Consider the following 144,179-nt stretch of genomic DNA (forward strand, 5'->3'; position numbering starts at 1 on the left):
TGCTTGTGAAGTAACACGGCGGTCCAGAGCCTCCAGCGACGGTCTGCGGTCCAGAGCCTCCAGCGACGGTCTGCGGTCCAGATCCTCCAGCGATGGTCTGCGGTCCGGCCCCTCCGGCGACGATCTACGGTCTGGTCCCTACGGTGACGACCCATGGTCCGGGCCCTAGGGCGACGACCCACGGTCCGGAGCTTCTGGCGACGATCCCCGCACCAGAGCCGCCACTGAAGCTGACGCATCCGCGTGTGAAGTGGGTACTTAGCCCCGCACCGGAGCCGCCCTCGACCTTAGATGCCCACCAGGACCCTCCCCTATTGAGTCAGGTTTTGCTGCCGGAGTCCGCACCTTGGGGGTGGGGTTACTGTCACGCTCTGACCATAGAGAGCTTTTTATTCTCTATGTTGGTTAGGTCGGGGTGTTACTAGGGTGGGTTATCTAGGTTATTATATATCTATGTTGGCCTGGTATGGTTCCCAATCAGAGGCAGCTGTTTATCGTTGTCTCTGATTGGGAATCATATTTAGGCAGCCTTTTCCCACCTGTTTGTTGTGGGATATTGTCTATGTATAGTTGCCTGCGAGCACTACATTAGCGTCACATTTCGTGCTTTATTGTTTTCTGTGAGTTTCATTCAATGAAACATGTGGAACTCTACGCACGCTGTGCCTTGGTCCATTTACTCCAACGATCGTGACATCCCCACATGGAGGAAATACTGAAGATTCTGAAATTTTGTGAAGAAGTTGTGTTTTTCACCCTCACAGTACTGACCAATTGCATAGCAAGTGTTTCCACTTCTGAAATCTACGACAAGGTAAGTCTTGAAAGAGAAAGCGCTGTAATCATTTTTATTTTATTTCACCTTCATTTAACCAGGTAGGCAAGTTGAGAACAAGTTCTCATTTACAACTGCGACCTGGCCAAGATAAAGCAAAGCAGTTTGACACATATAACAATACAGAAATAAAACAAACATACAGTCAATAATACAGTAGAAAAATAAGTCAAATCAAATCAAATCAAATTTTATTTGTCACATACACATGGTTAGCAGATGTTAATGCGAGTGTAGCGAAATGCTTGTGCTTCTAGTTCCGACAATGCAGTAATAACCAACAAGTAATCTAACTAACAATTCCAAAACTACTGTCTTATACACAGTGTAAGGGGATAAAGAATATGTACATAAGGATATATGAATGAGTGATGGTACAGAGCAGCATAGGCAAGATACAGTAGCTGATATCGAGTACAGTATATACATGTGAGATGAGTATGTAAACAAAGTGGCATAGTTAAAGTGGCTAGTGATACATGTATTACATAAGGATGCAGTCGATGATATAGAGTACAGTATATACGTATGCATATGAGATGAATAATGTAGGGTATGTAAACATTATATAAGGTAGCATTGTTTAAAGTGGCTAGTGATATATTTACATCATTTCCCATCAATTCCCATTATTAAAGTGGCTGGAGTTGAGTCAGTGTCAGTGTCAGTGTGTTGGCAGCAGCCACTCAATGTTAGTGGTGGCTGTTTAATAGTCTGATGGCCTTGAGATAGAAGCTGTTTTTCAGTCTCTCGGTCCCAGCTTTGATGCACCTGTACTGACCTCGCCTTCTGGTGATAGCGGGGTGAACAGGCAGTGGCTCGGGTGGTTGATGTCCATGATGATCTTTATGGCCTTCCTGTAACATCGGGTGGTGTAGGTGTCCTGGAGGGCAGGTAGTTTGCCCCCGGTGATGCGTTGTGCAGACCTCACTACCCTCTGGAGAGCCTTACGGTTGAGGGCGGAGCAGTTGCCGTACCAGGCAGTGATACAGCCCGCCAGGATGCTCTCGATTGTGCATCTGTAGAAGTTTGTGAGTGCTTTTGGTGACAAGCCGAATTTCTTCAGCCTCCTGAGGTTGAAGAGGCGCTGCTGCGCCTTCTTCACGATGCTGTCTGTGTGAGTGGACCAATTCAGTTTGTCTGTGATGTGTATGCCGAGGAACTTAAAACTTGCTACCCTCTCCACTACTGTTCCATCGATGTGGATAGGGGGGTGTTCCCTCTGCTGTTTCCTGAAGTCCACAATCATCTCCTTAGTTTTGTTGACATTGAGTGTGAGGTTATTTTCCTGACACCACACTCCGAGGGCCCTCACCTCCTCCCTGTAGGCCGTCTCGTCGTTGTTGGTAATCAAGCCTACCACTGTTGTGTCGTCCGCAAACTTGATGATTGAGTTGGAGGCGTGCGTGGCCACGCAGTCGTGGGTGAACAGGGAGTACAGGAGAGGGCTCAGAATGCACCCTTGTGGGGCCCCAGTGTTGAGGATCAGCGGGGAGGAGATGTTGTTGCCTACCCTCACCACCTGGGGGCGGCCCGTCAGGAAGTCCAGTACCCAGTTGCACAGGGCGGGGTCGAGACCCAGGGTCTCGAGCTTGATGACGAGCTTGGAGGGTACTATGGTGTTGAATGCCGAGCTGTAGTCGATGAACAGCATTCTCACATAGGTATTCCTCTTGTCCAGATGGGTTAGGGCAGTGTGCAGTGTGGTTGAGATTGCATCGTCTGTGGACCTATTTGGGCGGTAAGCAAATTGGAGTGGGTCTAGGGTGTCAGGTAGGGTGGAGGTGATATGGTCCTTGACTAGTCTCTCAAAGCACTTCATGATGACGGATGTGAGTGCTACGGGGCGGTAGTCGTTTAGCTCAGTTACCTTAGCTTTCTTGGGAACAGGGACAATGGTGGCCCTCTTGAAGCATGTGGGAACAGCAGACTGGTATAGGGATTGATTGAATATGACCGTAAACACACCGGCCAGCTGGTCTGCGCATGCTCTGAGGGCGCGGCTGGGGATGCCGTCTGGGCGAGGGTTAACACGTTTAAATGTCTTACTCACCTCGGCTGCAGTGAAGGAGAGACTGCATGTTTTCATTGCAGGCCGTGTCAGTGGCACTGTATTGTCCTCAAAGCGGGCAAAAAAGTTATTTAGTCTGCCTGGGAGCAAGACATCCTGGTCCGTGACTGGGCTGGATTTCTTCCTGTAGTCCGTGATTGACTGTAGACCCTGCCACATGCCTCTTGTGTCTGAGCCGTTGAATTTAGATTCTACTTTGTCTCTGTACTGACGCTTAGCTTGTTTAATAGCCTTGCGGAGGGAATAGCTGCACTGTTTGTATTCAGTCATGTCACCAGACACCTTGCCCTGATTAAAAGCAGTGGTTCGCGCTTTCAGTTTCACACGAATGCTGCCATCAATCCACGGTTTCTGGTTAGGGAATGTTTTAATCATTGCTATGGGAAGTCTATATACAATGTGAGCAAATGAGGTGAGATAAGGGAGGTAAAGGCAATAAATAGGCAATGGTGGCGAAGTAAATACAATATAGAAATTAAAACACTGGCATGGTAGATTTGACAGTAGATGAGTGTGCAAAGTAGAAATACTGGGGTGCAAAGGAGAAAAATAAATAAATAAATACAGTAGAGGAAGAGGTAGATGTTTGGGCTATTTACAGATGGGCTATGTACAGGTGCAGCGATCTGTGAGCTCCTCTGACAGCTGGTGCTTAAAGCTTGTGAGGGAGATAAGTGGTTCCAGTTTCAGAGATATTTCTATTTCGTTCCAGTCATTGGCAGCAGAGAACTGGAAAGAGAGGCGACCAAAGGAGGAATTGGCTTTGGGGGTGACAAGTAAGATATACCTGCTAGAACGCGTGCTACGGGTGGGTGCAGCTATGGTGACCAGTGAGCAGAGATAAGGCCTTTACCTAGCAGGGTCTTGTAGATGACCTGGAGCCAGCCAGTGGGTTTGGCGACGAGTATGAAGTGAGGGCTAGCCAACGAGAGCGTACAGGTCGCAGTGATGGGTAGTATATGGGGCTTTGAAGCTCATCTGGAGGGTTGTTAACACAGTGTCCAAAGAAGGGCTAGAAGTAGACAGAATGGTGTCGTCTGCGTAGAGATGGATCAGAGAATCACCAGCAGCAAGAGCGACATCATTGATGTATACAGAGAAAGAGTCGGCCCGAGAATTGAACCCTGTGTCACTCCCATAGAAACTGCCAGAGGTCCGGACAACAGGCCCTCCGATCTGACACACTGAACTCTGTCTGAGAAGTAGTTGGTGAACCAGGCGAGGCAGTGATTTGAGAAACCAAGGCTGTTGAGTCTGCCAATAAGAATGTGGTGATTGACAGAGTCGAAAGCCTTGGCCAGGTCGATGAATACAGCTGCAAAGTATTGTCTCTTATCGATGGCGGTTATGATATTGTTTAGGACCTTGAGCGTGGCTGAGGTGCACCCATGACCAGCTTGGAAACCAGATTGCATAGCGGAGAAGGTACGTTGGGATTCGAAATGGTCGGTGATCTGTTTGTTAACTTGGCTTTTGAATACCTTGGAAAGGCAGGGTAGGATAGATATAGGTCTGTAGCAGTTTGGGTCTAGAGTGTCTCCCCCTTTGAAGAGGGGGATGACTGCGACAGCTTTCCAATCTTTGGGAATCTCAGACGATACGAAAGAGAGGTTGAACAGGTTAGTAATAGGTGTTGCAACTATTTCAGCAGATCATTTGTAGAAAGAGAGGGTCCAGATTGTCTAGCCCGGCTGAGTTGTAGGGGTCCAGATTTGGCAGCTCTTTCAGAACATCAGCTATCTGGATTTGGGTAGAGGAGAAAGTTGCGTTGGGGGGTGCAGGGCTGTTGACCGAGGTAGGGGTATTCAGGTGGAAAGCATGGCCAGCTGTAGAAAATATGGCTGCTTATTGAAATTCTCCATTATCGAGGATTTATCAGTGGTGACCGTGTTTCCTTAGTGCAGTGGGCTGCTGGGAGGAGGAGAACTTATTCTCCATGGACTTTACAGTGTCCCAGAGTTTTGTGCTACAGGATGCAGATTTCTGTTTGAAAAAGCTAGCCTTAGCTTTCCTAACTGCCTGTGTATATTGGTTCCTAACTTCCCTGAAAAGTTGCATATCGCGGGGGCTATTCGATGCTAATGCAATACGCCACAGGATGTTTTTGTGCTGGTCAAGGGCAGTCAGGTCTGGAGTGAACCAAGGGCTATATCTGTTCCTGGTTCAAATTATTTTGAATGGAGCATGCTTATTTAAGATGGTGAGGAAAGCACTTTTAAAGAATAACCAGGCATTCTCTACTGACGGAATAAGGTCAATATCCTTTCAGAATACCCGAGCCAAGTCTATTAGAAAGGCCTGCTCACTGAAGTGTTTTAGGGAGTGTTTGACCGTGATCAGGGGTGGTCGTTTGACAAGTTGGTTAGGATGATATCTATGAGGGTGCCTATGTTTACGGATTTGGGGTTGTACCTGGTAGGTTCATTGACAATTTGTGTGAGATTGAGGGCATCGATCTTAGACTGTAGGGGTGTTAAGCATGTCCCCGTTTAGGTCACCTAACAGCATGAGCTCTGAAGATAGATGAGGGGCAATCAATTCACATATGGTGGCCAGAGCACAGCTGGAGGCTGAAGGTGATCTATTGCAAGCGGCAACGGTGAGAGACTTGTTTCTGGAAAGGTGGATTTTAAAAGTAGAAGCTCAAATTGTTTGGGCACATACCTGGATAGTAAGACAGAACTCTGCAGGCTATCTCTGCAGTAGATTGCAACTCCGTCCCCTTTGCCAGTTCTATCTTGTCTGAAAATGTTATAGTTAGGGATGAACATTTCAGGGTTTTGGTGGCCTTCCTAAGCCAGGATTCGGACATGGCTAGGACATCCAGGTTGGCAGAGTGTGCTAAAGCAATGAATAAAACAAACTTAGGGTGGAGGCTTCTAATGCAGGCCCTGGATTAACCTCTACATCACCAGAGGAACAGAGGAGGAGTAGGATACGGGTACGGCTAAAGGCTATAAGAACTGGTGGTCTAGTAGTTCGGAACAGAGAGTAAAAGGAGCAAGTTTCTGGGCGTGGTAGAATAGATTCAAGGCATAATGTACAGACAAAGGTATGGTAGGATGTGAATACAGTGGAGGTAAACCTAGGCATTGAGTGACGATGAGAGAGGTATTGTCTCTAGAGACAACATTTAAACCAGGTGAGGTCACCGCATGTGTGGGAGGTGGAACAAAAGAGTTAGCTAAGGCATATTGAGCAGGGCTGGAGGCTCTACAGTGAAATAAGACAGTAATCGCTAACCAAAGCAGCAATGGACAAGGCATATTGACAATAGTGGGAGGCATGTGTAGCCGAGTGATCATATGGTCCAGTGAGTAGCTAGGCAGGCTGGAGACACAGCGATACAGACAGCCACCGGGCCGGGGCTAGCAGGCTAGCAGAAGGGAATTAGAGGGACGTTGCGACAGAAGAAGCCTTTTGTAGCCCTCTCATGCGGTTACGTTGGCAGACCAGTCGTGATGGATCAGCAGGGCTCCATGTAGTAAAAGGGTCCAGGCCAATTGGCAAAATAGGTATAGTAGCCCAAAAAATTGGCTGATGGACCTCTTCAGCTAACAGTCAGATATGATCTAGACAGCTAGTGGGCCGTGGCTAGCAGGCTAGCAGATGGGCATTCATTGGATGTCACGACAGAGGAGCCTGTTGAAAAACCCTCTCGGGCGGGTTACGTCAGTAGTCCAGTCGTGATGAATCGGCGGGGCTCCGTATCGGCAGTAAAAGGGGTCCAGGCCAATTGGCAAAATAGGTATTGTAGCCCAAGGAGTGGCTGATGGACCTCTTTAGCTAGCCGGGAGATGGGTCTAGCATAAGCTAGCTCCAGGCTAATTGGTGTATGTTTCGGGACAGAAACGTTAGCCAGGAGTAGCCAGTCGGATAGCAGCTAGCTAGCTGCGATGATCCAAGTGAAAAGGTTCAGAGCTTGCGGTAGTAATCCGGAGATATTGAGAAGTCCGATATGCTCTGGGTTGAATTGCGCTATGCAGACTGGCAGGAGTTGTCCAGGCTAAAAGTTAGCTGATGACAGCTAGCAGTGGCTGGCTGACTACTAGCTAGTAGTTACTAGCTAGTAGCTAGTTAGCTGGCTAGCTTCTGTTGGGGGTTCTGGTTCTAAAGTAAGGAAAATAGCAGATCCATACCACGTTGGGTGAGTATGTTGAAGTTGAGGTTAAGAAAAATACTAAAAAAATATATGAGAAGAAAAAAATATATAAAAAGATATATACACTGGACACAACAAGGCGAAGACAAAGACGCCTGACTGCTAGCCATCTTGGATTTAGAGAGCTATATGAACTTTAAATCAAGCAGCATCCAATTTGTGTTGGTTCATGGAGATCTTTACTTTGCCCCCGGCCTGCACAACTGTTTTGTTCCCCATTAAATCCATCTTGGAAATCCAGTCCTCCATTCCTCCCTTCATTTGTGTCCATAATTTGTCTTTTACTGCCGGCATCTTGGTATTCTCCTCCAACATCACCTTGTTATTGTTCTTGGGAGCCAGAGTCTGTGTCTTTTCCTGTAGGTCTACAGTGGACCTGAAAATCAATGTAATTGATCTAATCGAACAATGAACAACGTAAATTGGACCTGCTCTGCAAGACAGTGAGAACAACTTCTTAACCATTTAAGATTTATTGGTGATTGAATATACTATATGTTTTATAGTAATCCACAAAATATTGCTGTTTTCAGTTGTCAAAGGAGAGATCACTGCACTGGATAGAATCTTTGGCCACAGTTATATTCTAGCATTGTAAGTAAAGAGAGGAACAGTTATGAATAGAATGTTCACACTTTTTCCCCAGTCTTTGAACAGCTGCTTCTGTTTGAGCTTCCTCTGCTTCTCCAGATACATCTGCTGCTCCTGCTCTGCCTCATCCTCCTCCAACACAATTGGCTCTGGGGGGTAAAGTCCTCCGAAGCTAGAGTAAAGTGTGATGTCATAATATTAAACAAAACCAGGCATGAATGAATCATACATTTTATTTGTATGTCTCCCTCACCATCGTCAATGATGTGCATGTCCACCATCCTGTTGTCATCGGACTGTTGGGGTACATCTAGTCCCGGTAAGCGGACACCCTCATTTACAACCTCTTGGCCCTCTTGATCCAACTGCCTGCGATCCCGGGATCCCAAGCCCTGCACTGCCTCGTCATCGAGTAGCCAATGTTAGCATGCACACTAATAATTGTCATTAAATGGGTTACGGCAGTAGACAGATTATGCAATAGTCATGTGAACACGTTACTCTGTTAATCTTAATTCGACGTAAGGTCAAAATTGAATTAAGCATATGCCGATTAAAACACCTGGTTTTCTGAGAAATATTTAGAATTATTAGGACATGTAGGCCTAAACAGCTTAATCGGTGTTATCTAGGTGTATTTGATGTGCGCACGGGTCAGCATCAGGGTAGCGCAAGCTTCCTTCTTATGTGAGTGATGTGAGAACTCTGTTCGGAAAACTCTGAATCAAATAGTCTTCCCAAAAACAACATGGTCACTGTGATAGAACGTTTATTTAGATTGGCGATTTTCTAAATTTATCAAACTCCCATCAGTAGGTAGTCTAGTGTTAAGAGCGTTGGGCCAGTAACCAAAAGGTCACTAGTTCGACTCCCAGTGTTGTGCCGAAAATCTCCCCCAGAATGCCAGAATTCTCCCCCACCTCAATTCTTCATTGCTGAGCCTTGCTTGTTAGTTGAGATTTCTGCTCTTCACTCCGTTGTCAGTTTACCTACATTTCACTGATCTTAGTAGCAGAGAGCATTTATTTGTGTCCTTCAAGGCAGCTGTCAATGATCACGTTAGTCTGCGTTTCATTTTTTTTTTTTTTTTTCAGTTTGATAGCGGGGAGGCACTAGTAATGTCTGCAGTTTTCGGTTTGGCTACTTGTTTCAAGTGTATTAGTCTATAAATGAATCGTTTTGCAGAAATTCGTAATCTCTCCCATCTCTTATCCGACTAGTAGTTGTTCTGAAATATTTATTGCTTGCCTACATTCTACTCCCTCCTCGATGTTTAATATAACACACACACAGTGGGGAGAACAAGTATTTGATACACTGACAATTTTGCAGGTTTTCCTACTTACAAAGCATGTAGAGGTCTGTAATTTTTATCATAGGTACACTTCAACTAATACTTCCGGCGCCGACAGAGATGGCCGCCTCGCTTCGCGTTCCTAGGAGACTATGCAATTTTTTGTTTTTTTACGTGTTATTTCTTACACTAGTACCCCAGGTCATCTTAGGTTTCATTACATACAGCCGAGAAGAACTACTGAATATAAGATCAGCGTCAACTCACCATCAGTACGACCAAGAATATGTTTTTCGCGATGCGGATCCTGTGTTCTGCCTTACAACCAGTGCCACGGAATGGTTCCCATGCAGCGACCCAAAAAAACGACTCAGAAAAAGAGGGAAACGAAGCGGTCTTCTGGTCAGACTCCGGAGACGGGCACATCGTGCACCACTCCCTAGCATTCTTCTTGCCAATGTCCAGTCTCTTGACAACAAGGTTGATGAAATCCGAGCAAGGGTAGCATTCCAGAGGGACATCAGAGACTGTAACGTTCTCTGCTTCACGGAAACATGGCTAACTGGAGAGACGCAATCCGAAGCGGTGCAGCCAGCGGGTTTCTCCACGCATCGCGCCGACAGAAACGAACATCTTTCTGGTAAGAAGAGGGGCGGGGGCGTATGCCTTATGGCCAACGTGACATGGTGTGATGAAAGAAACATACAGGAACTCAAATCCTTCTGTTCACCTGATTTAGAATTCCTCACAATCAAATGTAGACCGCATTATCTACCAAGAGAATTCTCTTCGATTATAATCACAGCCGTATATATCCCCCAAGCAGACACATCGATGGCTCTGAACGAACTTTATTTAACTCTCTGCAAACTGGAAACGATTTATCCGGAGGCTGCATTCATTGTAGCTGGGGATTTTAACAAGGCTAATCTGAAAACAAGACTCCCTAAATTTTATCAGCATATCGATTGCGCAACCAGGGGTGGAAAGACCCTGGATCATTGTTACTCTAACTTCCGCGACGCATATAAGGCCCTGCCCCGCCCCCTTTCGGAAAAGCTGACCACGACTCCATTTTGTTGATCCCTGCCTACAGACAGAAACTAAAACAAGAAGCTCCCACGCTGAGGTCTGTCCAACGCTGGTCCGACCAAGCTGACTCCACACTCCAAGACTGCTTCCATCACGTGGACTGGGAGATGTTTCGTATTGCGTCAGACAACAACATTGACGAATACGCTGATTCGGTGTGCGAGTTCATTAGAACGTGCGTTGAAGATGTCGTTCCCATAGCAACGATTAAAACATTCCCTAACCAGAAACCGTGGATTGATGGCAGCATTCGTGTGGAACTGAAGGCGCGAACCACTGCTTTTAATCAGGGCAAGGTGTCTGGTAACATGACTGAATACAAACAGTGCAGCTATTCCCTCCGCAAGGCTATCAAACAAGCTAAGCGCCAGTACAGAGACAAAGTAGAATCTCAATTCAACGGCTCAGACACAAGAGGCATGTGGCAGGGTCTACAGTCAATCACGGACTACAGGAAGAAACCCAGCCCAGTCACGGACCAGGATGTCTTGCTCCCAGGCAGACTAAATAACTTTTTTGCCCGCTTTGAGGACAATACAGTGCCACTGACACGGCCTGCAACGAAAACATGCGGTCTCTCCTTCACTGCAGCCGAAGTGAGTAAGACATTTAAACGTGTTAACCCTCGCAAGGCTGCAGGCCCAGACGGCATCCCCAGCCGCGCCCTCAGAGCATGCGCAGACCAGCTGGCCGGTGTGTTTACGGACATATTCAACCAATCCCGTATACCAGTCTGCTGTTCCCACATGCTTCAAGAGGGCCACCATTGTTCCTGTTCCCAAGAAAGCTAAGGTAACTGAGCTAAACGACTACCGCCCCGTAGCACTCACATCCGTCATCATGAAGTGCTTTGAGAGACTAGTCAAGGACCATATCACCTCCACCCTACCTGACACCCTTGACCCACTCCAATTTGCTTACCGCCCAAATAGGTCCACAGATGATGCAATCTCAACCACACTGCACACTGCCCTAACCCATCTGGACAAGAGGAATACCTATGTGAGAATGCTGTTCATCGACTACAGCTCGGCATTCAACACCATAGTACCCTCCAAGCTCGTCATCAAGCTCGAGACCCTGGGTCTCGACCCCGCCCTGTGCAACTGGGTACTGGACTTCCTGACGGGCCGCCCCCAGGTGGTGAGGGTAGGCAACAACATCTCCTCCCCGCTGATCCTCAACACTGGGGCCCCACAAGGGTGCGTTCTGAGCCCTCTCCTGTACTCCCTGTTCACCCACGACTGCGTGGCCACGCACGCCTCCAACTCAATCATCAAGTTTGCGGACGACACAACAGTGGTAGGCTTGATTACCAACAACGACGAGACGGCCTACAGGGAGGAGGTGAGGGCCCTCGGAGTGTGGTGTCAGGAAAATAACCTCACACTCAACGTCAACAAAACTAAGGAGATGATTGTGGACTTCAGGAAACAGCAGAGGGAACACCCCCATCCACATCGATGGAACAGTAGTGGAGAGGGTAGCAAGTTTTAAGTTCCTCGGCATACACATCACAGACAAACTGAATTGGTCCACTCACACAGACAGCATCGTGAGGAAGGCGCAGCAGCGCCTCTTCAACCTCAGGAGGCTGAAGAAATTCAGCTTGTCACCAAAAGCACTCACAAACTTCTACAGATGCACAATCGAGAGCATCCTGGCGGGCTGTATCACCGCCTGGTATGGCAACTGCACCGCCCTCAACCGTAAGGCTCTCCAGAGGGTAGTGAGGTCTGCACAACGCATCACCGGGGGCAAACTACCTGCCCTCCAGGACACCTACACCACCCGATGCTACAGGAAGGCCATAAAGATCATCAAGGACATCAACCACCCGAGCCACTGCCTGTTCACCCCGCTGTCATCCAGAAGGCGAGGTCAGTACAGGTGCATCAAAGCTGGGACCGAGAGACTGAAAAACAGCTTCTATCTCAAGGCCATCAGACTGTTAAACAGCCACCACTAACATTGAGTGGCTACTGCCAACACACTGTCAATGACACTGACTCTACTCCAGCCACTTTAATCATGGGAATTGATGGGAAATGATGTAAATATATCACTAGCCACTTTAAACAATGCTACCTTATATAATGTTACTTACCCTACATTATTCATCTCATATGCATACGTAGATACTGTACTCTATATCATCGACTGCATCCTTATGTAATACATGTATCACTAGCCACTTTAACTATGCCACTTGGTTTACATACTCATCTCATATGTATATACTGTACTCGATATCATCTACTGTATCTTGCCTATGCTGCTCTGTACCATCACTCATTCATATATCCTTATGTACATATTCTTTATCCCCTTACACTGTGTATAAGACAGTAGTTTTTTTTTTTGGAATTGTTAGTTAGATTACTTTTTCGTTATTACTGCATTGTCGGAACTAGAAGCACAAGCATTTCGCTACACTCGCATTAACATCTGCTAACCATGTGTATGTGACAAATAAAATTTTATTTTATTTGATTTGACTGTGCGAGACGGAATCTAAAACAAAAATCCAGAAAATCACATTGTATAATTTTTAAGTAATTCATTTGCATTTTATTGCATGACATAAGTATTTGATCACCTACCAACCAGTAAGAATTCCGGCTCTCACAGACCTGTTAGTTTTTTTTAAGAAGCCCTCCTGTTCTCCACTCATTACCTTTATTAACTGCCCCTGTTTGAACTCGTTACCTGTATAAAAGACACCTGTCCACACACTCAATCAAACAGACTCCAACCTCTCCACAATGGCCAAGACCAGAGAGGGTGTAAGGATATCAGGGATACAATTGTAGACCTACACAAGGCTGGGATGGGCTACAGGACAATAGGCAAGCAGCTTGGTGAGAAGGCAACAACTGTTGGCGCAATTATTAGAAAATGGAAGAAGTTCAAGATGACAGTCAACCACCCTCGGTCTGGGGCTCCATGCAAGATCTCACCTCGTGGGACATCAATGATCATGAGCAAGGTGAGGGATCAGCCCAGAACTATACGGCAGGACCTGGTCAATGACCTGAAGAGAGCTGGGACCACAGTCTCAAAGAAAACCATTAGTAACACACTACGCCGTCATGGATTAAAATCCTGCAGCGCACGCAAGGTCCCCCTGCTCAAGCAAGGGCATGTCCAGGCCTGTCGGAAGTTTACCAATCACCATCTGGATGATCCAGAGGAGGAATGGGAGAAGGTCATGTGGTCTGATGAGACAAAAATAGAGCTTTTTGGTTTAAACTCCACTCGCCGTGTTTGGAGAAAGAAGAAGGGTGAGTACAACCCCAAGAACACCATACCAACTGTGAAGCATGGAGGTGGAAACATCATTCTATTGGGATGCTTTTCTGCAAAGGGGACAGGACGACTGCACCGTATTGAGGGGAGGATGGATGGGGCCATGTATAGCGAGATCTTGGCCAACAGCCTCCTTCCCTCAGTAAGAGCATTGAAAATGGGTCATGGCTGGGTCTTCCAGCATAACAATGACCCGAAACACACAGCCAGGGCAACTAAGGAGTGGCTCCGTAAGAAGCATCTCAAGGTCCTGGAGTGGCCTAGCCAGTCTCCAGACCTGAACCCAATAGAAAATCTTTGGAGGGAGCTGAAAGTCCGTATTGCCCAGCGACAGCCCCAAAACCTGAAGGACCTGGAGAAGGTCTGTATGGAGGAGTGGGCTAAAATCCCTGCTGCAGTGTGTGAAAACCCTGTCAAGAACTACAGGAAATGTATGATCTCTGTAATTGCAAACAAAGGTTTCTGTACCAAATATTAAGTTCTGCTTTTCTGATGTATCAAATACTTATGTCACGCAATAAAATGTAAATTAATTACTTAAAAATCATACAATGTGATTTTCTGGATTTTTGTTTTAGATTCCGTCTCTCACAGTTGAAGTGTACCTATGATAAAAAATTACAGACCTCTACAGGCTTTGTAAGTAGGAAAACCTGCAAAATCGGCAGTGTGTCAAATACTTGTTCTCCCCACTGTATATTAATTATTAATTACGGTTGACTTTCCTGAGTGAAGTTTGTTCAATAGGAAGTATTTGACTCTGATGTGTGCCACAGAAAGTATTTGACTCTAGTGAGAAAATTAAGGAAATTAGAGGGGGGGGGGGGGGTTCGGCAAGGCCATTTTCTTGCCTCCCGAGGGAGTAAAATGTAGGCAAGCAATAAACATTTCAGAACAACTAGTAGTCGAATAAGACATGGGAGAGATTTTTGAAAAGTAATTTATTTATAGACTAATACACAAATAGCCAAACCAAAAACTGCAGACATTACTAGTGCCTCCCCCACGAGCAAACCACCATAGAAAATAAATAAAAATGAAACGCAGCCTAATGTGATCGTTGACAGCGGCCTTGAAGGACACAAATAAATTATTTCTGATACTAAGATCAGTGAAATGTAGGCTAAACTGACAACGGAGTGAAGATTAGAAATCTCAACTAGTAAGCAAGTCGCAGTAATGAAGAATTGGGTATGTGTGTGTTCACACGAAGGGGGGGGGGTGGATTCTGTCAGGGGGAGATTTTCAGGGGGGGGGACTTCTGTCAGGAGGGAGATTTTCGGAGTCACACCAGACAACTATGTGAAAAATCTGTACGATGTGCCCACGAGCAACGTACTTATGCTAACCCTAATTGCAGTCTGTAAAAATGTAAATGATTTCAGATGTGTCCATTATTTGGGAAATAGTTCTTCTTGCAAAGCGTGTAAATGTTTTAAACAAACTATTATATTAACCTGACTATCCACAATAATCGCATTATTGTGTGCATGTAACCATGCTCATTGTTTCCGAGGTCGGACAGGCAGACAGCAAGGTTCATACAAAATATCACTGTCGGAAATAAAATGCTAGGCTAGAATAGAAGCAGGAGGAAATAATGTCTAAAAATAAATGCATTATTACTTATAACATTGGTCACGTGGCAGAGATAGAATGTTGGTCGCGGGTCTGTTTGTCTGTTAGCCCAGGGCTGTGGAATATGTGTGAATCCTTAGCCCAGGGCTAAAGCAGCCCAGGGTTAAAAAATGCTTGTGTAAACACAGGCTAAGCTATCCCAGGGCCAGTCTAGACTGGGGATAAGATAGCCCAGGGCTAATAACAATGCAGTGTGAAATGTCCTTGTAATGCCTAGCTTTGTGGGATATGCAGATGTATGTGAACCAAAGCACTGCGATTTTGTTAGTTAGTATGATAAAAATTGTATTACTTGTTGCAGAGAATGACCTTGGCTTGGCGCATGTAATACAATCATACACGCACGCACACACGCACGCACGCACACACACACACACACACTGAGTGGCACCTGGCTAGACAACAGTGTTGTGGAAATACTTCTCTCTGTCTTGTTGATTTAGTGCCATACAATAGATTCTTCCCCCACATTCTTGAGATTGACTTTTTTTCTATTCAGTACAAGAATGTGAAAATGTGCATTTTCACAGTGACAGAATCAGTCATTACAGAAACTTCATGCCAATAGATTGAACTACTCTCTGAGCGTAAGGACAAGTTCTCCACGTCTGGACTTTATGGCCATATACTCTTACAATCTCCACCCCTCAAAGCCTGATTCCTTTCTAGTTTCCTGCCTTTCTAGTGAGTTTTTCCTAGCCACTGTGCACTGTGCTTCTACGTCTGCTTTGCTTGCTCTTTGGGGTTTTAGGCTAGGTATCTGTAAATCAAATAACATTTTATTGGTCATGTACACATATTTTGCAAGTGTAGTGAAATGCTTGTTCCTAGCTCCAACAGTGCAGCAATACCTAACAATACAAAGCAACACATGCAAATCCCCAAAACAAAAAGAAAGGAATAAAGAAATATAAGAAATATATGTCAGAGTCCGGAATATATACACTACAGGTCAAAAGTTTTAGGACACCTACTCATTCAATGTTTTTTCTTTATTTTTTCTATTTTCTACATTGTAGAATAATAGTGAAGACATCAAAACTATGAAATAACACATATGGAATCATGTAACTATAAGAGTGTGCAACGCTGTCATCAAGGCAAAGGGTGGCTACTTTGAGGAATCTAAAATCTAAAATATTTAGATTTCTATAACACTTTTTTGGTTACTACATGATTCCATATGTGTTATTTCATACTTTTGATGTCTTCACTATTATTCTACAATGTAGAAAAATATGTCATGGCTTTAGATGCTTCTGATAGGCTAATTGACATAATTTGAGTCAATTGGAGGTGTACCTGTGGATGTATTTCAAGGCCTACCTTCAAACTCAGTGCCTCTTTGCTTGACATCATGGGAAAATCAAAAGAAATCAGCCAAGACCTCAGAAAAAAATTGTAGACCTCCAAAAGTCTGGTTCATCCTTAGGAGGAATTTGCAAATGCCTGAAGGTACCACGTTCATCTGTACAAACAATAGTACGCAAGTATAAACACCATGGGACCATGCAGCCATCACACCGCTCAAGAAGGAGACGCTTTCTGTCTCCTAGAGATGAACGTACTTTGTGGCAAAAGTGAAAATCAATCCCAGAACAAAAGCAAAGGACATTGTAATGATGCTGGAGGAAACAGGTACAAAAGTATCGATATCCACAGTAAAACGAGTTCTATATCAACATAACCTGAACCGCTGCTCAGCAAGGAACAAGCCACTGCTCCAAAATTGGCATAAAAAAGCCAGACTACGGTTTGCAACTGCACATGGGGACAAAGATCGTACTTTTTGGAGAAATGTCCTCTGGTCTGATGAAACAAAAATAGAACTGTTTGGCCATAATGACCATTGTTATGTTTGGAGGAAATTGGGGGACGCTTGCAAGCCGAAGAACACCATCCAAAACGCGAAGCACGGGGGTGGCAGCATCATGTTGTGGGGGGGCTTTGCTGCAGGAGGGACTGGTGCACTTCACAAAATAGATGGCATCATGAGGCAGGAAAATGATGTGGATATTTTGAAGCAGCATCTCAAGACATCAGTCAAGAAGTTAAAACTTGGACACAAATGGGTCTTCCAAATGGACAATGACTCCAAGCATACTTCCAAAGTTGTGGCAAAATGGCTTAAGGACAACAAAGTCAAGGTATTGGAGTGGCCATCACAAAGCTCTGACCTCAATCAGGAGGAATGGGCCAAAACTCACCCAACTTATTGTGGGAAGCTTGTGGAAGGCTACCCAAAATGATTGACCCAAGTTAAAAAATGTATAGGCAATGCTACCAAATACTAATCGAGTGTATGTAAACTTCTGACCCACTAGGGATGTAATGAAAGAAATAAAAGCTTAAATAAATTGTTCTCTGTGCTATTATTCTGACATTCTTAAAATGAAGTGGTGATCCTAACTGACCTAAGACAGGGAATTTTTATGAGGATTAAGTGTCAGGAATTGTGAAAAACGGAGTTTAAATGTATTTGGCTAAGGTGTATGTAAACTTCCGACTTCATTGTATATAAATAATGGTGTGTATAGACGTTATGGACAGTATATGAATAGAAAAGTTGTGTACAGCAATAGTTATATAGGATGTACCTTGACTAGAATACCTTATATACATATGAAGTGAGTAAATCAGTATGTAAACATTATTCAAGTTACAAGTACAACACTTTGTGACTACTGATGTAAAATCAGTTTTATAAAATACATTTGATTAAATGATTGTTTGAATCTAGGCTGTATAGCAAGGTTTCCCTAACTCTGTCCTTGGGACCCCAAGGGGTGCACATTTTGGTTTTTGACCTAGCACTACACAGCTGATTCAAATAATCAACTAATCATCAAGCTTTGATCATTTGAATCATTTGTGTAGTGTTAGGGCCAAACCCAAAAGATGCACCCCTTGGTGTCCAAAGGACAGAGTTTGGGAAACACTGTTATAGCTCTATGAGATACACTATTTTATTTAAAAAAGTAATTAAAATTTGCTCTGAGAGATAATCAAATCATTATGTTGTGATCTCACGTTGACATAATACCAGTAACCAAGGTCAGTGTTGTTTTACAGAAATAAGATTATGGAGTTGTATCTCTATCAATAAGGTACACTATATATCAAAGTAATTAAAAGTTGCTTTGAGAGTTAATTCAATCATAATATTTAATGCGATGTTGTATAATTGTGAGAAGATTTGATTATAGGTAGGCTATCAAATCCATTCATAAACTATTCGAGTATATCATCATTTGCTTTTCATTAGACGGCGACACGACATAAGCCACACCTTCCTCGTGCCTGCAATAACGGTAAGAATACTCGTTATTCGCGAATGACTTGCTTGAAGTATGTGACTTCTGTAGTCTACATCTCTATAAAGTCGTAGTAGCTAAAAGTGTTATTACGAAGGCAGATTCTGTTCAATGTTATGACTAGTTGCCGAATGTTTAACGAACAAGCCCGCAATTAGGAAATAATTAAATTAACATAGTTAGCTAGTTAAGTGGTAGAGGAGAAGGACATTCATAACGACGATGATAGCCTCTCATCTTCTGGCATACTACTTCACGGAGCTCCAACATGACAAGGTTCAACAAGTAAGTGGCTACTGGTTAGAAACATGTATTTTTGCTATTTTGAAGAAGCTAAGGTACTAGAAGGTACGCCACGTGACGTCTCTGATCATGTTGGCATTGCAGGGTCAGTGGAACATCAAGCCAGCCTCCTCGAGCCATTCACTATTCAGTTGAATTTACTCTTAGCAGTGGTAGCTAGCTAGTTTTATTTTCCGTCAAAATTGCACCACATCCATGTCTATCAACACTAGCTACGTACATTACTTTTGAAGACTGGCGATTTGCGAGCTATGCCCAAATATTGACTTTTACTGATTTGTTATCAGATATGCAATAAGCGCGCATCTTCTAGCGTCGGCACAATGCCTGTTAAAGCTGTTGGCCTGGTCTATGTATTGCTAGTTAAACATGTAACTCGTGTTTGACTATGTTATGCAGGGGTGAAAGTAGATTTAATTTCTTACAGATATGGGGACCTCTTATGTGGCCGCTTAATCATAGAATTACATACAAAATCCATATGAATTTAATAGGATATCTATGGGCCAAATAGTAAAGATTTGTCCTTTTAACGTTCAAATGTACTAGCCTACCTTTTAATGTGGCGTGAACACAACCAATCATGTTGTTTTCATCTGATTGTCAAACCATTACTTCAAAAGGTTTATGTAGGCTACCTATGCACGTTAATCAGGGATGGCTGAATGACATTGGATGCGGAAAAGTATTGAGAGGTTAACATGCTGACTAGACCGGGACGCGCGTTCGTCTGCGTGCGGCATTGCGCGCATGTTGATATTGTTCATACACACCAGAAGCTATCAGGACAAACATAAAATATATTTGGATTTGTTTATCAGTTTTTTTGGTTAGTACATAGTTTTGATGTGTTCACTATTATTCTACAATGTGTCCAAACTTTTGACTAGTACTGTAGTTTATGTGTAATTTCGAGGGTCCGGGCGTGCCGGCTGAGTTGCATCGTTTGTTTCCCGCTCATCAACTTGGATGCAGTCAAGGATATGTTTTGCGTTATTCTAAAGTCATACTTCAACATGTAGCATGTTTTTGTTTCCCTGACAGTAAATTTGATTAGTAATAGAGTTATAGTAATTAAAACAGTCCCATAGCAGCTTCTTTTTACAAAGTAAAACGTACAAGAGAATTGTATGAACCCGCAAGGCCCGAGGTCAAATTATTTGCTGCTGGTAAATAGGCATAACACAAACTCATCATTACACTTTTGTCTTTCTAAATTAAATCAACTTCTTCACCCTACTTATCATTCAGTTAGGCATAATTCAAATTTTAATTGTGAAGTAAGGTGAACAATTATCACCCATTTGTCATTCATTCAGTGAGGAGAGAGAGACGCATTAGCACCTGGCTGGGTACCAATGTCCTACAGCACATTGTCTTGGAAGGTTAAGTTAGGAATAGGTGTGAAAAAAATAGGTAAAAAGACTCTAAATACTTTTCTGTTTGTGATTTCAAAATTCTGACATTGACAATAAAGTCAGGGAAGGAGCAGGGCATGCACTATATATACGAAAGCTATTTCAGCCACACCACCTTAATGTTGCTGGACCCCAGGAAGAGTAGCTGCTGCTTTGGCAACAGCTAATGGGGATCCTTAATAAATACAAATACCCGTTGCTGACAGGTGTATAAAATCGAGCAAACAGCCATGCAATCTTCATAGAAGACATTGGCAGTAGAATGGCCTTACTGAAGAGCTCAGTGACTTTCAACATGGCACTGTCATAGGATGTCACCTTACCAACAAGTCAGTTTGTCAAATTTCTGCCCTGCTAGAGCTGCCAACTATAAGTGCTGTTATTGTGAAGTGGAAACGTCTAGGAGCAACAACGGCTCAGCCACAAAGTGGTAGGCCGAACAAGCTCACAGAACGGGACCGTCGAGTGCTGAAGCAAGTTGCATGTAAAAATCATCTGTCCTCGCTTGCAACACTCACTACCAAGTTCCAAACTGCCTCTGGAAGCAACATCAGCACAATAACTGTTAGTTGGGAGCTTCATGAAATGGGTTTCCATGGCCGAGCAGCCGGAACACAAGCCTAAGGTCATCATGCGCAATGCCAAGCGTCTGCTGGAATGGTGTATAGCTCGCCTCCATTGGACTCTGGAGCAGTGGAAACATATTATCTGAAGTGATGAATCACGTTTCACCCTCTGGTTGTCCAACGGACAAATCTGGGTTTGGCAGATGCTAGGAGAAAGCTACCTGCCCCAAAGTAGTGGCAACTGTAAAGTTTAGTGGAGGAGGAATAATGGTCTGGGGCTGTTTTTTCATGGTTCGGGCTAGGCCCCTTAGTTCCAGTGAAGGACAATCTTAACGCTACAGCATACAATGACATTCTAGACAATTCTGTGCTTCCAACTTTGTGGCAACAGTTTCGGGAAGGCCCTTTACTGTTTCAGCATGACGAGGCCTCTGTGCACAAAGCGAGGTGCATACAGAAATGGTTTGTTGAGATTGGTGTGGAAGGACTTGACTGGCCTGCACAGAACCCTGACCTCAACCCCATCGAACACCTTTGGGATGAATTGGAACGTCAACTGCGAGCCAGGACGTATCTGCCAACATCAGTGCCTAACCTCACTAATGCTCTTAGTGAGGTTGGAAGCAAGGCCCTGCAGCAATGTTCCAACATTTACTGCAAAGCCTTCCTAGAAGAGTGGAGGCTGTTATAACAGCAAAGGGGGGAACAATTCCATTTTAATGCCCACGATTTTGGAATGAGAAGTTATGGCTTTCAAAAAAAAGAAGAATGAAAGTTGTAGCCTGGGCATAGGCTATTCCCAATCACAACTTTATGATGGATGGAGCAAACAGTGTTATTTATTTTTCTATTATTTCGAGTCAAACCAATTATCCTATTCTGAAGACGGTAGACTGCTTCTATCCAGGCCTGATGTCACTATGATAAGATAGCCCCTTTGTCATCAGTCACTACAAGTTAGTTCTGAATGATTTGTTGGCGTAAAATTTTGCCTAGCTTAAAGGTGAGCCACTTTTGTGGTACCGGTTATCCCGAGTTGAACTCAGTTGACCAAGTTACCTAGCTAACTCCTCAAATTACATTCATAGTATAGGCTCTGTTCGCCAGCTGTGTTTAACTTGCTAAGCCTGTTAGGTTCGGCCAGCCACAAACTGTGCACTACTAGCCTCTAACTTTATTGACATTTCACAGCTCCAACTTAGGTCAATAAAATGTACAATTTTGGACAGCCCACAGGCTACTTCTCCTGCCTGCCTCTCCGTCACTGGCTTTCCTACATTTGTGCTTCTCACCATTCCGAGATTTTCTCTTTAGGCTTTATCCTACTTCTGATTTACGCCATGACAATATGATTCCTACTGCAGTCTAGTGTAAAAAGTCACATACCCCTTTTGGTGTCTCAACTCTCCGTCCCGCTCAACTCTCTCACTCGTGAGATTTTGCAATCTCCAGTTTCAAATTTGAATGCTGTATCGTCAGTTTGTTCCAGATTGCTGCTGGAACATTGTGTCCTGTCAGTGTAATAGATACAGTACATTCGGAAAGTATTCAGACCCCTTGACTTTTTCCACGTTTTGTTACATTACAGCCTTATTCTAATATGGATCTTATAGTAATCAATCTACACACAATACCTCATAATGACAAAGCGAAACATATTTTTATACATAAGTGTTCAGACCCTTTACTCAGTTCCTTGTTGAAGCACCTTTGGCAATGATTATAGCCTCGAGTCTTGGGTATGACGCTACAAGCTTGGCACACCTGTTTTTGGGGAGTTTCTCCCATTCTTCTCTGCAGATCCTCTCGAGCTCTCAGGTTTGATGGGGAGCGTCGCTATACAGCAATAAAATCTTCAGGTCTCTCCAGAGATGTTCGACCGGGTTCAAGTCCGGGCTCTGGCTGGGCTACTCTAGGACATTCACAGACTTGTCCCAAAGCCACTCCTGCATTGTCTTGGCTGTGTGATTATGGTCATTGTCATGTTGGAAGGTGAACCTTCACCCCAGTCTGAGGTCCTTAGCGCTCTGGGCAGATTTTCATGAAGTATCTTTCTGTACTTTGCTCCATTCATCATTCCCTAAATCCTGACTAGTCTCCCAGTCCTTGCTGCTGGAAAAAAATCCCCACAGCATGATGGTGCCACCACCATGCTTCACCTTAGGGATAGAGCCAGGTTTTCTACAGACGGGACGCTTGGCATTCAAATCAAATCAAACTGTATTTGTCACATGCGCCGAATACAACAAGTGTAGACCTTACCATGAAATGATTACTACAAGCCCTTAACAAACAGTGCAGTTCAAGAAGAGTTAAGAAAATATTTACCAAATAAACTAAAGTTTTTAAAAAAGAAAGAAAAAAGTAACACAATAACGAGGCTATATACAGGATGTACCGGTACAGAGTCAGTGTGCGAGTGTACAGGTTAGAGGTGATTTGTACTTGTAAGTAGGGGTGACGTGACTATACATAGATAATAAACAGCGAGTAGCAGCAGTGTACAAAACAAATGGAGGGGGGTCCAGTGGTACCACTTCCTGTGCGGTAGCAGAGAAAACAGTCTATGACTTGGGTGACTGGAGTCTCTGACAATTTTATGGACTTTTCTCTGACACCACCTATTATATAGGTCCAGGATTCCAGGAAGCTTGGTCCCAGTGATGTACTGGGCCGTACGCACTACCCTCTGTAGTGCCTTACGGTCAGATGCTGTGCAGTTGCCATACCAGTTGGTGATGCAACCGGTCAGGATGCTCTCGATTGTGCAGCTGTAGAACTTTTTGAGGATCTGGGGACCCATGCAAAATCTTTTCAATATCATGAGGGGGAAAAGGTGTTGTGCCCTCTTCACAACTGTCTTTGTGTGTTTGGACCATGATAGTTTGTTGGTGATGTGGACACCAAGAAACTTGAAACTCTCGACCCGCTCCACTATAGCGCTGTTGATGTTAATGGGGGCCTGTTCGGTCCGCCTTTTCCTGTAGTCAACGATCAGCTCCTTTGTCTTGCTCACATTGAGGGAGTGGTTGTTGTCCTGGCACCACACTGCCAATTCTCTAACCTCCTCCCTGTAGCCGTCTCATCGTTGTCGGTGATCAGGCCTACCCCTGTTGTGTCGTCAGCAAACTTGATGGTGTTGGAGTCGTGTTTTGCCACGCGGTCGTGGGTGAACAGGTAGTACAGGAGGGGACTAAGTACACACCCTTGAGGGGCCCCAGTGTTGAGGATCAGCGTGGCAGACGTGTTGTTGCCTACCCTTACCACCTGGGGGTGGCCCGTCAGGAAGTCCAGGATCCAGTTGCAGAGAGAGGTATTTAGTTCCAGGGTCCTTAGCTTAGTGATGAGCTTCGTGGGCACTATGGTGATTCGCAATAAACAGTATTCTCACAAAGGTGTTCCTTTTGTCTAGGTGGGAAAGGGCAGTATGGAGTGCGATTGAGATTGCGTCATCTTAGGATCTGTTGGGGCAGTATGCGATTTGGAGTGGGTCTAGGGTATCCGGGAGGATGCTGTTGATGTGAGCCATGACCAGCCTTTCAAAGCACTTCATGGCTACCGACGTGAGTGCTACGGGGCGGTAATTATTTAGGCAGGTTACCCTCACATCCTTGGGCACAGGGACTATGGTGGTCTGCTTGAAACATGTAGGTATTACAGACTCAGTCAGGGAGATATTGAAAATGCCAGTGAAGACTCTTGCCAGTTGGTCCGCGCATGCTTTGAGTACATGTCCTGGTAATCGATCTGACCCTGCGGCTTTGTGAATGTTGACCTGTTTAACCTCTCTGGGATATGTGGGATGGTAGCATCCCACCTCGCCAACAGCCAGTGAAATTGCATGGCGCCAAATTCAAAACAACAGAAATCCCATAATTAAAATTCCTCAAACATACAGGTATTTTACACCATTTAAAAGATGAACTTCTTGTAAATCCAGCCACAGTGTTCAATTTCAAATAGGCTTTGCGGCGAAATACACCAAACAATTATGTTAGGTCAGTACCTAGTCACAGAAAACCATACAGCCATTTTCCAGCCAAGGAGAGGGCTCACAAAATCAGAAATAGCGATTAAATTAATCACTAACCTTTGATCTTCATCAGATGGCACTCACAGGACTTCATGTTACACAATAAATGTGTGTTTTGTTCGATAAAGTTAATCTTTATGTCCAAAAACCTAATTTGAAATTGGTGTGTTATGATCAGAAATGCATTGTCTCAAACAAACATCCGGTGAAAGTGCAGAGAGTCACATCAAATTACAGAAGTACTCATAATAAACATTGATAAAAGATACAAGTGTTATGCATGGAAATATAGACAAACTTCTCCTTAATGCAACCGCTGTGTCAGATTTCAAAAAGACTTTACGGCGAAGGCACACCTTGCGATTATGTTAAGTCAGCGCTAGTCACAGAAAAACATCCAGCCATTTTCCAAAGGAGAGGTGTCAGAAAAGTCAGAAATAGCATTATTAATATTCACTTACCTTTGATGATCTTGATCGAAATGCACTCCCAGGAATCCCAGTTCCACAATAAATGTTTGTTTTGTTCGATGAAGTCCATTATTTATGTCCAAATACCTCCTTTTTGTTTGCGCGTTTAGCCCAGTAATCACTTGTTCAGACAAAATGTCACAAAAGTTATATTACAGTTCGTAGAAACATGTCAAACGATGTATAGAATCAATCTTTAGGATGTTTTTATCATAAATCTTCAATATTGTTCCAACCGGAGAATTCCTTTGTCTTTAGAAATGCAATGGAATGCAACTACCTCTCACGGCCACGCATGTGATCAGCTCATGGCACTCTGCCAGACTTCTGGTTTAAACAGCTCTCATTCTCTCCTCCTTCACAGTAGAAGCCTCAAACAAGGTTCTAAAGCCTGTTGACATCTAGTGGAAGCCTTAGGAAGTGAAAAATGACCCATGGCTTCTGGTTGGGATATATAGAGTTGAAGTCGGAAGATTACATACACTTAGGTTGGAGTCATTAAAACTAGTTTTTCAACCACTCCACTAATTTCTTGTTAACAAACCATAGTTTTGGCAAGTCGGTTAGGACATCTACTTTGTGCATGATACAAGTAATTTTTCCAACAATTGTTTACAGACAGATTATTTCACTTATAATTCACTGTATTCAAATTTCAGTGGGTCAGAAGTTCACATACACTAAGTTGACTGTACCTTTAAACAGCTTAGAAAATTGCAGAAAATGAAAATGATTTAGAAGCTTCTGATAGGCTAATTGACATAATTTGAGTCAATTGGAGGTGTACCCATGGGTGTATTTTAAGGCCTACCTTCAAACTCAGTGCCTCTTTGCTTGACATCATGGGAAATTCAAAAGAAATCAGCCAAGACCTCAGAAAAAAAATTGTAGACCTCCACCTGTCTGGTTCATCCCTGGGAGCAATTTCCAAACGCCTGAAGGTACCATGTTCATCTGGACAAACAAGAGTACGCAAGTATAAACACCATGAGACCACGCAGCCGTCATACCGCTCAGGAAGGAGAGGTTTTCTGTCTCCTAAGAGATGAACGTACTTTGGTGTGAAAAGTGCAAATCAATCCCAGAACAGCAAAAGACCTTGTGAAGATTCTGGAGGGAATAGGCACAAAAGTATCTACTAGAGGTTGACCGATTAATCATTAATTAATTAGGGCCGATTTCAAGTTTTCATAACAATCGGAAATCTGTGTTTTTGGGCGCCGATGTGCCAATTAAAAAAAATATATTTTTGTATCTATATATATATATATATATATATATATATATATATATATATATATATTTTGTTTTTACACCATTATTTAATGAGCCAAGTCAGTTAAGAACACATTGTTATTTTCAATGACGGCCTAGGAACGGTGGGTTAACTGCCTCGTTCAGGGGCAGAACGACAGATTTTCACCTTGTCAGCTCGGGGGATCCAATCTTGCAACCTTACAGCTAACTAGTCCAACGCAATAACGACCTGCCTCTCTCTCGTTGATCTCCACAAGGAGACTGCCTGTTACGCGAATGCAGTAAGCCAAGGTAAGTTGCTAGCTAGCATTAAACTTATCTTATAAAAAACAATCAATCATAATCACTAGTTAACTACACATGGTTGATGATATTACTAGATATTATCTAGCATGTCCTGCGTACAAGTATCTAAGTATCTGACTGAGCGGTGGTAGGCAGAAGCAGGCGCGTAAACATTCATTCAAACAGCACTATCGTGTGTTTTGCCAGCAGCTCTTCGTTGTGCGTCAAGCATGGCGCTGTTTATGACTTCAAGCCTATCAACTCCCGAGATGAGGCTGGTGTAACTGAAGTGAAATGGCTAGCTAGTTAGCGCGCGCTAATAGAGTTTCAAACGTCACTCACTCTGAGGCTTCTAGTGATTGTTCCCCTTGCTCTGCATGGGTAACCCTGCTTCGATGGTGGCTGTTGTCGTTGTGTTGCTGGTTCGAGCCCAGGGAGGAGCGAGGAGAGGGACGGAAGCTATACTGTTACACTGGCAATACTAAAGTGCCTATAAGAACATCCAATAGTTAAGGGTTAATGAAATACAAATGGTATAGAGGGAAATAGTCCTATAATTCCTATTATAACTACAACCTAAAACTTCTTACCTGGGAATATTGAAGACTCATGTTAAAAGAAACCACCAGCTTTCATATGTTCTCATGTTCTGAGCAAGGAACTGAAACGTTAGCTTTCTTACATAGCACATATTGCACTTTTACTTTCTTCTCCAACACTTTGTTTTTGCATTATTTAAACCAAATTGAACATGTTTCATTATTTACTTGAGGCTAAATTGATTTTATTGATGTATTATATTAAGGTAAAATAAGTGTGCATTCAGTTTGTTGTAATTGTCATTATTACAACAACAAAAACAATCACAAAAACAAAACCGCCCGATTTAATCGGGATCAGCTTTTTTGGTCCTCCAATAATCGGTATCGGTATCGGCATTGAAAAATCAGAATCGGTCGACCTCTAGTATCTACAGTTGAAGTCGGAAGTTTACATACACCTTTGCCAAATACATTTAAACTCAGTTTTTCTCAATTCCTGAAACTTAATCCTCGTAAAATGTTCCTGTTTTAGGTCACTTAGGATCACCACTTTATTTTAAGAAAGTTAAATGTCAGAATGATTTATTTCAGATTTGATTTCTTTAATCACATTCAGTGGGTCAGAAGTTTACTTACACTCAATTAGTATTTGGTAGCATTGCCTTTAAATGGTTTAACTTGGGTCAAACGTTTTGGGTAGCTGTAACGGCCGTTGGTAGAAGAAGGTGAGGACCAAGTTGCAGCGTGGTACGTGTTCATAATTAGTTTATTAGCAACTGAACACTAAATACGAAAATTGACAAAAAGAATAACCGAAACATTTCTGTCTGGTACAGATACGAAACAGAAAACAACTACCCACAAAACCCATGTGGGCAAGAGCTACCTAAGTATGGTTCTCAATCATAGACAACGACAGACAGCAGTCCCTGATTGAGAACCATACCCGGCCAAAAACAAAGAAAGACAAAAACATAGAAGAAAGAACATAGAATGCCCAACCTAGTTACACCCTGGCCTAACCAAAATAGAAAATAAAAAGCCTCTCTATGGCCAGGGTGTGACAGTAGCCTTCCACAAGCTTCCCACAATAAGTTGGGTCAAATTTGGTCCATTCCTCCTGACAGAGAGGTGTAACGGAGTCAGGTTTGTAGGCCTCCTTGTTTGCACACGCTTTTTCAGTTTATCTCACACATTTTCTATAGGATGAGGTCATGGCTTTGTGATGGCCACTCCAATACCTTGACTTTGTTGTCCTTAAGCCATTTTGCACTACTTTGGAAGTATACTTGGGGTCATTGTCCATATGGAAGACCCATTTGGGACCAAGCTTTAACGTGTTTTGGAAAGGGGGAACCCCGTTCCATCGCAACCCCTTGCCTAGAGCCAATGAAATTGCAGGGCGCCAAATACGAAACAACATAAATCTCATAAATCAAATTTCTCAAACATACAAGTATTAGGCACCATTTTAATGATAAAATTCTCATTAATCCAGCCACAGTGTCTGATTTAAAAAATGCTTTACAGCGAAAGCACCACAAACGATAATGTTAGATCACCACCAAGCCACAGAATAAACACAGCCATTTTTCCAGCCAAAGAGAGGAGTCACAAAAAGCACAAATAGAGTTAAAATTAATCACTAACCTTTGATGATCTTCATCAGATGACATTCATAGGACTTCATGTTACACAATACATGTATGTTTTGTTCGGTAAAGTGCATATTTATATTAAAAAATCTAATTTTACATTGGCACGTTACGTTCAGTAGTTCTAAAACATGCAATGATTTAGCTTAGAGCCCCATCAAATTACAGAAATATTCATAATAAACATTGATAAAGATATGACTATTATACATGGAATTAGAGATAAACTTCTCCTCAATGCAACCGCTGTGTCAGATTTTTAAAAAACTTTACGGAAAAAGCAAACCATGCTTTTCTGAGAACAGCGTTCAGACAACAAAGAAGCCAAAGTGATATCCGCCATATTGTGTAGTCAACATTAGTCAAAAATAGCATTATTAATATTCACTTACCTTTGATGGTCTTCATCAGAATGCACTCCCAGGAATCCCAGGTCCACAATAAATGCTTGATTTGTTCGATAATGTCCGGCATTTATGTCGAAATAGATCTGGTAAGCAAATCCAAACGCGCGTGCAGGTCCAGCAGAATGTCGGACGAAAAGTTCAAAAAGTTATATAACAGTCCGTAGAAACCTGTCAAACTAATTATAGAATCAATCTTTAGGATTTTCTTAACATAAATGTTCAATAATGTTCCAACCGGAGAATTCCTATGTCTGTAGAAAAGCAATAGAATGAGAGCTAACTCTCTCGTGAGCGCACGTCATGAGACCAAGGCACTCTGCCAGACAACTGACTCATACGGGTTTCATGAGCCCCTCCTTTATAGTATAATCCTCAAACAAGTTTCTAAAGATGGTTGACATCTAGTGGAAGCCTTAGGAAGTGAAAAATGACCCCATAGACACTGTGTATTCGATAGGCCATATTAGCATCTGGGACAGAGTAGCAGGCAGTTTACTTTGGGCACCTTATTCATCCAAGCTACTCAATACTGCCCCCCTGTCACCAAGAAGTTTTAACTTCCTGACTGATGTCTTGAGATGTTGCTTCAATATACCCACATAATTTTCCTACCTCATGAAGCCATCTATTTTGTGAAGTGCACCAGTCCATCTTTCAGCAAAGCACCCCCACAACATGATGCTGCCACCCCTGTGCTTCACGGTTTGGATGGTGTTCTTCGGCTTGCAAGCATCACCCTTTTTCCTCCAAATATAACAATGGTCATTATGGCCAAACAGTTCTATTTTTGTTTCATCAGACCAGAGGACATTTCTCCAAAAAGTACGATCTTTGTCCCCATGTGCAGTTGCAAACCGTAGTCTTTCTTTTTTTATGGTGGTTTTCAAGAAATGGCTTCTTCCTTGCTCAGCAGACCTCCCTGACCAAGGCCCTTCTCCCCCGATTGCTCCGTTTGGCCGGGCGGCCAGCTCTAGGAAGAGTCTTGGTGGTTCCAAACTACTTGTGTTCTTGAGAACCTTCGATGCTGCAGAAATGCCTAGATCTGTGCCTCGAGACAATCCTGTCTTGTAGCTCTACGGACAATTCCTTTGACCTTATGGCTTGGTTTTTGGCTCTGACATGCACTGTCAACTGTGGGACTTTATATAGACAGGTGTTTGCCTTTCCAAATCATGTCCAATCAATTTAATTTACTACCTGTGGACTCCAATCAAGTTGTATAAATATCTCAAGGATGATCAATGGAAACAGGATGCACCTGAGCTCAATTTTGAGTCTCATAGCAAAGGGTCTGAATACTTATGTAAATAAGGTGTTTTAAAAATATATGTATATTTGCTAAAAATTCTAAACCTGTTTTCACCTGTTTTGTCATTGTGGGGTATTTTGTGTAGATTGATGACATTGTTATTTATTTAATTATTTTAGAATCAAGCTGTAACTTAACAAAATGTGAAAAAGGGAAGTGGTCTGAATACTTTCTGTATTTGTTTAAAGTACTGTGGTGGGCCCGTGGAGGACATCAGCTGCCAGTACATATGGCTGGTGCTAAGCAGAGGCATCTAGGCTAGTTCCTGGAGTTGGAGCAAACCAGTAGAGCAGGGGGTGGTTTTAGTTAGCCCTGGGGAAGTGTGACTCGTGTTCCAGTACAATAAAATGTTGCCAGAGGAAGGAGGATTGACACAGAATGTTAATTTAAGGAGTTGAGAGAGAGGGCCTTCAGAAATAGTCAGATTTGGCTTTGTTTGACCGTGGTATGATTGACGAGAAACAAATTGGCCTAGACCTATTGTAGACGATGTACCTAACTGGAAATCTAAATAAGATAGAGAACATATATCATGATATTCCATTGTGTAGTCTCTGTGATGACTGCTTGTCTGTAATGTCACCTTGGCTGTGGAAACAATCTGAACCTATTAGAGGAATCAAGGTAAGACCCAAGTGCAGACTATGTGAAGTAACAATGTTTATTGTAACCACAGAGGCAGACAAACGACAGGTCATGGCAGGCAGGGGTCCATAATCCAGAGCTGAGGCCAAGGTACAGGACAGCAGTCAGGCTCAGGGTCAGGTCAGGCAGAGGTCAGTAATCCAGAGGTGGAACAAAGGTACAGAATGGCAGGCAGGCTCAGGGTCAGAGACAGGCAGTGGTCGGGCGGGTACAGGGTCAGGACAAGTAAAAGTTAAAAACCAGGAGGACGAGAAAAAGAGAGACTAGGGGAAAAACAGGAGCTGAGACAAAACGCTGGTAGGCTTGAACAAACAAGGTGAACTGGCAAAAGACAGACAGAAAACACAGGTACAAATATACAGGGGATAATGGGGAAGATGGGTGACACCTTGAGGGTGTGGAGACATGGACTGGTGAAACAGATCAGGGTGTGACAGTACACCCCCCCAAGGGGCAGTCAGACATGGTTTTAATTCTAATTCACAGAAAAGGTAGGAAAAATACGGAGGGTATGGGGCAACAGAGGACAAACAGCAGAGGGGCTAATGATCTTGGAGCAGGGGGGAAAAGGTCTCTGCTTCTGGGGTAATAGCCGCGGCACTATAGCGGTGAGCCAGCGCCTCAGGCTTGACCTTCCTGGATACCGGTTGGTGCAGCGGAAGCGAAGTGGCCCGGGCCTTACTGAACCCCTCCCAGAGGTCCTGGTACTTGGTGGGGCAGACGGAGAGGTCCGGGGCAATTTCCAAGCCCCCAGGAAGACGTCCCTGGGCCCAGCGTCGTCTGGGTTTGGCCGGGGTAGGCTGTCATTATAAATAAGAATTTGTTCTTAACTGACTTGCCTAGTTAAATAAAATAAAACATTTAAAAAATATCAGATTACTGTTGGCATTTCAGCAGGGTAGATTGTAGTATAATGAGTGCCAGATGTATTCTGTTAGCGGTGACAAGATGGTACTCCCACTGGCCCTAATGGCTCCGGCCCATAGCTACTAGAGTTGCACATTTTGGGGAATATTCAAAGATGGGAATTAACGGGAATATATGGGTATTAATATTAATACCATTTAAATGTAGATGTTTTTTGCGTTGGATATATTTACCACATCATATGGAGACAGAAACATAAGGTAAAAGGTTTATCGTAAGTAGACATAATTGCAAATGATTAAATCCTTCCAATAGAAATAAAAACTTGAGTTACGAATTGAACTTTAATTAAATGAGTTGACTCTTCACATGGGATGATTTCACTGAACAACAAAATCAAAAGGGAATATTGAATGATCCCCAATGATCCATTGCATCTCCCAAAAATGTTTTCAACATACATCTGTAAAATGATAGTCTAGAAACTAAAGCTTTGGTTGTCTTCCACTCAGGCTTCCATGTCTTCTCTCTGGACCTCCTCAATGTCCACCTCTTGAACATCAGACTGAGGCCTCATCTTCACTGTCACTTTCTAACCTTGTTGAGGATGGCTCGTTGTCAGGCTCAAAAAGCCTCAAATTGGCCCGGACGGCCACCAATTTTCAACCCTTGTATTTGTCATCCTGTTGCATGCTTCGGTGTGTGTGTTCCCAAACAAGGACCAGTTGCACTCCGAGGCGGCTGATGTTGGTGGGATTTGGAGGATGATGGAGGCAACAGGGGAAACAGCCTTATATCCACAAAGTTCTTTCCACCAGGTGACTGATGAGACGTGTTGGCACGACTGCCATATTGCATCGCCATCCCAAAGCCCTTGCTTAGAAGTGTACTTTGCCAGACTGCCAAGAACCTTGCCCTCATCCAGGCCAAGGTGGCGAGACATGGTAGTAATGACACCATAGGCCTTGTTGATCTCTGCACCAGACAGGATTCTCTTGCCAGCATACTTGGGGTCCAACATGTAACGCTGTGGCGTGTTTGGGCTTCAGGCAGAAGTCTTCACGCTTTTTGATGTATTTCAGAACTCCAGTTTCCTCGGCTTGGAGCAACAGTGAAGTGGGAAGGGCAGTGCAGATTTCTTCTCTTACATCTGCAAGCTGAGTCTGAACATCAATCAAGATGGCATTGTCTCCTGCAATCCATGCAATGGCTACTGCTATAGGTTTCAGGAGTTTCAGGCTGCTTACCACTCTCTCCCAAAATAAATCATCCAGGATGAACCTCTTGATGGGGCTGTCCATATCGGTAGACTGTGATATGGCTATTTCTTGGAGAGACTCCTTCACCTCCAGGAGACTGTCAAACATGATGACAACACCACCCTAACGGGTGTTGCTGAGCAGCTTCAGTGTGGTGCTATTATTCTTCTCACTTTGCTTGGTGAGGTAGATTGCTGCTATAACTTTATGACCCTTCACATTACAAACCATTTCCTTGGCTCTCTTGTAGAGTGTATCCATTGTTGTCAGTGCCATGATGTCCTTGAGGAGCAGATTCAATGCATGAGCAGCACAGCCAATGGGTGTGATGTGAGGGTAGGACTCCTCCACTTTAGACCAAGTGGCCTTCATGTTCACAGCATTGTCTGTCACCAGTGCAAATACCTTCTGTGGTCCAAGGTCAATGATGACTGCCTTCAGCTCATCTGCAATGTAGAGACCGGTGTGTCTGTTGTCCCTTGTGTCTGCTCTTGTAGAATACTGGTTGAGGGGTGGAGATGATGTAGTTAATTATTCCTTGCCCACAAACATTCTACCACCCATCAGAGATGATTGCAATACAGTCTGCTTTCTCTATGATTTGCTTGACCTTCACTTGAACTCTGTTGAACTCTGCATCCATGAAATGAGTAGATAAAGCATGTCTGGTTGGAGGCGTGTATGCTTGGCGAAGAACATTCAGAAATCTTTTCCAATACACATTGCCTGTGAGAATCAGAGGTGAACGAGTTGCATACACAGCTTGAGTAAGACATTCATCAGCATTTCTCTGACTACGTTCCTCCATTGAGCCAAAACAACTTCTGATTCCAGGAGGACCATGAGCTATTGCTGTCGATAAGGTGTATGATTCATCATTTTCACCTCAAATAGAAGTAGAGGGACTTTTGTCAGAGGTTGCTTGTTGTGAGCGCTGAGGGAACTTTATGCACTTGGCCAGATGATTCTGCATCTTTGTTGCATTCTTCACATGATTTGGCACATTATTTGCAAATGTACATAGCTTTTCCTTCTACATTAGCTGCAGTGAAATGTCTCTAAACATCAGATAGTGCCCGTGGCATTTTCCTGTAAAGATTAGAAAACAATTAGTAAAAAATTATAATAATACAATTCCATGTACAGATAAATAGTTAAGCAGTTAGATTAAACAACTCCTTTGTAAGATAAATGTTTTAAATGAAACCTGTATGGAAACAGGTGAATTAACAGTCCTCAGTTAGCAGGCTCAAGCAAGCTAAAACCCACACGGCAGCAAAAACTAACTAGCGGAAATTGTTAACAAGTTAGAAATGATTTAAACACACTTTGCTGTAGGCTACTATTTACTAGTTAACAAAAAATTGTGTATGTCATATAAAATATATTCACCCCACCCAATATTGTAATCAAAACTTACCAGAAAGCATGTAGTCCTTGGCTCAAACAGTGTGTTGGTGTGGGCTCAATAACATCTCATTAGTGTGCAAGATCTTGAGAATCAGCTGTACATGTGATCGAAGAGTGCACTGTGTATGCAGAGGGTTGCAATTCTATTGCATTGGGGATAGTTTAACCAAAATATGCCACAAGACCTAGAATTGCCTTATGTGTATCCTTCAAAGGTTCACTGTTATAAGCTAACCTTTTTTGATGAATTTAAGCAAAATTCCACAAATTCCCGGGCTTAACTTCCCATACAAAATTTTCTGAAAAAATAAATGTACCCGAAAGTTTCCGACCCTTTTGCAACCCTAATAGCTACACACACTAGAAGTGGGTGATATGAACAAAAATCCATATCGTGATTTGCCAGATTTGGACAACATAGTAGCCATACAGTAACATGCTATACATGAAGTCAGGCTCTATGCTTCACAGCACTGTATGGGTTTGGACTGACAGCCGTTCTGAGCTTGAACACCTCGCTCGACAAGAAGTGTATTTTGAAAGATGAGCCGTTGAGGATTATAATGAATAGGGCTTTGATGTTACACAAGCTAGGCAAACACCTGTGAGTCCAAATGTGCACTTCACATTTCGAAATCATAAAACTTGTGTCATATACAGCTTCAACATTTATGATCACTACGTTTGATGTACAGTTACAAGATTAAATGGAATCATACCCTGAGTTGTTCTGAACAGAAGGAGCCTATGTTTATTTATTGTGAAGAAAATTTGGCCGTGCGCATCCACCTGAATGCTCTCAAGACTCCTTTTTATGATCTGTTTATCTGAATTACCTTGTAAAAGCTGAACACTGTAAGATCATATTGTATAACTTAGCTAGTCATGTTGGCAATAGAACAAGCTTTCCCCCCCCAACATTTTTTGGGGGGATTTTTGAACAACAACAGTAATTTGTGATGCCGGTGATGCAGGGTTGTGCTCCAAATGAAATGACCCACAAGTGTGCTTGCTCTAGTTCCTCAACAGCACAGTTAGAATAGCTAAAAAAAAGTACCTTAAGGTTGATGACTCTTTGAGTCAGAATCACCCTTATATGCCAAGTACATTTACACATACTCAGAATTTGACTAGGTAATATGTTGTTGGTTGTGATCGACAACATTTAGAGACAGAATACAGACAGCAGAGTTTAAAAAACATACATTATATAGAAATAGGTAGAGTGAGCATAGAGCTATGAGAATGAGCAGCTATACACATATACAGTGGATGTACAAATGTACACTATCAGTATGAATATTTCTAAATGTTGAGAGATTAGCAGTATAGTGCAGTTATTTTGTGTACAGTTCAAGTCAGAGATGACTTGATGCGGTGTGCAGCAGAGTTCATAGTCCTTTAGTCATAAAAGTGCATTGAAATTGCTTAGGAACTGTGCATTCTTTAGAGGTGTGTGGCCACTTGGGGACACCAATTAGTCCTCTTACTTAAAACCTTGTAATTTGTTTGTCTTATTTTTCACCTCCCCCACATTTTCCAGGAATATTCGTATCATGTTACTGAATGTATCCAGGGTGTTTTCGGGTTTCGTTATCAACAAATGTGTCAAAGTACAGTAAAAAATAAAATCAACACTGTAATGTTTGGATTCAGTCTTTTCAGGGGAACTGTTGTGTAAACTGTTCCTTTTCAATTGCTACCAATGTTACGTATATGCTTGTCATATTTAATCTGTAAGAAACATTTGAATTAAGCCCTATCAATATAGGCCAATTCCCATGAGTGTAAAGGGTTAACAACCCATATGAGCAAACTTATTTAATTTCAAACTTCAAATTTTTCTTGTATCATAATACACAATATTAGCAAAATGCCTGTGATAAGTAATCGGTATTGTCGTTGTCGATCATTTTCAATTTATCGTCCCAGCTCTAACTCGCACACACACGTTTGTTTTACTATACTTGTGAGGACTGTTTAGGAACCAACAATTGATTACCATTCAAAATCCTATTATCCCTTAACCTAACCTTAACCTTAACCTTAAACCTAACACTAACTCCTAAGCCTAAAATAGCCCTTTTCCCTTTGAGGACTGGCAAAATGTCCTCACTTCTCAGAATTATCTTTGGTTTACTAATCTTGTGAGGACTTCTGGTTCTCACAAGTATATACACAAACACACACACACACACACACACACACACACACACACACACACACACACACACACACACACACACACACACACACACACACACACACACACACACACACACACACACACTAATTGTGCTAATTGAACACAACGCTATGTAACTTCTATGGGAAAGCAACAAAATAGAGACATACACTTATAACCACGTAAGCAACCAGATGGTTCCTTTGTATAGCTATTAGCTAACCATTGTCACTGCACGGTAAACCTCATGAACATTGACTACTCATGTCAGGCTATAAGTCAGACATTCAATAAGGAATCAATAGCGTCCTGTCCAGGGGGTAGACTGGTACGTCAAGCTGCCTCACGCTACAGAAACAGGAAACATGCTCCTGCCCTATTAGCCTTTCTGTCTCGAACAAGGCCTGTTGTAATAATGCATCTTCTTTTCTCTGTTGCCCTTTCCTAAGGTCAGGTGGATAAATACCTTTACCACCTTCCAGTTACAGTGCATTCGGAAAGTATTAAGACCCACATTTTGTTGTTACAGCCTTATTCTAAAATGGATTCATTATTTTTTCCCCCTCATCAATCTACACACAATACCCCATAATGACAAAACAAAAACAGGTTTTTCAAAATTATTGCAAATGTATTAACACTGAAATATCATATTTACATAAGTATTCAGACCCTTTACTCAGTACTTTGTTGAAGCACCTTTGGCAGCGATTACAACCTTGAGTCTTCTTGGGTATGACGCTACAGGCATGGCACACCAGTATTTGTGGAGTTTCTCCCATTCTTCTCTGCAGAGCCTCTCAAGCTCTCAGGTTGGATGGGGAGCATCACTGCACAGCTATTTTCAGGTCTCTCCAGAGATGTTCGATCGGGTTCAAGTCCGGGCTCTGGCTGGGGAAACTCAAGGACATTCACAGACTTGTCCTGAAGCCACCCCAGCTTGGTGTTGGTAGGGTTGTTGTCCTGTTGGAAGGTGAACTTTCACCTCAGTATGAGGTCCTGAGTGCTCTGGAGCACGTTTTCATCAAGGATCTCTCTGTACTTTGCTCCGTTCATATATCCCTGAATCCTGACTAGTCTCCCTGACTAGTCTGCTGAAAAACATCACCAGAGAACTGTGGAGCACTGTCAGTGACCATCAGGTTCTTGGTCACCTCCCCCGAGGTGACCAAGAACCATAAACAATTAATGAACATGCACCTGTGGAATGGTCGTTAAGACACTAATAGCTTACAGATGGTAGGAAATTAAGGTTACAGTTATGATAACTTAGGACACTAAAGAGGCCTTTCTACTGACTCTGACCAAAAGAAAGATGCCCAGAGTCCCTGCACGTGAACGTGCCTTAGACATGCTGCAAGGAGGCATGAGGACTGCAGATGTGGCCAGGGCAATACATTGCAATGCCCGTACTGTAAGACGCCTAAGACAGCGCCACAGGGAGACAGAACGGACATCTGATTGTCCTCGCAGTGGCAGACCACGTGTAACAACACCTGCACAGGATCGATACATCCGAACATCACACCTGCGGAACAGGTACTCGATGGCAGCAACAACTGTCCAAGTTACACCAGGAATGCACAATTCCTCCATCAGTGCTCAGACTGTCCACAAAAGCTGAGAGGGGCTGGACTGAAGGCTTGAAGGCCTGTTGTAAGGCAGGTCCTCACCAGACATCACCGGCAACAATGTCGCCTATGGACACAGACAGGACCACTGTCGCTGGACCAGACAGGACTGGCAAAAAGTGCTCTTCACTGACGAGCCGCGGTTTTGTCTCACCAGGGGTGATTGTCAGATTCGCGTTTATCATCAAAGGAATGAGCGTTACAACGAGGTCTGTACTCTGGAGAGGGATCGATTTGGAGGTGGAGGGTCTGTCATGGTCTGGGGTGGTATCACAGCATCATTGGACTGAGTTTGTTGTCATTGCAGGAATTCTCAACGCTGTGCATTACAGGGAAGACATTCTCCTCCCTCACGTGGTACCCTTCCTGCAAACTCATCCTGACATGTCCCAACAGCATGACAATGCCACCAGCCATACTGCTTGTTCCGTGAGTGATTTCCTGCAAGACAGGGATATCAGTGTTCTGCCATGGCCAGCAAGGAGCCCGGATCTCAATCCCATTGAGCACGTCTGGGACCTAATGGATCGGAGGGTGAGGGCTGGGCCATACCCCCCCAGAAATGTCTGGAACTTGCAGGTGTCATGGTGGAAGAATGAGGTAACATCTCACAGTAAGAACTGGCAAATCTGCTGCTGTCCACGAGGAGGAGATGCACTGCAGTACTTAGTATCTGGTGTGGCCACCAGCTGCATTGACTTACTTTTGATTTTGACCCCACCCCCATCCCCCTTGTTCAGGGACACATTATTAAATTTCTGTTAGTCACATGTCTGTGGAACTTGTTCAGTTTGTCTCATTTGTTGAATTTTATGTTCATACAAATATTTACACATGTTAAGTTTGCTGACAATAAACGCAGTTGACAGTGAGAGGACGTTTCTTTTTTTGCTGAGTTTACTTCCATTTAAGAATAATGGAGGCCACTGTGTTCTTTGGGACATTCAATGCTGCAGAAATGTTTTGGTACCCTTCCCCAGATCTGTGCCTCAACACAATCCTGTCTCGGAGCTCTACTGACAATTCCTTCAACCTCATGGCTTGGTTTTTGCTCTGACATTCACTGTCAACTGTGGGACCTTATAGAGACAGCTGTGTGCCTTTCCAAATCATGTTCAATCGATTGAAGTTACCACAGGTAGACTCCAATAAAGTTGTAGAAACATCTCATGGATGATCAATGGAAACAGGATGCACCTGACCTAAATGTTGAGTCTCTTTTCAAAGGGTCTGAATACTTATGTAAATAAGGTATTTCTGTTTTTTTTATATTCACTAAAGTTCAAAAGTTTGGGGTCACTTAGAAATGTCCTTATTTTTGAAAGAAAAGCAATTTTTTTTGTCCATTTTTAAAATAATATCAAATTGATCAGAAATACAGTGTACTGTAGACATTGAGCAAGAGGACAAGTACATTCGTGTCTAGTTTGAGAAACAGACGCCTCACAAGTCCTCAACTGGCAGCTTCATTAAATGGTACCCGCAAAACACCAGTCAACGTCAACAGTGAAGAGACGACTCCGGGATGCTGGCCTTCTAGGCAGAGTTGCAAAGAAAAAGACATTTCTCAGACTGGCCAATAAAAAGAAAAGATTAAGATGGGAAAAATAACACAGACACTGGACAGAGGAACTCCGGAGTGGTTGAAAAACACTTTGGTTGTTGTCATTAAAACTCGTATGTAAACTTCCTACTTCAACTGTAATTGCAAAAGGGTTTTCTATTGATCAATTTGCCTTTTTTAAATGATAAACTTGGATTAGCTAACACAACATTTCACTGGAACACAGGAGTGATGGTTGCTGATAATGGTCCTCTGTACTCCTATGTAGATATTCCATTAAAAAGCTGCCATTTCCATCTACAATTGTCATTTACAACATGAACAATGTCTACACTGTATTTTTGATCAATTTGATGTTATTTTAATGGTCAAAAAAATGTGCTTTTCTTTCAAAAACAAGGACATTTCTAAATGACCTCAAACTTTTGAACAGTAATGAGTATTTGCAAAAATGTCTAAACCTGTTTTTGCTTCGTCATTATGGGGTATTTTGTGTAGATTGATGGGAAAAAATCATTAATTCAATTTTAGAATAAGGATGTAACGTAACAAAATGTGGAAAAAGTCATTGGGTCTGAAAACTTTCCGAATGCGCTGTATATTTATCTTACTCTGTTTTCTTCCTCTCTCTCTCTCCCTCTTAAGGTGGATAAATTCTTGTACCACCTGCGGTTATCGGACGAGAACCTGATTGACGTGTCTGAGAGGTTCCGTAGGGAGATGGATAAGGGGCTGGGCCGTGACTCCAACCCTACGGCTGCTGTGAAGATGCTGCCCACGTTTGTGCGCTCCACCCCTGACGGGACAGGTAAGGGGGTCGGTGGAGGGGGTCTGACAGACATCTGAGTAATTTCTATTCTATTTACGTTGTGTCCCAAATGGCACCACATTCCCTTTACAGTGGGACTGGCCAAAAGTACTGGTCAAAAGTAGTTCACTATAAAGGTAATAGGGTGCCATTTGGGACGCAGACTTAAATGTTATTTAATCAGGAAGTCCCATCGAGGTCAGAAGACTTCTTTCTTCAGGGAGGCCTGGAGAAATCTCAGTACATCCATGCCGCAGGCCCTTCTTAGAGTCCATAGAGACCCATGCCTTGCCTACCAATGCACTTTACAGGAATAAGAAAAATTGCACAATCCTTCAATAGTTTCATATTTGTAACTTGCTTAGATGAGGGCAGGCTGGTAGAATGAGAGACTGGTGGTGAAAAGCACATAAATCCTGAAGCTGTGTGTCTCAGCTGCAGAATATGACCTGTGTCAGTGAACTGTGTCAGAATAACACAGCTAAGCCCAGTTAAGAGCCATAGATGGATATATATATATTTATAACTATATGACTCTGGCCCCATCTAAAGTGTTTTTTAAATCTTATTTAACCTGTATTGAATGAAAAAGTGCCATTGGTGTCAGAAGACCTCTCTCCCAAGAGAGACAGCACAACCCCATGCTTAGAAATATGTCAACTATGGACTGGTTGTTGAGGTGAGAATAGGAGAGAGTTTTTTTGTTTGACAGCCCTTTAGATCAGGATTTCTCAATCTTCGCCCTAGTTTCTCAATCTTGGCACCATTTGTTTTTGCCCTAGCATTCACCCACTTGATTCAACTAATCCACTCATCATCAAGCCTTTTGTTTTAAATTGGGTGTGTGAGTGCTAGGTCAAGAACAAAATGTGCACCCCTTTGGATCCCCAGAACCATGATGAACCTTTAGCTAATGAGAGTATGCTGGTGAAGAATGGCACATAGAAAATCTGGGCTCTGTTATAATATCCATCCACACTAGCATACCACTTTTAATTAAATTAATTGGACATGCACTCTAGGAGGGTTTTTGTCTAGAAGGGACACATCTTTTCAAAATTGACTTTTTTTTGCAGGTTAGAATAACTTACCAGCAGGTTAGGATAATTAATGTAGCAGCTTAGGAGAATTAGGTTAAGGTTAGGAAAAGGGTTAAGGTTAGCTAAAATGCCCCTTTTTTTTTTTTTTTTTTTTGGGACGTAGCTGTATCCGATCTAGACATTACATTCTAGCGGTAGGCCTATGCTGCATGAACATTGAAATGTCCCAGCTGCATTTTCCTTTGAGTTTGACCTGTGTTAGTGACTGTGACCGGGGCATATCAAAAGTATATCAGGTGGCAAAAACCACTCTTGGAGACTGGGGAAGGTGATTTGTCGTAAGTGACTGGAGAGGAATGGTAAATGTCAATTGCAGAGAAAGTGCAAAAGCAGCCAAACCTTGGTTTGCTCAGCCTGTTGATTCTGGTCATTATTGGCATATTAAACTCCAACCTATCAGATAAGTGTCTATCCAGCTGAACCACTGTTATGTCTCCCTCCCTCTTTCTCATCACTCTCACTTTCCCTGCCTCTCTATCTTGTCTTTCTCTCACTCTTTTGACTAGTGTTGCATGATATACCGAAGCTTCTGTACTTTTTTTTTTATACTAAAACATGAAAAGTGGTTTGGTACTAGAATTGTTGTTACTTTCTGTACTTATGTCAAATTTGTCTCACGTCTCACAAATTTGTCTCATCATATGTGGATTGAGAGGATCGAGTCGAGTCTGAATCTTTGACAGACAAATTATTGTTACTTTCTGTACTTATGTCAAAGGTGTCTCACGTGACATCAAAGATTCAGACAAATTACTGAAGGGGGCAGTAGCTAGCCAGGCTATGTTTGCACATGCAGCTGACACCGAGCAAGCCACTTACTTAAGAAGCAAGCAAGAAAAGCATGGCTTCTTCAAACGTAAATTTCATACCTTCACACACATAACTTTTATTATAGCTCAGTGTCCGCAGCTTGTTGACCAAACTGTCTGCAGAAGCGAACTATGGGAATACTTTGATTACAGAGCAGATGGGAGGCCAGCCCACCAAAACAACTAAGTAAAAGGTGTTACAAAGCAGTACAGTGCACTTTATTAGGCTACAGATTAAATAATGATGAACTTCACAGGGTGATGAATGTGCAAAGTGATGAGCTTGATGTTCCTTTCCAATATATAACGAGGGTTTTATTCCGGTGACATGATCAATGCTTGGTTGCCATTTGACAAATACAAATAGCTCTCTTATCCATAATAATCTCATAATTTAGATAGCCTATCGGCGAGTTACTGTCTATAGCTCACATACCAAGACCAGAGTGGGCACATTTGCTATATAAACGCAACAGTTTTTGACATAACCATCAGTAGAGTTGAAAATGCGAACGAAACGCATTTAACTTGTATTTGCGTTCAGTACATGGCCATTTAACGTCAAAAGTTATTTTTATGTGCACTACATCATCAAATAATCAAAGCTTGATGATGAGTTGGTTATTTGAATCAGTTGTTTAGTGCATGGGGGGGACACTCCTGTAGACCAAATGTCTATGGTAGACTATTGCAGTATAGAAGCTTCAGCAGAAATGAGATATTCTATTTGTTATTTTATTTGTTCTACCAGTTATCAATATATTGTTCAATGTTTAAAAAAAATCTGTATTGAAAAAATCTGGTATTGCGTGTGTGTGTGTGTGTGTGTGTGTGTGTGTGTGTGACAGCACTATTTCTGACTCTCTTTCTCTCTCTCTCTCTCTCTCTCTTTCTCTCTCTCCGCGTTCTCTCCTTCCTTTCGATGTGGTTTTCTTTTCAATCTAAATGATGTGGTTAGCCACTGATGTTGAATGTTCGGTAGGCTATTCACTCAAATGTGACAGGATTCAAAACTTATTTTATACTTGTTTATTGCATTGAATAAAACCTTATAGTTTGGTAATTAACATTTTATGTTGGTTGTTATGCATTATAAAATAAGGTCAGTCCATTGAAAGATTCCCCTTTATATCTCATAAAAATGGTAGAAGGTCATGTGTATGTTATTGGCAATGGGTGAAAGACATCACTTTTCAAAGAGGACTCCGATGTTCAGAAGGAGCCTACTGCTTCATGGTCAATGTCCTCTGTGGTTGTAATGAAATTCATTTTAGTCTGACCTGTGATCACCCCTGCTCCAATCAACATTATTGCTGCTCATGGTTATCTCTATTGCAGCTTTGTAACTTTCATAAAGACTGTTGTAGAAACGTATACACTCTTTATAAAATAGTACTATGACATGAAAAATACCATTAGGCCTATTTTTGGTACATTCTTGGATTTATTGTTGTCCTCCATTTAGGATGTTTGGAAGACTTGTAGTATATAATTTATTTACCCAGACGAGCACCACATTCCCACTTAAATATTTGGTATACCTGTTTTCTTTACCCTCTCTATTGCAGTTTAGTAGACTTAGTACTGTTAGTTTGTGTTTTTTGTATAAAAATGTTTTTCTTGCTTTGCAGCATTTTTGAGTGTGTGTGTTTTTTTCCCTGACTCTTCTAGAAAAGGGAGACTTCCTGGCTCTCGACCTGGGTGGGACCAACTTCCGGGTCCTGCTGGTGAAGGTGTCTGACAACGGGAAGCAGAAGGTGGAGATGGAGAACCAGATCTATGCCATTCCTGAGGAGCTGATGAGGGGCAGTGGCGAAGAGGTGAGAGGAGAAGGGGATGTTCATTTCAATGGACATCAGGAATGACCTAAATTCACACAGTAAATCCATGCAATGGGCCAGATGCTTGACCTTTGACCTTATTACTGTGACCTCTTAAAGGGCCAATCGGGAGTTTAAACAAAAACAAAGCAACCACTCCACCACTGTTTCTGTAAAAAGCTGAGGGATGGGGCTGGAGAAATCTAATTAACACACAGACCTATGGATGCAAGGACTGACCATCCATGATATCAAAATTATAGTTTTAACTATGTTATGAGGCTGTAACTGGTTTGTTTACATTTACTTTGTTTACAAACATTGGTGTAAAACAGTTTTCTATTTTGGGTTCTGATGGGGTACGAAACTAATAAGCTCGTGAGTCATAAGTTATATTCTTCAAGAATCAACAGATACATTGAAAAAAAAAAGCAACTGTAGCAACTGCTGATTGTCCCTTTAAACACTGCCTCATCGTTCAGACCAAGCAGTATCAATGTCGGTAGGTCTGATTTATGACATTTGTATAACATCGCTAACTTTGATGCTGGGAAGAACATCTGGTCTGGAATAGGGGTTTCATAGGTATTTCTAATTCAAACTGTGTTGGGTAAAGACAACATTCGGGGTGTTCAATAAGGGTTGAGGTTGGTAATGGCTTTTATGTCATATATGTCATATTTGACCATAACATCATAATTTCGCTAAAATATGAGAAAAATGGGGTGGGAAAAACCATAGATCATATCAATGAACTGAAGGGGTTACTAGCACATTGACCAGTTTGCTGTTGTATGTTAACACCCCTCTCTTTCGCCCTTAGCTCTTTGACCATATTGCTGAGTGTCTTGCTAACTTCCTGGAGAAGCTGGGGATCAAGAACCAGAAGCTTCCTCTGGGCTTCACCTTCTCCTTCCCCTGCCAGCAGACCAAACTGGATGAGGTGAGGAATAAGGAGGTTCACTATTGAGGACTGCATTTGAAATTTAAAGAGAAAAATGGAACTGTGATTTGGAGGTTTGAGCCTTCAGAATGATCCAGAAGTTGTCATTGTCTGTGTGCGTGCGTGTGTATGTTCATGCAGAGTATTCTGGTGTCATGGACCAAGGGCTTCAAGTCGCATGGGGTGGAAGGGAGAGATGTGGTCAGCCTTCTGAGGAAAGCCATCATAAAGAGAGGGGTGAGTCAGTGGAAAATGAATGGGCCAAGGTTATGCACCAGTGGCAGCACTCTTTGTGCCTACCGCCTTGCCACATCATGCCTTTTTCCTTCCATACAGATAATGTATGGCCTCCTAGCAAACTCCCAGACATTGTGTGCTACAAAAGTAATCTGACCTATATAGGTTATGCTGAAAGTATAACATGAAGGCTTCAGGCCAGCAACATTAAGATGAACTGAAACCTAGTGTTTATTTAAGTTTAGAAAGAGACCATCACACTCAACCCACCAATATCAAGCAAAAAGATACGCCATACAAATATACAGTACCAGTCAAAAATTGTATAATAGTGAAGACATCAAAACTAGGAAATAACACACATGGAATAATGTAGTAACCAAAAAAAGTGTTCAACAAATCAAAATATATTTTAGATTCTTCAAAGTAGCAATCCCTTGCCTTGATGACAGCTTTGCACACTCTTGGCATTCTCTTGACCAGCTTCACCTGGAATGGTTTTCCAACAGTCTTGAAGGAGTTCCCACATATGCTGAGCACTTGTTGGCTGCTTTTCCTTCACTCTGCGGTCCAACTCATCCCAAACCATCTCTATTGGGTTGAGGTCGGGTGATTGTGGAGGCCAGGTCATCTGACACAGCACTCCATCACTCTCCTTCTTAGTCAAATAGCCCTTACACAGCCTGGAGCTGTGTTGGGTCATTGTCCTGTTGATAAACAAATGATAATCCCACGAAGCACAAACCAGATGGGATGCGTATCGCTGCAGAATGCTGTGGTAGCCATGCTAGTTAAGTGTGCCTTGAATTTTAAATAAATCACAGACAGTGTCACCAGCAAAGCACCCCCACAGCATCACACCTCCTCCTCCTTGCTTCACGGTGGGAACCACACATGCAGAGATCATCCGTTCACCTACTCTGCATCTCACAAAGACAGGGCGGTTGGAACCTAAAATCTCAAATTTGGACTCATCAGATTTCCACCGGTCTAATGTCCATTGCTTGTGTTTCTTGGCCAAAGCAAGTCTCTTCTTCTTATTGGTGTCCTTTAGTAGTGGTTTCTTTAACCATGAAGGCCTGATTCACGCAGTCTCCTCTGAACAGTTGATGTTGAGATGTCTGTTACTTGAACTCTGTGATGCATTTATTTGGGCTGGTAACTCTGCTGCAGAGGAGAAGTTCATTAGAGGTAATTCTGGGTCTTTCTTTCCTGTGGTGGTCCTTATGAGAGCCAGTTTCATCATAGTCGCAAGAACCATCAAGCCCTGCAATTTAAGAAAGTTCTCTTTGCTTATTTGAGCTGTTCTTGCCATAATATGGACTTGGTCTTTTACCAAAAAGGGCTATGTTCTGTATACCACCCCTACCTTGTCACAACATAACTGATTGGCTCAAACGCATTAAGAAGGAAAGAAATACCACAAATTAACTTTTACAAGGCACACCTGTTAATTGAGATGCATTCCAGGTGACTACCTCATGAAGCTGGTTGAGAGAATGCCAAGAGTGTGCAAAGCTGTCAGAGGCAAAGGGTTTGACTTTGAAGAATCTCAAATATAAAATCTATTTTGATTTGTTTTAACACTTTTTTTTGGTTAGTACATGATTCCATATGTGTTATTTCATAGTTTTGATGTAGAAAATAGTAAAAATAAAGAAAAACCTTTGAGTAGGTGTGTTAACTCGACTGGTACTGTATAATAAATCCAATAAATTAAGATTTTATAACACAAAAGAGAAATAACAACAAGGTTTTTGTTTTTGCAATTTTTCTATTTTATAACATCACACTCTGAATAATGCTTGTTAGTAGCTGACATGTCTGTGTGACTTTGTTCCCATGCTTAAATAAATGACAGCACTGATGAACCTTGGAGTATTTACCCATTTTGTATGGAACATTAAGTCAAACTCTTCATACTGAGCTTTACAGTAGTTATCCTTTCATGTCTTAAGGTGTATTCAAAACTTGAGGGGGGGGGGTGGGTAAGTCATAGGGCGCAGGCAACCTAGCGGTTAGAGCGTTGGTCCAGGTGTACGTAACCCTAAGGTGCCGTACTACTTTGGCTGACCCTATAAAACACATTTTACTGCACCCATTTGGTGTGACAATAAAACATATTTATTTTATAGCCCACTCTGTGATGGCTATTATGGGAATGTGCTGTGTGTGTGTATGTACACGCAGTGCGTTTGGAAAGTATTCAGGCCCCTTAACTTTTTACCGTTGTGGAAATTCTTAAACAGGGACACTCAAAGTAAATTTTAAATGAATCATTGTTTGTCAGCGAGCTGGAGAGTTTCCAACAAACTTAATGCACCATAGTGAATATCTGTCAGAAGCTCTGCTAGGGCAGTCCCAGCAGTTGTCTGTGTATAGCTGTGTATAAGACAAGTTATATTTGCATGATTTAGCATAATTAATTCATCATTAACGTTTTGTTTCATTCATAATGCCGACCAATACTGACTGGTTCATAACATGTGACATATCAATACCTCACGAGGCTTCTTCTCTTTAAGCTGAGACCTTGACATATTAAGTTGTCAAAACAAGGTCTAGGCGTACTGCCAAATTGCAGATACTGATAAGTGAGGATTTGTTCAGTCAGTCACTTGCTGTTATTAGAACAGCACATGTATAAAATGTCCATCGCATTACAGCCTTGTTCTAAAATTGCAGTGCATCCTGTTTCCATTGATCATCCTTGATGTTTCTACAACTTGATTGTGGTCTACCTGTGGTAAATTCAAATGATATGACATGATTTGGACAGGCACACCTGTCTGTATAAGTTCACACAGTTGACAGTGTATGTCAGAGCAAAAATCAAGCCGGGCAATTGGAAGGAATTGTCAGTAGAACTCCGAGACAGGATTGTGTCGAGGCACAGATCTGGGTTTCTGCAGCATTGAAGTTCGCCAAGAACACAGTGGCCACAATCGTTCTTAAATGGAAGAAGTTTCGAACCATCAAGACTCTTCCTAGGGCTGGCTGCATGGTGATCATCTCAAGGATGATCACTGGAAACAGGATGCACCTGAGCTCAATTTCGAGTCCCATAGCAAATGGTTTGAATACTTCTGGAAAATAAGGTATTTGTTTTTTACTTTTAATAAATGTGCAAACATTTCTAACAATCTTTTTTGTTTTGTCATTATGGGGTATTGTGTGTAGATTGAGGGGGGGAAATCATTTAATCAATTTTAGAACAAAGCTGTATTGTAACAAAATGTGGGAAAAGTCAAGGGGTCTAAATACTTTCTGAAGGCACTGTATATGTACAGTACCAGTCAAACGTTTGGACACCTTCTCATTTCAGTGTTTGTCTTTATTTGTTTATTTTCTACATTGTAGAATAATAGTGAAGATATCAGAACTATGAACTAACATATGGAATCATGTACTTACCAAAAAAGGTGTTAAAGAAATCAGTAAATTGTGTATTTGAGTTTCTTCAAAGTAGCCACCCTTTGCCTTGATGAGTACACTCTTGGCATTCTCTCAACCAGCTTCATGGAGGACAGTCCATCATTACATGAAGGTCAGTCAAAATGGTGCTGATAGAGGGCAGCTGTTCTTCTAGCCCCTAGGCAACTTTGCAGTATTTTTATTTTTGTGTTTTTTCTTACATTATTAGGTCAGAAACTTGTTATTACGTACAGCGCGGGAGAACTTTTGGATATTAGAGCGGTGGTAACTTACCAGCATTACGATAAGGTATACGATTTCCCGAATCGGATCCTTTGTTCGTACCCACGAGGGCAATAGAACTGTTTCCAAAGGCTGATCCAAAACACCGCTGGCGGAGTAGAGGTACTCAGAGTGGACTTCCAAGTATATTACTCGCTAATGTTCAGTCTCTGAACAATAAAGTTGATGAGCTGAGGGCATGGATTTCCTTGCAGAGAGACATCTGGGATTGTAACATGCTCTGTTTCACAGAAACATGGCTCTCCGTAAAGCCAGTTGGGTTCTCAGTTCAACCCGCAGACAGGATTAAATCTCTTCGGGAAGAAGGAGGGCGGGGATGTATGTTTCATGATTAACTACTCATGGTGTGATTATGATAATATACAGGAACTCAAGTTTTTTTTTCCCGACCTAGAATACCTCAATCAAATGCCAATCCTATTACCTCCCCAGAGAATTATCTTCGGTTAGTCACAGCCGTGTATATTCCCCCTCAAGCCGATACCACGGCAGCCCTCGAAGAACTTCACTGGACTTTATGCAAACTGGAAACCACATATCCTGAGGGCACATTTATTGTAGCTGGGGATTTGAACAAAGCAAATTTTAGGAAAATGCTACCGAAGTTCTATCAACACATTGACTGAAGTACAATAGCTTGTGAAAGTATTCACCCCCTTGGCATTTTTCATATTTTGTTGCCTTACACCTGGAATTAAAATGTATTTTGGGGGGTTTGTGTAATTGGATTTACACAACATGCCTACCACTTTGAAGATGCAAAATAGTGTTTGTGAAGCAAACAAGAAATAAGACAAAAAAACAGAACTTGAGTGTGCATAACTATTCACTCCCTCAAAGTAAATAGTTTGTAGAGACACCTTTTGCAGCAATTACAGCTGCAAGTCTCTTGGTATGTCTCTATAAGCTTGGCACATCTAGCCACTGGGATTTTTGCCCATTCTTCAAGGTACAACTGCTCCAGCTCCTTCGAGTTGGATGGGTTCCTGCTGGTGTGCATCAATCTTTAAGTCATACCACAGATTCTCAATTGGATTGAGGTCTGGGCTTTTGACTAGGTCATTCCAAGACTTTTAAATGTTTCCCCTTAAACCACTTGAGTGTTGCTTTAGCAGTATGCTTAGGGTCATTGCCCTGCTGGAAGGTGAACCTATGTCCCAGTCTCAAATATCTGGAAGACTGAAACAGGTTTCCCTCAAGAATGTCCCTGTATTTAGCACTATCCATCATTCCTTCAATTCTGACCAGTTTCCCAGTCCCTGCTGATGAAAAACAGCCCCACCGCTTGATGCTGCCACCATGCTTCACTGTGGGGATAGTGTTCTCGGGTGATGGGATGTTGAGTTTGCACCAGACATAGCATTTTCCTTGATGGACAAAAAGCTCAAAGTCAGTCTCATCTGACCAGAGTACCTTCTTCCACATGCTTGGGGAGTCTCCCACATGCCTTTTGGCAAACACCATTTTTCCCCCGTTAAACAATGGCTTTTTCTGGCCGCTCTGCAGTGTACAGCTTAAGGTGGTCCTGTGGACAGATACTCCAATCTTCGCTGTGGAGCATTGAAACACCTTCAGGTTTATCTTTGGTCTTATCGTTGACTCTGTTTAATGCCACCCTTTACTGGTCCGTGAGTTTTGGTGGGTGGGCCCTCTCTTGGCAGATTTGTGGTGGTGCCATACTCTTTAAATTTTTTAATGGTGCTCCGTGGGATGTTCAAGGTTTCTGGTATTGTTTTATAACCCAACCCTGATCTGTACTTCTCCACAACTTTGTCCCTGACCTGTTTGGAGAGCTCCTTGGTCTTCATAGTGCCGCTTGCTTGCTTGCTGGTGCCCCTTGCTTAGAGGTGTTGCAGACTCTGGGGCCTTTCAGAACAGGTGTAGATATCCTGAGATCATGTGATACTTAGATTGCACACGTGGACTTTAAATAATTATGTGACTTCTGAAAGTAATTGGTTGCACCAGATCTTATTTAGGGGCTTCATAGCAAAGGGGGTGAATACATATGCATGCACCACTTTTCTGTTTTTAATTAGATTTTTTTTTCATCAAATTTTTCACTTCACCAATTTGGACTATTTTGTATGTCCATTACATAAAATCCAAATAAAATCAATTGAAATTACAGGTTGTAATGCATCAAAATAGGAAAAAACGCCAAGGGGGAAGAACTTTTGCAAGGCACTGTACCCATTCAATGCTGGTCTGACCAATCGGAATCCATACTTCAATATTTTTTTTATCACGAGGGCTAGGATATGTTCCGGGTAGCCTCTGAGAATAACATTGAATACGCTGATACGGTGACTGGGTTTATCAGGAAGTGTACAGGAGATGTGACTGACCATTAAAACCTACCCTAACCAGAAACAGTGGATAGATGGCAGCATTTGTGCCAAACAAAGCGAGAAACCACTGCATTTAACCATGGCAAGGTGACTGGGAATATGGTTGAATACAAACAGGGTTGTTATTCCCTCTGTAAGGCAATCACATGCAAAATGTCAGTATAGAGACAATGTGGAGTAGCAATTCAATGTCTCATACACGAGACGTATGTGTCAGGGTCTACAGACAATCACGAACTACAAAAGGAAAACCAGCCACATCGGACACCAACGTCTTGCTTCCAGATAAGCTAAACACCTTCTTCACCTGCTTTGAGGATAACACAGTGCCACTGAGGTGGTCCGCTACCAAGGACTGTAGGTTCTGCTTCTCCGTGGCCAACATGATTAAAACATTTAAGATTGTTAACCCTCGCAAGGCTGCCGTGCCAGATGGCATCCCTAGCCTGTCCACCAAGCATGCACAGACCAGCTGGCTGGAGTGTTTACAGACATATTCAATCTCCCTGTCCCAGTCTGCTGTCCCCACATGCTTCAAGATGGCCACCATTTTTCCTGTACCCAAGAAAGCAAAGGTACCTGAACTAAATGTCTATTGCCTCATTGCATCCACTTCTGTCATTAGGAAGTGCTTTGAGAGACTAGTCATGGATCATATCACCACTACCTTACCTGACACCCTAGACCCACTTCAATTTGCATACCGCCTCAATAGATCCACAGACGATACAATCTCCATCACACTGCACTATCCCATCTGGACAAGAGGAAAACCTAAGTAAGAATGCTGTTCATTGACTATAGATCAGAATTCAGCACCTTAGTACCCTCCAATCTCATCATTAAGCTCGGGGCCCTGGGTCTGAATCCCGCCCTGTGCAACTGGGTCCTGGACTTCCTGACAGGCCACCCCCAGGTGGTGAAGGTAGGAAACACCGCCACTTTGCTGATCCTCAACACTGTGACCCCATAGGGTTCCGTGCTCAGCCCCCTCCTGTACTCCCTGTTCACCCATGACTGCGTGGCCACGTCATTGTGCAGACTCAACAGTAGTATTCTTGATTACCATCAATGACGAGACAGCCTACAGGGATGTGTTAAGGGCTCTGAGTGTGGTGCCATGAAAAAAATAACCTCTCACTTCATCAAAACAAAGGAGCTGATCATGGACTTCAGGAAACAGCAAAGGGAGCACCCCCCTTTCCACATCAACGGGACCGCAGTGGAGAAGGTGGAAAGCTTCAAGTTCCTCGGCGTACACATCACTGACAAACTGAAATGGTCCGCACACACAGACAGTGTGGTGAACAAGGCGCAACAGAGAAATGTTAGATATTACTTGTTCGACATTGCTGCACTGTTGGAGCTACAAACTCAAGCATTTCGCTATACCCGCAATAACATCTGCTAAACATGTATGTGACCAATAAAATTTGATTTCAATGAGAAAAATTAAGAACTTAACGTTTCTTCAAGTGCAGTCGCAAAAACCATCAAGCGCTATTCCCACTAAGCGCGAACTAGATGGGATATCATTTGTTTTTCAACAGTACAATGACCCAAAACACAGCTCCAGGCTGTGTAAGGGCTATTTTGACCAAGAAGGAGAGTGATTGAGTGCTGCATCATATGAACTGGCCTCCACAATCACCTGACCTCAACCCAACTGAGAGGGTTTGTGATGAGTTGGACCGCAGTATAATTGCACAAGGCGAGACCCAAATGCAGACACAGGAGGCAGATGGTTGAGCTCCGATATTTATTGCACCAAAAGGGTTAGGCAAAAAGGCAGGTTGGGGAAAGGCGAGGGTTAATAAACCAGGTCAGAGTCCAAGGGGATAGGCAGGCTAGAGGTTAGGCAGGCGGACCACAGGTTAGAGTGGTCAGGCAGGCGTATTTGGCGTCAGGACCGACAAGGGTCAAAACCATGAGGGCCAGGAAAAAATAGACTGGGAAAAATAGGAGCTAGGAGAAATGCTGGTTGACTTGGCAAAACAAGATGAACTGGCACAGAGAGAAACACAGGGATCAATACACCGGGGACAAATTATTGTCTCCACCCACCTGGTGGTGTGTGGAGACAATCATCAAGACAGGTGAAATAGATCAAGGCATAACAGAACCCCCCCCCCTATGTGGACCTCTTGCTCTTGTTCTGGGAAGAGTGGAGGTTGATACCCCATAGAGCACTCAAAACGGGAGAGTCCCGTGGCTGAACAGGGAAGGGTGTTCCGACCATACTCCACCCAGACCAGTTGTCAACTCCAGGTGGTGGGGTTGGTTGAGACCAGGCATCTTATGGTGGTTTCTAGGTCCTGATTAGCTCGCGCCGACTGGCCGTTGGATTGGGGATGGAATCAGGAGGACAGGCTGGCCAACAACCCAATAAGGGTGCAGAAATGGGTGGCCTTGGAGAACCGGTCCACTACCGTCAGAATGACAATGTTGCCATCAGATGGAGGGAGCCCAGTGACCAAGTATACAAAGTATACAAGCGGTGGACACTTTTTCTGTGCTTTTAGGGCCCATAATGCAATTCTTCAATTCTTCCGAAAATGGGTATGGCTTCACAACGGTTTCAGATTTGAAGAAAATGACGGAAAATATGCAGCCGAAGTCCAACAAGATCAGATACAAATTAATTTCTTTAACTAATTATGCCAAACATTAAAATGTTGAGTAATGTAAAAAAGTCATGATTTAAATGAATTACATCACATGTTATGTTGGCTGACAATTTGTTAGCTACACTATCCTTATGAACCGCATAGCATTACAGCAGTATGTACCGGTATGCTAGTTACCTAATGTGAGTTGGCTACTAATACATCGAACTTGCCATGCAGTATATTAACTATATGCTAACTACGCAGCTTTTATTGACTTGATTATTCACTTCATTCTTAGCTAAGTGATATAGTCGTTGTGCCTTCTCAATGGACATTGTTAATTCTGGCCATCTACTCTGATTTCAGAGCACTCTCACCTGAGTGTTCCAGAGCGCAGAATAACAGAATTTATGAACGCTCAAAACCTGTTGAATGTGGCTGGTGTCGGTAAACGTCGGCAAAAAAAGCATTATTTTGCCAGCAGTACATTTACAGTCACCAACGCTCTGAATAACATGAAAACAGCCTAACCAGCTCTGTTTGGGCAAGTAAAATGGTCAGAGTGAGGTGTTCTCTCATTTGTGTCTGGGTGCAGTTGGGAGGTCAAACGCTCGGATCAACTCTACTCCTCGGCCAGAGCGTCCAGTGTGTGCTCTGAACGCTCTGAGCTAACAAACGGGTAATCTGACACTGCTCTGGATTTTCAAATGCTCAGAGGGCACTCTGGCACTCCAGATTGAATTTACAAATACACCCGAAATCGTAAAATGTCTAGCAAGTTAAGCTAACAAGCTAGCAAGAGGTTGCATAGCAACAGCATCAATTTCTGATACAGAGAAAATGCTAATACGCTCAACTGAAACGATACTGTTTGTAGCATGTTTTTTAAATGCTAAATTATCTGAAATTGATTGTGTAGCTTATCGAAGATGTTTTGGACATGAAGCACGACATGCATGGGATTTGTGCCACAAATGCTAAAATGTGTGGATTTGGAAACAGTCACAGGGTAACTAAACCAAAGCATGGATTGCTGTCATACCTTGTCCATAGACTACTTACAGGGTTAGGAAACCAATATGTAATTTGTGTGTGATTTAAATTGGCTGCTAAAAACGGACCATTAGTGTTGATCTAGGATCAGTTTTGACATTTAGATGACAATAAGATCACATGGACATGTTGGACCTGATCCTAGAACTGCACTACTACCCTGATCACAACCTTTACTTGTCTTTACTTATCTTTACTTGTTGATCTTCATGGGTGTTGCGTCATGCGTAATGATGTCAATCACAGCACACTGGCTACTAGGTAAGTCACTTGATAAGTTAATTATGTCCTGTTTATTTCTTTCTAGGATTTTGACATTGACATTGTGTCGGTGATCAACGACACTGTGGGCACCATGATGACCTGTGGATACGATGATCATCACTGTGAAATAGGCCTAATTGTCGGTGAGTCTCACCAGGATCCTGTTGCACGTACAGTGGGGAGAACAAGTATTTGATACACTGCCGATTTTGAAGGTTTTCCTACTTACAAAGTATGTAGAGGTCTGTAATTTTTATCATAGGTACACTTCAACTGTGAGCGACGGAATCTAAAACAAAAATCCAGAAAATAACATTGTATGATTTTGGAGAGGTCGGAGTCTGTCGGCCGGACCTCACTAGTCGCAGGATTTCATCTGGAGAGAGAGGGGAGAAAGAAGTCAAGGCGTAGGGTAGTTGTGTGAGTGGGACCAGTGGACTCAATAGGCTGAGTGAATGAGGAGCGGATGTCATCATCTTTCTTTTCAAAGTAGTTGACAAAGTCGTAGGGAGGGATTGGAGAATTAAGGAGGGAAAAGGTGGAAAATAGTTTCCTACGGTTAGAGGCAGAAGCTTAACATTTTGATTGATAGAAAGTGGCTCTAGCAGCAGAAGGTAGAGAGAAGGGAATGAAAGGATGATTGGTTGAAAACAAAACTTTTTCGCTCAGCTGCCCGCAGCCCTGTAAGCTCGCAATGAGTCAGAGTAGGAGGGGAGGGCTGAGAAGAAGGGGAGGGCCGAGCCGGCCGGGAGGAAAGGGAGCAGTGGATGTCCTAGGATGCGGAAAGGGAGAAGAGTAAGGTTGAAGAGGGAAATTCAGGAGACGTGGAGAAGGATTTAGCAGAAGGGAGAGATGATAGGATAGAAGAAGAAAGAGTAGTGAGAGCGAAGATTGCGACGGCGCATGACAATCTGTGTAGGGTTGGAGGAGAGGGAGACAGAAAAGGAAACAAAGTAATGATCAGAGACCTGGAGGGGGGTTGCAGTGAGATTAGTAGGTGAACAGCCTCTAGTAAAGATGATGTGAAGCGTATTCCCTGCCTTGTGAGTGGGAGGGGACTGGGAAAGGGTGAGGTCAAAAGAGGCAAAGAGTTGGAAAGAAAAGAATTCAAGACAGACATCGGGAGGTTAAAGTCGCCCAGTACGAAGAGGGGTGACCATCAGGAAATTAGCTTATGAAGGTGTCAAGCTCATTGAGGAACTCTAAATGTACCTGGTGGGCAATAGATGACAACAATGTTAAGCTTAAGTGGACAAGTGACAGTAACAAGGAATTCAAATGAGGAGATTGACAGGTGAGTGAGGGAGAAAATATCATCTCCATTTAGGAGAAATTAGTAGGCCTGTGCCAGCACTTTGACAACCAGATGCTCTTGTACTACGAGAGAATACGTAGTCCGATGAAGAGAGCAGCTGGAGTAGCAGTGTTCTCTGGGCTGGTCCAGGTCTCCGTCAGGGCCAAAAAGTCTAGGGACTGAATGGCAGCATAGGCTGAGATGAATCCAGCGCTCTTGACCGCAGATCGGCAGTTCCAAACACTGCCGGGAACCAGGAATTCATGGGTTGTGTGTGAGTAGGGTACACTAAATTAGAATGGTTGCAGCAAAGGGGTGGGGAGCATCTAATGCCTAGAAGGAGACACAGGTATAGAAACCACACATGGTTGCCAATGCTACAAAAGAGCAAAAGGAGATAATTTGAAAATAACAAGGTTAGAGCCTCAAGTGAGAGAGTGGTGCCTTCCTCAAACAACTCGGCAGAACTGTCTTTGTTTCGGCGACGAGACCAGCGCTGACACGACCGTCGCTTACAGCTGTGGCTGAGAAAACAGGGAAGACCTAAGTACTAACACTAATTGCTAATTATCTAGCAGAGGTGAAGTGCACACCTCCCGGTACTAATGGTTGATTTCCTAGGAGAGGAGAAACCACTCCCCCTACAATGCAGCCACTGATTACCAAAACAACAACAGTCAAATATTGACCTGCTCATTAATCCTGGTTGATAGTGCAACAATCAGCTGCAAGTTATGAGCAGTGAGCAGTTCACACACCAAATAGGCTACTGGGAAGACAGATGGCACTTAAAGTAGCTAGCAAAAAGACAGTACTAGACAAAACATTAAGAAAATACTTATACTGAACGCAAAAGAGAGCAAATAATTCCACCAAAGCAGTGCAAAATGTCCAGTCAGAAAATATTGTTTTTCTCTCTGTCGGATGCAAGGGCCATATAGCCTAAACTTGTAAAAATGTTAAATAATGAACACTTCCTAAGTATCTCCATAAGTATTTAGAAGTTTTTTAAAAAGTAAACAGCTGTAAGTCGCTTGGGGTATGTCTCTATCAGTTTTGCACATCGAGAGACTGAAATTTTTTCCCATTCCTCCTTGCAAAACAGCTCGAGCTCAGTGAGGTTGGATGGAGAGCATTTGTGAACAGCAGTTTTCAGTTCTTTCCACAGATTCTCGATTGGATTCAGGTCTGGACTTTGACTTGGCCATTCTAACACCTGGATATGTTTATTTTTGAACCATTCCATTGTAGATTTTGTTTTATGTTTTGGATCATTGTCTTGTTGGAAGACAAATCTCTGTCCCAGTCTCAGGTCTTTTGCAGACTCCATCAGGTTTTCTTCCAGAATGGTCCTGTATTTGGCTCCATCCATCTTCCCATCAATTTGAACCATATTCCCTGTCCCTGCTGAAGAAAAGCAGGCCCAAACCATGATGCTGCCACCACCATGTTTGACAGTGGGGATGGTGTGTTCAGGGTGATGGGCTGTGTTGCTTTTACGCCAAACATAACGTTTTGCATTGTTGCCAAAAAGTTCAATTTTGGTTTCATCTGACCAGAGCACCTTCTTCCACATGTTTGGTGTGTCTCCCAGGTGGCTTGTGGCAAACTTTAAACGACACTTTTTATGGATATCTTTAAGAAATGGCTTTCTTCTTGCCACTCTTCCATAAAGGCCAGATTTGTGCAATATACGACTGATGGTTGTCCTATGGACAGAGTCTCCCACCTCAGCTGTAGATCTCTGCAGTTCATCCAGAGTGATCATGGGCCTCTTGGCTGCATCTCTGATCAGTCTTCTCCTTGTATGAGCTGAAAGTTTAGAGGGACGGCCAGGTCTTGGTAGATTTGCAGTGGTCTGATACTCCTTCCATTTCAATATTATCGCTTGCACAGTGCTCCTTGGGATGTTTAAAGCTTGGGAAATCTTTTTGTATCCAAATCCGGCTTTAAACTTCTTCACAACAGTATCTCGGACCTGCCTGGTGTGTTCCTTGTTCTTCATGATGCTTTTTAAAAAGTAGGCTATATTTCTTTCTCTTTCCATTCGATAGGCTTTGAATATGACTTTGGGCTACGCTTTCATCATTTTAAGCATGCGTGGCTTCCTCCTGATCAAACCATTAATAATTCTAATGGGAGTTCCATCTCAAAAAGTTGTTTCAATGGTCTAAAAAATGTAAGGTAGCCAGAGTAGGGATGGGCATTTTAAATAATTTCACAATCGAATAATATCTACATTTTTTCTCTCGAATATCTGGATTTTCGAAATACATGTATTAAAAAAAAAAAAAGTTTAAACTTGGTAACTGGCTTGCTGTGCAGCCTATGCGACTCGGGAGATCTGTTTGCTTGCAGCAGTGTGGGGGATGGGCAGGGGCCAATAAATTTGACATGAGGGAGAGAGTAGCCATGCAGACCTGCGCTAGTTTGACAAACTTGTAGATACCGTAGGTTATCTATCATCCCATCTTCTAGTGCTTCTCTTGACTGCATCAAATCGATGTGATGAAGTTAGCTAAAATAGATTAGCCTAAGATATCTAGGCTAATTGAGGCTCTTTTGCTGAGCTTCCCATCCCTCTCTACAACAACTACATTCAGATTAAACAACAGCCTATCTAATGGTTGCTTGCTGTAGCCTACTCATTCTCATTTAGCTAATTTAATTCCAGAATTTGTCTTCAATTTTGCATTGATTAGAAATCTCCCAAATTGCTTGCTACAAATGGAGCCACAGATTGTAGCCTAGTGCCACTTGGATTGTCCGACAATAACAACAAATGTGTGAAAACTGTGTAGATTAAAGTGTGTATTTTTATGGGGCGCATGTCATAAAAACTATACTGAACAACAATATAACAACAACAACAATATATATACATGCAACAATTTCAACAATTTTACTGAGTTACAGTTCATGTAAGGAAATCAGTTAATTTAAATTAATGAATTAGGCCATAGTCTATGGATTTCCCATGACTGGGCAGGGGCCTGGGATGGCATAGGCCCACCCACTTGGGAGCGAGGCCCACCTACTGGTGAGCCAAGCCCAGCCAATCCAAATAAGTTTTTCCTCACAAAAGGGCTTCATTACAGACAGAAACGAGAGCCCCAGCTCCGCTAAAACCATTGACAACTACATAATGTTTTCAAGGGATTGGGAAATAAATGTTATAACTATTTGTTTTAATATCATCACCTATTGAGCATAGTCGGAACTACAAATGTTTAATTATTCCATGCAAAACAATTGTGCACATTTAGCCCTATCATCAGAGTTGTACAGCAAATAACTATGCTTTTCATGATCCGTAAACATCAATGATCATGTAATGTCAGATACAGTGCCTTGCGAAAGTATTCGGCCCCCTTGATGGAGCCAAATACAGGACCATTCTGGAAGAAAACCTGATGGAGTCTGCAAAAGACCTGAGACTGGGACAGAGATTTGTCTTCCAACAAGACAATGATCCAAAACATAAAACAAAATCTACAATGGAATGGTTCAAAAATAAACATATCCAGGTGTTAGAATGGCCAAGTCAAAGTCCAGACCTGAATCCAATCGAGAATCTGTGGAAAGAACTGAAAACTGCTGTTCACAAATGCTCTCCATCCAACCTCACTGAGCTCGAGCTGTTTTGCAAGGAGGAATGGGAAAAAATTTCAGTCTCTCGATGTGCAAAACTGATAGAGACATACCCCAAGCGACTTACAGCTGTAATCGCAGCAAAAGGTGGCGCTACAAAGTATTAACTTAAGGGGGCTGAATAATTTTGCACAACCAATTTTTCAGTTTTTGATTTGTTAAAAAAGTTTGAAATATCCAATAAATGTCGTTCCACTTCATGATTGTGTCCCACTTGTTGATTCTTCACAAAAAAATACAGTTTTATATCTTTATGTTTGAAGCCTGAAATGTGGCAAAAGGTCGCAAAGTTCAAGGGGGCCGAATACTTTCGCAAGGCACTGTATGTGAAGGTACATTTGAAGTCTGAAGTTTGCATACACCTAAGCCAAATGTATTTAAACTCAGTTTTTCACAATTCCTGACATTTAATCCAAGTAAGAATTCCCTGTCTTAGGTCAGTTAGGATCACCACTTAATTTTAAGAATGTGAAATGTCAGAATAATAGTAGAGAGAATGATTTATTTCAGCTTTTATATCTTACATCACATTCCCAGTGGGTCAGAAGTTTACATACACTCAATTAGTATTTGGTAGCATTGCCTTTAAATTGTTTAACTTGGGTCAAACGTTTCGGGTAGCCTTCCGCAAGCTTCCCACAATAAGTTGGCTGAGTTTTGGCCCATTCCTCCTGACAGAGCTGGTGTAACTGAGTCAGGTTTGTAGGCCTCCTTGCTCGCACACGCTTTTTCAGTACTTCCCACACATTTTATATAGGTTTGAGGTCAGGGCTTTGTGATAGCCATTCAAATACCTTGACTTTGTTGTCCTTAAGCCATTTTGCCACAACTTTGGAAGTATGCTTGGGGTCATTGTCCATTTGGAAGACCCATTTGCGACCAAGCTTTAACTTCCTGACTGATGTCTTGAGATGTTGCTTCAATATATCCACATAATTTTCCTACCTCATGATGCCATCTCTTTTGTGAAGTGCACCAGGCCCTCCTGCAGCAAAGCAAACCCACAACATGATGCTGCCACCCCGTGCTTCATGGTGTTCTTTGGCTTGCAAGCCTACCCCTTTTTCCTCCAAACATAAAGATGGTCATTATTGCCAAACAGTTCTATTTTGTTTCATCAGACCAGAAGACATTTCTCCAAAAAGTACAATTTTGTCCCCATGTGCAGTTTCAAACTGTAGTCTGGGTTTGTTATGGTGGTTTTGGAGCAGTGGCTTCTTCCCTGCTGAGCGGCCTGTCAGGTTGTCGTTATAGGACTCATTTTACTGTGGCTATAGATACTTTTGTACCAGTTTCCTCCAGCATCTTCACAAGGTCCTTTGCTGTCGTTCTGGGATTGATTTGCACTTTTCTCACCAAAGTGCATTCATCTCTAGGAGACAGAATGCGTCTCCTTCCTGAGCGGTATGACGGCTGCGTGGTCCCATGGTGTTTATACTTGTGTACTGTTGTTTGTACAGATGAACGTGGTACCTTCAGGCATTTGGAAATTGCTCCCAAGGATGAACCAGACTTGTGGAGGTCTTGGCTGATTTATTTTGATTTTCCCATGATGTCAAGCAAAGGGGCACTGAGTTTGAAGGTAGGCCTTGAAATACATCCACAGGTACACCTCCAATTGACTGAAATGATGTCAGTTAGCCTATCAGAATCTTCTAAAGCCATGACATAATTTTCTGGAATTTTCCAAGCTGTTTAAAGGCACAGTCAACTTAGTGTAGTTAAATTTCTGACCCACTGGAATTGTGATTTAAGTGAAATAATCTGTCAGTAAACAATTGTTGGAAAAATTACTTGTGTCATGCACGAAGTAGATGTTCTAACCGACTTGCCAAAACTACAGTTTGTTAACAAGAAATTTGTGGAGTGGTTGAAAAACTAGTTTTAATGACTCCAACCTAAGCTGTGTATGACTGTGTATACAGTATGTATATGTAATATTTATTTATGTTTTAAGTAATCCCAAGTGGATGGGGTTTGTCGGGGGGAGGGGGGAACATATACCTATACCTTCTCTTTCATATATTGTTTTACTATCCTTCAAATATGCATATTGCATAGTATATCTTAGATAACTAAGGTTGTTCCCTTCAGAATCTCTTCCCTAGATGTAAACTTTATTGTGTTGGCCCTGGATAGAGCTTCAGGTTTTCATGGTAGCATTTTGCTCTAGTCTAGGAGAGGTAGATGCAGCCTTCCAACAGGGGGAAGCCCAGCATAGGATCCAAGGTTTTCTTCTGGGTAGCTCTTTTTTTTATTTTCTTTATGTTCTATTGCTCTGACCTTTCAGGACACTGGCCATGTAATCGTACTAACATTCATTTCTGATGACTATGCCTAATTCACATACTCTAGGCTCCACATGCTTTATCAGCTGGGACCTGAAAGGAATTAACCAGGTGATCAAGCGTAGCCAAGTGTATGCTCATCTTAAATCCTTAGGTCCGGACATTGTTTTTCTCCAAGAGGCCCATCTCCGGTCCAGCAACCATGACAAACTAAAGAGAGGATAGGTACACCAACTATTTCACTCCAACTTTGGTGCTAAGGCCAGCGGGGCAGCCATCCTTATCAGAAAAGGCACCCCCCCCGTTTGTCTCCTCCAAAGTCATTTGAGATTCTTATTGCAGATATATTACAGTGATGGGGAAATTGTTTAGCACACAGGTTATTCTGGCTAACCTCTATGGTACTAATTGGGATGACATTCAATTTTTCTTTGACCTCATCACAACACTTCCCGACCTTAACTCTCATCATTTGATATTGGGCGGAGATTTAAATTGTGTATTGCATCCAAGTCTTGACAGATCCAGACCGAAGCCCAACAATGTAATTTCAAAACCAGGCGCAGTAATCAACTCATTTCTAGAATCCTATCATTTTTCTGATCGATGGAGGAGGAGCAGTCCCACTCCTTTTTTCCTCCAGTCCACCGCTCACACTCTAGGAATGACTTTTTCCTGCTGGACAATAGAATTCTTCCTTTTGTAACTAATAGCAAATATCACAGCATCGTTATCTCAGAAGATAGCCCTGTCCAGCTAGATATCTGCTTTCCGGACAGTACTGTGTCACAACGCGCTTGACGACTTGACCCACTACTACTATCCTGTAGTGCCTTTAAAAAATACATATCAACTCACATTGATGTATATTTACAGATAAACTGTACCTGACGTGTCTCACTCTGTGTGGGAGTTGTTTAAAGCATATCTCAGGGGCCAAATGATTTCATACACAGAGTATGACAACAAACAGAGCACCAAACACTTATCGGAGCTATCTCAACACATGCTAGATGTGGACAATAGATATGCCTCTTCTCCAACTCCTGAAATCTACAAAGAGAGACTGCTACACCAATCCGAATTTGACAATATTTCCACCAAACAAACGGCGCAGCTTCTGTTTAAGTCGAGGCAAAAATTCTATGAACACGGAGAGAAAGCTGGCAAGTTGTTATCGCACCCGCTTCGACAATCTGCTGCTAGCAGCACCATACCTGGAATATGTGTTGCAGCTGATTTAACTTCTACCAATCCCAAAGAAATCAACAATCAATATAAGCAATTCTATTCTGCTCTTTACTCGTTAGAGGCTCTTCCTGACACATCTCGTATGCATGCATTTCCAGACAATCTGGACATCCCCGGTCTCAATTCAGATGAACAAACCAACATGGATGCCTCAATAAGTGATGATGAAGCTACTCTGGCAATCCAGTCCATGCAGAGCCGTGAAGTCCCTGGGCCTGATGGCTTCCCTATTGAATTTTGTAAAGCATTCTCCTCTTAATTATTCCCTATTCTCAGCTCAATGTACAATGAAATCCTTTCTAGTCAGAAACTGCCACAGACACTTACCCAGGCGACTATTTTGGTTTTGCAGAAAAAAGACAAGAATCCCCTAGACTGTGGCTCGTACCTCCCTGTAATCTTTTTGTGCTGCGGTTATAAAATTCTCACTACGGTCCTCTCGTGCCTTTTAGAGACAGTGATGCCTAATATAATTACTCTGACCAAACCGGATTTCTCTCAGGTAGGCAATCATTTTATAGTATGCACCGGCTATTTATTGTTTTTTATTCTGCCCTCTCAAGTCTACAGCCAGAGGTTGTCATCTCTCTTGATGCTGAAAAGGCTTCCGACCGGGTTGAGTGGGAATTTCTATTTACAGTACCAGAGAGATTTGGTTTTGGCCTGTCATTCCTTTCCTGGATTAAGATTTTATACTCTTCCCCAGTGGCTTCTGTTCACACCAACAATGTTACCTCCAGCTACTTCCCTCTCCACAGGGGGGCTAGGCAGGGTTTCTGTTTATCCCTTTTCCTATTTAATATGGCTATTGAGCCTCTTGCTATCGCTCTGCGGGCGGAGGAGAGGATTAAGGGAATATTGAGGGGCAACATGACTCACAAGGTGTCCTTATATGCAGACAATCTTCTTTTACACATCTCTAACCCTGTGGAGTCTATACCCTATCTCTTGGACATGCTACAAGGTTTTGGGGCATTCTCTGGTTATAAGTTAAACCTAACAAAAAGTGTGCTCCTCCCCATTAATCAGTTAACAGAAGGAATTGGGTATGTCAATTTCCCATTTATGGTGGAGCATCAGGTCTTTACTTATTTGGGGATAAAGGTCACACACTCATTTAAGGCTCTGTTTAAACAACTTCAAAACACTCCTGGAGTGCACTAAGCAGGATTTCATAAGGTGGTCGTCTCTTCCCATTTCATTAACAGGTTGCATTAATTCTGTTAAGGTGACTACTACCTAGGTTTTTGTACTTATTCTAAATGATCCCCATTTTTCTGCCAATGTCTATGTTGAAACAACTGGACAGGTACATTTTCAACTTAATGTGGAATAAGTCAAATCCACCAATGAGAAGGGTATATCTAGGGAGACATAAGCCCACAGGGCTGGGCTGGGCCTTCCCAATCTTTTACAGTACTACTGGTCAGCAAATATATCTAAATGTGTTTATTGGGTTTCTACATTTCAAAACAAGCATGACCCAACTTGGGCCATCATGGAGTTACAGTCAAGCCTTCCAACTTCTCCGGTCTCGCTCCTGTACACCCCAATATCCTTGAATCTTGGCGCCCATGTTTTGAATCCCATTGTTAAGAACTCCCTTAAAATCTTGTCCCAATTCCGAAATCACTTTAGCCTTAAACAAGCAAGCGGCTTCTCCCCATTAACATCTAATCATATCTTCCCAGCGTCACAGATTGACACTGCATTCCAGTGCTGGCATAGGAACCGTCTGGTGGTTTTTTTTGTGACCCATTTGTTGATAATACATTTGTCTCATTTGATACTTTCTGACGGTTTACCATAATATTCCCAATACCCACTTTTTTAGATACTTGCAAACTCGCAGCTTTGCCAAAAAACTTTTCCCTTCATTTCCACTCGAGCCTACTAAGTGTCCAGTCGTGAGATGCTTAGATCTCAACCCTTATCTGAAGGGCACAATCTCCAGATTATACAACATAATACAGAACATTAATCTGCCTTCCTTTGCAATACAAAATCTGCATGGGAGCAAGACGTAGGTGGCGAGCTACCCAATGATATATGGCAACAAAGTATTGAGCGTATCCACACTAGAGGTCGACCGATTAATCGGAATGGCCGATTAATTAGGGCCGATTTCAAGTTTTCATAACAATCGGAAATCTGTATTTTTGGGCGCCGATTTGTATTTATATATATATATACTGTGTGTGTATATATATATATATATATATATATATATATATATATATATTTTACACCTTTATTTAACGAGGCAAGTCAGTTAAGAACACATTCTTATTTTCAATGACTGCCTAGGAACGGTGGGTTAACTGCCTCGGTCAGGGGCAGAACGACAGATTTTCACTTTGTCAGCTCGGGGGATCCAATTTTGCAACATTCCAGTTAACTAGTCCAACGCAATAACAACCTGCCTCTCTCTCGTTGCACTCCACAATGAGACTGCCTGTTACGCGAATGCAGTAAGCCAAGGTAAGTTGCTAGCTAGCATTAAACTTATCTTATAAAAAACAATCAATCATAATCACTAGTTAACTACACATGATTGATGATATTACTAGATATTATCTAGCATGTCCTGCGTTGCATATAATCTGACTGAGCATACAAGCATACAAGTATCTGACTGAGCGGTGGTAGGCAGATGCAGGCGCGTAAACATTCACTCAAACAGCACTTTCGTGTGTTTTCGCAGCAGCTCTTCATTGTGCGTCAAGCATTGCGCTGTTTATGACTTCAGGCCTATCAACTCCCGAGATGAGGCTGGTGTAACCGAAGTGAAATGGCTAGCTAGTTACCGCACGCTAATCAAATAAAATACAATTTATTTATAGAGCCCCTTGTACATCAGCTGATATCTCAAAGTGTTGTACAGAAACCCAGCCTAAAACCCCAAACAGCAAGCAATGCAGGTATTGAAGCACGTTGGCTAGGAAAAACTTCCTAGAAAGGCCAAAACCCAGGAAGAAACCTAGAGAGGAACCAGGCTATGAAGGGTGGTCAGTCCTCTTCTGGCAGTGCTGGGTGGAGATTATAACAGAACATGGCCAAGATGTTCAAATGTTCATAAATGACCAGAATAGTCAAATAATAGGTCTGGGACAGGTAGCACGTCCGGTGAACAGGTCAGGATTCCATAGCCGCTGGCAGAACAGTTGAAACTGGAGCAGCAGCACGGCCAGGTGGACTGGGGACAGCAAGGAGTCATCATGCCAGGTAGTCCTGAGGCATGGCTCTAGGGCTCAGGTCCTCTGAGAGAGAGAACGAGAGAATTAGAGAGAGCATACTTAAATTCACACAGGACACCGGATAAGACAGGAGAAGTTCTCCAGATATAACAAACTGACCCTAGCCCCCCGACACATAAACTACTGCAGCATAAATACTGGAGGCTGAGACAGGAGGGGTAAGGAGACACTGTGGCCCCATCTGATGATACCCCCGGACAGGGCCAAACAGGAAGGATATAACCCCACCCACGTTGCCAAAGCACAGCCCCCACACCACTAGAGGGATATCTTCAACCACCAACTTACCATCCTGAGACAAGGCCGAGAATAGCCCACAAAGATCTCCGCCATGGCACCACCCAAGGGGGGTTGTCTCAGAGTTTATAGAGTTTCAAACATCACTCGCTCTGAGCCTTCTAGTGGTTGTTCCCCTTGTTCTGCATGGGTAACGCTGCTTCGATGGTGGCTGTTGTCATTGTGTTGCTGGTTCGAGCCCAGGGAGGAGCGAGGAGAGGGACGGAAGCTATACTGTTACACTGGCAATACTAAAGTGCCTATAAGAACATCCAATAGTCAAAGGTTATTGAAATACAAATGGTATAGAGGGAAATAGTCCTATAATTCCTATTATAACTACAACCTAAAACTTCTTACCTGGGAATATTGAAGACTCATGTTAAAAGGAACCACCAGCTTTCATATGTTCTCATGTTCTGAGTAAGGAACTGAAACGTTAGCTTTTTTACATAACACATATTGCACTTTTACTTTCTTCTCCAACTTTGTTTTTGCATTATTTAAACCAAATTGAACATGTTTCATTATTTACTTGAGGCTACATTGATTTTATTGATGTATTATATTAAGTTAAAATAAGTGTTTATTCAGTATTGTTGTAATTGTCATTACTACAAATTAATTAATTAATTAATCGGCCGATTCATTCTCAGTTCTTTCCACAGGAAAGGAAGACCCAGAGTTACATCTGCTGCAGAGGATAAGTTCATTAGCGTTAACTGTACCTTAGATTGCAGCCCAAATAAATGCTTCACAGAGTTCACTTTTTCATTGGAGACTGTGTGAATCAGGCCTTCTTGGTCGAATTGCTGCAAAGAAACCACAATTAAAGGGCACCAATAATAAGAAGAGACTTGCTTGGGGCAAGAAACAAGAGCAATGGACATTAGACCGGTGGAAATCTTTCCTTTGGTCTGATGAGTCCAAATTTGAGATTTTTTGGTTCAACCACCCTGTCTTTGTGAGACACAGAGTAGGTGAACGGATGATCACCCTATGTGTGGTTCCCACTGTGAAGCATGGAAGAGAAGGTGTGATGCTGTGGGGGTGCTTTGCTGGTGACACTGTCTGTGATTTATTTAGAATACAAGGCACATGTAACCAGCATGGCTACCACAGCATTCTGCAGCGATATGCCATCCTATCTGGTTTGTGCTTCGTGGGACTATCATTTGTTTTTCAACAGGACAATGACCCAAAACACACCTCCAAGCTGTGTAAGGGCTATTTGACCAAAAAGGAGAGTGATGGAGTGCTGCATCAGATCAACCTGGCCTCCACAATCACCTGACCTCAACCAATTGAGATGGTTTGGGATGAGTTGGACCGTAGAGTGACAGAAAGGCAGCCAACAATATGTGGGAACTCCTTCAAGACTGTTGGACAAGCATTCCAGGTGATGCTGGGTGAGAGAATACCAAGCGTGTGCAAAGCTGTCATCAAGGCAAGGGGTGGCTACTTTCAAGAATACAAAATGTATTTTGATTTGTTTAACCCTTTTTTGTTTACTACATGATTCCATGTGTTATTTCATAGTTTTGATGTGTTTACTATTATTCTAAAATGTAGAAAGTAGTAAAAATAAAGAAAATCCTTGAACGAGTAGGTGTGACCAAATTAGGGTGAGAAAAGCTTACCGTTGAAACGTGTCTGTAAGTTTAGTACAATTATAAACCTAGAAGTGTGGTTGTTGAGGGAAGGTGAACCTATATGCAGGCAGGAAATGAAAAACTATTTATATCATCAGATTAGTCATACATTCTCAATATACAAATTATTTAATTTAAAACACTATTTGAAAAAAAAAACACCCAGCATCTCGTGTCTATTGTTCAACAAAACAAACATTTATTTTGCTTATCATCTCAAAAATGTAGCTGGCACAAATGACAGCAGGGATACTCTGTTGTAACCAAGCCTGGAGGGCCAGATGGAGTACTGTTAGTTTCCAGATTTGAGAGAATCCTTGAATTACAGTATGGAGCCGAGCTCAAGACTAGTGTAATGTAGGGCTCACCTGGGCCTGGAAAGAGGTGTCTAAAATAGCCCAGGACAGAAAGAGATAGAAGGGGGGCCCTTTTGAGGCCTTAAATGCCGCATGGCGTGATGAGGCCTTCGTAAGTAAGAAGTACAGTATGACCATGTTGTCTGTTGCTGCCCCCCAGGCACTGGCACCAATGCCTGCTACATGGAGGAGATGCGTCACCTGGAGCTGGTGGAAGGGGACGAGGGGAGGATGTGTGTTAACATGGAGTGGGGGGCATTTGGGGACGATGGCGCTCTGGATGATCTTCGTACAGACTTCGACCAGGAGATCGACGCCGGCTCCCTCAACCCCGGCAAACAGCTGTGAGTGACAGACAGACAACTGGCCCGCCCTCTACTTCTACTATATTGTTTATTACACTAGTCCTCTCTGTCTGTTGCCCAATGCCACCTGGAAAATATATCAACCTCCAGCTGCTATATACAGTGCCTTGCGAAAGTATTCGGCCCCCTTGAACTTTGCGACCTTTTGCCACATTTCAGGCTTCAAACATAAAGATATAAAACTGTATTTTTTTGTGAAGAATCAAAAACAAGTGGGACACAATCATGAAGTCGAACGACATTTATTGGATATTTCAAACTTGTTTAACAAATCAAAAACTGAAAAATTGGGCGTGCAAAATTATTCAGCCCCTTTACTTTCAGTGCAGCAAACTCTCTCCAGAAGTTCAGTGAGGATCTCTGAATGATCCAATGTTGACCTAAATGACTAATGATGATAAATACAATCCACCTGTGTGTAATCAAGTCTCCGTATAAATGCACCTGCACTGTGATAGTCTCAAAGGTCCGTTAAAAGCGCATATAGCATCATGAACAACAAGGAACACACCAGGCAGGTCCGAGATACTGTTGTGAAGAAGTTTAAAGCCGGATTTGGATACAAAAATATTTTCCAAGCTTTAAACATCCCAAGGTGCACTGTGCAAGCGATTGAAATGGAAGGAGTATCAGACCACTGCAAATCTACCAAGACCTGGCCGTCCCTCTAAACTTTCAGCTCATACAAGGAGAAGACTGATCAGAGATGCAGCCAAGAGGCCCATGATCACTCTGGAGGAACTGCAGAGATCTACAGCTGAGGTGGGAGACTCTGTCCATAGGACAACAATCAGTCAGAAACCAAAATTGAACTTTTTGGCAACAATGCAAAACGTTATGTTTGGCGTAAAAGCAACACAGCTCATCACCCTGACCACACCATCCCCACTGTCAAACATGGTGGTGGCAGCATCATGGTTTGGGCCTGCTTTTCTTCAGCAGGGACAGGGAAGATGGTTAAAATTGATGGGAAGATGGATGGAGCCAAATACAGGACCATTCTGGAAGAAAACCTGATGGAGTCTGCAAAAGACCTGAGACTGGGACGGAGATTTGTCTTCCAACAAGACAATGATCCAAAACATAAAGCAAAATCTACAATGGAATGGTTCAAAAATAAACATATCCAGGTGTTAGAATGGCCAAGTCAAAGTCCAGACCTGAATCCAATCGAGAATCTGTGGAAAGAACTGAAAACTGCTGTTCACAAATGCTCTCCATCCAACCTCACTGAGCTTGAGCTGTTTTGCAAGGAGGAATGGGAAAAAATTTCAGTCTCTCGATGTGCAAAACTGATAGAGACATACCCCAAGCGACTTACAGCTGTAATCGCAGCAAAAGGTGGCGCTACAAAGTATTAACTTTAGGGGGCTGAATAATTTTGCACGCCCAATTTTTCAGTTTTTGATTTGTTAAAAAAGTTTGAAATATCCAATAAATGTCGTTCCACTTCATGATTATGTCCCACTTGTTGTTGATTCTTCACAACAAATACAGTTTTATATCTTTATGTTTGAAGCCTGAAATGTGGCAAAAGGTCGCAGAGTTCAAGGGGGCCGAATACTTTCGCAAGGCACTGTAGATCTGGCTTTGTGTTGAAAGTGTAATTTTCAGCTTGTTGTTAAGTATCACCCTCAGAATTTACTCACAGCTAGCCAGGTGTTGTTGTAAATGTGTGACAGCCTGCTGGGTGTGTGTAGATTTGAGAAGATGATCAGTGGGATGTACATGGGCGAGCTGGTGCGTCTGATCCTAGTAAAGATGGCCAAGGAGGACATGGTGTTTCAGGGTCACACCACCCCTGACCTCGTCACCAATGGACAACTCCAGACCAGCTTTGTCTCTGCCATCGAGAATGACAAGTTAGTAGTTTTTGTGTGTGTACGATATGTGGGCCTATCTTGATATAACTTGGTTCATGATGATGATGATGATAATAGGTAGTAAATGTAATTCATACAAATACCAAACTGAATGTTATACTTTATAAGCTGGTATGTAACTGAGGTGGTACTATTTTCCTGACAGAGACAAGGAGGGTCTGGTGAGTGCAGAGAAGATGCTGAGGGGGCTGGGCCTGGACCCCTCTGTGGAGGACTGCGTGGCCACTCGGAGGGTGTGTCAAGTGGTGTCGACCCGGGCCGCCCACCTGTGTGCTGCCACCCTGGCCGCTGTGTTAAGACAGATCAGAGACAACAAGGCTGCAGAGAGGCTGAGGACAACAATAGGAGTGGACGGCTCTGTCTACAAGAACCACCCACAGTGAGTGGGGGGGGGTGCGCAAGGTGTGTGTGTGCAAGTGCATGTATGAGTGAGGGTATGCGCGAGTGTGTGGGGTTGCGTGTGTGTGAGTGAGTGCTTGCGTATGTATTAGTGCGTGTGTGTATCTCCGTGTGTGAGCATGGAGATACTGTACTCTGGGGTTATCTCTAACATAGTTGAGGTCAATGATGCTGCCATTGCAGCTCCCTTAAATTCAGAATAGAACAGATGAAGTGTTGCACTTGACATGGCACTCTGATAATCTACTCTGAGGCACTACTCACTGAAGTATAGAAGACATACTCTCATTTCTATAAGAATTAACTAAACTAGACTGCACAGTGTAATTACAGTGGAACTGACCCTCCGATCTTAAAGCTCCCATGCAGTCTTTAATTTTTTTTTTTAAGTCATCACTGTATGTCTAATACATCACTCTGTGTTTATTTAATAAAAATAACTCCAAATTATATGTTTTATAATGTTTTTCCTGGAGCCCAGGGCCTAAAAAATGTTTGGTCCACCAACCACTGTGGTAGGTAGATTAAAAAAAATCTAACATCCACTCAGATTTTTTACCTTCCAAAAATGTTTTTGTTGTTGCTAAAATTTCACCAACAAACAGAAAAAACGGATGAACATGCTTTGTAAAGTTTCTAAACCAATAATACATTTATTACTAGTAAGGTAGCCTGGCGGGTAGGAGTATTGGGCCACTAACCGAAAGGTTGCTGGATCGTATCGCCGACATGTCTGTAAATGTAATTCTGACCCTGAGCAAGGCACTTAACCCCCAACAACAACTGCTCCCAGGGCGCCAAAGATGTCGATTAAGGCAACCCCCATCACCACTCTTGATTCAGCCACCGGCACCACTCAAGGACATTCAGAGACTTGTCCCGAAGCCACTCCTGCATTGTCTTGGCTGTGTGCTTAGTGTCGTTGTCCTGTTGGAAGGTGAACCTTCGCCCAGGTCTGAGGTCTTGAGCACTCTGGAGCAGGTTTTGATCAAGGATCTCTTTGTACTTTGCGCCGTTCATCTTTCCCTCTATCCTGACTAGTCTCCCTGCCACTGCAAAACATCCCCCTTTTTATACCTGTGCACAGCGCTTCTAAAAATGAAGCTTTCACTCAGCTCTTCACGTGTACACAGCCCCCAGCCAGGCAGTGTTGCAGTGCGATGTAGGATAGGTTAAGTAGGAGTCGTAGTTCTTTGACTTAGTACAATTTAATTTACCAGCTATGGAACAAAACAGCAGAAATTCTTTGAAAACAGCTACTGTAGAATTTGTTTTGCTATAAATGTGATCATACTTGACTATTTTTATTGTTAAATGCTCGCACTGTGGAGCCCTTACCATCCAATGCCAAAATGTACTCGCATTTGGCGGGTGGCAGGTGTTAATTTTAAATCCTGCCTTAGGCTTTTGGCCATTGAAATGCTCAGTCTGATCGTGTGGACATTAGGACACAACTTTGAAGATATTTACATACAAAGCCCTGATTGGCTGATTGGATGGTCTAATCCTGAATGCTGATTGGTTAAAACCACATTCCAGCCGGTGTCTATTCCGGGAAGTTGCCACAGATGCCTATTTACTCTGTTCCATCTGACTGCGCAATCCAATGTCTCATCAGCCCAGCCAGGCAACTTATAAACTTGATTTCCACTATAAAAAGCATCTAGACATGATCTCACATTTCTTTTAGACTAACATTTTGTTTTCAACAGCAGAGATTTTCTGTCTGTCCCTCAGACATTTGCAACATTGTTTCAATATTGAAATTCGAACTCCTGCTGTCCCATAGTAATGAACGTGTAGGGAGTTTGGACGAGACAGACTTAAAAATTCCCTCTCTTAGGTCAGTTAAGATCACCACTTTATTTTAAGAATGTCAAATGTCAAAATAATTGTCTCGAGAATGATTTATTTCATATTTTTTCTTTCATCACATTCCCAGTGGGTCAGAAGTTTTCATACACTCAATTAGTATTTGGTAGCATTGCCTTTAATTGTTTAACTTGGGTCAAACGTTTCGGGTAGCCTTCCACAAGCTTCCCACAATAAGTTGGGTGAGTTTTGGCCCATTCTTCCTGACAGAACTGGTGTAACTGAGTCAGGTTTGTAAGCCTCCTTGCACACACTTTTTCAGTTTTGCCCACACATTTCCTATAGGATTGAGATCAAGGCTTTGTGATGGCCACTCCAATACCTTAACTTCGTTGTCCTTAAGCCATTTTGCCACAACTTTGGAAGTATGCTTGGGGTCATTGTCCATTTGGAAGACCCATTTGCGAACAATCTTTAACTTCCTGACTGATGTCTTGAGATGTTGCTTCAACATCCATCTAATTTGTGAAGTGCACCAGTCCCTTCTGCAGCAAAGCACTCCCACAACATGATGCTGCCACCCCCATGCTTTCACGGTTGGGATGGTGTTCTTCGACTTGTAAAGCCTCCCCCTTTTTCCTCCAAACATAATGATGGTCATTATGGTCAAACGGTTCTATTTTTGTTTCATCAGACCAGAGGACATTTCTCCAAAAAGTACAATCTTTGTCCCCATGTGCAGTTCCAAACCGTAGTCGGGCTTTTTTATGGCGGATTTGGAACAGTGGCTTCTTCCTTGCTGAGTGGCCTTTCAGGTTATGTCGATATAGGACTCGTTTTACTGTGGATATAGATACTTTTGTACCTGTTTCCTTCAACATCTTCACAAGGTCCTTTGCTGTTGTTCTGTGATTCATTTGCGCTTTTCACACCAAAGTACGTTGATCTCTAGGAGACAGAACGCGTCTCCTTCCTGAGCGGTATGACGGCTGTGTGGGCCCATGGTGTATACTTGCATACTATTGTTTGTACAGATGAACGTGGTACCTTCGGGCATTTGGAAATTGCTCCCAAGGATAACCAGACTTGTGGAGGTCAAAATGTATTTTTCTGTGGTCTTGGCTGATTTCTTCTGATTTTCCCATGTCAAGCAAAGAGGCACTGAGTTTGAAGGTAGGCCTTGAAATACATCCACAGGTACACCTTCAATTGACTGAAATTATGACATATTATGACAAGCCATGACATATTTTCTAGAATTTCCCAAGCTGTTGTATCTAGGGATCATTTTTTTTATTTTTGGAAAAATAACGTTCCCAAAGTAAATAGGCTATTTTTCAGGACCAGAAAATAGAATATGCATATAATTGACAGCTTAGGATAGAAAACACTCTAAAGTTTCCAAAACTGTAAAGATATTGTCTGTGAGTATAACAGAACTGATATTGCAGGCAAAAGAATGAGAAAAATCCAATCAGGAACGCAGCGGTTTCTAAATAAGAGTCCCTTCCTATGCTTCCCTATTGAGCAGTGAATGGGATATCAATGAGATTCCTTTTTCTATGGCTTCCTTAATGTGTCTAGTATCACAAGACATAGTTTCAGGCTTTTATTTTGAAAAATGAGCGTGTACAACAACATTGCGTCAGTGTCCACCTGATGGCTCTTTGTGTATTACAGAGGTAGCCATTTTTCCTTACTGAAAAAAGCTCTGTCCCGGTTTATATTATCGAATAGATATTTGAAAAACACCTTGAGGGTTGATTACAAACAACGTTTGCCATGTTTCTGTCGATATTATGGAGCTAATTTGGAATATTTTTTTGCGTTGTCGTGACTGCAATTTCCGGTCGTTTTCTCAGCCAAACGTGAAGAACTAGTTATTTTTGGCTACAAAAATTATTTTTCTGGAAAAATGGAACATTTGCTATCTAACTGGGAGTCTCGTGAGTGAAAACATCCGAAGCTCATCAAAGGTAAACGATTTAATTTGATTGCTTTTCTGATTTTCGTGACCAGATTGCCATGCTGCTAGCTAGGTATAATGCTATGTTAGGCTATCGATAAATTTACACAAATGCTTGTCTTGCTTTGGCTGTAAAGCATATTTTCAAAATCTGAGATGACCGGGTGATTAACAAAAGGCTAAGCTGTGTTTGAATATTTTTCACTTGTGATTTCATGAATATGAATATTTTCTAGTAAGATTTTTTGTCCGTTGCATTATGCTACTTAGTGTCAGTTGATGACAATTCTCCCGGATCTGGGATGGGTAGATCCAAGAGTTAAAGGCACAGTCAACTTAGTGTATGTAAACTTCTGACCCACTGGAATTGTGATACAGTGAGTTATACGTAAAAATAATCTGTAAACAATTGTTGGAAAAATAACTTGTCATGCATAAAGTAGATGTCCTCACCGACTTGCCATAACTAGTTTGTTCACAAGACATTTGTGGAGTGGTTGAAAAACGAGTTTTAATGACTCCAACCTAAGTGTATGTAAACTTCCGATTTCACCTGTATACAAAAAAATGTCAATTGAAAAAAGGTAAAACGGAACACAGCTAATTTGCAGTCTTTCCAGCTTCAGTTTGAAGAGATTGTGTTGCTGTGTTATCTCCTCTGAACAACAGTGTCCTAACGAGTGAGCACATTTTCTATGCCAGGCGAAATTGCACCTCATTAATGAATTGTTATGGATTTATCCAAATAAATGTCACTAGAAAACAGATTATGCAAATGCGGCTACTTTGCTGTTATTCTGTCTGCACTTTTTGACGTGACTGTAAATTAGCCGTAGTTAGCTAGCTAGTGTTGGTATTCCTTTCATTGTTCCTTGTCAATCATTGGCTCATTGGTGAAATTAGAATTATGACAATATCTTTAATTAAATCATTCAAAAACCTTTATTAATGCAATTGCAGGCAGAAGTTGATAACAGGAACATAACACATGTTTCCGAGTAAGTTCTGCATCAAAGAAAAGGTCCCATGTTATTTTATTAAACCCGAAGTCCAGGCCTAGTGATGTCACTGCCTACTGTAGTGGAAATTTCCTGTATTTACCAAATCATGAGACCAAACCACCACACAACACAGAGTTATCATAAAGTCCATCTTTAATTATTGTGAGCTCCATCACAACCCTGTGACTCTCAGATCAATTCAGTGTCTATAAATGAATTCTCTGAGAGTGCTTACAAAACAGTTCGTAGTATCATTTCTATCCAAGACACACCCATCTCAACTCACATGATGAATAACAGATCTTAGGAACATTACAAAGGAAGACTTTACTTGAGAGAGGCGTATCCCATAGCCAGACAGCATTAGCTATAAATTATCGTTCAGTTAGCTCTCCTAAAATGAGGTTCTACTACTCGTTCTTGGTACAACATAGTACCAAGACATTACCTCATCCACTAGCATATATCAAATACACCCCCTCCTGGACAAGATCACAGAGACACAGTGACTGGCACACAGACATTGTGGAGCCAAGAGATAATTGGTTCCCCCTCAATCATCCCTTCACATGGTTTAAAAGATATGTTTACATATGAAGACAAGCTTGACCTCTCCCCTCTCTGCGGCCCAAGTAACTGAACCCAGGAGAGGAAAGGATAACTGCAAATGGCCACCACTATAGTACAACAAGATACATTCTAAATGAGAAGTAACTCACAAGCATATAATGAAAATAAAACATCTTATCTATGTTACCCAACTATTCTGATTCATCCCCAACACTACATCATTATCTTTTACTCATGAGGTGAAATGAGTCCAAAACCATGCCTACTCAACACTAAAACTCTTATTTATATAGCTATCTAAAAGCTTAGCAGTAAATATCCAAATTTATTTATAGTGGAATGTCTAACTAATCTCTTATCTCTTACACTCCCCTGCAGAGTTCTGTCTTCACAGTCAAACATTTCTCAGACAGTTTCTTCATAAGAGGCAGAGAGCCTAGAAAAGTACTGTGGAACAATATTAAACCTCATAATGTATATATATTGTTAATCTGTAGTCTAGGACCCTATAAATGTAAGGAGGGAGGGGTCTTATAACCCCTCCCCTTCTATTAATACAACATAAGCATAATCAATTATTATAATACTATTATATTATATACTATTATTATAATATAATCAAACATTTGGTACAGCCCCTATCATGACCCTTAGGTGAACCTGAAGCAAGGATTTGCATATTCTTGATACCATTTAAAAGGAAAAACCTTGAAGTTTTTGGAAATGTAAAATTAATGTAGGAGAATATAACACATAAGATATGGCAAACGATAATACAAACAAAAAAACATGGATTTCTTTTTTTTTAATAAATCATCTTTGAAATGCAAGAGAAAGGCCGTCATTTCAGATAGGAGACTGTGTAATTTAGATTTTGGCCACCAGATGACAGCAGTGTGTGCGCAAAGTTTCAGACTGATCCAATGAAGAATTACATTACTGCACAATATTTTGTATCAAGTCTGCCAGGAGTTTTCCAAAATGTGTCGAATTGGTAAATTGATACATTTTCAAGTACATAGCTATAGAGAACATACAAAAATACTATGGTAATAAAACATTTCAGTTTACACACTCCCAGGAATGTCATACATAATAGATTATTAGCTTATACAATAGTTTTCAAGCCCTGCCACATAAGACGAGTGTCGGAGCCGGCGTAGTATGATTCAATCTTAGCCCTGTATTGACGCTTTGCCTGTTTGATGGTTCGTCGCAGGGCATAGCAGGATTTCTGGTAAGTTTCCGGGTTAGAGTCCCACACCTTGAAAGCGGCAGCTCTACCCTTTAGCTCAATGCGAATGTTGCCTGTAATTCATGGCTTCTGGTTGGGGTATGTACGTACAGTCACTGTGGGGACGACGTCCTCGATGCACTTATTGATAAAGCCAGTGACTGATGTGGTGTACTCCTCAATGCCATCGGAAGAATCCCGGAACATGTTCCAGTCTGTGATAGCAAAATAGTCCTGTAGTTTAGCATCTGATTCATCTGACCACTTTTTTATAGACCGAGTCACTGGTGCTTTTTGCTTTCATTTTTCCTTGTAAGCAGGAATCAGGAGGATAGAGTTGTGGTCGGATTTACCAAATAGAGGGAAAGGGAGAGCTTTGTACGCATCTCTGTGTGTGGAGTACAAGTAATCCAGAATTTTTGGTTGCACATTTAACATGTTGATGGAAATTTGGTAGAACTGATTTAAGTTTCCCTGCGTTAAAGTCTCCGGCCACTAGGAGCGCCGCCTCTGGGTGAGTGGTTTCCTGTTTGCTTATTTCCTTATACAGCTGACTGAGCTCGGTCTTAGTACCAGCATCTGTCTGTGGCGGGAAATAAACAGCCACGAAAAGTATAGCTGAAATCTCTCTAGGCATGTAGTGTGGCTTGCAATTTATCACAATATACTATACTTCAGGCAGAGCAAAATCTAGAGACTTCCTTAGATTTTGTGCACCAGCTGTTGTTTACAAATATGCACAGACCGCCCCCCACCATCTTACCGGAGTGTGCTGTTCTATCTTGCTGGTGCAGCGTATATCCAACTAGCTGAATATCCATGTCGTCATTCAGCCACGATTCTGTGAAACATAGGATATTACAGTTTTTGATGTCCCGTTGGTAGGATATTCGTGATCGTACCTCGTCTAGTTTATTGTCCAATGATGGCAAATAACGCAAAAACACATAATGGCACAATTGGTTGGGCGCCCATAAAACTGCTGCCATTTCTTCCGGCGCCATTTTGTCATTAATGAGTAGGATTGTGTGTTTTCACAGGCAAAAGTGAATTGCTTTTTTAGACTATTGTATTTTAACCAAGCAACATAAATAAATGTTCAATCAGTACTGAATGAATGAACAAAATAATTTTGAAACAAACGCATTGAGAATTTAAATGGTCTGTGAATGTTTGTAGAACAGGGTTTGTAGATGTTAGGATTTTTATGAATAAATGACTAAACAATATCCCCATTTTAAATAGAACTGTAACTAAGTAAACTTATACTCTGTTTTATTATATCTGATTAACAATATGAGTTCATAAGTGAGGGATTGTGGAGCCTGAAACAGGGGGTAATTACATTTAAATAAATACCATTCCAGCCAGGTTGGAGGAGATTAGGAGTGTTTTTTTTTTAAGTAAGTAGAAAAGGTCTTTAACCTATGGTTGAACCGACGAAACTTAGCTCTGGGGTGTTTTAGATAAGGCAGTGAGTGCATTCCCAGGTTTTCCGTTACTAGAACTGTCAGCTAAGTGGTGATCGATAATGGTGAGGGGTCAAGAGTTAATTCAGTTATACAGTGGGGCAAAAAAAGTATTTAGTCAGCCACCAATTGTGCAAGTTCTCCCACTTAAAAAGATGAGAGAGGCCTGTAATTTTCATCATAGGTACACTTCAACTATGACAGACAAAATGAGAAATAAAATCCAGAAAATCACATAGGATTTTTTAAATGAATTTATTTGCAAATTATTGTGGAAAATAAGTATCTGGTCACCTACAAACAAGCAAGATTTCTGGCTCTCACAGACCTGTAACTTCTTCTTTATGAGGCTCCTCTGTCCTCCACTCGTTACCTGTATTAATGGCACCTGTTTGAACTTGTTATCAGTATAAAAGACACCTGTCCACAACCTCAAACAGTCACACTCCAAACTCCACTATGGCCAAGACCAAAGAGCTGTCAAAGGACACCAGAAACACAATTGCATTACCATAATGCAACTTGGATCTGAAGATTGTGGGTTCACTTTCTGTAGGATACATTTGGACCATTATTTAGTTTATAGTTTTGACAGCCCCTTCCTGACATACACACACTTATTTTAATTTATTAGGTGGCTCTTAAAAGAGCCTTTGGGTTTGTGGAGTGGCAGGCAAATGGCAGTGAGTGTGGTGGTGTGTACTACTGTATGCGTCTTGCTGGAACGGAGGAGAGACCAGCTCTGACTCTCAAAGAGGAGGTTGTTACCCTCCATGCGATGCACGCCATACCTATGTTACTGCCCAGGGAAACTGTGCTTTATTACAGAGGGGCGGATTGTGCGCATGCGCCTGTCATAGAGAAATGCTAACACAAGCTGGTTGACATAGCGCCGGGCCATCTCTATGCGCTTGTTGAAGTCCTCCTCCCACTAGAACATCCAACTCCTCTGCTGTGTGATGTCAGAGTAAAACACCATTGTCCCGGGGAACATTTGGATGACTACCTCCAAATCAGCTCGCATCTGATGCACCAGGGCTGTCACCTTTGTGTGTGCCAAGTAGTTTTCACTGAGGTGGATGACTATGATGTCAGGGGGAGCAGCAGCACCTCTGCAGGTTGCCCCACTTCATTCCTCGCTCTCCGAGCCACCTAATGTGACAGTAGTCAAGGAAGAGGTTGTGATGTTGTATTATAATTTTGTATAATCACCTTCCAGTGTAAAAACCACGGAAACTTTTTAAAGTGAGAAGTAGGCATTGGACAAGGCAAAAAATAAAGGAAATTCAGGAGAAGCACAATGCCTACATCATCAATGAACTACCAAGGTTTTCTAGAACACAGCTTAGACCTACTAAAGTAGCGATGTTTGTCTATTGTACTTCAAACAATGTGTAGGCAGGTTGCTTAGGATTCAAACCTTCTCAAACACCCTAATTAATACTCTTCAGAGTAATAATGGACTTTACAGTGTTCTGCTATTAAAATAATGTATATCTATTAGGGGTGTGCCGAGTGCTCGGACAAAATTAGTATCTAATGGGGATGGAGAATTTTCTGAATACGATTATGACAACTATTAGCTAGTTCTTCTGCCTGTAAAGAAACACGCGGGATATCAGTTGAACAAGCTGCTCTCCCTTTGCTCTCATTTCTCCAGACAGACCCGTGTGGCTCTGTTAAGTCTCCCGTTCTCCAAACATCATGAATGAATCCTAATCCGTAGCTAGTCTTTGTTGTTCAATTTAGTTTTTTTCCTGTAGACTTTTCTGAGACCATATGGTTGTTTTTGCCTGTCTACTTGGTGTTGTGTAGTATGCCTACTTTGTCCGTATAAGTATTCCATTGCTGACGACGTACTGTCGTTATGTCGCGATCCCCATGCTTTCTTGCTATTATTATTTCTTCTTTCCCAGTCATGTTTACTGAGTGACAGATAATTAGAAAATAAAATTACAAATGTAGATGGTTTATTTTGATTGTGCAAATGTGTTGGCATAAGTTTCGGGAGAGAAGTTTTGCTCCTCTCAAAAGTGAAACAATATATGGGGCAAGTGAATTAGCCTACCTTCATCTAAATCTGTCTGGAATAATTGCAGCCAGTAGTAGCCAGCCATGCATTAGACTATTTATTAGCCTCCTTTGTTGAGAAATTGAATAGGACTAAGTAAGTAAATGGTGCATTTTCATTGGTCAGGGTCGTTTAACAACGGTGTGTGTGAAGGAACTAAACGATGCACTCTGAGTGATTTTGCAGTAATGCACACTTGAGGCTTCACCTGCATTTAAAGCGCACTTCTGAATTTTCTGTTCACGAGTAAATCCAATTACCAGTATCAGGTGTGGTAAAACGGACACAATTACCAATACGAGTATGATGAGATCGGTTTTATCATTAGTCTGTATGTATTTTTAGATATAGCCCCTATTGTAGGCCTAAATGTGTTTTATTGTAGTGTCATCATCTTTACTGCAAAAATAATAGATATATAGAAATAGAAACATAACTTTAATCTACATATTCCTTTGACAGGTAATGAACTGTCCATTGATTAGCACAGTAATTGATAAAACAGGACCCATGTTTGCAAAACAAGTGGCTTTGAGTTTATGTCAATATTACACAGATTAGCTAATGGTCACAGAAATCAGGAATTCGGACAGGTTCTTTAGAACTTTATCTGAGGGACTGTGTCCAACACACCACCCACCACCTGTTATGTTGCACACCTACTAACCAAAAAAGGATGTGATTATGAAATATATACACTGAATAAAAATATAAACGCAACATGTTAAGTGTTGGCCCCAGGTTTCATGAGCTGAAATACAAATACCCAGAAATGTTCCATATGCACGAAAAGCTTATTTCTCTCAAATTTTGTGCACAAATTCTGTCTGGGCAGATGGCAGACATTGTGTATAAGTGGAATGGGATAATGTCTTAGTGTGGTGTGTGAAGAATTGAGTACTTTACCTTATATGCATTACAAATCACATTATTGTGAGAACACCTTCTCTAAGGTTATGAGTTAGGCTATTTGAGAACGTTTGAATCCTAAGCAATCCTGCCTACACATTGTTTGAAGTAGAATAGACAACATAGCTACTGTAGTAGGTCAAAGCTGTGTGATAGAGCATGGGTGAAGTAGGCATTGTGGTGCTCGTGAATTTCCTTAATTTTTCGGCTTCAGAGCAATGCCTACTTCTCACTTAAAACAGTTTTTGGTTTATCATTTGTGTGTGTGTGCGTGTGGTTCCGTGAGGTGTTTTTTGTGTGTGTGTGTGTGTATATATATATATATATATATATATATATATATATATATATATATATATATATATATATATATATATATATACATGTGCTTGCCAGAGGTAGCCTGACTGCCATTAGGTACCGAGATGAAATCCTCAGACCTCTTGTGAAACCATATGCTGGTGCGGTTTGCCCTGGGTTCCTCCTAATGCAAGACAATGCTAGACCTCGTGTAGCTGGAATGTGTCAGCAGTTCTTGCAAGAGGAAGGCATTGATGCTATGGACTGGCCCACCCGTTCCCCAGACCTGAATCCAATTGAGCACATCTGGGACATCATGTCTCGCTCCATCCACCAACGCCACGCTGCACCACAGACATTCCAGGAGTTGGCGGATGCTTTAGTCCAGGTCTGGGAGGAGATCCCTCAGGAGACCATCCGCCACCTCATCAGGAGCATGCCCAGGCGTTGTAGGGAGGTCATACAGGCACGTGGAGGCCACACACACTACTGAGCCTCATTTTGACTTTTTTTAAGGACATTACATCAAAGTTTGATCAGCCTGTAGTGTGGTTTTCCACTTTAATATTGAGTGTCACTCCAAATCCAGACCTCCATGGGTTGATAAATTTGATTTCCATTGATATTTTTTGTGTGTTTTGTTGTCAGCACATTCAACTATGTAAAGAAAAAAGTATTTAATAAGAATATTTCATTCATTCAGATCTAGGATGTGTTATTTTAGTGTTCCCTTTATTTTTTTGAGCAGTGTATATACATACATATCTATATATACACACACATACACATACGTACACATATACATGCATACATTCACACCCATACACACACACATATCCTACATACCTACACGTACTCACAAAGAATAAAAATACAATAAAAACATATATAACACTTGCAGCAGCACTATCAAGGTTCTTATTAGCTATTTCTAGCCTTCGCTGAGACGACGAGCCAATAATTCGTTTTTAGATTTTACAGCACCTTACACAACATGTATCTGCACATTTCCCTAGTCACCCCGTTCACTCTGTCCAGTTTGAAATATAGTTGAATAGTGGAGACCAGAGTCTATCAAACTTGGTGCGGTCTTTTGTGGAGGTCATAAGTGAGCTTTTCAAGAGGGAGAAAGTCAACAATCTGGTCAATCCACATTTTAAATGTAGGAGGGGTATTAGAGACCCACAATAGAAGAATACATTTCTTAGCAAAGTATGTAATAGTCATAAGCAAATTTTCTCTGTCAGGATCAAGAACAAAGTCCTGCTGGGCATTTAAGAAGATAGATACACAGGGTCATATCAAACTGTACATCTAGTATTTTCTGTGCAGCAGTATGTATAGATTGCCAGAATCTGGCAATCTCTCTACAGCTCCAAAATACATGCATATAGGTTCCACTTTCAGAAGTACATATTTTACAGTTAGGAGACATATCTGTTTTCATTCTATAGAGTCTCAAAGGAGTGTAATAACATTTGTACAAACATTTGTAATTGGATTCTTTCATTTTTACATTAGTAGAGGTGCAGTATACCCTGTTGCAAACCTCCGCCCATAACTCATCATTGATAGTCAGACCAAGGTCCTTTTCCCAAATTATTTTCAACGGAGTAAAGGAGGAGCCTCCTTTCTCAGGAGTCTATAGATGTAAGATATTTTGCCTTTAATGGATTGTGTTGTGACAAGAAGGGTTTCAACTTCATTCAACTGAGTTCTAAACCTCTTCTTGGAGGTAAATGAGGAAATTACATGTCTAATTTGAAGATATAAAAAAAATGGGATCTTGGCACATTGAATTCACTGCAGAGCTCTTGAAAGGATTTCAGTGTAGTGGTTTTCTGATGAAATACTCTGATTCCTAGAGTATGCCAAAGACTAAAGTTGGCATCCCTCAGGGCTTTTGGCAAGTCTGGGTCCTACTATAGGCGAGTGAGAACATATTTGGGAGGAAATGCCCAGGTATTTCTTACAGTCCCTCCACGCTAGTAGGGTGCTGTAAATCACAAAGGTTTTGGCTATATTGCCCACTTCACTAAAGTTATTAACCTGTTGCGACGAGCAATCCCGTATCCGGGAGCGTAATTATAGCCTCAAGCTCATTACCATAACGCAACGTTAACTATTCATGAAAATCGCAAATGAAATTAAATAAATATATTGGCTCACAAGCTTAGCCTTTTGTTAACAACACTGTCATCTCAGATTTTCAAAAAATGCTTTTCAACCATAGCTACACAAGCATTTGTGTAAGAGTATTGATAGCTAGCATAGCATTAAGCCTAGCATTCAGCAGGCTACATTTTCACAAAAACAAGAAAAGCATTCAAATAAAATCATTTACCTTTGAAGAACTTTGGATGTTTTCAATGAGGAGACTCAGTTAGATAGCAAATGTTCCGTTTTTCCAAAAAGATTATTTGTGTAGGAGAAATCGCTCCGTTTTGTTCATCATGTTTGGCTAAGAAAAAAAAAAACGAAAATTCAGTCATTACAACGCGAACTTTTTTCCAAATTAACTCCATAATATCGACAGAAACATGGCAAACGTTGTTTAGAATCAATCCTCAAGGTGTTTTTCACATATCTATTCGATGATAAGTCACTCGTGGCAGTTTGGTTTCTCCTCTGTTCAAAATGGAAAAATGCACGCACCATTATGCAATAGTTTCGACGGAGGACACCGAGCGGACACCTGGTAAATGTAGTCTCTTATGGTCAATTTTCCAATGATATGCCTACAAATACGTCACAATGCTGCAAACACCTTGGGGAAACGACAGAAAGTGTAGGCTCATTTCTTGCGCATTCACAGCCATATAAGGAAACATTGGAACACAGCGCCTCAAAAATCTGGCTCACTTCCTGTATGAAATTTCATCTTGGTTTCGCCAGTAGCATTAGTTCTGTGGCACTCACAGACAATATCTTTGCAGTTTTGGAAACGTCAGAGTGTTTTCTTTCCAAAGCTGTCAATTATATGCATAGTCGAGCATCTTTTCGTGACAAAATATCTTGTTTAAAACGGGAACGTTTTTCATCCAAAAATGAAATACTGCCCCCAGAGGTTCAAGAGGTTAATGAATATAATTGAGTTTAAGGGCATTGAACCACAGGATTGGGCTTCTATCTGAATCCACGTTGACTCTTGTCTGTTTGTGATCCATGTTAGCATGTTGCGGATTTGGGCAGACCAGTAGTACAATTGAAGGGAGGGAAGGGCAAGAGCACCCTTAGATTCAGGTTTCGATAGAGTGGAAAACTTGATCCTAGGTTTTTTATTGCCCCATATAAATTTGGTGATGCTTTGGTTAGTTGTTTTGAAAAAGGAAACTGGGAGATAGCATGGGAGCATCTGAAATAGGTAGTTCAGTCTAGAGAGGACGTTCATACGGATAACATTAATTCTTCCTACTAAGCTAATTGGGAGGGAGATCCAGGTTTGGAGATCGTTCTTGATTCGATCCAGGAGTGGAAGATAATTTTCCTTGAGAAGGCTATTCAGATCTGGTGTTATGAAGATCCCGAGGTATTGAAACCCCTGTGTTTTCCATTGGAAAGGACATAATGTCTTCATAGAGCTGTTGAGTGTAATATTGAGAGGGCAGACAGTGGATTTGTTAAAATTGATCTTATAACCTGAAAACTTGCCATACTGAGCAATTGTGTCTAAAATGAGAGGGAGGGATTTCTCAGGGTTGGATATGTAGAGCAAGACATCAGCCGCGTAAAGCGAAATCTTGTGCTGCAGGCCGCCTGCAGAAACACCCATAATACTTGGATTGTTCCTTATCAGCTCTGCCAGAGGCTCCGCCCCCAACAAGTAGAGCAGGGGGACAGCGAGCACCCTTGTCTTGTGCCCCGCTCCAGAGGGAATCTGTCAGAGTTCAGTCCATTAGTAGTCACCATGGCATTTGGATGAGAGTATAGTGATTTGATCCATTTAATAAAATATTGAACTTTTCTAAGACTGAAAACAGAAAGCTCCACTCCATCCTGTCAAACGCCTTCTCAGCATCCAGTGAAGCCAGCAGGACAGGGATCTTCTGTGCGTTTACTTGATCAATAATATCAAAAAGACTGCGAATATTATCAGAAGAGTATCTGTCTCTAATAAATCCAGTTTGGTTCGCTTCTTTATTTTGGGAAGAAGAGTGTTTAGTCTTTTGGCGAGCAATTTGGTAATTATATTATAGTCGAAATCCAACAAGCTTATGGGCCGGAAGGACGAGCAGGATAGGGGGTCCTTGTCCTTTTTGAGCAACACTGTAATGCGAGCTGTGTGCATTGAGTCTGGGAGAACTCCATTTTTGCAAAAAATCCTCCAGCATTGGCATGAAGATAGGGCTGAGCTGGGGCCAAAAAGCTTTGTAGAACTCTCTGGGGAATCCATCTGGGCCTGGGGACTTATTAGGTGGCATGGAGGTAATTGCCTCCAGGATCTCCTCAGGAGTGAAGGGGGAGTTGAGATCTTCTTGGTCGGTCTCTGATAGTTTAGGTAGCGAGATTCCCTCTAGGAAAGAGTGGAGTTCTGCCTCTGTGTGTTTTCTGTCAGAGATACAGTATATAGTTTGCAGTAAAAATCATGAAAAGTTAATTGATCTTTTTTGGGTCATATGTGACCTCGTCCTCTGCTGTTCGGATAGCCATGTTTGTACGCTCTGACTGCTCCTTTTTAAATTGGTAAGCAAGCAATCTACTGGGCCTAAAAAAAACAAAAAACTTAATAAAAAAAAAAAAAATTATCTCCCGAGTGTAGTCCAAATTCAGTTTGGCTTTGGCTGCTTTAAGATGACTCCAGGAGGTGCTGTCGGGATTGTTCATGTATTTTTTCACAGCATTCCAGCTCCCTCTCAAGATCTAGCCTGTGTGCTTCCATTGCTTTTTTCTTAGAGGAAGCATAAGCAATTAGATTACCTCTTAGCGTCCCACATTGTGGCCGGAGAAACAGGAGCATTTTTGTTGTCTTGTGTGTAGTTGTCTATCCATGTAGTTACCAATGTATGGAACGCTTTGTTTGATAGCATGGAGGTGTTGAATTTCCAGCTCTTTGACCTCGGGATGGTTTTGCAGAGGTCAAAGCGGAGGTGGACAAAGGCGTGATCTGAAAGTGCTATGGGTCCGATTGTACATGTGGCTGAATTTATGAAACTCTTTGGGATAAAAATGTAATCTATACGGGAGTAGGTGTTATGGACATTAGAGTAGTATGTATAGTCCATAGATGAGCTATTAGTCTCTCTCCAGATATCTATCAGTCCCATCTCTTTAGTAAGAGAGTTCAAAATCTTTGCAGATCTAGGATTTGTGGTGGGGACTTGAGATGATTTGTCTAGGGTTGGGTTAAGGGTACAATTAAAATCTCCACGCCAAAGGAAACACAATGCTCATTGAACAGGGTTATCATTTTTGACATAAAAGCAAGAGTATGTGTGTTAGGGGCATATATGTTTAAGATAGTATCTTTTTAGTATAAGATAGTATCTTTTCTTTTTTAGTATCTTTTTCCGTTTTATTGCATGACCTAGACCATGGCAGTTCCATGTCAATAGATTTAAGGTACTAGTCATCGTCATCGAACAGTAATCGAACTTTAGTGCAAGTCATCGCTGGGTAAAAGTGGATAGTAGTTAAAGCTGCGTTCACATAAAAAGAAAAATAAATGGTGTACATAAAATAACAATCTCTGAACACCCCAGCCGAGTTCCCAGACAACTCGACACATCCAGTTGGATCTATTACCCCCCGCTCAGTCTCAATTCTGTGTTCCAAAAAAAAAAAAAAAAAAAACGGGAAAAGTTAGCAACGCACAACGTCTCCCTCTCCCCACCAAAGAAATGCCTCATCCTCTCCGCCCTGCATTGAGTAAATGACAACGTATCCCCCGTCCAGTCCACACTAAAAGAGGGAGAAAATAAAATCAATAGCCCAGCCTACATATACCTTCCCCAGGGGACATAGGGAACCACAGTAATAATATAAACAAAAAGATGGAAATACAAGTAGGCTGAAATGTTAGTAGGCCTAGGTTAGGCTATAGAGCCTATCCCTCTCAGCTAAAGGAACATAAATATAGATTAGACGGCTACAATGACATTTAGCGGGCGGGTGGGTCTTTGGATATCGGCTATATGTTGTCTTACCTCCTTTAGTAATAGCATTAATCGCATTTAGTCATTGGTCCGTTTCTCATTGACCAGGATTGTCTTTCAAAAAACGTTTTGCCTCTTCGGGAGTTTTGAAGTGTCGCAAGGCTCCTTGGTGAAGAATCCTGAGCTTGTTTGGGTATTTGAATCCCCTGAAGATGCCTCGGTCAATTGAGTATTTCTTCACTTCGTCAAACTCTTGGCATATTCCAGCTGACAGGTCCTGGTGTAAAGTGAGTTTGGCGTTTCTCACTGCGATGGTGTTGTTTTTCGCCGCCTGTAGGACTCGTTCCTTGTCGGTGAATCTCAGGAAACATATGGTGATTGGGCGCGTCGTTGTCTGGCTGCTGGTGGGGGCCTCAGTGCTCGGTGAGCTCTCTCGAGTTCTATGGGACTGTCGGTGGACATGTGGAGCCACTCGGGAAGTTTGTCTTGCAGGTAGCGGATCAGTGGCATGTTTCCCTCTTCTTTTTCACCCAGATTGAATAGAACACAATTATTCCTCTGCCCCTTGTTTACCAGGACCTGTTTTCTCTTCCAGATGCTCTATTTTCTTTTTAGCATATGGCCTCGGGGGGCGGGTCCTCTTGCTCCTGGCTAATGGCGCTAGTTTTTTCTGAAGCTAGCTTCTTCTTGGAGGCTTTTTCCGTCGCTAATACTCGAGTCCGGGTAAAAATGTCACCTGTAGTGTCGCCTTTTGTAGCCGCCATGACTTTTTTTACTAAAGCTAAATGAGTTTGAACTTGGAGTGGAGGTAAGATTAGGAATTGGAAACTACTTGTGCGGAGCTCTTAGTTCATGCGGCCATCTCTTCAAAGGTCACGTGATCCCCCGTGAGGTGTTGTTTTAACTGTTTTTTTTATTTACTTTTTATCTGATTTTACTGCTAGATTGAGTTACCTGAGGTGGAGGAGAGTTCCATGTAGTCATGGCTCTATATAATACTGTGTGTTTCCTAGCCTCTGTTCTGGACTTGGGAACTGTGAAAAGACCCCTGGTGGCATGTTTTGTGGGGTATGCATGGGTGTCTGAGCTGAGTGTTAGCTGTTTGAACAGTGCTTTCAACATGTCAATCTCTCCTCTACTTTGAGCCAGGAGAGATTGACATGCATGTTCTTGATATAAGCCCTATGTTTACATTTAAGGGCCGGTCGTGCTGCTCTGTTCTGGGCCAATTGTAATTTGCCTATGTGGTCATGACTCAAAAAATGAAATGCTATTGCACATTGTCAAGTTTTATATGAATAAATTCCAACTCAACTTGATACTCAAACAATCTACACCTCCCTGAGTTTCACAGCACTCAGAGCATGAGTCATATAAGGTACTGTTTGGAATTTTTTACCCTATATATATTAAAGACGAGTGAGGAAGTAGACTTCCACTCTGATTCCAAAGAGGCAAGACTCGAATGCACTTCAGCTCCAGTCGTTTCAGGACATTAATAATGAAATGCTATGGACATTGTCGAGTTTCATTTGAATGAATTCCAACTCAACTTGACAACAATCTACACCTCCCTGAGTTTCAATCTACACCTTGCTGAGAGCATGACTACTCAGAGCAATTCTCCTAGAATAGACTTAATTAAATTACACAGTGGATGAGGGAAATTACAATGGAGTTGACCCTTACATCTCAAGTGCCAGTTAAAATTGCAAGACCAAGTAGGAAATGGCTTATACATACAGTACTAGTTAAAAGTTTGGACACCTACTCATTTAAGGGTTTTTCTTTATTTTACTATTTTCTACATTGTAGAATAATAGGGAAGACATCAAAACAATGAAAGAACACATGGAATCATGTAGTAACCAAAACAATGATAAACAAATCACAATATATTTTAGATGTGTCACGACTTCCGCCGAAGTTGGTCCCTCTTCTTGTTCGGGCGGCGTTCGGCGGGCGGCATCACTGGCCTTCTAGCCATCGCCGATCCACTTTTCATTTTCCATTTGTTTTGTCTTTGTTTTAAACACCTGGTTTCAATTCCCCAATTACATGTTTATTATTTAACCCTCTGTTTTCCCCACGTTTTTTGTGCGTGAATACTTTCTTGTAAGTTCGGTCCGATGATTGTGGGCCTGGTATTACTTCATGTATTTGGAAATTGAGTAAAGTAAAGTTCCTTGTGTTACTCATCTCTGCTCTCCTGCGCCTGAGTCCTCTGCACCAGCTACACCCAGATCCTTACAAGATGTTAGATTCAAAGTAGCCACCCTTTGCCTTGATGACAGCTTTGTACACTCTTGGCATTCTCTCAACCAGCTTCACCGGAGTGCTTTTCCAACAGTCTTGAAGGAGTTCCCACATATGCTGCGCACTTGTTGGCTGCTTTTCCTTCAGTTTGCGGTCCAACTCATCCCAAACCATCTCAATTGGGTTCAGGTTGGGTGATCTGATGCAGCACTCCATCACTCCTTCTTTGTCAAATAGCTTTTACACAGCCTGGAGCAGTGTTGGGTCATTGTCCTGTGGAAAAACAAATGATCCTGCCACTAAGCGCAAACCAGATGGGATGGCATATCGCTGCAGAATGCTGTGGTAGCCATGCTGGTTAAGTGTGCCTTGAATTCTAAATAAATCACTGACAGTGTCACTAGCAAAGAATCATCACACCTCCTCCTCCATGCTTCATGGTGGGAACCACACATGCAGCGATCAATGTTCACCTACTCTGTGTCTCACAAACACAGCGCGGTTGGAACCCAAATTCTCAAATTTGGACTTGTCAGACCAAAGGACAGATTTCCACTGGTCTAATGTCGATTGCTCATCTTGGCCCAAGCAAGTCTCTTATTATTATTGGTGTCCTTTAGTAGTGGTTTCTTTGCAGCAATTTTGAGCTGATTCACACAGTCTACTCTGAACAATTTGTTTGTTTTATCCATTTTAGAATAAGGCTGTAACGTAACAAAATGTGGAAAAAGTCAAGGGGTCTGAATACTTTCCGAAGGCACTGTATATACAGTACCAGTCAAAAGTTTGGACACACCTACTCATTCCAGGGTTTTTCTTTATTTTTACTATTTTCTACAATGTGTAATAACAGTGAGGACATAAACTATGAAATAACACATATGGAATCATGTAGTAACCAAAACATTGTTCAACAAATCAAAATATATTTTATATTTGATATTCTTCAAAGTAGCCACGCTTTGCCTTGATGACAGCTCTTGGCATTCTCTCAACCAGGTTTACCTGGAATGTTTTTCCAACAGACTTGAGAGTTCCCACATACGCTGAGCGCTGTTGTCTCCTTTTCCTTCAGTTTGCGGTCCAACTCATCCCAAACCATCTCAATTTGGTTGAGGTTGGGTTATTATGGAGGCCAGGTCATCTGATGAAGCACTCCAACATGCTCCTTACTGGTCAAATAGACCTTACACAGCCTAGAGGTGTGTTGGATCAATGTCCTGTTGAAAAACAAATGATAGATGGGATGGCATATCGCTGCAGAATACTGTGTAGCCATGCTGGTTAAGGGTGCCTTGAATTTTAAATAAATCACTGACAGTGTCACCAGCAAAGCACCCCCGCACCATCACACCTCCTCTTCCATGCTTCACGGTGGGATCCACACATGCGGAGATCATCCGTTCAGCTTCTCTGCGTCTCACAAAGACCCCACGGTTAGAAGCAAAAATCTCAAATTTGGACTCATCAGACCAAAGGACATAAAGGAAATAAATCCACAAATTAACTTTTAACAAGGCACACCGGTTAATTGAAACGCATTCCAGGTGACTACCTCATGAAGCTGGTTGAGAGAATGCCAAGAGTGTGCAAAGCTGTCATCAAGCTAAAGGTGGCTTCTTCCACCGGTCTGTTACGTGAACTCTGAAGCATTTATTTGGTCTGCAATTTCTGAGGCTGGTAACTCTAATGAACTTATCCTCTGCAGCGTAGGTAACTCTGGGTCTTCCTTTCCTGTGGCGGTCCTCATGAGAGCCAGTTTCATCATAGTGCTTGATGGTTTTTGCTACTGCACTTGAAAACTTTCAAAGTTCTTGAAATGTTCCGTATTGTCTGACCTTCCTTTCTTAAAGTAATGATGGACTGTCGTTTCTCTTTGCTTATTTGAGCTGTTCTTGCCATAATATGGACTTGGTCTTTTGCCAAATTGGGCTATCTTCTGTATACCACCCTTACCTTGTCACAACCCAACTGATTGCCTCAAACGCATTAAGAAGGGAAGAAATTCCACAAATTCACTTTTAACAAGGCATATGTTACTTGAAATGCATTGCAAGTGACTACCTCATGAAGCTGGTTGAGAGAATGCCAAGACTGTGCAAGGCTGTCAAGGCAAAGGGTGGCTACTTTCAAGAATCTAAAATCTCAAATATATTTTGATTTGTTTAACACTTTTTTGGTTACTACATGATTCCATATGAATTCTTCACTATTATTCTACAATGTAGAAAATAGTAAAAATAAAGAAAAACCCCTGAATGAGTAGGTGTCCAAACTTTTAACTGGTACTGTACATGTATTCACTAGTAACTGAAACATGATCAAATATATTTAATTTACAAACAGTTTACTAATAGCTAATGAGCCTTTTAATAATGTTTAATAAGCTTAAAATAAAGTTGTACCTCCTCTCCCAGGTTTGCGCGGCGGCTCCACAAGATGGTGCGGCGGCTGGTGCCGGATTGCGATGTACGTTTCCTGCGCTCGGAGGACGGAAGTGGGAAGGGAGCGGCCATGGTGACAGCAGTGGCGTTTCGGCTGGCTATCCAGCATGCCGAGCGGCAGCGTATCCTGGACGCTCTGCGTCTGAGCCAGGAGCAGCTGCTGGATGTGAAAAGGCGGATGGGAGAGGAGATGAACAGAGGCTTGGCCAAGGAGAGTCATGACCAGGCCACCATTAAGATGCTGCCCACCTTTGTTCGCTCCATGCCCGACGGCACAGGTACAGGGTCAAGAGACAAGAAGATGAAGAGAGGAGGGAGAGGGTTGTTATCTGTGGGAGAATCTCAATGGCATTTTCTTGATTCCTCATGTAGTCTCTCCTCGCCCGCTTTTCAAAACCAATTGGATTAGAAAGTCAGAGGGGAGGGACCTCTGACCTCATCCAATGGGTTTTTAGGAGGTGAGGACAGGGGACGCGAAGAATCGGGTTAGGAATCGGGATTCTCCATGTGTGTATGGTAGGAGAGGGAGCCATAAGCTACTGATGGGCCTTGAAAATCCTTGAAAATAGATGGATGTCCTTGGCAGGGCTATAGCAGGAAACTGAGAAGAAAGCCTTAAGCTGTTACAAATAAAAACACAAACTCAATATACTTTCAAATTATTAAAACCAAATCGAATTAGAAATTATAATGGACTTATAATACAGTTTCTTGATTCTTGATCTAGCTCGCTAATAGTCACCTAAATGAAAGCTAGACAGTCATAGAAGCATAGAAAATTCCAAAAACAATGGATAGAGGACGATTTTTATACAATTATTGACAGCGAGGAAATGTAATACATTTTCAGTACGGCCCTCCTGACCTTGTTTAAGACCCAATGCGGCTCCTGGGGTAAATGAGTTTGACACCCCGGTTAGAGAGATGGGCCAGCAATCAAAAGCTCAGCGGTTGGAAATCCATGGCTGACAAAATGTACATTAGGATGTGAGCACCTACTGCTGTTGTGGTCCTTAACAAGGCACATAACCCCCAAACTGCTAAATATAATTTTGGAGTGTAATCTTACTTTCTTAACTTCTCTCCCCATTGTGCTCATTGAACTCATCAGAGAGCGGTGAATTCTTGGCCCTGGACCTGGGAGGGACCAACTTCCGGGTTCTGCTGGTACGTGTGCGGCGTGGGAAGAGACGCAGTGTGGAGATGCACAACAAGATCTACTCCATTCCCCAGGAGGCCATGCAGGGCACTGGAGAGGAGGTAAACCAGGTTTTCTCTGACAGCCGTTCTGAACTTGAGCACCTCGTGCAATGAAGTTTCCCCCAATCCCTCCTGCTAATTTGGGAACTTTAGGTTGTCTGTGTGTGAGAAATGCTGTAAATTAAGAGGGCTCTATGTATTTTGAAAGATGAGACTTGAGGATTATATTCTTGTTCTCTTTGAAAGAGACAACTGTAGGACAACAGTACCTTCTTAGGCTATTCAAATATTTGGGAAATAGGGTGCTGTTCATTTGTCTTCAAGCTTTTATGATAGGCGTAGGAGGAGAGGTTATTGGCCATTTAGATTTTAACCTCACATGGAGGGATTTTTTCACCCTGCACTGATCATTTAAACTTGATTTAACTTGTCATTATATTTTTCCATAGGCCATTGATATTGTTTGTTCTCTTTCATTATCAGTCCCATGGCTACCATACGTTTTTAGGATATTCAAACAACTTTGAGATGGAACGTTGTTAGATTCATTCATTGTTTGATCTGGAGAAAGCCATGCATGCATAAAACGATGAAAGCGTAGCCTTGCCCATAGGTCATATTCATATTGAATGGAGAGAAGGGAATATAGCCTATGTTTTTTTTAACAGCTAGACAATATAGTTAAGTAGTGTCAGTTATTAAACATGTGCAAGTTTAGGCTATAAGGCCCATGCATCCGACAGAGAGAGAGAAAGAGAAACAATATTTTCTGAATGGACATTTTGTGCTGCTTTGGTGGAATTCTCTGCTGTCTAGCCTACATTCCTCTCTTGCGTTCTGTAGGCCTGTACAACATAGGCTATTTATTGAAATAAGCTAAAGCAAATAGGAATGGGAAGATTACTCTGAATGTCACTCGTGTGCTGCCCTACTCCATTTGTTACTGTGCGGCGCCAGTCAAGTTCAAATAGGCTAAACCACCGTCTGTCAATTCACTATGTCGTCACCAGCGACAATGGCTTTCAATTATCTTCCATAGATATAAAATATTGGCCAACCCTAATAGGTAGAGCTCAGTCCCAGTCCACTGCACTGGTAATTTGACCTATCTTTTCTCTCTTTCTCACTCACTCTTTTCTATTTCTCTTTCTCTCTGTCATCTCTCTCGTTCTCTCCTTCTCTTTCTGTTCTCTCTCTCCCTGTCAGCTGTTTGACCACATAGTGCACTGCATCGCTGACTTCTTGGAGTACATGGGTATGAAAGGAGCGTCCTTGCCCCTCGGCTTCACCTTCTCCTTCCCCTGCCATCAGAGCAAACTGGACCAGGTAACAAAGCACACACACACACACACACAGACACCACATATACACACACAGACACCACATATACACACCACACATACACAAAAAGCAATGCATTTCAATCGTTTTTTTATCGATTGACCCACTACTGCTGAAACTCTCACAGACAAAACGTTGAGAAGACTAGAGAACACTCATCGTGCTCTGTCTGCACCTCATCATTCCCAGGGCAACGCTTGGAAGGACAAGTGTTGACAGGAGTGGTCGGAGTGCAACACATGGTCTATTCACCCATGCTCTAGGTGCCTGTAGCCTGTGATCCTGACATAGCATAGACCTTTTTTGTGTGGGGTGCCAATTTACAATTTACCCTACCATTTCTAACGATCTGCATGCCAGTTAGGATTTTCATATGTGCATTTCATCTAATTGTGTCTATTGAATATCTAATTGCCCACAAATGGAACAATTCCATATCTCACCAAAGAGAGGTGCTGTCCATCAGCACCACAGGCTTGATCTTGGAACACAGTTTCTCTTGGTGAATGATAGTGACATTTTCTTTTTTTTTACACCCCTTTTTCTCCCCAATTTTGATCTTGTTTCATCACTACAACTCCCCAACAGGCTTGGGAGAGGCGAAACATGACCCGCCAAACCATGCTCCTTAACACCTGCCAGCTTAACCCGGAAGCCAGCCACACCAATGTGTCGGAGGAAACACCGTTCAACTGGCGACCTGGGTCAGCCTGCATAGCGAGATGCGAGCGAGATGTTTTTAATATCGACACCTCTCTCCTCAAAATGATCTGTGAATACTTTTGCTACATCTTCCCCTTTAGTAGTACCATGCATGGGTTATAGACCAAGCAGCTCCTCACATACCTGCTCTGGGTCACAGTATCTTGCAACAACCGTCAGACGTGGAATATCATTCACATCCACTCTCTCATCAAGAGCCACACTAAACATAGGTGCATATCTTTTAACGCTACAGTTTGCTGTTTCTTTACATTTTCAACCATCTCCATAACGCACCCTTCAACAGTTCTGGAGACAGGCATGTCTTTGAGATGATTTTGTCTTTGTTAGGCAATCCATCAAATTAAGCCTGGGAACTACTAAGTAAAGCCTCCTTGATATATTCTCCATTAGTAAATGGTTTTCCATGTTTAGCAAAGCACTGCTCAACTTTGTAGCTCTCCTCTGTAGCTTGATTTTTGACTGCATGTAGATTTGTAAACACACTGCTTTGCTTTTCATACCTGGACACTGCCCTTTTGATTCCTTCAGCCTTGACCGCCTCATCCATGAAGTTTTTCCCATGTCTCGTTTCAAAATGACGCCATACAATTAATGTCCAACAAACAACAGTTTTACAACAGAGAGCGCAAACAGAATGGTCCTTCAGTAAAACAAATTTATATTCCTCTGTCCAGTGTCTGTGTTCTTTTGCCCATCATAATATTTTCTGGTGGGTTAAGTGTGTGTGTCAGAGCTTTGTGTAAGTTGACTATGCAAACAATTTGGGATTTTCAACACATTAATGTTTCTTATAAAATGAAGAAGTGATGCAGTCAGTCTCTCCTCAACTCTTAGGTCAAGAAACAAAGAAAAAGCCATATCTCAGACTGGCCAATAAAAAGAAAATATTAAGATGGGGAAAAAGAACACAGACACTGGACAAAGGAACTCTGCCTAGAAGGCCAGCATCCCGGAGTCGCCTCTTCACTGTTGACTTTGAGACTGGTGTTTTGTGGGTACTATTTAATGAAGCTGCCAGTTGAGGACATGTGAGGCATCTGTTTCTCAAACTAGACACTAATGTACTTGTCCTCTTGCTCAGTTGTGCACCGTGCCTCCCACTCCTCTTTCTATTCTGGCTAGAGCCAGTTTGTGCTGTTCTGTGAAGTGAGTAGTACACAGCGTTGTACGAGATCTTCAGTTTTTGGGCAATTTCTCGCATGGAATAGCCTTAATTTCTCAGAACAAGAATAGACTGACGAGTTTCAGAAGAAATGTCTTTGTTTCTGGCCATTTTGAGCCTGTAATCGAACTAAAAAATGCTGATGCTCCAGACACTCAACTAGTCTAAAGAAGGCTAGTTTAATTGCCTCTTTAATCAGCACAACAGTTTACAGCTGTGCTAAAATAATTGCAAAAGGGTTTTCTAATGATCAATTTGCCTTTTAAAATTATAAACTTTGATTAGCTAACACGATGTGCCATTGGAAAATAGGAGTGATGGTTGCTGATAATGAGCCTCTACTCCTATGTAGATATTCCATTCAAAATGGAGATATCCGACTCCAAAAAAGAGGGAAACGAGGCGGTCTTCTGGTCAGAAGACCAGAAGACGGGCACATCGTGCACCACTCCCTAGCATTCTTCTCGCCAATGTCCAGTCTCTTGACAACAAGGTTGATGAAATCCGAGCAAGGGTAGCATTCCAGAGGGACATCAGAGACTGTAACGTTCTTTGCTTCACGGAAACATGGCTCACTGGAGAGACGCTATCCGAGGCGGTGCAGCCAGCGGGTTTCTCCACGCATCGCGCCGACAGAAACAAACATCTTTCTGGTAAGAAGAGGGGCGGGGGCGTATGCCTTATGGCTAACGAGACATGGTGTGATGGAAGAAACATACAGGAACTCAAATCCTTCTGTTCACCTGATTTAGAATTCCTCACAATCAAATGTAGACCGCATTATCTACCAAGAGAATTCTCTTCGATTATAATCACAGCCGTATATATCCCCCCCCAAGCAGACACATCGATGGCTCTGAACGAACTTTATTTGACTCTTTGCAAACTGGAATCCATTTATCCGGAGGCTGCATTCATTGTAGCTGGAGATTAGGCTAATCTGAAAAAGACTCCCTAAATTTTATCAGCATATCGATTGCGCAACCAGGGGTGGAAAAACCTTGGATCATTGTTACTCTAACTTCCGCAACGCATATAAGGCCCTGCCCCGCCCCCCTTTCGGAAAAGCTGACCACGACTCCATTTTGTTGATCCCTGCCTACAGACAGAAACTAAAACAAGAGGCTCCCACGCTGAGGTCTGTCCAACGCTGGTCCGACCAAGCTGACTCTACACTCCAAGACTGGTTCCATCACGTGGACTGGGATATGTTTCGTATTGCGTCAGATAACAATATTGACGAATACGCTGATTCGGTGTGCGAGTTCATTAAAACGTGCGTTGAAGATGTCGTTCCCATAGCAACGATTAAAACATTCCCTAACCAGAAACCGTGGATTGATGGCAGCATTCATGTGAAACTGAAAGCGCGTACCACTGCTTTTAATCAGGGCAAGGTGACTGGTAACATGACCGAACACAAACAGTGCAGCTATTCCCTCCGCAAGGCTATCAAACAAGCTAAGCGTCAGTACAGAGACAAAGTAGAATCTCAATTCAACGGCTTAGACACAAGAGGCATGTGGCAGGGTCTACAGTCAGTCACGGACTACAAGAAGAAATCCAGCCCAGTCACGGACCAGGATGTCTTGCTCCCAGGCAGACTAAATCACTTTTTTGCCTGCTTTGAGGACAATACAGTGCCATTGACACGGCCTGCAACGAAAACATGCAGACTCTCCTTCACTGCAGCCGAGGTGAGTAAGACATTTAAACGTGTTAACCCTCGCAAGGCTGCAGGCCCAGACGGCATCCCCAGGCGCGCCCTCAGAGCATGCGCAGACCAGCTGGCCGGTGTGTTTACGGACATATTCAATCGATCCCTATACCAGTCTGCTGTTCCCACATGCTTCAAGAGGGCCACCATTGTTCCTGTTCCCAAAAAAGCTAAGGTAACTGAGCTAAACGACTACCGCCCCGTAGCACTCACTTCCGTCATCATGAAGTGCTTTGAGAGACTAGTCAAGGACCATATCACCTCCACCCTACCTGACACCCTAGACCCACTCCAATTTGCTTACCGCCCCAAATAGGTCCACAGACGATGCAATCTCAACCACACTGCACACTGCCCTAACCCATCTGGACAAGAGGAATACCTATGTGAGAATGCTGTTCATCGACTACAGCTCGGCATTCAACACCATAGTACCCTCCAAGCTCGTCATCAAGCTCGAGACCCTGGGTCTCGACCCCGCCCTGTGCAACTGGGTACTGGACTTCCTGACGGGCCGCCCCCAGGTGGTGAGGGTAGGCAACAACATCTCCACCCCGCTGATCCTCAACACTGGGGCCCCACAAGGGTGCGTTCTGAGCCCTCTCCTGTACTCCCTGTTCACCCACGACTGCGTGGCCACGCACGCCTCCAACTCAATCATCAAGTTTGCGGACGACACAACAGTGGTAGGCTTGATTACCAACAACGACGAGACGGCCTACAGGGAGGAGGTGAGGGCCCTCGGAGTGTGGCGTCAGGAAAATAACCTCACACTCAACGTCAACAAAACTAAGGAGATGATTGTGGACTTCAGGAAACAGCAGAGGGAACACCCCCTATCCACATCGATGGAACAGTAGTGGAGAGGGTAGCAAGTTTTAAGTTCCTCGGCATACACATCACAGACAAACTGAATTGGTCCACTCACACAGACAGCATCGTGAAGAAGGCGCAGCAGCGCCTCTTCAACCTCAGGAGGCTGAAGAAATTCGGCTTGTCACCAAAAGCACTCACAAACTTCTACAGATGCACAATCGAGAGCATCCTGGCGGGCTGTATCACCGCCTGGTACGGCAACTGCTCCGCCCACAACCGTAAGGCTCTCCAGAGGGTAGTGAGGTCTGCACAACGCATCACCGGGGGCAAACTACCTGCCCTCCAGGACACCTACACCACCCGATGTTACATGAAGGCCATAAAGATCATCAAGGACATCAACCACCCGAGCCACTGCCTGTTCACCCCGCTATCATCCAGAAGGCGAGGTCAGTACAGGTGCATCAAAGCTGGGACCGAGAGACTGAAAAACAGCTTCTATCTCAAGGCCATCAGACTGTTAAACAGCCACCACTAACATTGAGTGGCTGCTGCCAACACACTGACACTGACACTGACTCAACTCCAGCCACTTTAATAATGGGAATTGATGGGAAATTATGTAAATATATCACTAGCCACTTTAAACAATGCTACCTTATATAATGTTACTTACCCTACATTATTCATCTCATATGCATATGTATATACTGTGCTCTATATCAGACTGCATCCTTATGTAATACATGTATCACTAGCCACTTTAACTATGCCACTTTGTTTACATACTCATCTCATATGTATATACTGTACTCGATACCATCTACTGTATCTTGCCTATGCTGCTCTGTACCATCACTCATTCATATATCCTTATGTACATATTCTTTATCCCCTTACACTGTGTATAAGACAGTAGTTTTGGAATTGTTAGTTAGATTACTTGTTGGTTATTACTGCATTGTCGGAACTAGAAGCACAAGCATTTCGCTACACTCGCATTAACATATGCTAACCATGTGTATGTGACAAATAAAATTTGATTTGATTTGATTTATTCCATTCTAAACCGTTTCCAGCTACAATAGTAATTTACAACATTAACAATTTCTACCTTGTATTTTTGATCAATTTGATGTAATTTTAATGGACAAAAAATGTGCTTTTCTTTCAAAAACAAGGAAATTTCTAAGTAACCCCAAACCTTTGAACGGAAGTATGTGTATACAGTATATATATAATAGCAGGCTCAAGGGTGTGGGGTTTCCACATCACCAGTTCAATAACCAAACACGCACAAGGAGCACAACTAGAATGCAAATGGGGAATTTATTAGGGATATTTGCACACAGTGGGAAAGGGGGGAATCCAGCAACCAGTTCACAACGGGTAATCGTAGAGTTAATTCTTCCAATTCTCACCCTCTCCATGACAGGCTTTTCCCTCTCGGTCCTCTCACCCTTTGTGCAGCCGCTTCTTTCTTTTATCCCCAAGCACTCAATGGCTAAACAATCCACCGCGTTGCCTTGTTGGGGCAGGAAGTCCATATAAGGCTTGGGGGTGGAGCCAGCGGGCTGCAAGATATCTTCCTTCAATCACCACTCCCCTCACCTCTCCCTGCCGTCTGCCACAATATACACTGCTCAAAAAAATAAAGGGAACACTTAAACAACACAATGTAACTCCAAATCAATCACACTTCTGTGAAATCAAACTGTCCACTTAGGAAGCAACACTGATTGACAATAAATTTCACATGCTGTTGTGCAAATGGAATAGACAACAGGTGGAAATTATAGGCAATTAGCAAGACAACCCCAATAAAGGAGTGGTTCTGCAGGTGGTACCACAGACCACTTCTCAGTTCCTATGCTTCCTGGCTGATGTTTTGGTCACTTTTGAATGCTGGCGGTGCTTTCACTCTAATGGGAGCATGAGACGGAGTCTACAACCCACACAAGTGGCTCAGGTAGTGCAGCTCATCCAGGATGGCACATCAATGCGAGCTGTGGCAAGGTTTGCTGTGTCTGTCAGAGTAGTGTCCAGAGCATGGAGGCGCTACCAGGAGACAGGCCAGTACATCAGGAGACGTGGAGGAGGCCGTAGGAGGGCAACAACCCAGCAGCAGGACCGCTACCTCCGCCTTTGTGCAAGGAGGAGCACTGCCAGAGCCCTGCAAAATGACCTCCAGCAGGCCACAAATGTAGGCCACAAATGTGCATGTGTCTGCTCAAACGGTCAGAAACAGACTCCATGAGGGTGGTATGAGGGCCCGACGTCCACAGGTGGGGGTTGTGCTTACAGCCCAACACCGTGCAGGACGTTTGGCATTTGCCAGAGAACACCAAGATTGGCAAATTCGCCACTGGCGCCCTGTGCTCTTCACAGATGAAAGCAGGTTCACACTGAGCACTGGAGACGCCGTGGAGAACGTTCTGCCACCTGCAACATCCTCCAGCATGACCGGTTTGGTGGTGGGTCAGTCATGGTGTGGGGTGGCATTTCTTTGGGGGGCCGCACAGCCCTCCATGTGCTCGCCAGAGGTAGCCTGACTGCCATTAGTTACCGAGATGAGATCCTCAGACCCCTTGTGAAACCATATGCTGGTGCGGTTGGCCCTGGGTTCCTCCTAATGCAAGACAATGCTAGACCTCATGTGGCTGGAGTGTGTCAGCAGTTCCTGCAAGAGGAAGGCATTGACGCTATGGACTGGCCCACCCGTTCCCCAGACCTGAATCCAATTGAGCACATCTGGGACATCATGTCTCGCTCCATCCACCAACACCACGTTGCACCACAGACAGTCAAGGAGTTGTCAGATGCTTTAGTCCAGGTCTGGGAGGAGATCCCTCAGGAGACCATCCACCACCTCATCAGGAGCATGCCCAGGCATTGTAGGGATGTCATACAGGCACGTGGAGGCCACACACACTACTGAGCCTCATTTTCACTTGTTTTAAGGACATTACATCAAAGTTGGATCAGCCTGTAGTGTGGTTTTCCACTTTAATTTTGAGTGTGACTCCAAATCCAGACCTCCATGGGTTGATACATTTGATTTCCATTGATCATTTTTGCATGATTTTGTTGTCAGCATATTCAACTATGTAAAGAAAAAAGTATTTAATAAGAATATTTTATTCATTCAGATCTAGGATGTGTTATTTTAGTGTTCCCTTTATTTTTTTGAGCAGTGTATATATATACAGTTGTAGTCAAAAGTTTGGACAAACCTACTCATTCCAGGGTTTTTCTTTATTTTTACTATTTTCTACATTGTAGAATAATAATGAAGACATAAACTATGAAATAACACATATGGAATCATGTAGTAACCAAAGAAGTTTTCAACCAATCAAAATATATTTTATATTTGAGATTCTTCAAAGTAGCCCCCCTTTAGCTTGATGACATCTCCACATCTACCATTCCAGTGTTTAATTGCTATATTGTAATTACTTCACCACCATGGCCTATTTATTGTCTTACCTCCCTTATCCTACCTCATTTGCACACACTGTATATAGACGTTTTCTAATGTATTATTGACTGTATGTTTGTTTATTCCATGTTTAACTCTGTGTTGTTGTATGTGTCAAACTGCTTTGCTTTATCTTGGTCAGGTCGCAGTTGCAAATGAGAACTTGTTCTCAACTAGCCTACCTGGTTAAATAAAGGTGAAATTAAAAATTGTAAATAAGATTTTGTTCTTAACTGACTAACTGACTTGCCTAGTTAAATGAAGGTTAAATTAAATACATTTATTTTATTTGAAAATAAAATAAATACAATGGGAAAGGCACACACCTGTCTATATAAGGTCCCACAGTTGACAGTGCATGTCAGAGCAAAAACCAAGCCATGAGGTCGAAGGAATTGTCCGTAGAGCTTCGAGACAGGATTGTGTCGAGGCACATATCAGGGTAATGGTACCAAAAAATATCTGCAGCTTTGAAGGTCCCCAAGAACACAGTGGCCACCATCATTCATAAATGGAAGAAGTTTGCAACCACCAAGACTCTTCCTAGAGCTGGCTGCCTGGTCAAACTGAGCGATCAGGGGGAAAGGTCCTTGGTCAGGGAGGTGACCAAGAACCCGATGGTCACTCTTGACAGAGCTCTAGAGTTCCTCTGTGGCCTTTATGGTCGAGTGGCCAGAAGGAAGCCACTCATCAGTAAAAGGCACATGACAGCTCACTTGGAGTTTGCCAAAAGGCACCTAAATACTCTTGAACCATGAGAAACAAGAATGAAATAAAGATTGAACTCTTTGGCCTGAATGCCAAGCATCACGTCTTTAGGAAAACTGACACCATCCCTACGGTGAAGCATGGTGGTGGCAGCATCATGCTGTGGGGTTTTTCAGCAACAGGGACTGGGAGACTAGTCATTATCGAGGCAAATATGAACGGAGGAAAGTACAGAGATCCTTGTTGAAAACCTGCTCAAGAGCGCTCAGGACATCAGACTGCGGTGAAGGTTCATCTGCCAACAGGACAACGACCCTAAGCACACAGCCAAGACAACACAGGAGTGGCTTCGGGACAAGTCTCAATGTCCTTGAGTGGCCCAGCCAGAGCCTGGACTTGAATCTAATCGAACATCTCTGGAGAGACCTGAAAATAGAAGAATTGTAGAAATTCCCCAAATACAGGTGTGCCAAGCTTGTAATGTCATACTCAAGAAGACTCAATGGTGTAATTGCTGCTAAAGGTGCTTCAACAAAGTACTGAGTAAAGGGTCTGAATACATGTAAATGTGATATTTCCGTTTTTTATATTGAATAAATTAGGAAAAATGTATAACCTGTTTTTGCTTTGTCATGGTATATTGTGTGTAGATTCATGGGGGGAAACAATTTAATCAATTTTAGAATAGGTCTGGAACATAACAAATACATTTTTGGGGGGTGGCTTGCCAAACCTTTGCGTTCCAAAACAAATACCCTCACATGCCAAGGCTGGCCTTCATGTCTTAGGTTTCCGACTAATCAACACTCTGCTAAGGGCCAGATAAAGGTGCCTGTCCTAATGTGATGTCCGTTCCTCTTCCTTCTCCTCCTCCAGGGCATCCTGCTAAAGTGGACCAAGGGTTTCAAAGCTACTGGCTGCGAGGGGGAGGATGTTGTCACTCTACTGAAGGATGCTATCTACCGCAGAGAGGTCAGAGGTCACACCTATTGACTGGGCTTTCTCAAAATCCTACACTGCCCAGAAACAAAACAGTAGGATCTCAAATCCTTTAAAAATGTAATATGATACCATGAAAGTACACCGTCGTAACCATTTTGGAATTTGATGTTAGTATACCAGTCTCAAATCTGAAATTCTCTGATTATAGCACACTGTTCCATGTTAGTGATCTGTACTTCTTCGTGTTGATGTTTTTGTAGGAGTTTGACCTGGACGTGGTTGCCGTGGTGAATGATACGGTGGGCACCATGATGACATGTGGCTACGAGGACCCACTGTGTGAGGTGGGCCTCATCGTAGGTGAGTCTCAGAGCCTACTGGATGTGCCTTTTGGGCCACAGGCACAGGCTGTAACAGATCAACAACGGTCTCCCATTTATTTCAATGAGTTTCCTCTCACTTACTCACTCACTCACTTACTCACTCACTCACTTCCCCTCTTTCCAGGTACTGGCACCAACGTGTGCTACATGGAGGAGATGCAGAACATGGAGCTGTTGGATGGGAGCGAAGGGAAGATGTGTGTTAACATGGAGTGGGGGGCGTTCGGGGACCACGGAGAGCTGGAAGACTTCAGCACAGACTTCGACAAAGCCGTGGATGAGCACTCCGCCAACCCTGGAAAACAGACGTAGACTATTACTGTTTGTTTGCAGTTGTGTTATAATAAAGCAATAAGGCCAGAGGGGGTATGGTATATGGCCAATATACCATGGCTAAGGCTTTCAGCCAATCAGCATTCAGGGCTTGATCCACCCAGTTTATAATAACGAAAGAACACCTTTAGTTGAGGTGTTGACTTACAAAGGATGAACTGAACAAAGAAAAAGTTACAAACTCATATCTCCTTCTTGTGAGTGTATTGGATTTATTATTTACTGTTTGTTCAAGTTGATTGATGTATCTTTGGAGGCGGGGGACTACTAGACACACACCAGGGCAATAACACTTTAATCCATAAAGCCTGATAGCTGGTTTTCCAGGAGTAAGCCACAGGAATCAAGTGTCTTTGTCTTTGTCTCGCTCTCTCTCTCTTGTTCTCTCTCGCTCTCTCTCTGTCAGGTATGAGAAGATGATCAGTGGGATGTACCTTGGGGAGATAGTGAGGAACGTACTGCTGGAGTTCACTACTAAGGGACTGCTGTTCCGTGGCAAACTCTCTGAGAGGCTCAAGACCAGAGGCATCTTTGAAACCAAGTTCCTCTCCCAGATCGAGAGGTGAGTCAGTGTCTAGTGTCTGGTCATGTTTGTGGTAACCACACCTTTAATCAATATCTAGTGTTGATGCATGACGAGCAAGAAGAAGATTGGAAAAGTGTTTCATTAAAAAAGTTGCTTATAAGTTGACAACCATGGTGGGAGCAATGTGTGAATCCCTTTTTCTGTGTATCAAAGCTATTAGATTTTGATATGTCTAGCATAGAATGGAGAACGTGTGCTATTTATGTTCATAAAAAGTGTTGATTTGATATAGATCTCGTTGATATTTACTTGACTGTTGTCTGTGCCCCCCTGTTAGTGACCGTCTGGCCCTGAGGCAGGTGCGCTCCATCCTGCAGCACCTGGGTCTGACCAGCTCTACGTGTGACGACAGCATCCTGGTGAAGGAGGTGTGTAGCATGGTGGCTTGCCGCGCTGCCCAGCTCTGTGGTGCCGGCCTGGCCGCCGTGGTCGATAAGATCCGGCAGAACCGCAACCTCCCTGAGCTCAAAATCACAGTGGGTGTCGATGGAACACTCTACAAACTACACCCGCAGTGAGTGTTTTTGTTGTTGTGATAATACTGTCAGGTTAAAGCTCAAAACACCACAAAGCTCATTCAACCACAAAGACCAGGGAGGTTTTCCAATGTCTCGCAAAGAAGGGCACCTATTGGTAGGGGGGGGGCAGGCAGAGATTGAATATCCCAACAAACAATAAAAATCCTTTTCAGCAATCTTAAGTTATTAATTACACCTAGTCCACCTAGTCCTTCCTAACAAAGTTGCCGAAGAGGTAGGAACCAGCTCAGGGATTTCACAATGAGGCCAATGGTGAATTTAAAACCGTTACAGAGTTTAATGGCTGTGATAGGAGAAAACAAAGGATTTACTCCACAATGCTAACCTAAATTACAGAGTGAAAAGAAGGAAGCCTGTACAGAATATAAATATTCCAAAACATGCATCCTGTTTGTAATAAGGCACTCAAGTAAAACTGCAAAATGTGGCAAAGAAATGCATTTTATGTCCTGAATACAAAGCATTATGTTTGGGGCAAATCCAACACAACACATCACTGAGTACCACTCTTCATATTTTCAAGCATGGTGGTGGCTGCATCATCTTATGGGTATGCTTATCATCGGCAAGGATTAGGGAGTTTTTTTAGGATGGGGAAAAAAACGGAATAGAGCTAAGCACTGGCAAAATCCTAGAGGAAAACCTGGTTCAGTCCGCTTTCCAACAGACACTGGGAGTCAAATTCAGCTTTGAGCAGACAATTACCTAAAACACAATGCCAAATAGGTTATACAAGGGAGTTGCTTACCAATACGGCATTGAATGTTCCTTAAATCAGCTTGAAAATCTATGGCAAAACTTGAAAATGACTGTCTAGTAATGATCAACAAACATCAAACATCTTGACAGAGATGTTTTAAAAAGATTGTCCAAATATTGAACAATCCAGGTGTGCAAAGCTCTTAGATTTACCCAGAAAGACTCAAAGCTGTAATCGCTGCCAAAGGTTTTAACCTACATTTAGTCAGGGGTGTGAATACATGTAAATGAGATATTTAATTTACAATAAATTAGCAAAAATGTCTAAAAACATGTTTTTGCTTTGTCATTATGGGGTATTGTATGTAGATAGGTGAGGGGGAAAAAACGATTGAAACCATTTTGAATTCAGGCTGTTACATAACAAAATGTAGAAAAGGTCAAGGGGTATGAATACTTTCTGAAGGCACTATAACTAGAAATCTTGAAATGTTTTACCTTATAGTCTTTAGTTTCTCCTTCTAAATCTGTCTGAATCTATGAATAAAATTAGTGGGCGACAAAAAGATAAACATTGAGATCTTCTAACCTAACTTTTTATGCAAGCCGTCTGTTTCCAAGGTTTTGATAACATTCTCAAATTTTTTTTATTTTTATGTTGTCTACAAAATATAGTTCTTTGGTTTCTTTATGCATTTTTTTACCAAATATATTTAATTTGAGTGATATAGTGTTGAAATCAGCAGTAAGCATCTAGGAATCTTTTTACAGTAGCTGTGAGTACATGTGCATCTGCCTATGCGCATCTACCTCATTCTCTTGCTTCTGGCCATGTGAGCTCACTCCCCTGCATTCCCTGCAGCTTCTGGTCTATTGTCTTATGTTCAGTAGTAACATTGTAAACTGCCTCTCATCTCTCTTCTTACCTCTCGTCTTCACAGCTTCTCCAACTTCATGCATGAGACTGTCAGGGACCTGGCGCCGCAGTGCAAGGTCACTTTCATCCAATCAGAGGATGGCAGTGGGAAGGGGGCGGCTCTCATAACGGCGGTGGCTTGTCGCATCCGAGACGCCGGGCAACGCTGAGCGGGGGAGTTCTGGGTACGCTGAGGACAAGGGCTGTCTCCCACAATGGCACCCTATTTCCAGATTTGCTGGGCCACATCGCATCTGTTAAGCAAATGATGTCATGTTCACAAACCTGCATCAGCAGTTTTTTTGTACTATTTTATTTTATTATTGTTGTATGTGTCTGTTTCTCTATGTTTCAGAGAGCTTGTGTGGGTGTGGATGGCGGCAAATTAAACAAAGAGATCTTCTGTTGGATCTGACAATTCATCTTGATAGTTGTACAGTTGTCTTAAATAAAACTATGAAGGACCTTGGCATTACTCTGGACCCTGATCTCTCTTTTCACGAACATATCAAGACTGTTTCAAGTACAGCTTTTTTCCATCTATGTAACATTGCAAAAATTAGAAACTTTCTGTCCAAAAATTATGCAGAAAAATGTATCCATGCTTTTGTCACTTCTAGATTAGACTACTGCAATGCTCTACTTTCCGGCTACCCAGATAAAGTACTAAATAAACTTCAGTTAGTGCTAAACACGGCTGCTAGAATCTAGACTATAACCAACAAAGTTGATCATAATACTCCAGTGCTAGCCCTCTACACTGGCTTCCTGTTAAGCCTAGGGATGATTAAGGTTTTATTACTAACCTACAAAGCACTACATGGGCTTGCTCCTACCTATCTTTCCGATTTGGTCCTGCTGTACATAAACTCAGCAAAAAAAGAAACGTCCCTTTTCAGGACCCTGTCTTTCAAAGATAATTTGTAAAAATCCAAATAACTTCACAGATCTTCATTGTAAAGGGTTTAAACACTGTTTCCCATGCTTGTTCAATGAACCATTAACAATTCGTGAACATGCACCTGTGGAACTGTCGTTAAGACACTAACAGCTTACAGACGGTAGGCAACTAAGGTCACAGTTATGATAACTTAGGACAATAAAGAGGCCTTTCTACTGACTCTGAAAAACACCAAAAGAAAGATGCCCAGGGTCCCTGCCCATCTGCGTGAACGTGCCTTAGGCATGCTGCAAGGAGGCATGAGGATTGCAGATGTGCCAGGGCAATAAATTGCAATGTCCTTACTGTGAGACGCTTAAGACGGCACTACAGGGAGACAGGACGGACAGCTGATCTTCCTCGCAGGGGCAGACCACCTGTAACAACACCTGCACTGGATCGGTATATCTGATATTACACCTGCAGGACTGGTACAGGATGGCAACAACAACTGCCCGAGTTACACCAGGAACGCACAATCCCTCCATCAGTGCTCAGACTGTCCGCAATAGGCTGAGAGAGGCTGGACTGAGGGCTTGTAGGCCTGTTGTAAGGCAGGTCCTCACCAGATATCACCGGCAACAACGTTGCCTATGGGCACAAACCCACCGTCACTGGACCAGACAGGACTGGCAAAAAGTTATCTTCACTGACGAGTCGTGGTTTTCTCTTACCAGGGTTGAAGGTCGGATTTGCGTTTATCGTCCAAGGTGGAGGTGGAGGGTCCTTCATGGTCTGGGGCGGTGTGTCACATCATCATCGGCCTGAGCTTGTTGTCATTGCAGGCAATCTCAATGCTGTGCGTTACAGGGAAGACATCCTCCTCCCTCATGTGGTACCCTTCCTGCAGGCTCATCCTGACATGACCCTCCAGCATGACAATGCCACCAGCCATACTGCTCGTTCTGCGCGTGATTTCCTGCAAGACAGGAATGTCAATGTTCTGCCATGGCCAACGAAGAGCCCGGATCTCAATCCCATTGAGCATGTCTGGGACCTGTTGGATCGGAGGGTGAGGGCCAGGGCCATTTCTCCCAGAAATGTCCAGGAACTTGCAGGTGCCTTGGTGGAAGGGTGGGGTAACATCTCACAGCAAGAACTGGCAAATCAGGTGCAGTCTATGAGGAGGAGATGCACTGCAGTACTTAATGTAGCTGGTGGCCACACCAGATACTGACTTTTGATTTTGAACCCCCCTTTGTTCAGGGACACATTATTCCATTTCTGTTAGTCACATGTCTGTGGAACTTGTTCAGTTTATGTCTCAGTTGTTGAATCTTGTTATGTTCATACACATATTTACACATGCTAAGTTTGCTGAAAATAAACGCAGTTGACTGAGAGGACTTGTCTTTTTTTGCTGAGTTTACCTACACATATGCTACTGTCACAAGATGCAGGCCTCCTTGTTATCCCTAGAAATTCTAAGCAAACCCCTGGACTCAATTTTTATGGAATGGTCTGACTATTCATGTGAGAGACGCAGACTCGGTCTTGACCTTTAAGTCTTTATTGAAGACTCATCTCTTCAGTAGGTCCTATGATTGCGAGTGGTCTGGCACAGGGGTGTGAAGGTGAACGCAAAGGCACTGGAGCGACGAACCACCCTTGCTGTCTCTGCCTGGCCGGTTCCCCTCATTCCACTGGGATTCTCTGCCTCTAACCCTATTACGGGGGTCTGAGTCACTGGCTTACTGGTGCTCTTCCATGCCGTCCCTAGGTGGGGTGCTTCACTTGAGTGGCACCCCCCTTTGTGGGCTATACTCGGCCTTGTCTCAGGGTAGTACGTTGGTGGTTGAAGATATCCCTCTAGTGGTGTGGGGGCTGATTTTTGGCAAAGTGGGTGAGGACATATCCCGCCTGTTTGGCCCTGTCCTGCGGTATTGTCGGACAGGGCCACAGTGTCTCCCGACAACTCCTGTCTCAGCCTCCAGTATTTATGCTGCAATAGTTTGATAATAGCCTTTGAATCTATTTTCCTCTTGCAGAGGGAATAACTACACTGTTTGTATTCTGACATATTCCCTGTCACCTTGCCATGGTTAAATGCGGTGGTTCGCGCTTTTCAGTTTTGCGCAAATCTATCCTTGGTTTCTGGTTAGGGTAGGTTTTAATAGTCACAGTAGGTACAACATCTCCTATACACTTCCTAATAAACTCAGTCACCGAATCAGTGTATTCGTCAATATTATTCTCAGAAGCTACCCGGAACATATCCCAGTCCGCCTATAGGAAGGGAGGAGCAAAATGGAGACGTGGTCAGATTTGCCGAAAGGAGGGTGGGGGAAGGCCTTGTAGGCTTCCCGGAAGTTGGAGTAGCAGTGGTCGAGTGTTTTGGCAGCGGAAGTACTACAGTCAATATGTTGATAGAACTTTGGCAGCCTTTTTCTCATATTTGCTTTGTAAAAATCCCCAGCTACAATAAATGCAGCCTCAGGATATGTGGTTTCCAGTTTGCATGAAGTCTAGTGGAGTTCTTTGAGAGCTGTCGTGGTATCAACTTGAGGGGGGATATACACGGCCGTGACTATAACTGAAGAAAATACTCTTGGGCGATAATACGGTGTGCATTTGATTGGGTGAACAAAAGGACTTCCTATATGTTATTACAATTACACCATGAGTCGTTAATCATGAAACATACACCCCCGCCCTTCTTCTTCCCAGAGAGATATTTATTCCTGTCTGCGCGATGAACTGAGAATCCAACTGGCTAGACCGATTCAGACAGTATATCCCGTGAGAGCCATGTTTCTGTGAAGCAGAATATGTTACAATCCATGATTTCTCTCAGGAAAGAGACCCTCGCCCTGAGCAGGTTAACTTTATTATCCAGAGACTGAACATTAGCGAGTTATGTACTCGGAAGCGGTGGGTGGTGTGTGCGCCTCCTAAATTGGAGTAGAAGACCACTCCGAGTACCTCTCCTCCGCCGGTGTTTTGGGTCGGCTTCTGGAATCAGTTCAATTGCCCTGGGGGGAGCAAACAAAGGATCCGCTTCGGGAAAGTCGTATTTCTGGGCGTAATGCTGTTAGTGCTGATGAGTTACCGCCGCTCTGATATCCAATAGTTATTCCCGGCTGTATGTGATAAGACAAAAATGTTCCTGGGCTAATAATGTAAGAAATAATACATAAAAAACGAAATACGGCAAAGTTAACTGAGAGAAAGAAGCGAGGTAGCCCTCTCTGTCGGCGCCATCTTTGTCATTGAACAGATCTACTCCTTCTTAGGCTTACTTTAAATGACAACTCACATTTCTATGAGAATTTGGTCGGGTCGCCCAAAAAATTACATATTGCACTTTTATGTACTTTTAAATTACAAGGCAATGCATTTCTCAGAGACCAGTATACTTTATGAAGGAATAATATTTATTATAAAAAATAACTAAGGTTAAAAGTCCAATACAGATGTTTTGTTTTTTATCTCAATATTGAATAATTTCTTGGTAACAATTAAGTACTATGATTGTTTTGAATTAAAATGGTCAAAAATAGATTCTTAACAAAGAGCATTTCTCAAACAATAATTTTGCTAGGACTTTCTGGGAGTGGTCTCAGTTGGGAGGGGAAAACTGCAAATTAGGGGATGGGAACTCTCTTTCTTATTGGTCTATTCACTAATTCACCACCTTGTGATGTCACCAGGCAGGTCAAAACTCCATCCCACGAAAACAGACAGGCATTTCAGGCAGTCTTTTCAAACAGCTCTCAAACTAAAAGGGCATTATCATACTTTTCACAGTATTATTCCAACCTCATAGTTTGGAAATATATATAAAACACTGGAAAATCACGTTTTTGACTGCACTGAGAAAGAAACTGGATAGGATATTTCTATAGCATTTGATTAAATGGACAAAAGACGAGCAGTCTTTTGAAAGTCCTAATTATGAAGAGAGGAATTTCAAGGATAGAAATAGGCAATAATAAAAGTAACAGATACAGATGACACAGTCAAATCAGGGAAAAGACAAGATGAGATGAAGCTAGACAAGATATGTCTGCACCCAAGGGTCTTCAGAGAACTCTCCAAGCATGCAGAGCCCGAAAAGGAAATTCCACTCCAAATAGAATTCCATAAGGTCCCCACTGGGGTGGCCTTGAATTGTTCTTTGGTTCATAAATGACAGCAACCATGTCTGGTCGCCAAACTGAACCCGAGGTGCTGTTTCAACGTTTTCCATTTTGTAGTCCTGCGACAGGAAGAGATAAGGCCTCCTTTCAGGAGAGCTGTGATTGGTTCAGGTGAGGGAAGGGTTCCGCATGACTGCGAGAGTGCTTAGTACACTTTCATAAAATCGTTATACGTTTGAGTCAAGACGGTCCGATGGTACAGATATCAAACAGTATACTTTTCCGTAGAGCCAATAAGGGTAATACCTGTTAATGGCAGGAAAACATTACAACACATTCTAAATACAGTCTTATTAAACACACATCTCAACACTTTTGTAATAATCATTGCGCCGAATGGAATGGCTGACGTTTTACGGGCTCCTAACCAACTGTGCTATTTTGTTTGTTTTTTCGCATTGTTTGTAACTTATTATCTACATAAAGTTGCTGCTACCACCTCTTATGACCGAAAAGAGCTCTGTACATCAGAACAGCCAGGTCCTCTCCTGTACTCAGTGTTCACCAATCATGACTCCAACACCATCATTAAGCTTGCCGAACAGTCCCCCATTTACATCAACGGGGCTGAAGTCGAGAGGGTCGAGAATTTCAAGTTCCTTGGTGTCCACATCACCAACAAACTATCATGGTCCAAACCAAGACAGTCGTGAAGAGGGCACGGCAACACATTTTCCCCCTCAGGAGACTGAAAGAATTTGGCATGGGTCCTGAGATCCTCAAAAAGTTCTACAGCTGCACCTTCGAGAAAATCATGACTGGTTGCATCACCGCCTGGTACGGCAACTGCTCGTATCTGACCGCAAGGTGCTACAGAGGGTAGCGCATACATCCAAATACATCACTGGGGCCAAGCTTCCTGCCATCCAGGACCTATATACCAGGCGGTGTCAGAGGAAGGCCCAAAAAATTGTCAAAGACTCCAGTCACCCAAGTCATAGACTTTTCTCAATGCTACCGCACAGCAAGTGGTACCGAACGCCAAGTCTAGGTCAAAAAGGCTTCTTAACAGCTTCTATCCCCAAGCTATAAGACTGCTGAACAGTTAATCAATTGGCCACCCAGACTATCTACGTTGACCGCCTCCTTTGTTTTTACACTGCTGCTACTTGCTGTTTATCATCTATGCATAGTCACTTTTCCTCTACCTACATGTACAAATGACCTCGACTACCCTGTACCCCTGCACATTTACTCGGTACCGGGCCCCTGGTATATAGCCTCGTTATTGTTATGGAATTCTACTGTGTTACTTTTGATTTTTACTTTATTTTATTTAGTAAATATTGCACTGTTGGTTAAGGGATTGTAAGTAAGAATTTCATGGGAAGGACTACACCTGTTGTGGCACGTGACAAATAACATTTTATTTTATTTTATTTTACACTTGTCATTTTCAGTGAATTTACGCTGTTTACTTAATAAAATCTGTGCAGTCCATTGTTCTACAATGGAGAAGTTCCTTGGCTAAGTTGGCTGAGTCGTAGTCATCGTCACTCTTCGTCAGAACCCTGTTGGGTCCATGTTTCCTACAGGCCGTCTGATTACCATTTGGTTCAATCAGGCTGATTGTTCTATGCTGGATGTGTGAAATTAGCAAAAGGGGGGGAAGGACGATTCCTGTGGGGAACCTGCTGTGAGTCCCTCCCCCCTCTTCATGGATTCTCTGGCCAATGAAGAGAGGCCTATGTGTATTGTATTTGCTCTTGTTGTCTGGCGTTGATGTGCAAAATCAACGCTGCTCTACAGTAAGTTAGTCTAGCCAGCTATATAAACTTGTAGTAATCATGGTTCAATTACCGACCGGGCAAGCAGGGCACATGCCCAGGTTCCCTGACCTCCAGGGACCCCAATGGATTTTGTTAGTCACTCTCACTCAGATATTATATAAAACATTTAAATATTATAAGTCATGGCAAAATGTTTAGAATTGCAGGAAATTAACTCTAAAACTTAAATTTCTTCTCTCTGCCATCAAGAGGGGAGTCACTAAAATATGATGCCCGTGAGGTGGTGGGGGCTGCTACAACACCTTTTCAGTATTCAGACTCTTTACTCAGTACTTTGTTGAAGCACCTTTGGCAGCAATTACAGCATTTAATCTTCTTGGGACTGACTCTACAAGCTTGGCACACCATCTCTTCATTCAAAGACTCAATCATGGACACTCTTGCTGACAGTTGTGGCTGCTTCACGTGATGTATTGTTGTCTCTACCTTCTTGCCCCTTTGTGCTGTTGTCTGTGCCCAATAATGTTTGTTCCATGTTTTGTGCTGCTACCATGTTGTTATGCTACCATGTTGTTGTCATGTTGTGTTGCTACCATGCTATCATGTTGTCTTAGATCCCTCTTTATGTAGTGTTGTGGTGTCTCTCTTGTTGTGATGTCTGTTTAATCCTGTTTTTATTTTTAATCCAAGCCCCCGTCCCCTCAGGAAGCCTTTTGCCTTTTGGTAGGCCGTCATGGTAATTAAGACTTTTTCTTAACTGACTTGCCTACTTAAATAAAGGTTAAATAAAAAATTACAATTAAAATGGGGGAGTTTCTCCCATTCTTCTGTGCAGATCCACTCAAGCTCTGTCAGGTTTGATAGGGACCATCGCTGCACAGCTTTATTCAGGTTTTTCCAGAGATTTTCGATCGGGTTCAAGTCTGAGCTCTGGCTGGGCCACTTAAGATCATTTAGAGACTTGTCCCGAAGCCACTCCTGAGTTGTCTTGACTGTGTGCTTAGGGTTGTTGTCCTGTTGGAAGGTGAACCTTCACTCTGGAGCTGGGTTTTCATCAAGGATCTCTCTGTACTTTGCTATGTTCATCTTTGCCACGATCCTGACTAGTCTCCCAGTCCCTGCTGCTGAAAAACATCCCCATAACATGATGCTGCCACCATCATGCTTTCCCGTATGGATGGTGCCAGGTTTCCTCCAGACGTGACGCTTAGTATTCAGGCCAAAGAGTTCAATCTTGGTTTCATCAGACCAGAGAATCTTGTTTCTCATGGTTTGAGAGTCTTTAGCAGCCTTTTGGCAAACTCCAAGTGGGCTGTCATGTGCCTTTTACTGAGGAGTGGCTTCCGTCTGGCCACTCTACCATAAAGGCCTGATTGGTGGAGTGCTGCAGAGATGGTTGTCCTTCTGGAAGGTTCTCCCATCTCCACAGAGTAACTCTAGATCTCTGTCAGAGTGATCGTCAGGTTCATGGTCACCTCCCTGACCAAGGCTCTTCTCCCCCTATTGGTCAGTTTGGCCGTTCAGCCAGCTCTAGGAAGAGTCTTGGTGGTTCCAAACTTCTTACCATTTAAGGATGATGGAGGCCACTGTGTTCTTGGGGACCTTCAATGCTGCAGACATTATTTGGTACCCTTCCTCAGATCTGTGCCTTGACACAATCCTGTCTTGGCGCTCTACGGACAATTTCTTCGACCTCATGGCTATTTTTTTCACTGTCAACTGTGGGACCTTATATAGACAGATGTGTGCCTTTCCAAATCATGTCCAATCAATTGAATTGACCACAGGTGGACTCCAATCATGTTGTAGAAACATCGCAAGGATGATCATGGAAACAGGATGCATCTGAGCTCAATTTTGAGTCTAATAGTAAAGGGTCTGAATACTTTAGTAAATATGGCATTTCTGTTTTTGCTTCGTCATGATGGGGTATTGTGTGTAGTTTGCTGAGGATTTAAAAAAAGATCCCTTTCAGAATAAGGCTGTAATGTAACAAAATGTGGAAAAAGTCAAAGGGTCTGAATACTTTCCTAAGGCACTGTATAACATCAGCACAGGAGAAGTAAACAACAGTCAAACTTTTTTCCATTCTGTTGAAAAATGGATCTATGGTATTGATATACTGAATGGTAAATATTGTGTTGTCATGTGGTGTCTCTTGTTTAAGGCTAAAGGGAATACAAGCCCGAAGTTTACTGTCTTGCATGGGGAAACAGTGTGGACAAACACTGTTCACATTAGTTTACAACTCAACCAAATGTAAATCAAAACAAGACGTTGAAATGACATCTGTGCCCAGTGGGAACATTGGAAGGAATCAATACAAAGCGGTATCAAGGTCTAATGGCATTGGCAAGATTGTTATATTACCAACCCTTTATGTCATATTGAGAATGGACAACATAATGTATTCCTTTTACAAATTCGATACTTATACCACATTTGACCGTAACCAGCATTTTTCTCATGTGAATGAGAAAAGAAAAGTGACATACCTGGCATTAATTGTTTCATGCCTAGAAGATTTGTGTGCCGCTGACATAGTTACGCTAGACTCTGGAATGTTTTAATGACCACTTATTATCGCTGTCTCATAGACAGACACACTCGAAATAGACCAATGGCCACACTCAATATGAACAGAAATTCCAAGTCACACTAAATCTAATGGGGGTCACGGTGCAGGGTTAGAAATGCAATGTTTGTGGGATGCAAGAGAGAGCATAGAAATGCTACCAAAAATAGATTACTGAAACTTGTTACAAATGATTCACCAAATTATATCTTGAAGGAGGAAGCAAAGTACTTTAAGCATTTGTTTTTGTTTATCTCCCCCATCTCCTCTAACCGAAGCAAATTGTAAGGATTTTTTTCTATTAATAATGTAAAATTAACAGCCATAGAGAGACTCATGTGAAGGTGAAGAACCGTTATTAGCATGTTTTAATCACTCCTATGTAAATGGTAGATTATCAGACACTCAACAAGAAGGTCTGCTTTTATTATTACTGAAACAGGATACATGTGGGAAATATAAAGATCCAGTCCATTTAAAGAATTAGAGGCCCCTTACACTTCAGTGATGTGATGAAAAATTCAAGCAACATGTATAGCACATGGAATTAAAAAGGTATTGTCAGACATTCATTCTAAACAGACAGGTTTTTTACATGGACGATACATTGGGCATAAGGCAAGTACTGGAAACAATAGAATGCTATGAAAAATCTGGGAAACCAGGCCTGCTATTCATAGCGGACTTTGAAAAGGCTTTTGATGAAGTACGACTGGAATTTTTATATAAACGCCTGGAACATTTCAATTTTGGAGAATCTCTTATAAAATGGGTTAAAATCATGTATAGTAACCCTAGGTGTAAAATTGTAAATAATGGCTACATCTCAGATAGTTTTAAAGTGTCAAGAGGAGTAAAACAAGGTAGTCCACTATCGGCATATCTATTTATTATGGCCATTGAAATATTAGCTTTTAAATCAGATCCAACAATAATATCAAGGGGTTAGAAATACAGGGCTTAAAAACAAAGGTGTCATTGTACGCTGATGATTTATGTTTTCTTTTAAATCCACAACTTAGATTCCTCCACAGCTTCATAGAGGATATAGATAATTGTTCTCACCTCTCTGGATTACAACCAAATTATGATAAATGTACTATATTACATATTGGATCACTGAAAATACTACTTTTACTTTACCATGTAGTTTACCAATAAAATGGTCTGAAGGTGATGTGGATATACTTGGTATACATATCCCGAAAGAAATGATCAATTAGCCTTTTAAAATGATAAACTTGGATTAGCTAACACAACGTGCCATTGGAACACAGCAGTGATGGTTGCTGATAATGGGCCTCTGTACGCCTATGTAGATATTCCATAAAAAATCTGCCATTTCCAGCTACAATAGTCATTGGAAGGAAGTGAAGCAGACAATTACATTGATGGAGTCTACAATCTATCTGCAATATTAAAGCTGATCTACCCCCTAATTAAACAAATTAAAATATAATTTACATTTTTTTTAGAGAGCATGTTTGAAAATGATATGACATTCGGCAAATTTGAGGTGTTTCGTCGTGGCTAGATTTGTGATTTGTGTTTTGTGCATCTCTTACAAATGTGCTATTCTTGGACAATATGGTTTCATCAAATTCTGCTCACTATTTGAGAATGTGCCCACTCCACTCACTGCAATTTTGATAGCAAAATAGCTCAACTATGCCTTAGTCTGAAAAGTTTTGTGAAAGATTGCCATGTGGTTGTGTGACATGCCCCCATTTTTAAACACCATTGTTACAGGATGAATTGTGCAGTCTCCCGTTGGATCTTTGGCAGGAAATGTTTTAGAAGAAAAAGCTGTCAAGGTCTGTACTCTTCTTTCAGCCCTTAAATACTCAGTGATTCAGCTAGACCACGTGTCAAACTCATTCCATTGAGGGCCGAATGTCTGCAGGTTTTCTCTCCTCCCTTGTATTTGATTGATGAATTAAGGTCACTAATTAGTAGGGAACTCCCCTCACCTGGCTGTCTGGTTCTTAATTGAAAGGGAAAACCAAAAACCTGCAGACATTCAGAGCTCTGTGGAATGAGTTTGACTCCCCTGAGCTAGACAGTGACTAACTGCTTTTCCCCCCTATAGGTCCGCATAACACACTTTTTCTGCGGTGTATGGGAACAATGGTAAATGAACACTTGAGATGGATAACAAGATGAATACCCAACCTGGTCTCAGAGCATTTTGTACTATTCTGTGTGTAAATCCGAGACACCCTATTTAGTATGAAATGTTACGTTTCGTTTGATATGTATTCATTTGTGGATGTTCATCACCCATTTCGTATGATATGCTATGAATTACAATTCGTATTATATATTACGATCTGCAAAACGTATTATATATTACGATTTGCAAAATGTACAATATGTTACGAATATCTAAAATGTATGATACGTTACGAATTCTAGCTAGGTGGCTAACATTAGCTAGCTGGTTAACATTAGCTAGGCTAGGGGTTAGGGCTATTGGAAGGGTTAGCTAAGGGGAAGGGCTAGCTAAAAGGGTTAAGGTTAGGGTTAGGGAAGGGTTAGCTAACATGCTAAGTAGTTGTAAAGTAGCTAAAAAGTAGTAAATAGTTGAAAAGTTGCTAAATGGCTAAAATACTAAAGTTGTACGTGATGATATTTGAACTCGCAACCTTTGGGTTGCTAGACGTTTGCATTATACGCCCAACCAACCCTCCTACTTTCGGTTTTGCCGTAAGTAACCATCTGTCTTATGTAGTCATACCAAACGTAACATATACTCATTTGAGTGCCAGGGATTAAAGTTGACTTTTTTACATCTATTCTATGAGACCTGGCTGCAATACCTTGTTAGCTTATCAACAGGCCAATGGGTCGGTTGGAGATTTGTCCTTGCCTGATGATATCAATCTCCCTCTAGAGGACAGGAAAGACCTGGAGCTTCTGGAGACCAGGCTCCAGAAGAGACTTGTAAGTGTGTTCAGAATGTCATATAGCCATTTCTTTTTCTGGGAAAGAGCAAGAGACCCTGCTGTTGCAACCATTGTAACCCGATGTGACAGCAGCATGTTCTAAATCCCTCTGCTCAGAAATTTAACATAAGGAATTTATATTAACATTACCTGTAAATATTTATTGGAAATCTGACATCTGTCTTTACAGACTGTCACAATAAATGTATATAAAATATAGGGAGGGGGGGGAGGGAAATATATTAACATGGTGTGTCATTTCACAACTTTTGCATTTGTAGGTTAGGTTTCTGGCTGTAACGGGTGCCAACAACCTGAAGTCGACAGTGTGGCGGATGATACCCTGCATTCTGTCAAACCGTCTTGCCATCGACACAACTTGGCCTGGTTCAGGGGATAAGGCCTGTTTCAATGTCTAAAGACTATTCTTCACAGTAACTCTTGATGTTATTAAATGTTACTTTTAGGTAAACATTTTTTAACTTGTGTAAGACCTTCTGCAATTCAAATGTAACAAACTCAATGTTCTTTCTTTGTGTGTAAGTGCCATTCAGAAGAACCCTGCATCCTGAGATGCCACAAATGAGGGGGTCCAGATTCAGGTCACCCGTTACCTGAAAGGGTCCTCCGATCGTGAATGTGGGAGAAGGCGGTGCACAGGGGAGAGTGGTCCGCTACAGTGAGGGTCAACATCAAGTCTCTGACCACCTGTCTCGAAGCCAGCTACTACCCCCAAGCCACAAGACTGATCCAACACCTGAACCCTGGGCTGACTCCTGCATCCTACCATACTTACCATTTAATCATATTCTGTATACACTTAAATTACTTTAGTTTACCGGACCAATGCAATAGTTATGTCACCTAACCACACTACTAAGGTAGATATATTTTCATTATAATTCTATGCTGCTACTGAACTGTGGTTATTCCACTCTATGCACAAGGGCAAACAATGTCCATACTATATGCCTATAGTCTATTTTTGTTTTATCTGATTCATATTTATATATTGTTTTCTTTGATCTGCATGCTTATTTTGTACCAGATTTAGATTAGTCTTGAAAAAATATTTTTGGCCTATATTTACAGTGTCACTTATTTGATCCCTTACTACAGTTGAAGTTGGAAGTGTACATACACCTTAGCCAAATACATTTAAACTCAGTTTTTCACAATTCCTGACATTTAATCCTAGTAAAAAGTCCCTGTCTTAGGTCAGTTAGGATCACCACTTTATTTTAAGAATGTGAAATGTCATAATAATAGTAGAGAGGATTATTTATTTCATCACATTCCCAGTGGGTCAGAAGTTTACATACACTCAATTAGTATTTGGTAGCATTGCCTTTAAATTGTTTAACTTGGGTCAAAGGTATTGGGTAGCCTTCCACAAGCTTCCCACATTAGTTGGGTGAATTTTGGCCCATTCCTCCTGACAGAGCTGGTGCAACTGAGTCAGGTTTGTAGGCCTCTTTGCTCACACACACTTTTTCAGTTCTGCCCACAAATTTTCTATAGGATTGATGTCAGGGCTTTGTGATGGCCACTCCAATACCTTGACTTTGTTGTCCTTAAGCCATTTTGCCACAACTTTGGAAGTATGCTTGGGGTCATTGTCCATTTGGAAGACCCATTTGGGACCAAGCTTTAACTTCCTGACTGATGTCTTGAGATGTTGCTTCAAGATATCCGCATACTTTTCCTCCTCATGATGCCTTCTATTTTGTGAAGTGCACCAGTCCCTCCTGCAGCAAAGCCCCCCCACAACATGATGCTGCCACTTCGTCTTACAAGCCTCCCCTTTTTCCTCCAAACATAACGAGTTCTATTTTTGTTTCGTTGGACCAGAGGACATTTCTCCAATAAGTGTTTTAATCAATTTTGAATTCAGGCTGTAACACAACAAGAGGTGGAATAAGTAAAGAGGTATGCATACTTTCTGTAGGCACTGTATGAAATAAAAAATAAACGGAAGTTGCTTTTATGATCATTATCATGGAAATAGATTTTGACTTGTTAGTGTCAGCATGATATGCGGTCGTACTAAGTAATTCAGGGAACTAATACAACTAAGTTAAAAACCATTCATTCTAATTATTAGTATGTTCTTGATTCCTATCCAAATGAACATGTTCATCAGCTGGATCATGGTGTATTTTTTTATATAGTACCGTCATCATTAAAACATCTGCCTGAGTCAGCATGACACCTTTCATCTGTCTCTAGAGAACATTATTAACACAGTAAATATACACTCACCGGTCGGTTTTATTAGGTACACACAAATGGATCGCTCCTACAGACAGGTCGTGGCTTGCTGTATAAAGCAGGCAGAGACAGGCATCGAGGCATTCACTTAATGTTCGATTGAATGTTAGAATGGGTAAAACGAGTGACCTACGCGACTTTGAGCGTGGTATGGTCGTATGTGCTAGGCACTCAAATCAATTGAAAAGCAGGTGTTATTACGGGTATAGCGAAATGCTTGTGTTTCTAGCTCCAACAGTGCATTAATGTCTAACAAGTAATATCTAACAATTTCACAACAATACACACAATACACACAAATCTAAGTAAAGGAATGGAATTAAGAATATATAAATATATGGATGAGCAATGTCAGAGCAGCATATACTAAGATACAGTAGAATAGAATACAATATATACATATAACATGCAAAATATGTAAACATTATTAAAGTGACTGGTGTTCCATTATTAATGTGGTCAGCGATTTCAAGTCTATGTTTATAGGCAGCAGGGATGGGCAATTCCAGTCCTCGAGGGCTTGATTGGTGTCACAGTTTTGCCCTAGCCTCAGCTAACACACCTGACCCCAATAGTCACCTAATCATGATATTCAGTTTAGAATGCAATTTGATTACTTACCTGTTTGCTAGGGATGGAGAAAAAGTGTGACACCAATCAGGCCACCCAAAGACAGGAGTTGCCCACCCCTGCTCTAAGGTGCTAGTGATGACTATTTAACAGTCTGATGGCCTTGAGATAGAAGCTGTTTTTCAGTCTCTCAGTCCCAGCTTTGATGCATGCACCTGTACTGACCTTGCCTTCTGGATGATAGCGGGGTTGTCACGCCCTGACCTGAGATATCTCTGTTTTCTTTATATTTTGGTTAGGTCAGGGTGTGACTAGGGTAGGTATGATAGTTTTAGTATTGTCTAGGGTTTTTGTATGTCTAGGTGATTTGTATGTCTATGGTGACCTGATATGGTTCCCAATCAGAGGCAGCTGTTTATCGTTGTCTCTGATTGGGAATCATATTTAGGTAGCCATTTCCCTTTGGTGTTTGTGGGATCTTGGCTATGTGTAGTTGCCTGTCAGCACTCGTTTGTATAGCGGCACGGTTAGTTTTGTTATTTTGTTCAGTGTTCATTCTTTAAATAAGTATGTACGCATACAACGCTGTGCCTTGGTCCGATCCTTATAACGAATGTGACAGGGGTGAACAGGCAGTGGCTTGGGTGGTTGTTGTCCTCAATTTTTTGGGCCTTCCTGTGACATCTGGTGGTGTAGGTGTCCTGGAGGGCAGGTAGTTTGCACCCGGTGAAGCGTTGGGCAGACCACACTACCCTCTTGGAGCCCTGCTGTTGCGTGCCGTGCAGTTGCCGTACCAGGCGGTGATGCAGCCTGACAGGATGCTCTCAATTGTGCATCTGTAAAAGTTTGAGGCTTTTAGGTGCCAGGACAAATTTCTTCAGCCTCCTGAGGTTGAAGAGGCACTGTTTTGCCTTCTTCATCACACTGTCTGTGTGGGTGGACCATTTCAGTTTGTCAGTGATGTGTTCGCCGAGGAACTTGAATCTTTCCACCTTCTCCACTGCAGTCCACGATCGGCTCCTTTGTTTTGTTGATGTTGCGTGAGAGGTTACTTTCCTGGCACCACACTCCCAGAGCCCTCATCTCCTCCCTGTAGGCTGTCTCGTCATTGTTGATAATCAAGCCAACTACTGTTGTGTCGTCTGCAAACTTGATTAGTTTTTGTCAATGTTATTCTCAGAGGCTACCCAGTAAATATCCCAGTCTGCGTGATCAAAAAAATCTTGAAGAGTAGATTCTGAATGGTCAGACCAGCAGTGAATAGTCCTTAGCACGGGTACTTCCTGTTTGAGTTTCTGCCCTATATGAATGGAGGAGCAAAATTAAGTCATGATCAGATTTGCCGAAGGGAGGGCTACAATAAATGCGGCCTCAGGATATGTGGTTTCCAGTTTGCATAAATTCCAATGAAGTTCTTTGAGGGCCATCTTGTTATCCTCTTGAGGGGGAATATACACGGCTGTGACTATAACCGAAGAGAATCCTCTTGGGAGGTAATACGGTCGGGGGAACAAAATGACTTGAGTTCCTGTGTGTTATCATAATCACACCATGAGTAGTTAATCATGAAACATACATCCCCCCTTCTTCCTGGAGAGATATTTATTCCTGTATGCGGGATGAACTGATAACCCAACTGGATTTTCGGACTCCGACAGTATATTCCGAGAGAGCCATGTTTCCGTGAAACAGAGTATGTTACAATCCCTGATGTCTCTCTGGAAGGAAATCCTCGCCCTCAGCTCGTTAACTTTATTATCCAGAGACTGTACATTAGCAAGTAATATACTCGGAAATGGTGGGTGGTGTGCGCGCCTCCTGAGTCGGACTAGATGTCCACTCCGAGTACCTCTTCTCCAGCTGGCGATGTTTTGGATCAGCCTCTGGAATCAGTTCAATTTCCCCTGGGGATACAAACAAAGGATCCAATTCAGGAAAGTCGTATTCCTGGTTGTAATGCTGGTAATGCTGGTGAGTTACTGCAGCTCTCAAAAAAATGTCCTGGCCTAATAATGTAAGAAATAACACATAATAAAACAAAATACTGCCCTCTCTTTCGGCACCATTTTTCAGGTATATATCCGGATCCAGTATCTCAGAAACGGCCGCCCTCCTAGGATTTTCACACACTACAGTGTCCAGGGTTTCTTGAGAATAGAGCGAGAAATAAAAAACATTAAAATAAAAAACATTGCCTGGTCTGATGAATTCCGGTTCTTGTTGAGTCATGCTGATGGCAGAGTCAGGATTGGCGTAAGCAGCATGACTCCATGGACCCATCCTGCCTGGTGTCAATGGTACAGGCTGGTGGCGGTGGTGTACAGCTGATGCCATTGCATTATCATGGACCAACATCCCTTTGGAATGTTTCCGACTTGTTGAATCCATGCCCGAAGAATTCAGGCTGTTCTGAACGCAAAGGGGGGTCCGACCCGGTACATATTTACATCATTAATTTCTGTAACTGCATATGGCTGAATGCTCATTAACATTTCTGGTGTAGCTAATGGACTATCCTATGGCAACACATGAGTTAATTTACTCCAAGCGAGGCATTCGTTGAGTGTTAGTTACAGTGGTGCAAAAAAGTATTTAGTCAGCCACCAATTGTGCATGTTCTCCCACTTAAAAAGATGAGAGAGGCCTGTAATTTTTATCATACGTACACTTCAACTATGACAGACAAAATGAGGAAAAAAATCCAGAAAATCACATTGTATGGACTTGTTATGAATTTATTTGCAAATTATGGTGGAAAATAAGTATTTGGTTAATAACAAAAGTTTATCTCAATACTTTGTTATATACCCTTTGTTGGCAATGACAGAGGTCAAATGTTTTCTGTAAGTCTTAACAAGGTTTTCACACAATGTTGCTGGTATTTTGGCCCATTCCTCCATGCAGATCTCCTCTAGAGCAGTGATGTTTTGGGGCTGTTGCTGGGCAACACGAACTTTCAACTCCCTCCAAAGATTGCAGATTCAGTCTTCCCAGCCTGGTGCAGGTCTACAATTTTGTTTCTGGTGTCCTTTGACAGCTCTTTGGTCTTGGCCATAGTGGAGTTTGGAGTGTGACTGTTTGAGGTTGTGGACAGGTGTCTTTTATACTGATAACAAGTTCAAACAGGTGCCATTAATACAGGTAACGAGTGGAGGACAGAGGAGCCTCTTAAAGAAGAAGTTGCAGGTCTGTGAGAGCCAGAAATCTTGCTTGTTTGTAAGTGACCAAATACCTATTTTCCACCATAATTTGCAAATTAATTGATTAAAAATCCTACAATGTGATTTTCTGGATTTTTTTTCTCTCATTTTGTCTGACATAGCTGAAGTGTACCTATGATGAAAATGACAGGCCTCTCTCATCTTTTTAAGTGGGAGAACTTGCACAATTGGTGGCTGACTAAATACTTTTTTGCCCCACAGTATGTACAGTTATATAGTTATCTGTTGTAGCTGTAGCAACTTGCTCAATCCTTTGTAGAGAAGATAATTTGACATTTTCCTTTGGCATTTAGAAAAACTGATCTTTCACCGAAGATGTGGTCTCCCATAATACAGTTTTGTCAAAGGGTTCCGGTTAGGAGTCATCAGGAACAGTTGCAGTGTGTGATAATGTACAGTACTGTATGTTGAAGTGTCTGGGGATTTAAACACAAAGGATTGTGTGGTTCAGTTGGTAGAGCGTGGTGCTTGAAATGCCAAGGTTGTTGGTTTGCTTCCCATGTGGGACTAGTATGCATTGTAAGTATGTAGGTTGCTCTGGATAAGAGCATCTGCTAAAAGACTAAACTGTAAATAAAACAGATTGTGGACTTTCTGGATAGGGACAGGCTTTGGCAGAGGTGTTGTGAATATCAAATCAGGTGTACAGTGCTAACTGATTTCCAGTAAGCATATTACAATAGCATAAAATAATAAACTCAACAAATAGCCTCAATTATCCCATGAATCACAACAACTGTGTAGCCCAGGATAAGATGTCTCTACCCTCAAAGAGGTTCTCAAAACAATAGAATGACTGGCAGAGTAAAAGCGCTACTGTCATTATCCAATCAGTTTGATTTGTGCAATCATTGTAATTAGGGCATTAGCTTGTGAGACATGACTCAATCCATCAAGTCTATTGTCTTTGCTGCTATTCTAATTTGTCCAGTGAAAACGACTGGAGGAGGGGGGGCTGGGCTTTCATTCAAGGACAGGGACAGAACTGAAGAATGACTCTTGCTCTTTTTACACCATTCTTTTATTTGTTTGGCTGCATGTGCAGGTGTACTGCAGAGGGAGGCCAGACAGTGTACAACTTTGTTATACTGGTTTCTACTCAATGCTACAGTAAGCTAAAGAACAACCTATTAAATTGAACAATTGAATATTATTAAATGTAATATAACATGTAATGGATTTAGGGTGAAGATACATAGTAATATTGTTACGCAAAGCGGAGCAGGTGAACCCAAGAGTAGACTCAGACGAGGAGACTGGGATAAGGGAACCAAGGTATTTATTGAAAAACAGGGGGAAGATAGCGTGCATGCCAAGGAAAGCTCAGGCGGGTTGCAGGGAGCCAGGTGCTGTGGCTGGAGCGAGACATGGGACTGGAGACAGGGACCAAAGTCAGAGCGAACAGAACTGCAATGGAGAGGAAAACAGCATCAGGCAAGGGAAATAAGGCACAACACAAAAACAGGATCTATGCCGGAATAAACGGCTAAAACGCAGACTGACTAAGTAGAGGTTACGATCTGGCAGCGTGGAAGTGGCAGGGCAGAATATTTGTAGAGGTCTCCATCACACCTGTCTCCGCCCACACAATCTCTCTCACACACACACACACACACAATCTCTCTCTCACACACACACACACACACACACACACACACACACACACACACACACACACACACACACACACACACACACACACACACACACACACACACACACACACACACACACACACACACACACAGAGAGAGAAAGAGGGAGAGAGCACTGGGGGAGTGGCGGCAGGTTAGCGAGACACAGGATGAGCAGTAGAGGTTGTGGCAGACGCAGATGTAACAAATATACACTGAACCAAAATATAAACAACATGTAAAGTGTTGGTCCCATGTTTCATGAGCTGAAATGAAAGCTACCATATATTTTCCACATGTACCAACAGCTTATTTCTCTAAAATGTTGTAAAATAAATTGTGCACATCCTTGTCTTTTGGCGCATGAACCGCTAGCGGGACACCTACAACAACATCCGGTGAAATTGCAGAGCGCGAAATTCAAAATACAAAAATCGTAATTAAACATTCATGAAAATACAAGGGTCATACATCATTTAAAAGCTTAACTTCTTGTTAATCCAACCGCGTTGTCAGATTTCAAAAAGGCTTTATGGAGAAAGCATACCATGAGATTATTTGAGGACAGCGCCCCACACCAAAATACTTTTTCAACCAGCACAGGCATCACAAAATCACAAATAGCGAGAAAATAAATCACTTACCTTTGAAGATCTTCCTCTGTTTGCAATCCCAAGGGTCCCAGCTACACAATGAATGGTCGTTCTGTTCGATAAAGTCCTTTATATTAAAAAAAAAATGTTTAGTTGGCGCCAATGATCTCAGTAATCCACTCTTTCAACATGCATAGAAACTAATCCAAAAAGTTACCAATAAAGTTTGTCCAAACAAGTCAAACGATGTTTCTAATTAATCCTTGGGTACTCTAATATCTAAATAAATTATATTTAAGACGGAAATTAGTATGTTCAATAGGGAAGATAAATAACGAAGAGCGCGACCTCATTCACGTGCCAACAAGACCACTTTTCTAATGAGAGACAACTTGTAGTTCTTCGAACTACTTGTTCATTTTTCAAAAGAAAAGCTTTTCCACAAACTTCAGTGATGCCTTTCAAATGGTAACAAGAATATGCATATCCTTGCTTCAGGTCCTGAGCTACAGGCAGTTAGATTTGGTTATGTCATTTTAGGCGAAAATTGAGAAAAACGTTCCGTGTACAGTACCAGTCAAAAGTCGACACACCTACTCATTCAAGGGTTTTTATTTATTTTACTGTTTTCTACATTGTAGAATAATAGTGAAGATATCAAATCAAATCAAATCAAATTTTATTTGTCACATGCAGATGTTAATGCGAGTGTAGCGAAATGCTTGTGCTTCTAGTTCCGACAATGCAGTAATAATCAACAAGTAATCTAACTAACAATTCCAAAACTACTGTCTTATACACAGTGTAAGGGGATAAAGAATATGTACATAAAAAGATATATGAATGAGTGATGGTACAGAGCAGCATAGGCAAGATACAGTAGATGGTATCGAGTACAGTATATACATATGAGATGAGTATGTAAACAAAGTGGCATAGTTAAAGTGGCTAGTGATACATGTATTACATAAGGATGCAGTAGATGATATAGAGTACAGTATATACGTATACATATGAGATGAATAATGTAGGGTAAGTAAACATTATATTAGGTAGCATTGTTTAAAGTGGCTAGTGATATATTTTACATCATTTCCCATCAATTCCCATTATTAAAGTGGCTGGAGTTGAGTCAGTGTGTTGGCAGCAGCCACTCAATGTTAGTGGTGGCTGTTTAACAGTCTGATGGCCTTGAGATAGAAGCTGTTTTTCAGTCTCTCGGTCCCAGCTTTGATGCACCTGTACTGACCTCGCCTTCTGGATAATAGCGGGGTGAACAGGCAGTGGCTCGGGTGGTTGTTGTCCTTGATGATCTTTATGGCCTTCCTGTAACATCGGGTGGTGTAGGTGTCCTGGAGAGCAGGTAGTTTGCCCCCGGTGATGCGTTATGCAGACCTCACTACCCTCTGGAGAGCCTTACAGTTGTGGGCGGAGCAGTTGCCGTACCAGGCGGTGATAAAGCCCGCCAGGATGCTCTCGATTGTGCATCTGTAGAAGTTTGTGAGTGCTTTTGGTGACAAGCCAAATTTCTTCAGCCTCCTGAGGTTGAAGAGGCGCTGCTGCGCCTTCTTCACGATGCTGTCTGTGTGAGTGGACCAATTCAGTTTGTCTGTGATGTGTATGCCGAGGAACTTAAAACTTGCTACCCTCTCCACTACTGTTCCATCGATGTGGATAGGGGGGTGTTCCCTCTGCGGTTTCCTGAAGTCCACAATCATCTCCTTAGTTTTGTTGACGTTGAGTGTGAGGTTATTTTCCTGACACCACACTCCGAGGGCCCTCACCTCCTCCCTGTAGGCCGTCTCGTCGTTGTTGGTAATCAAGCCTACCACTGTTGTGTCGTCCGCAAACTTGATGATTGAGTTGGAGGCGTGCGTGGCCATGCAGTCGTGGGTGAACAGGGAGTACAGGAGAGGGCTCAGAACGCACCCTTGTGGGGCCCCAGTGTTGAGGATCAGCGGGGTGGAGATGTTGTTGCCTACCCTCACCACCTGGGGGCGGCCCGTCAGGAAGTCCAGTACCCAATTGCACAGGGCGGGGTCGAGACCCAGGGTCTCGAGCTTGATGACGAGCTTGGAGGGTACTATGGTGTTGAATGCCGAGCTGTAGTCGATGAACAGCATTCTCACATAGGTATTCCTCTTGTCCAGATGGGTTAGGGCAGTGTGCAGTGTGGTTGAGATTGCATCGTCTGTGGACCTATTTGGGCGGTAAGCAAATTGGAGTGGGTCTAGGGTGTCAGGTAGGGTGGAGGTGATATGGTCCTTGACTAGTCTCTCAAAGCACTTCATGATGACGGAAGTGAGTGCTACGGGGCGGTAGTCGTTTAGCTCAGTTATCTTAGCTTTCTTGGGAACAGGAACAATGGTGGCCCTCTTGAAGCATGTGGGAACAGCAGACTGGTATAGGAATTGATTGAATATGTCCGTAAACACACCGGCCAGCTGGTCTGCGTATGCTCTGAGGGCGCGGCTGGGGATGCCGTCTGGGCCTGCAGCCTTGCGAGGGTTAACACGTTTAAATGTTTTACTCACCTCGGCTGCAGTGAAGGAGAGTCCGCATGTTTTCGTTGCAGGCCGTGTCAGTGGCACTGTATTGTCCTCAAAGCGGGCAAAAAAGTTATTTAGTCTGCCTGGGAGCAAGACATCCTGGTCCGTGACTGGGCTGGTTTTCTTCTTGTAGTCCGTGATTAACTGTAGACCCTGCCACATACCTCTTGTGTCTGAGCCGTTGAATTGAGATTCTACTTTGTCTCTATACTGACGCTTAGCTTGTTTGATAGCCTTGCGGAGGGAATAGCTGCACTGTTTGTATTCGGTCATGTTACCAGTCACCTTGCCCTGATTAAAAGCAGTGGTTCGCGCTTTCAGTTTCACGCGAATGCTGCCATCAATCCACGGTTTCTGGTTAGGGAATGTTTTAATCGTTGCTATGGGAACGACATCTTCAACGCACGTTCTAATGAACTCGCACACCGAATCATCGTATTCGTCAATGTTGTTATCTGACGCAATACGAAACATATCCCAGTCCACGTGATGGAAGCAGTCTTGGAGTGTGGAATCAGCTTGGTCGGACCAGCGTTGGACAGACCTCAGCGTGGGAGCTTCTTGTTTTAGTTTCTGTCTGTAAGCAGGGATCAGCAAAATGGAGTCGTGGTCAGCTTTTCCGAAAGGAGGGCGGGGCAGGGCCTTATATGTGTCGCGGAAGTTAGAATAACAATGATCCAAGGTTTTTCCCGCCCTGGTTGCGCAATCGATATGCTGATACAATTTAGGGAGTCTTGTTTTCAGATTAGCCTTGTTAAAATCCCCAGCTACAATGAATGCAGCCTCAGGATGTATGGATTCCAGTTTGCAAAGAGTCAAATAAAGTTAGTTCAGAGCCATCGATGTGTCTGCTTGGCGGGGAATATATACGGCTGTGATTATAATCGAAGAGAATTCTCAAAACTATGAAATAATACAAATGGAATCATGTACTAACCAAAAAAGTGTTCAACAAATCAAAAAATTGTATATTTGAGATTCTTCAAAGTAGCCACCCTTTGCCTTGATGACAGCTTTGCACACTTTTGGCATTCTCTCAACCAGCTTCAGGAGGAATTGTCACGTTCTGACCTTAGTTCCTTTGTTTTGTCTTTTGTTTTAGTATGGTCAGGGCGTGAGTTGGGTGGGTTGTCTATGTTAGTTTGTCTATGATTTTCTATTTCTGTGTTTGGCCTGGTATGGTTCTCAATCAGAGGCAGCTGTCAATTGTTGTCCCTGATTGAGAACCATATTTAGGTAGCCTGTTTTCCATTGTGTTTTGTGGGTGGTTGTTTCCTGTTTAGTGTTGTTGTTTCACCTTACAGGACTGTTTGTTTGTCGGGTTTGTTGTTTTGACTAGTGTTGCATATTTCATTAAATAATATGAACACTTACCACGCTGCACTTTGGTCCTCCTCTCCTTCCCCAGACAACAAGCATTACAGAACCACCCACCAAAGAAGGACAAAGCAGCGTGGTATCGGGCAGCAGCGATCTCAGGACTCCTGGATATGGGAGGAGATTCTGGACGGCAAAGGACCCTGGGCACAGCCAGGGGAATATCGCCGCCCCAAAGCAGAGCTGGAGGCATGGAAGGCAGAGAGGCGCTGTTATGAGGAGGCAGCACGGCAGCGCGGACAGACGCCCACCCAGACCCTCCCCTATAGGTTCAGGTTTTGCGGCCAGAGTCCGCACCTTTGGGGGGGTACTGTCACGTTCTGACCTTAGTTCCCTTGTTTTGTCTTTTGTTTTAGTATGGCCAGGGCGTGAGTTGGGTGGATTGCCTAGGTTAGTTTGTCTATGATTTTCTATTTATGTTTTTGGCCTGGTATGGTTCTCAATCAGAGGCAGCTGTCAATCGTTGTCCCTGATTGAGAACCATATTTAGGTAGCCTGTTTTCCATCGTGTCTTGTGGGTGGTTGTTTCCTGTTTAGTGTTGTTGTTTCACCTTTCAGGACTGTTTGTTTGTCGGGTTTGTTGTTTTGTCTACTGTTGCATATTTCATTAAATAATATGAAAACTTACCATGCTACACTTTGGTCCTCCTCTCCTTCCCCAGACGACAAACGTTGCAGGACTGCTTTTCCAACAGTCTTGAAGGAGTTCCCACATATGCTGAGCACTTGTTGGCTGCTTTTCCTTCACTCTGCGGTCCAATTCATTCCAAACCATCTCAATTGGGTTGAGCTTGTGGAGGCCAGGTCATCTGATGCAGCACTCCATCACTCTCCTTCTTGGTCAAATAGCCCTTATGCAGCCTGGAAGTGTGATGGGTCATTGTCCTGTTGAAAAACAAATTATAGTTCCACTAAGCACAAACCAGCCCCATGGGCATTGTGTAATTGACTGATGGTCCCTAACTAGCCCCGTAGGATATCGAATTTCAAACCAACTTGACCATGGACATTATGATCGGGCCAGGTGCAGCTGCGCTTCGAATGGATGATTACTTGGGTGCTGCTAGCTGTGGACACGATTAAGATAAATCCAACTCAAGAGAAACTGTTACAGTACTCTTCTTTCCGTAACATACAATTTGTTCATATCATGCGAATCTCAGTTTTGGACGAGACTGACTTTATGACCAAAATTCCCCTGTTTACAGATTCTAGTCAATTTTGACACTACAATAACTGTTTCTTTCACATATCAATGCCATATAGGCCATTTTCAAAAAGAGAAGTTGCTTTTTAAAGGCAGTCAATTTAAGGTAAGTCATGTACACTGACTGTACAAAACATTAGAAACATACACTGCTCAAAAAATAAAGGGAACACTAAAATAACACATCCTGAATGAATGAAATATTCTTATTAAATACTTTTTTCTTTACATAGTTGAATGTGCTGACAACAAAATCACACAAAAATTATCAATGGAAATCAAATTTATCAACCCATGGAGGTCTGGATTTGGAGTCACACTCAAAATTAAAGTGGAAAACCACACTACAGGCTGATTCAACTTTGATGTAATGTTCTTAAAACAAGTCAAAATTAGGCTCAGTACTGTGTGTGGCCTCCACGTGCTTGTATGACCTCGCTACAACGCCTGGGCATGCTCCTGATGAGGTGGCGGATGGTCTCCCGAGGGATCTCCTCCCAGACCTGGACTAAAGCATCCGCCAACTCCTGGACAGTCTGTGGTGCAACGTGGCGTTGGTGGATGGAGCGAGACATGATGTCCCAGATGTGCTCAATTGGATTCAGGTCTGGGGAACTGGCAGGCCAGTCCATAGCATCCATGCCTTCCTCTTGCAGGAACTGCTGACACACTCCAGACACATGAGGTCTAGCATTGTCTTGCATTAGGAGGAACCCAGGGCCAACTGCACCAGCATATGGTCTCACAAGGGGTCTGAGGATCTCATCTCGGTACCTAATGGCAGTCAGGCTACCTCTGGCGAGCACATGGAGGGCTGTGCGGTCCCCCAAAGAAATGCCACCCCACACCATGACTGACCCACCACCAAATCGGTCATGCTGGAGGATGTTGCAGGCAGCAGAACATTCTCCACGGCGTCTCCAGACTCTGTCACTTCTGTCACATGTGCTCAGTGTGAACGTGCTTTCATCTGTGAAGAGCACAGGGCGCCAGTGGCGAATTTGCCAATCTTGGTGTTCTCTGGCAAATGCCAAACGTCCTGCACGGTGTTGGGCTGTAAGCACAACCCCCACCTGTGTACGTCGGATCCTCATACCACCCTCATGGAGTCTGTTTCTGACCATTTGACCAGACACATGCACATTTGTGGCCTGCTGGAGGTCATTTTGCAGGGCTCTGGCAGTGCTCCTCCTGCTCCTCCTTGCACAAAGGCGGAGGTAGCGGTCCTGCTGCTGGGTTGTTGCCTTCCTACGGCCTCCTCCACGTCTCCTGATGTACTGGCCTGTCTCCTGATAGCGCCTCCATGCTCTGAACAATACGCTGACAGACACAGCAAACCTTCTTGCCACAGCTCGCATTGATGTGCCATCCTGGATGAGCTGCACTACCTGAGCCACATGTGTGGGTTGTAGACTCCGTCTCATGCTACCACTAGAGTGAAAGCACCGCCAGCATTCAAAAGTGACCAAAACATCAGCCAGGAAGCATAGGAACTGAGAAGTGGTCTGTGGTTGCCACCTGCAGAACCACTCCTTTATTGGGGGTGTCTTGCTAATTGCCTATAATTTCCACCTGTTGTCTATTCCATTTGCACAACAGCATGTGAAATTTATTTATCAGTGTTGCTTCCTAAGTGGACAGTTTGATTTCACAGAAGTGTGATTGACTTGGAGTTACATTGTGTTGTTTAAGTGTTCCCTTTATTTTTTTGAGCAGTGTATATTGAGTTGCATCCCGCTTTGACCACAGAACAGCCTCAATTCGTCCAGGCATGGACGCGACGTGTCGAAAGCTTTCCACTGGGATGCTGGCCCATGTGTCGTTGGCTGGATGTCCTTTGGGTGGTGGAACATTCGTGATAGACATGGAAAACTGGCACCTACTACTATATTACTATAGAGCATACTGTTTTCTACACTCAGTGTATAGGGCCCTGCCTTTTGGTGCAGAAATGGTGGCACTGTGCTTTTACCGGTATTTACAGCATTATACTGCTCTTGGGTTACTGCATGTAGAATGTTCTGGAGTTTACACAAGCTGTCAACAAATCCATGTCTGGCTGTGTGCACATGTATATTGCCGGGGAGAAAAACATTTGTCAATTAGGGGCAGTTAAAGGGGAGACTCAATGAATCCAACAGTGGAAGGAGGCTATTAAGGCTGTGTTTAGACAGGCAGAGCGATTGTCATATTTTTTCCACTAATTGAGCTTTTGACATATCAGATCAGCTCTCATGGTCGTCGTATGAAGGAGATTTTTACCTTGTCAGCTTGGGGATTCAATCTTGCAACCCTTTGGTTACTAGTCCAACGCTCTAATCACTAGGCTACCTGCCGCCCCAGGGAGCACTAGAGGGAGCAACGGAGTAGTATGCCACGGCATTTTGATGGAGTCCTGTTGTATTTGTCCAGGAGGGTGAAATCGAACTCGCTGACCTGAACAGACTGCTGGATGGGCTAGGATGCTGATTTACTGGATCGACACGCAGGAAAGGATCCTCTGCCCAAGGGAGGTCCATAGCCGTCCCCAGTTGGGCCTGCTTCGACAATGCCAACCAGTCTGACTGGGACAGTTTACTTCCCTGTCATGAGGTGGCCTATCGTAGCGGTGTGCAGGCCAGTACTAAGCATACCCCTACGAAGAAGTATTTGGGCAGGAGTTTGTGCTACCTGTTGATATTCTCATGGACAGATGTGTGAGGGATTATGTGCATGCATTGAAACAGAGGCTGCGGTCAGTTGCCTGGTCCGTTCAAGGACAGCAGCGAGCAGCAGCTCAAAGCCAGAAAGCATCCCATGACTTGAAAGTTGCCTATCTGTTTTATGAACTAGGGGAGAGGGTCTGGGTGTCAGATGAAAGGAGACTAAGAGGTCAGTGCCCTAAACTAAGAAGGAGGTATGCTGGACCCTTTGTCATTTTGCTGACTTCTATAGGCTAAAGGGAAGTAATGGGGACAGTGTATTACATTTAAATAGCCTAAAACCATGTTATGACTCTGATTACATTTTGGCTCCTGTAGACCCCAACCAAGCAGTTGACCCAGCCCAGGCAGAGCTGGCAGATCCACAGCCCCCATCCAGGCAGAGTGTGATAAACTGAGTTCATAAATTATATGGCCATGCACTGATTAATTATCCAGGTAACTGGGGGGAACTGCACAGGTGCAAGTGAGACAGGACTCTATATTGGGACCGGGTAGGAAATCCTGTTCTCTTGTGTTGGGGAACTATTGTGTAGAGCAGGGGTGGAAAATTCAAGTCCTCGAGGGCCTGATTGGTGTCACAGTTTTGCCCCAGCTAACACACCTGACTCCAATAATCACCTAATCATCATCTTCAGTTTAGAATGCAATTTGATTAATCAGCGGTGTTTGCTAGGGATAGAGAAAAGGTGTGGAACCAATCAGGCCCTTGAGGACTGGAGTTGCCCACCCCTGGTGTAGAGGAAGCTGCAGGGGGTGGCGTAAAGCCAAACTCTGCTGATTCAGTATAGCATGAAGTTATAGTCAAGAGTATTGTTAACTGTAGCATAGCTTGGTCAGTGCCTGAAGTAATTGTGTGCATTTAAGTACGGACAGAGTATTGGCCACTTAGGCCAGAAGAGTATCGCTACATGTAACATAGCTTAGCCTGGTTTATGCTGAAGACGTGTGAGGATGGCGTTTGCCACCGGCTGAGGATTTAGGAGATCCATTACCATATAAACTGAGTTTTGGGCCTCAACTTGCAGCTTCATTAAATAGTACCCACAAAACACCAGTCTCAATGTCAACACTGCAGAGGCGACTCTGGGATGCTGGCCTTCTAGGCAGAGTTGCAAAGAAAAAGCCATATCTCAGACTGGCCAATAGAAAGAAAAGAATAAGATGGGCAAAAGTAACACAGACACTGGACAGAGGAACTCTGCCTAGAAGGTCAGCATCCCGGAGTCGCCTCTTCATTGTTGATGTTGAGACTGGTGTTTTGCGGGTACTATTTAAAAACGTCTTAGGGATAAGGGGCAGTATTCGGAAGTTCGGATGACTGAGATGCCCAAAGTAAACTGCCTGTTACTCAGGCCCAGAAGCTAGCATATATAATTGGTAGTATTGGATAGAAACAGTTTCTAAAACTGTTAAAATAATGTCTGTGGGTATAACAGAACTGATATGGCAGGTAAAAACCCGAGGAGAATCCATCCGGAATGTTTTTTTTGTCGTTGAGGTGACCACCCATTGAAATGGCTGTCTATGGGAATATCAAAGGAAATCATCCCAAATTGCAGTTCCTATGGCTTCTACTAGATGTCAATAGTCTTTAGAAAGGGTTTTAGGCTTGTTTTTTGAAAAATGACCTAGAATTTGTAGTTTTTCAAGGTGGCTCTCACTTCGTTATTTATCTCTGGTATTGAACACACTATTCTCTGTCTTAAATTTGATTGTTTATTTACATATTAGGGTACCTGAGGATTGATTAGAAATGACTTGTTTGGACAAAGATTATTGATAACTTTTGGGATTCCTTTGTGTGCATTTTGAACGAGTGGAACAGGTGGATTGCTGAATCAAGTGCGCCGACTACACTGACATTTTTGGGATATAAAGAAGGACTTTATCGAACCAGAGAGAGGGATAAAATGGCAGGATTTAGAGAATCTGTCCACAACCACCAAAATGGTGGTGAAACCATCCCTGCTGGAGCGTGCCGAAATGATTTAGTAAAGGCACATACGGAACAGGAGTTGGCATAGCGAGCAATGTCCTGCGCCAAGGTGGGCCACCAGTACTTTTCAGAGATGGGTTGAATAGTTCTGGTGATACCTGGATGTCCAGCGATGACAGCTGTGTGCACCCAGGTCAACAGCCAACCCCTTATCCCCGAGGGAATGTAGGTGCACTCAGGAGGACAAGTAGCAGGTGAGGGTTCCCTCTCCAGGGCCTGGCGAATGTCCACATCGACATTCCAGAGCAAGGGGGCTATGACTCAAAAGGGCGGAATTATGGGTGCCCTCAGGACAGTAACCTCTCCTGAATCGTAGAGATGGGACAGGGCATCGGTTTGGATGTTCTTTGAACCACTCCTCTAATGCCAACTTCACTGCCAGGAGCTCCCGATCGCCAATATAATAGTGCCTCTCTGCAGAGACAATTTCTTTGAGTAAAATGCACATTAATACAATTTCTGTGGATTACCTTGTCGTTGGGACAGGACAGCCCCCACACCCACTTCTGAAGCGCCCACCTCCACCATGAAGGGCCGTGTCGGATCTGGGTGTTTTGAGCAACGGGATGGAGGTGAAACATCCCTTCAGTAGGCGGAAGGCCACCCTTGAGGAAAGAGGTGAGAGGAGAGGCGATAGATCTAAAATTCTTAATGAAACGGCGGTAGAATTTGGCAACCCTCCAAAATCATTGTAACCCCTCTATGGTGGTTGGGACTGGACATGACCTGACAGCATCGACCTTCTTATCATTCATCATCACTCCTTGTGGGCCGATCTGGTAACACAAAAATGAGACAGCCTCCTAATGGAATTTGCACTTCTCCTCTTTGACATACAGGTGGTTGGCAATTAGGTGTTCCAGGACTATGCGGACATGAGCGATGGCATCCTCCAAGGTAGCCGAGTAGTACAGGATATACATGACCACCTGGTGTCCGAGCATGTCCCAGAACATCTCGTTATCGAATGCCTGGAACACTGATGGAGCATTGGCTAATCCATAAAGCATCACAAAGTACTCGTATTGACCAGACATCGTACTGAAAGTTGTTTTCCATTCATCCCACTCCCGGATAAAATTGTAGGCACTCCACAGGTCCAATTTGATAAAGAACCGGGCCCTGCAGAGTTGTTTGATCGCGGCCGGTACCAACGGGAGAGGGTAGAAGTCCTTTGTGGCGATGGAATTCAGACCTCTGTTATCAATTCACGGCCGTAACCCTCCATCCTTCTTGGCCACGAAGAAGAAGCCTGCCGATGCAGGGGAAGTGGACGTGTGAATGAAACCTCGTTGGAAAGCCTCATGGATGTACTCCTCCATAGCCTTTGCTTCACCCACCGACAGAGGGTAGCCTGTAAGAAGGTTGTTGGCACATTCCCAGGGGTGATGAGGATGGAGACAGGAGAAAACCTCCCGCAGGTCTTGGTATACCTCTGGGATGTTGGGCTGAAGGTCCACCACAGGACCCTTGACCGACTTGGAACCACAGGGGAAGGGAAATCACGTCCTCCGGCATTCGGGTGCCCAGTCCGTGATTGTCATCCTCGACCATGAAATGGTGGGATCATTACATTGGAGCCATGGGAGGCCGAGGATGATCTTGTGTATGGGTGCACTGATGAGCAAGGGAAGGCTTTCTGATGTATGGACTCGACAGCGAGGGTGGTGCTGTGATGTCTGTGATAGTCCTGGATCCCAGTGGTCGACTATCCAACACTTGAACAGGAAAGGAGAGCAGGTATGAAGTAATGTTCATGGAGGAGGCAAGGGCCTGGTCAATAAAATTCCCTGCGGCACTAGAGTCCACTAGAGCTGTAGAAACAGCATATTAGGGACAGACAGCTAGTGAAATCGACACTAGAAAGGGTTTGGGGGAAAGTGATGATGATGGAATACTGACGCCTAACCCAGGAGACAGATGATTATGGGGCCATCCCTCTGCTTCCAAACACCCCGGGTTGGAACGTACCCGACACCGTTGAAGCTGGTGTCACTCCTGACCGCAATAGGGACAGAGCCCCAGCTGTAAGGTTATCCAGATGGATGTCCATCGCGATGAGTGTGTCCTAAGAGAGGGTGTCGACTCGTCATGCCAACTCTGTCTGGACCTCATCGCACAGTCCTCTTCTGAAGAAGGTGCGGAGCGCCGGCTCATTACACCCGCTGGATGCTGCCACTGTCCAGAAGGTGAGGGCGTATTCCGTAGCAGTCTGGCCTTCCTGCCGTAGTTGGAGTACGCATTCACCACGCTCTCTGCCCTCTGGTGGATGATCAAAGACCCCCTGAACAACACCATGAACCTCTCATAGAAACCCAGCAGGGAAATAACCATGGCAACCTTGTACCGCTCGGTGGTGGGGGCTCCCATCTGATGGGCGAAATAGAGGGATCACTGGAGTAGGAAGCCACGGCATTTAGATGGAGTCCCGTCATATTTGTCCGGGAGGGACAATCGGGCACCGCTGACCTGGGCAGACTGCTGAATGGGTTGGGGTGCTGGCTCACTGGGTCGACTCGTGGTCGAGAATCCTCTACTAGCTGGAGGTGACGATCCTCGGGTAATGTCGAGATGTTGAAGAACGTGGACGACGTCATTCATAGCCATCCCCAGTTGCACTAGCTGGTCGTGGTGTTGGCGAAGTAGGTGTCCATGTTCGCCGACCATTTGGGACATGTCTTGATTACCTGCTGCTTCCATTTGTTGAGGTAGTATTCTGTAATGGAGATGCAGGGAGTCAGGAAGCAGGTGCAGTTGGTGAGTGTAATAATAATGAACATGGAGAGATACAAAACAAGAGAAGCTTCTGGACAAGAAAACATAACAAATACTGCCTGATGAGTGAGGCTACAGAGGAAGGGGAAGTAATCAAGGTAGTGATGAAGTCCTGGTGTGCATAATGATGGGGCGCAGGTGTGCGTAATGATGGTTACCAGGTTTGCGTAATGATGGTTTGCCAGAACCGGTGGTTAGTAAACCGGATACGTCAAGTGCCGAAGCGGGAGAGAGAGAGAGTAGGCGTGACAGATATTAAACATCTAATATTTGAAGTGCTATTATTTTTTTCCCTTTTTGTTTAGTTTGTCTTTGAGTTGCAAGTAGGGTTGCAAGTGAAGAGTGGTGTGATAGACATTGACAGGTAGGGAAAGCGTTTAGGTATAACGAGTATATTTATATGGTCTGTACAAATAACTTAATGACATGGGTTGTGTAGCAAAATCATATGGGTTGAGAAACCAACGTAAACATATGGGCCTGTGTTACTGTCAAAGCCAGTTAATGCGCCCCTACGGGCAAGACCCTACTCTGTCCCCTACAGAGGGACATAGTCAGCTCTGCTATTAATTCTGGCTGTAATAAACTGCAAACTTTGTCTGTGTTGTGTCCACTACACACTCGACCCCATAATAGGTTTTACTACACACCTTACTATCCCTGTTGTAGTTTCATCAAAGAATGTTACTCATAACTGGACCAATACATGCACCATGAAAAAGAAACTCTTAGGCTAGTGTAGGCTAGATTTTGTGTTAATTTGTCAGTGATAATGGAAAACAAA

General features: G+C 42.8%; 1 protein-coding gene across 3 annotated transcripts; it reads left to right on the plus strand.

Annotated features, from left to right (window-relative positions):
• Positions 1-18,247: 18,247 nt before the first annotated feature.
• LOC112262692 (hexokinase-2-like) lies at positions 18,248-110,643 on the plus strand. 3 transcript variants are annotated; one of them, XM_042331432.1, is made up of 19 exons: positions 18,310-18,591; positions 40,758-40,920; positions 44,501-44,649; positions 45,473-45,592; positions 45,734-45,829; positions 55,867-55,966; positions 70,009-70,192; positions 71,914-72,075; positions 72,242-72,475; positions 94,593-94,897; positions 95,731-95,879; positions 97,026-97,145; positions 106,647-106,742; positions 106,973-107,072; positions 107,220-107,403; positions 107,835-107,990; positions 108,292-108,528; positions 110,194-110,353; positions 110,524-110,643. In XM_042331432.1, the coding sequence occupies exons 1-18, from the start codon at positions 18,529-18,531 to the stop codon at positions 110,336-110,338; spliced, it is 2,763 nt and encodes a 920-aa protein (XP_042187366.1). In that variant the 5' UTR covers positions 18,310-18,528; the 3' UTR covers positions 110,339-110,353; positions 110,524-110,643. The 3 variants fall into 3 exon arrangements, with proteins under 3 accessions (XP_042187367.1, XP_042187366.1, XP_042187365.1); XM_042331433.1 differs by lacking the exon at positions 18,310-18,591 and adding an exon at positions 18,248-18,303 and having other exon boundaries at positions 110,194-110,643; XM_042331431.1 differs by having other exon boundaries at positions 110,194-110,643.
• The last annotated feature ends 33,536 nt before the right edge of the window (positions 110,644-144,179 follow it).

Source organism: Oncorhynchus tshawytscha, linkage group LG12, assembly GCF_018296145.1.
Source record: "Oncorhynchus tshawytscha isolate Ot180627B linkage group LG12, Otsh_v2.0, whole genome shotgun sequence".
Lineage (NCBI taxonomy): Eukaryota > Metazoa > Chordata > Actinopteri > Salmoniformes > Salmonidae > Oncorhynchus > Oncorhynchus tshawytscha.

Bases quoted from the DNA above. Each gene is read 5' to 3' on its own strand.
- LOC112262692 (XM_042331431.1), top strand. From the start codon at position 18,529: ATGATAGCCTCTCATCTTCTGGCATACTACTTCACGGAGCTCCAACAT. The intron at 94,898-95,730 runs GTACAGGGTCAA...TGAACTCATCAG, and splicing joins CTCCATGCCCGACGGCACAG to AGAGCGGTGAATTCTTGGCC. The intron at 108,529-110,193 runs GTGAGTGTTTTT...TCGTCTTCACAG, and splicing joins CTCTACAAACTACACCCGCA to CTTCTCCAACTTCATGCATG.